This window comes from Dromiciops gliroides, chromosome 6 (assembly GCF_019393635.1).
Source record: "Dromiciops gliroides isolate mDroGli1 chromosome 6, mDroGli1.pri, whole genome shotgun sequence".
Taxonomy (NCBI): Eukaryota; Metazoa; Chordata; class Mammalia; order Microbiotheria; family Microbiotheriidae; genus Dromiciops; species Dromiciops gliroides.
In genome coordinates, this window is record NC_057866.1 from 193883086 (window position 1) to 194027264 (window position 144179).

Sequence of the window (144179 nt, forward strand, 5' to 3'; positions counted from 1 at the left end):
TTTTTCTGTGTAAGAGGGGCTAAGGCTCCTCCCCCTCTGCTTCAGCTGCTGGAGGCCTCTGAGCCTGGCTAAGCTTCACCCAGTCCCCAGTTCAGCCCAGGGAGCATGGGCTCGGCTGGCCCTGGGGGCAGCCAGCCCCAGGTTTCACCTGAGAGAAAAAGTTAATAAAAAGGGACACTAGAGATGCTGATGGGGGTGGTCAACACAGAGGAGATGGAGGAAAAGCTAAGCTGGGGGAACACAGGTGGACGCCAGAGGACTAAGAGAACTCAAGGAAAAGCAGGTCTGTGAGAGACACAGAGGTTCAGCAAAGCAGTACAGAAAGGAAAGTTAGACGGTAAGGGGAGTCGACAAAGTGAAAGGGGCTTGGAGTTAGAAGAAAGGAGCAGAGCAGTAAAAGCAAAGTAAGGGAGTTGGAGTGAAGGAGAAAAAGAGTGAAAGTTGGAAAAAGCTGGAGCATACCCTAAGGAAAAAGGTGGCAACAGCCCTTATTATATTAAAAGCAGACAAGTTGTATAATTTGCATTTCTTTACCCTTATCGTTTACATTGATTTTTATAAATAAATTCTGCTTTGGTTATTTAAGAGGCTTCTTAATCATTTGCTTATCAATTTGGGAGCAGTGTGGAGAAATTTTTAAATGGCCTATATTAAATTAATAACAATCAGATAGCCAGCCAGTCAAAAGTCCCCAGATTAGTCCTCCAGTCCGATTAGTCCCACCAAATTAGGCCTAGTCAGTTAAAATATGTCCACATTTGAATGGCAACCACAGCAGGACTTACAGCCCAATTATATTTTTTCTAAAGTTATAATTTTTCATATAGATATAATTTTTCATATAGGTACCGTTATATAATTTTTCCAGATTAGTTATAGTTAATATTTTTTTTTACAAGTATAACCTACCACCTTAGGGAGGGAGGAGGGGAAAAAAGGAAGGAGGGATAAAATTTGGGACTCAAAACTATAAATAATGTTTATTATTTTAAAAAAATACAAGTCATTCCCCAGTTGATAATGGTTAAAGAATAAGAACAGGCAGTTTTCTGATGAAACTAAAGCTATCTATAGTCATATTAAAAAATACTCTAAACACTCCTGATTAGAAAAATGCAAATTAAAACAACTCTGAGGTTCCACCTCACATCTATCAGATTGGATAATATGACAGAAAAGGAAAGTGATAAATGTTGGAGAGGATGTGGGAAAATTGGGACACTAATGCACTGTTTGTGGAATTGTGAACTGATCCAACCATTCTGGAAAGCAATTTGGAACTATGCCCAAAGGGCTATAAAACTGCATATCCCTTGATCCAGCAATGCCACTGCTAGGCCAATACCTCAGAGACATGCAAAAAAGGGGGAAAGGGCCTATTTATACAAAAATATTTATAGCAGCTCTTTTTACAGTGACAAAAAAAAAATGGAAATTGAGGTGATGCCCATCAATTAAAGAATAGCTGAACAAGTTGTGATATATCATTGTGTAATGATTGGAATGACGCCACCTACAGGAGACTTACTATAGGAAAGCTCCACCATGAGGAGAATGCCTCAGAGGGCAAGGCCATGCGGCTTTTCCTTGGCATCAGGAAGTAACATTTGTGCATGGGTACTGTCTACCAAGGCTACCAGCCAATCAACTTGAGGAGCCTCCCGTTTTCTGGGAGGGGACAGGAAGGAGGACGGAGGGCCTGCACAGAGAGGGCTCTCTCTTTTTGGTTCCTGACTTTATGCTGGTGGTGGTGGTGGTGGCAGAGGACTTCACAGGAAAATTGAGGAAAGATAGGATTGCCATGCTGCTGGAATTCTGTTCTCAATCTTTCTCTTTCTATCTTTCAATAAACCCTTAAAACCCTAAACTAGTTTTATCAGTGATTTTAGTCAGTTTCCCCTAAAACTGGGGGAACAGATTAGAACCCACATTTAGAATCTTAAATTACACAGTTGTAATGTAATATTATTATGCTATAAGAAATGAAAAGCAGGATGATTTGAGGAAAAACCTGGAAAGACTTACCTGAACTGATGCAAAGTAAAGTGAGCAGAACCAAGAGAACATTGTACACAATAATAGCAACCGTAAAGGACTTAGCTTTTCTCAGTAATACAATTGTCCAAGTCAATCCTAAAGGACTCATGAAGAAAAATTCTATCTGCCTTCAGAGAAAGAACTGATGCTATTTGAACACATACTGTAGCATACTATTTTCCACTCTTTCTTCATTCCTTTCTTTTTTTGGTTCAAGTCTTCTTGCATAAAATTACTAATATGGAAATATTTTACATCATAGTACATGTATAACCTATATCAGATTACTTACCATCTCAGGGAGGGGTAAGGGGAGAGAAGAAGGGATATAATTCAAAACTCAAAATGTTTTTTAAATGGATGCTAAAAATTGTTTTTACATGTAATTGGGGGAAATGCCATGAAAAGAAAAGGAGTCTACTAGCCCATTGGGAAGATGCACGGTAGGAATCACACAGGATATAAAGGCATAGATGGATTATCATCTTTACTGTTAGAAGAAAGATACCATCAATGAAAACACAAATATATTGAAGTATTGATGTATTTAGGCACAATTCAAAAAACATATTGAGCACCAATCATGTGCAAGATACTGTGCTAGGGATAGAAAGACAAAAGCAAAGTCCTTCAAAGAGCTTATATTTACATATAATGGAGTTGTTAAATAAATATACATAAGATAATTTAATGAGAGAAAAACATACCTCCTAACCAACTTAAGTACTTACACCGAAAGAGATATGAGCCAATGGTTTGATAAGATTTACGTGCAAGAAAAAAAAGGCAGTTTTGACATGTAAAATGAAAGGCATAACTTTTTGAGGATGCTGTGTTAACAGCCAAAATTAAGATCTCAGGCACAAGGAAATTCGACAGAGGCACTTGGAGAATGAGCAAATTCCTGTTAGAACAGGGAGAAATTAAAAGCATGAAAAAGTTATAACCAGTGGAGGGGAATTCCTGATTCCATTTCAAATGTCAGTGATTTGTGGGATATAGTATAATATGATGCAAAGAAATATCTCAAGGGAACTCTAAAAGCATTGACGAGCAAAGTAGATATTACCCAGGGCTGAGACACTTAATGGAGAAAATAGCTGGAAAAAGACATAGGTGAGAGTATTGGAGCAGAAAAAGTGAACTCTGCAGTGTAAATGAGAGAAGTATAGTGTAGGAAATTAGGGGGAAAAGAAGTCAGCCAAGAATGAAGGCACAACCTGCACATAGCTTTATATGAGCAAGAAGGGAAGAAAGAATAAAGTATCTTGAAGAGAAAAAATGAAACAAATTAAGGAAATGCCTAAAGAGTAATGGCAGATGGCAGAACAGATCTTTATGGAACTGATATAAGGACTAAAAAAGGGAGAGAGGTTAGAATATAGAGTAATAATGAGGTACCAATCAAAGGATTGAAAAGTAATTTGATTAAATAACTGACATCTGTGCTCAAGAAGGAATCAGAATGATCAAGTTATCCAAGGACAGAAATGTTCCCCTGTATCTGAGGGCCTTATTTTTAAGTTTGATATGACTTTTGAAACTGGGTTTGGGGGGTGAGGGAGACATGGCAAAGAAAAGTCAGGAACTCACCTGAGCTCTCCCAAATTCCCCTCCAAACAACTTTAAAATAACACCTCAAAATGAATTCTGGATCAGCAGAACCAGCAAAAGGACAGGATGAAAGTTTTCCAGCCCAAGACAACTTAGAAGATGGACAGAAAAGGTCTGCCCCACATTGGTGAGAGTGGAACACAGTGCAGCACAGGCAATGTCCAGACAAGACAGCAGCAGGCATTGGGGGCAACTGAATTGGCAGCAATGGCTTCCCAAACTTTCAGTCTACAGAGAGTAAGGGGGTCAGACAACTGATCAGGAGGAGATTACAGGTGTCCCTTTCCTGTCACTGGGGGCAGGACTCTGTTGCATTGCCTATGTGCATCTAGGTCATAATCCTGGGTCACGGTCCCATGGCAGGGAAGAACTAGCATGCCAAAGCTCACAGCATCAGGGGAGCAGAGACCTTGGTCACAGTTCCAAGTTGGAAAGGAGTGCTTGTGGTTGATCACAGACCAGGAGAGTAGTAAACACACTTCTCCTTTGATCATACCATCTTGAATGAACTGAAAACTTACAGACCTCCAGTACTACCTCTAAAAACAGCTGTACAAAAAGCCTGAAGCTCAGGCAGTGCCCACTCTACTTCAGGAGTAGAATCTAACTTCGACATAAAGTTAAAAGTCAAGAGATAGTCAGGAGAAATGAGCAAACAACAACAAAGAACTTGACTATAGAAAGTTACTATGGTGACAGGGAAGATTAAAAAAAAACAAATTCAGTAAAAGACATCAAAGTCAAAAGTGCTACATCCAAAGCTTCAAAGAAAAATGTGAATTTGTCTCAGAGCCAAACAGAATTCCTGGAAGACTAAAAAAGATTTTAATAATTAAATAGAAAGGTAGAGGGGAAATTAGGAAAATAAATGATAGTGATACAAGCAAATCATGAAAAAAAAAGAGTCAACAACTTGGTAAAGGAAGAAAAGTGCCTTAAAAACAATAGGATAAATGGTAAAAGAGGTACACAAATCCACCGAAGAGAACTCCTTCAAAAGCAGAATTTGCCACATTGGGAAAATGTATAAAACTTCAATGAAGAAAAGAATTCTGTAAAAAGTAGAGCTAGCCAAATGAAAAAGGAGGTACAAAAGCTCACTGAATAAAATAATTCCTTACAAATAAGAATTGGGTAAGTAGAAGCTAATGACTCCATGAGACATTTAGAAACAATAAAACAAAATTAAAAGAATAGGAAAAAAAGAAGAAAAATATCAAATATCTCATTGGAAAAACAACTGACCTGGAAAATAGATCCAGGAGAGATCATTTAAGAACTATCGGAGCAGCTAGGTGGCGTAGTGGATAGAGCACTGGCCCTGGAGTCAGGAGTATCTGAGTTCAATCCGGCCTCAGACACTTAACACTTACTAGCCGTGTGACCCTGGGCAAGTCACTTAACCCCAATTGCCTCACTAAAAAAAAAAAAAAAAAAGAACTATCATACTACCCAAAAGCCATGATCAAAAAAAGAGCTTAGACATCATCTTCCAAGAAATTGTCAGGGAAAATTGTCCTGGTCTTCTAGAACCAGAAGATGAAATAGAAATTGAAAGACTCCACTGATCACTTCCTGAAAGAGATCTCAAAATGAAAACTCCCAGGAATATTATAGCCAAATTCCGAGGTTTCCAGGTCAAGAAGAAAATATTGCAAGCAGCCAGAAGGAAACAATTCAAAATCATGAAGTCACAGTTAGAATAACATAAGATTTAGCAGCTTCTACATCAAGAAGTGAAGGGCTTGGAATATAATATTCAGAGGGCAAAGGAGCTAGTATTATTATCAAGAATCACCTACCCAGAAAAACTGAGTATAATTCTTCAGAGGAAAATTTAATATTTAATCAAATATAGGACTTTCAAACATTTCTGATGAAAGGACCAGAACTGAATAGAAAATTTTACTTTCAAATACATGACTTGAGAGAAGCGCAAAAAAATAAAATAAAATAAACAAGAAAGAGAGATCACAAGGGGTTAAATAAGGTCAAGCTGTTTATATTCCTACATGGAAAGATGTGATTTCTAATTCCTAAGGATTTTATCATTATTAGAGCAATTAGGAGTATACATAGACAAAATCATTAAAAATACAATTATAGGGTGATAAAGAGGAATGCACTGGGAAAAGGGGAAGAGAGAGGTAGAATGGGGTAAATTATCTTACATAAAAGAGGCACAAGTGTTTATGGTAGAGGGAAGATGGAGAAGATAGGGAGGAGTTCTTAAAACTTACTGTCATTGGAATTGGCTTAAAGAGGGAATAACACATTCAGTTGGGTATAGAACTCTAACTCTACAGGAAAGTTGGAGGGTAAGGGGACAAGAAAAGGGAAAAGATGGAAAAAGGGAGGGCAGTTTGGGGGAAGGAGTAGTCAGAAGCAAAACACTTTTGAGGATGGACACAGTGAAAAGAAAGAGAACAGGATAAATACAGGGAAATAGGATGAAGGGAAATTCATAATTAGTGATCATAAATATGAAAAAAATTAGAGCAAGTTTTTCTGATAAAGGCCTCATTTTTCAAATATATAGAGAACCGAGCCAAATGCATAAAAATAAGAGCCATTCCCCAATTGATAAAAGATCAAAGGATATATACTGGCAGTTTACAGATAAAGTAATCAAAGCTATCTACAATCATATGAAAAAATGCCCTAAATCACTACTGATTAATTTCAATGCAAATTAAAGCAACTCTAAGGTATCACCTCCCATCTGTAAAATTAATAAAATGTTAGAGATGTAGGGAAATTGAGACACTAATGCATTGTTGGTAGAGTTGTGAACTGATTCAACCATTCTGGAGAGCAATTTGGAACTATGCCTACAGGGCAATCAGATTGTGCATACCCTTTGACCCAACAATACCACTTCATAGTGGTTTATATCCCAAAGAGAGATTTTCAAAAAGGAAAATTGCCTATATGTATAAAAATATTCATTGCAGTTCTTTTTGTGGTGGCGAAGAATTGGAAATTGAGGGGATGCCCATCATTTGGGGGATGACTGAATAAGCTATGGTATATGATTGTGATGGAATACTATTGTTCTATAAGAAATGATGAATACACAGTAACAGAAACATTGTGCAATGATCAACTGTGATAGACTTAACTCTTCTCAGCAACACAATGATCCAAAACAACTCCAAAGGACTCATGATGGAAAATGCTCTCCACATCCAGAAAAAAGAACTGTGGATTCTGAATGCAGATTGAACCATACTGTTTCTACTTTTTGATGGTTTTTTTTCTTTATTTAGTTTTTTCCCTTGTGGTCTGATTCTTCTTTCATAACATGACTAGTGCAGAAATATGTTTAATATGACTGTACATAAATAACCTATATCAGATTGCTTTCTGTCTTGGGGAGAGGGGAGGGAGGGAGAAAAATTTGGAACTAAAAATCTTATGAAAACAAATGTTGAAAACTATCTTTACATGTAACTGGAAAATAATAAAATACTTTCATGATTTAATAGATAGATAGACAGACAGACAGATAGATAGATGGATGGATGGATAGATAAGTAAATAAATAAAATCAAAAAAGAAAAATGATGAGCAGGATATTCTCAGAAAAACCTAGAAAGTCTTACATGAATTGATGCAGAGTGTAATGAGCAGAAGCAGAACATTTTACACAGTAATAGCAACAATGAATGATGAACAATTGTGAATGACTTAGCTGTTCTCAGCAATAAATTATCTAAGACAGTTATAAAGGACTCATGCTGAAAAATGCTATCCAACTCAAGAGAAAGAATGGAGTCTGAATGAAGATCAAAGCATATATTTTTAAATTTTCTTTATTTGGGGGGCAGCTAGGTGGCACAGTGGATAAAGCACCAGCCCTGGATTCAAGAGGACCTGAGTTAAAATCCAGCCTCAGACACTTGACACTTAGTAGCTGTGTGACCCTGGGCAAGTCACTTAACCTTCATTGCCCTGCAAAAAAACCAAAAAAACACTTCTTTCTTTTTCTTTTTTTTTTTTTAGCCTGATTTCTTTCAATATGGAGATGTTTTACAACACTGCAAAACTTTTCTTTCCGTTTTTATTTGCACAAAGGAGAAATGAGGGGGGGAAAAGACTTTTCATAGTAACATCTTTAAAAAGACAGAGGGAAATCCTCAAAACCACTAAAATTTCTAAACACTAATCACAAGGTATTACAGGGCTCTTAGAGACATACTTAGGAATGATGAGGGAGAGGGAGGGAGACAGAGCTGATGACTGATAGATAACTTATTAAGTATTTACCATGTATCAGGCATTGTGCTAAGTACTGAGGCTACAAATACAAGAAAACAAGACATTCTCTACTCATAAGGATCTTTTACAATCTAATAAGGAAGCAATTAACAAGCATGTCTCAAGCAGGAATTACTCCTAAGTGGTTATAAAATAATAATAATAATAGTGAAGAGGTGGAGCAATCTAGATTTAGCTCCATTGAGAGTAAAGTGACCTTGGTTGGAATTCCTCATGATACCGCAGGGACTCACCAGTCAGTTTCACTGCAAAATCATCCCTACCTATGAGGGCAAGGCAGTTTGGGGCAAGGGGGATGTGGCAGGGGCCGGGGGGGGGGGGGGGAGGGGGGGGCGGAATCTACAAAGTGAGTTGAAATAGAAGTGTTGTGAGAAGTGAATAACAGAACCAGAAAAGACCTTAGAGATCATCTGGTCAAACTCCATTATACAGACAGAAACTGAGGCCAAGAGTGTCTGCAAACACTAATAGAAGGCAGGATATATACAACAAGGCCCAAATAGCAGGAAACTGTCAGCTGAGGGGACATTAAGAAAAATGATGGAAACATGTGCCAAGAGGGAGAGGTGGGAAGGATGATTTCCTCTTTGATAAAACTGCAAAGAGTTTGGCTAAATAGTGTTGCTGAAATATGCAACGACATATTCCTCCCCTGTAGCTGACAACCCCAAGCTTACTGAGTGGAGAAATAAATTAAAATGACAAGTCAGGCAAAAATGCCCATTTAGCTCCTTACTCTTTGTGCGGTCCAAAGACCCTCTCATAAGAAAACATATATCAATTTTGAAAGTAGGGTATGATAGGGTATGAAAATGAAGAGTAGTCAGAGATATGCCGTCTGAGTACAGTTACAGCTTACATGTCTGACATCCCTCTGGCAGTAACAGAAGACACTAGCATATTTCATATACATGAAAATGGGGAGGTACAAGAAAATATAGTATCACTGAAGCTGTAAACATGGGGCATGGGCCAGTGAGACTTCTTGGAGGGAAACAGATTCAAGAAGAAACTAAGGAGAAGAAAAAGGGGAGGGAAGAAAATATGAAAGGAAAAAAATGTTGCATTACAGAACTGGAAGGGGCCATGGAAGTCAACTAGTCCAATCCTCTCAATTTACAAATAAGGAAATTGTGGTTAAATGACTTGCCTAGGGACACATGAACAGCTAGGATGGAAAGTTGAAGCAAGGTTCATACTTAGGTCTTCTCAGCTCCAAGTCTTGAATTCCATTAACACTGAGCTACAGAGAGGACCCAATTAGCATTAAAGAATAGGTTGAGATTGAGTCAACAATGTATATCTTTCTTAATTTTTTCTTTTTTGGCAGATTAGTTATATAGGGTTCCTTCCAGGAGTTCCTCCTGTTAAGGACTTTTTATGGCCTGAGAAAGCAATAAAATGCCATTTTGATACTTTATCATGACATGACTGTGATCTTATCAGATCATGACAAAATGGAAAATCTTCAATTATAATCCCAGGGTGGAATATGTTAACACTCACTCTCTTCTATCATCATGACTCCAAAGACACAAAAACTTCAACACTTTAAATGTTTAGTCCAACTTTATTTGCCATAATGTGTAGATCACCAAGGTGGTTCCAAACCCGATTCAACTGTGTTCATCCTTTCAGTGATCCTGATTCTTCTTTCTTTTCCCCATCCCTTTTTCTATTTATCCCTTGGCTAGATTCACCTTCCCTACAAAGATCTTAGGATTGTAGGAAACAGGTCATGAAAAATGTCTCCCTCCTCTTGACAAAGAGGAGAGAAGAACGTTGGCATTGTCAAATGCAATCAACCATACTGGCTGGTTTTGTGTAATTTCTTTGTTACATGGGATGGTTCAATCTGGAGATGGTGGTGGAGTTCACATCCTTAAATAATCAATCATAGGATCATAGATTTAGATATGGAAGGAATCTTTGGGACCTTTTAATCTAATCCCCCTCCCTGCATTCTGCTAATTTTACAGATGAAGAAACTAAGGCCCAGGGGAGTTGGAATGCACAAGCTCACATGGTAATAAGCATTTGAAGTAGAATTTGAACCCAGGGCCAGTGTTTCTACCACTGTATCCTGGAAAGAAGGCAGCTTGGAGAGAGTAGTACTGGCTCTAGAGTGAGAAGACCGCCTTAGTCAAGTTTAGAAAGGCCCATCCCCAGAAGCTTGACCACGAAGTAACACATTTTTGCTGAAATTAACCCACGAATCATCTATTCAGTAGTGGAGGGATTGCAATCTGTGACACATGGTGCAGGGAGTATCCACACTGTTGAAATCAAACTGTTGAAATCAAAATCTTTTTTCCCATTATCATTTAATTTAATTTTTCTTTTCAGTTCCATGTTCTCACCCTCCTTCTACCCTCTCCCTCACCCACTGAAAAAGCAAGAAATACTCTACCCATTCACACACTGGTCTTTTGAAGAAGTAAATACTAATGGGAAAAGCAACCATACTTCAACTCCTTAATCTACTATTGAATGAAGAAGAGCTAAGCATGATTAATGAAGTCATGGGGTCAATGTCCATTTGCCATCCACGTCCCCTCCCCATGTCTGTCAATATCCTTCTTAAACCATGGTGTCAGAAACTGAACACAGCACCCCAGGTCTGATGAGGCTAGAGAACAGTCAGACCATCACTTTCATTTCCTTGGAGGCTATAAAGCTTCTGATGCTAACCAATTTAAAACAGTTTCCCTGTTTTAACTTCAAGAAGGCAGAAGACGGTGACAATTTGGGGAGCAAATTTGTAATTCCACCTACACATGTTGAAAGACTCGTGAGAAAGTAAATGTGTTCCATTGAAAAGATTTTTTTTTTTCAGAACAAACCCAAAAAAAAAAGCAATCTAGGGAAAGGACATAGTGAAAAGAAGATGACAGAACAGAAGACAAAGGCAAGGAAACCTAATAGAAAAACCAAGAAAGTATTATACAAGGAAACATGAAAAGAGTTTCCTACTTATGAAATCGAAATTGATGGGCTGGGGGTGAGGACAATGACAGGATCTTTAAGAGGCTGTCAGAAAGAAAAGCTCCAGGGCAAGAAATCACATGGAATGTCTTATGTGACAAAGCACCATTTTAAGAAAAAAAAATTCGAGGCAGGAGGAATAGATAGCATCTGCCCACAAAGAGCCTGTGAGAAGGAGTGGGGCAAAGTCACATGTAATCTCTGGAGGCCCCATAGTAAGAATGAGTTTGGGATATTGATGGTTGCAAAACCTGGATTCTCAGATGCTTTTCCTTTATCTAAAATGGAAAAGCAAATGCTGGACAGGAAAAGCATCCAGGCCTGAGTTCAAAGGGCCACAGAGCCTCAGAGAGGATATGGCTTAAGACCTGGACTCCTGAATTTCTTTGCATGAGTATACATTTTTAAATACATACATCCCCCATCTTCATCCCCTTTTACCTATCCTGCTTCTTTTTTTTGTTTGTTTTTTTAGTGAGGCAATAGGGGTTAAGTGACTTGCCCAGGGTCACACAGCTAGTAAGTGTTAAGGGTCTGAGACCGGATTTGAACTCAGGTACTCCTCACTCCAGGGCCAGTGCTCTATCCACTATGCCACCTAGCTGCCCCCCTGCTTCTTTTCAATAAAGGACATCCACCATCCAGAGCTATAGTCCAGTTATCACTTCCATCCCATTGAGTCTCAATAGTTGAGACCTTCACAAACTCTGACACTGGCATATTCCCACTATCTATCTGCCCTTCTGCTTCTGCCATCATGAGACTGAAAATCATTAAAGGAAGTCACACAGACATTCTGGCTGGGTCTGTAACAGATTTATGTTATCTAATCTCAACTTCTGCCATCACCAAGGTTACCTGGGAGTGAAGTGGTTTTTCTTAACTGATTCTTTACTCCTATTCCCCCTTGGTGACTGTTCTAAACTTTGTCTTCTCTCCTCAAGTCCCCCAAACCATCCCCTCCCTCTCAGCAGTGGACACGGACTCTGATTCTCTTATTTCACTGAGAAAATAAATATGCTTTGACATGATCTCCTACTTCTCTTTTATTCTGTACTGCTAAAGATCTCACATCCTTTCCTGTTCTCTCCTCCTTTGCTCCAGGCTTTGAGAAAGAGGTAGCTCTTCACTTTGCCAAGACCAACCCTTCAACTTGTGGCATTGATCTCATCCCTTCCTATCTCTTCTGGGAGTTTGTCCCATTGATCATTCATTCCATCTCTCCTATTTTGATCTCTCTTTATTCACTGACTCCTTCTCTGTTAGCTAGAAGTATATCTAAGTTATTCCATTCCTTTTTTTAAAAAAATCTCCATTTAACCCTGCCATCCCCTCAAGTTATAGAATGATGTTTCTATACTCTTTCTCCTTTTCATATTAGCAACACTCTTAGAAAGTTGTCAATATCCTAGTCATGCCACCTCCTTAACCACCCTGTGACAGGACTAATATTTGCCAGCACTTCCTTGATGCAGCTCCTTTCCCTTCCCTAAAACGGAGGATGTCCAGACCCCTCTCCCTTTCCTAATCCTTAGTAATTAGCTTTCCCAAAAAGAAGACAACACTGCCCCCAGAAACTGGTTGGACCATGTTTTTCTTGATATAGCTTTCTGCTTACTAAAATGTATAAAAAGTCCCAGCTATGCTCAATACTTACTGCTATCTCCAAGTTTACTAGTGACCTTTTTTTTTGTGAGGCAATGAGGGTTAAGTGACTTGCCCAGGGTCACACAGCTAGTAAGTGTCAAGCGTCTGAGGTCAGATTTGAACTCAGGTCCTCCTGAATCCAGAGCCAGTGCTTTATCCACTGGACCACCTAGCTGCCCCACCAGTGACCTCTTAATTGCTAAATCTGCTGGCCATTGCTCAGTCTTCATCCCACTTGAATATTCTCCTCCTGGATACTTTCTCCTCCATAGGTTTCTGTCATACTGCTCTCTCTTGGTTCTCCTTCTACCTGTGTAATTCATTTCATCTTCCTTTACCAGATCAACATCTTCTAATTACATGGATTCCCCGAGGCTTTTTTCCCTTGACCCGCATGCGTGTGTGCGTGTGTGCGTGTGTGCGTGCGTGTGTGTGTGTGTGTGTGTGTGTGTGTGTGTGTGTGTGTAGTGTACACTCTATACCTTGGTGATTTCATCTGTTCCCATGGGTTAGTGTGGCATGGTGGAACGAGGGTTATATCTAGTCAGAGAATCTGAGTTTACATCCTCCACTCAGTTAAGTGATCTTCTTAAAATGCCAGTGACTCTCTAAATGTAAAATCCTCCGATGTTCAAAGCCTATAGTGACCTATCTGTTCCTCTCCAAACTTTCCATTCTTGTGCCTTATACCTCCCATCACCCCAATCTTCAGTCCACTGAAACTGACCTCCATGCTGTTCCTTGACCAAGACACACCATCACCCTAGTGAACATTGTCACTGGCTGTCCCCCACATCTGGGATGCTTTCTTCCCTCTTCTCCATCTCCCAGTTTCTCTGGCTTCCTTCGAGTCCCAGCTAAATCTCCCCTTCTATAGGAAGTCTTTCCTGAGCCTCCTTAATTTCAGAGCTTTTCCTCTGTTGATTATTTATCTTTAATATAGCTTGTTTATACATACTTGTTTGTGTGTTTTCTCTTCTTGAGAGCAGGTACTGTCTTTTATCATTCATTGTATCCCCAGTACCTAGCACAGTGCCTGACACTGTCTTACCTGTATGACCTGAGGCAAGTCACTTAACCGCTCTGTGCCTCAGTTTCTTCATCTCTCAAAGAAAGGGGTTGGACTCAATAGCCTCTAATATCTCTTCCAGCTCTAAGTGCATGATTCTGTGATTGTCTCCATGCAGGTGACTCCCCAATACAAGAATGCACCCACGCACTCTTTCAATCTCTCTCGTCAATTGTCTGCTGAACAGCTGCACCTACCTATCACATTGGTGTCTCAAATATACAGCATGTTCTAAAGCAGGTCATAGAATCATAAACTTAGAGATTTAATGAGGCCTTCAAAGTCACTAAATACAATCCATTCATTTTACAAATAAGGTAACTGAAGCTCAGGGAGATCAAAACTTGTCACTTAGTCATTGCTTGCCTCGGTTTCCCTATCTGTATAGTGGGGAAATAATAGCACCTACCTCTCAGAATTGTTGTGAGGTTCAAATGAGATAATATATAAAGCACTTGACACGGCGTCTGGTACATATAAAAGTCAGCTGTTGCTACTGCTGCTGATGTTGTAGCACTCAGGGTTGTGCTGAAGCCAACTCATGCTCCCAGTCAAATGACATATTTTCAGTGTGAGCAATTACACCTTGGAAATCAGAAAACATAATAAATCAGGGCTTGAATTATTGGTTTGTAGATGGTCTAGGATTAGGAAAGTGATGGAGAAGATGTTAATAATGCTAATTGAACTTAAAAGTGTGCTATGATTCTCTGAGAGCCAGTTGCTAAACATTTACCAGCATACTGCTGACTGCACTATATGAATCAAATACATAATTTGCAAATATGCTTTAAATTCCTTTGAGGATTAGATGAAAATACTTTGAAAAGCATGAAATGTTATACAAAAAGAAGGTGTCATTCTCCCCCATGGTTCCCTGTACCTGTAGCAAGCTCATAATTATCTCTTTATATATGCATAGCATCTGCAATGTATAGCATTCATTTATGCATAGAAACACATCTGCATCACAGACACATCAATCAACTACAGGAGTTTCCCATTATCTCCAGGATCAAGTGTAAATCCTTCTCTTTGGCTTTTAAAGCCCTTCCCAACCCAGCCTGCTCCCACCTCTCTAGGGCATGTACATTTTACTTCTGTCCATATACTCCTCAATCCAGCAACACTGACCTTCTTCCTCTTCCTTGCACAAGACATTCCATCTCCCATTGGCTGTCCCACAGGCCTGGAATGTTCTCTCCCCTTCATCTCCTCGGGTTTTTTTTCCAGCTTCCTTCAAATCTCAAATCCTAACTTGTAAGAAGCCCTTCCCAGTCCCAGAGCCTTCCCTCTGATATTACCTCTAATTTACCCTTTATACCTCTTGTACCTACACAGTCATTTGCATGTTGTCTTCCCATTGTATTCCTTAAGATCAGGGACTATCTTCACATTTCTTTGTATCCTAGAGCTTAGCACATTGCCTGGAACATAGTAAGCACTTGATAGATGGTTGTTGACTTGCCTTTGAAAGTATAGTCATGAACATTTCTTTAAGTTTTCTTCCCCTCTTCAGGTAGCCCTTCCTTAAAATTTGTTCTCAGGAACCCCAAAGCAACCAACTCTGGTGCACCTTTCTTCCTCTTCTCTCTGATTGTCCTCCCTCCCTTCCTGTACAGCATTGAGTTGGAATATCCCCATACTGCTATGACCAATCAACAATCATTTATTAAGCCTCCCTTATGTGCCTGGCACCGTACAAGGTGCTGAATGTACAAAAACCAAACCTCATCAATTCCTGCTCTAAAGGAGCTTACATTCTTTGGTCTAGAAAGATCAGAATTAGAGATACCATCTCTGCTGCTGAGAATCTGCATTTCTGTTTCTGAAATTATTAGAAAGCCTGACTTCACAGGAGGGCCAGGCCAAATGATACCCTCCATCCATCCATGGAGGAACAAAGGAGACTGTAAGCCTCAGCGTCCCCTCCCTTTTTTTCCTCTCTGGGAAAAAGCCTGGCTCACTAAGACAATGGGATTTTCCCCCAGTGCCCAGTGAAACAGTCCAACCACAGCCTATAGAGTCAGTCGATTTGCAGGTATTTCCAAAAACCAGGTTTCCAGAAAATCTCTTTCTCCTTGATGGATTTTTCCAAATACTGTAACATCTAAAACAAGCAGCTCAAATTCCCCCATACCTTCCTCTTATTTGGTCAGGCTTTTCTCTCCAATTACTCACTGCTTCAAGAAGCAGTCTTATTGCCCATTCTCTGAACAAACATCTCTTGATTACTTTATTCAAAAGGTCCATATCAAAATATGCTTTGAAGACATTTCCTAGGAAATTAACTATTGTTCCTTAAATGTATATTCACCAGATAGCTTTAAAGAACTCCTAGAAAGTTTCTGAATCTTCTCTTCATTTCAGAGAAAGTTGGTTTGCATCAAGAATAGTCAAGTTTCCTGGTTTTCTCTTTGATATATTGTTTTCAGCCTCCTCTTTATTTTTCATTCCTAGCTTTTTTTTTTCTGACAAGTACTTATACATTAGTTATTTTAAACCCATTTATGCTGGGCCCTCCTACAGATCTCTCTTACAAATTAGTCATTAGGACAGAATTTTCTTGTTAAATGCAAAGTAGATTTTGTAATAGAGTCTCCATTTGAGCCTCCAGGGGATTGTTCGGTCATCATTTGAATCAGATTTTAGACTGTTATTCTCATTAGAATGACCACCATATTTCCATTAAATTTCTTCCTGAATGTGTAAGCTTTAAACCTAACAAATACATTTTATGTATTCTTCATTCTTTTTTAATAGTCACTGAAGTGTGAATGCAAATTAGTAGACCTCTCCTCACCCCAAATCTTCTACATGAGATTAAAGAATTAAACTAGAAATTAGACAATGATTTGACAGCACTTTGGTAAACAACTGTTTACCATGTGACTTCCCAAAATAATATTTTATATTTTTATGCCATGTGTTTTTCATCCTGACCCCCAATTTTCCATTAATGCTAAAAACTTCTTCTTGCATTTTCCTTCATAATTTGTCTAAACTATGGTCACATCCATGCCAGATAAGAGTTAAAATAGTTAAACCCTCAATTTATTCTATGAAGTGAGTCCCTCAAGAAATACTATGCTTTCTACTTTTTCAATGTGGTTTTTATATTTCACATTACTTTAAATTAGAAAGAGTGATTTAAAAAAAAAAACTTTGGGGACATTCTCACTTTTCTTAGTAAATAAACCTTAGAGTGTACCTGCTGTTAATTGGGATTCCCAGGTTTACAGGGTGTGGACAGAGTACCTCCTTTTTAGGGTCTAGATTAGTATTTATCATCACACTTCTTAGCAAGTTTTCTCAGATAAAATGCCTGCAAGTTTATTGCCCCTTTCTCATCATTACTTTAATATTTAAGAAAGTCTATGGCTTCATCAGTACAGGTTTGCCCTCTACCTATAAAAGACTTCAACTATCTCACCCTTACATAAATGGTTGCAAGAGTTCCTCTGGCCCCCCAAAATCATTGTCTGGTGGTAACTCTCCCAGTGATGAGTTTTTCCTAAATTAATTTGGCTAGCCCAGAGGCAGTCCACTGTTGAGCAACTTTTCAGCTCACCATTACCGTTTGTACTTGGCTATCATAGTCTTCCAGAATCCTAGGTTATTTCCAGGTATTAAAATAGGACTTTAGTGGAGGACCTCCATAATTAAGACAAATTCATAGCCAATGTAGCAATTTGTTTTGCTGGAAAATCATCTTTGCCGCAAGAGTTTAGGTTTGGTTTGGTTTCCAATGGGTGAGGGGAGCATAGAAAGATAAAAGTAGATTTTTGTTCAGTGAAAAAAAAAATTTAATTAAAAAAAGATAAATTCATTTGTGTAACTATTTGAAAGACTATCCTCTTGCTAACAAATGAGTCATGACATCCTACACAGAGTATTCTTGACTTAATGATTCCCTGAGTAGGCTGTACTCTTCGAAAAGTAGTCAAAACTAGGCAAACCTCCAAAGTTAAGTTTCTAGTTTAATGTACTGAGGAGTTTGGTAAGGATATTAGGTCCATCCATCAGTTCTTAGGCACTAACTAGATTATGAGGGATTTTAGAGGACAGGGGAAATAAGAAGGTACCTTAAGGCTAGTCATGAGAAGAGCAGTCCTATAGTAGGGACTAGGTAGACAAGACACATTCTCCAGAAATAAAAGAATGAGGGATGCAGGAAAGGTCCATTTGGACCACCAAGTAGGAAGAATGTGACATATATTTTGAATAGAGGCTCTAGCAGTATAACCAAAAGGCAGTAACAAAGCAGGTTCATAAATGACAGAGAAGAAATTCATTCTGTCATTCTGTCTCTCTCTCTGTCTGTCTCTGTCTCTATCTGTGTGTGTGTGTGTGTGTGTGTGTGTGTGCATGCTCATGTCTCTGTCTCTTTCTCTCTCTACTTCCATCTCTCATAGTCTCCTCTCCCCGCCTCTCTCACTTCTCCTTTCTCCATTTCATTAGGTCATAGATCTGGAGTTTTAAGAGACCTTAGAAGTCATCCAATCTCCATTTATATGGACTGAGACCCAGTGACTTACCTGAGATCACACAGGTAGGCAGAGTCAGGATTTGAATTTGGGTCCTAGAACTGCGATTTTGATTCTCTTTCTATTTTCTTTCTCTCATTCACTGATTCATTCATTTATCCAGTAAACAGTTATAAAGTAAAGAAAATACCCCATGACATGTAGTATACAGAATACCAAACTTGAAAATAGGTATATCCCAATTAGCTCTAGGCCCCTGGGCAAGTCACTTAATCTATGTGTGTCTCAGGCCTGATACCCACCCACTAATCTATGGACATATTGCTGTCTTTCCCAGGTGGAAAAATCACAAATCCTTCTTTTATGAGCAACGTACCCCATGGAATACAACATTGTACAAGATATAGCCCTTGCTTTCCAGAGGGTGTGATGCACCAAGATCTTACTCTTGAGATTAACAGGTCAAATCACTTAAAGGGTAGTTAGTGCCAGAGAGGCAAAGATAGCTCCCCAGGAAAATTTTTCCCCAAAAGTAGAACACATTTGACTATAATAAATAGTCCTTCATTTGTACTGACATATACACACCACGATGTCAAAGCAAAGGACAGTTTTCAGAAGTTATCTACCTTAGCATGGTTTAGAACCAATCTCTTGGCAATTCCATGTCTCCCCACTTTCCCTTTCCCTTTCTATCCTCTTAATTTCAGTCTTAGACCCGCTATTTCATTGGTGAGGGTAGTTCTCCATATGAAAATTCCCTTAACCAATGCTGATCTGATGGGTAACTCCATTATAATGTACAGTCTTTTTTTTTTTTTTTGGGTGAGGCAGTTGGAGTTAAGTGACTTGCCCAGGGTCACACAGCTAGTAAGTGTCAAGCGTCTGAGGCTGGATTTGAACTCTGGTACTCCTGACTCCAGGGCCGGTGCTCTATCCACTGTGCCACCTAGCTGCCCCATAATGTACAGTCTTAAAGAGCTACGTGGATCACTGACAGGTTAAATGACTTGCCCTAGGTAACACAGCAAATTTGTGTCAGAATCAAGACTTGGAGTCAGGAAACATTTAGCTTCAAGGCCAGACCTTTATCTATGATGGCCTATTTTCTCTATTTAGCTTGTTTAATATGTGTCAAATGAATTAAGATTAAACTTTGGGGGCAGTTAGGTGGTGCAGTGGATAAAGCACCAGCCCTGGATTCAGAAGGACTGAGTTCAAATCCGGCCTCAGAAGCTTGACACTTGCTAGCTGTGTGACCCTGGGCAAGTCACTTAACCCACATTGACCTGCAAAAAAAAAAAACAAAACCCTAACCAAAGAGTAAACTTTGCATTTTTTAAAATGTATTGATATATCATCATTCCTCTTCATTTAAAAAGTAAACTTTTGAAAAAAGATTTCTCCCTAAAACAACTAAGATAAGTCATAAGTTGTTTTTTACTTATGTCTTTTCTACAATTGATTTCTTCCTGCGGATTCTGATAGAAATATAAAAATGTTTCTCTACTTCCACATAAGTTACCATACTAGGAGAAATAAACATATTATCAATGTTATATCCAGTGCTACACACACACACACACACACACACACACACACACACACACACACCAAAAACCAAATGTGTTATGTTAAAAAAAATTATACTATCAGCTAACAGCCATAGCAATAAAAAACAATTAACAAATGTATTCATTGTCACTCTGGTTAAGGTCAGCTATTGGTTTGATTCAACTTTAAACCTTAAGAAGAGTTATTTATTCCCACAGGAAAATAGTAATTAAATCTCAGGAATAAAAATGCAATTTCACTTATGTTTACTAGCGGCCTGGAACTAAGGCAAATTCTATTAGCTAAATAACTTGTTTGTCCTGTAAACATAGGAAAATGTACATATTTGTTATTCTAATCAGCAACAGGCATATTTTCTTGCAGACATATACAAATACATTGTATATTCACAAACATGTGGAGTCGAATGGGAACAATCCTCTGCTGTACATTTTTTTCTTTTTTTTTCTTTTCTTTTCTTTTCTCTTTTTTTTTTTGCAGGGCAATGAGAGTTAAGTGACTTGCTCAGGGTCACATAGCTAGCAATCATCAAGTGTCTGAGGCCGGATTTGAATTCAGGTCCTCCTGAATCCAGGGTCAGTGCTTTATCCACTGCACCACCTAGCTGCCCCCTCTGCCATACATATTAATGGAAAACAAATATTGTGAAAAATCAAAACCATGGAAAATCAAGAAAGAGATTGACCTTACTGACCTCCATTAACTCATTAACAGGGAAGAAATGGCTCAGACCATCCAGAAGTTAAGAGGTATCATGAACAATCATTCACATACACTTTTTGGTGGGGAAACTTTGTTGTTAGGCTTAGAGGCAACTCTACACTGGGAGAAGGTCCTATGGAAGAAATGAGCTTTCTTTCAATTATTTCATCAACAAGCATCTATTAAACTATAACTATGTGCCAAATACTGTATTAGGCACTAAGGTTACAAAATGTTGTTATTCAGTCACTTTTAGTTGTGTCTGACTCTTCGTGACCCCATTTGGGATTTTCTTGGCAAAGATTGCCATGTCCTTCTCCAGCGCATTTTACAGATGAGGAAATTGAGACAAACAGGGTTAGGTGACTTGCCCAATGTCACATAGCTAGGAAGTATTTGAGGTCATATTTGAACTCAGGACACTGAGTTTTCCTAATTCCAGGCCTGGGACTCTATCTACTGTGCCACCTAGTCACCCCAAAAGGATACAAATACCAAAGATCAAATAATCCCTGCTCTCAAGGAATTTCAAGTATTATAGATCTAGAGCTGGATTGAATGAATGAATGAAGCATTTATTAAGTGCTTACTATGTACAAGTGCTTACTATCTCCAAGTGCTCACTGTAAGGGGCTAAAATTCTACCTATACTATCTAAAATCTAATGAGTGGTCGCCAATAAATTAAAAGCTTTAGCAAGAGTATTTAAGTGTTTAAGTCTTTATTAAAGAGCGTTAGGATCAGAGAGAAAGGTAAAAATCTAACTATTTCTAAAAGACCCCATCAACTGACCAGCCATGGCAAGGTCAGGAAACAAAAGAGGAAAAAGCCCTCTGCCAGTGTCTACTTCCTACTTCGTGTCCTCCTCCCAGAAATGGGAGGCTCCTCAAGTTGATTGACTGGTAGCCTTGATAGACAGTACCCACAAGCAAACATCACTTCCTGACGCCAAGGACCTTGACCACATGGCTTGCCCTCAGAAGCCTTCTCCTCATGGCGGAGCTTTTCTACAGTAGCTCTCCAGCAGGTGGCGGCACTCCAATCATTACATCACATTTGAATGAGGAAGATAAAATACATGAAAGGTTTCAGCAACAAGTCAAATGGAAAGGTTTCACAGTCCTTAGGAAACAGTGGCAAAACAGATGGCAATGTCTCTTCAGTAATGTTATTTCCTCTGATAAAGTCATATCCATTTCTGTTACTGAACCATCTGATAGTACTGAAGACTTTGGTGGGAGGAACATGTTTTCTGGGTCTTCAGTAACTGTAGCTATTGTTCCTGCAGAAGCTGTAGCTAGACTGTATCTCCACAAGAGCTGCCTCTCAGGATGTGTCTGAAGGCACTGGGGTGGACGCATTGTAATTCCAAAGGCTCTTGGGTTTAGGGTCCTGGGTTGTCTCCATTGGAGTCTGAAGGGGTATAGCTGTCAAGGTGGTGGTGGTGGTGTTTTTGACTTGCCTGGCGCATGCTGCGTCCTGTGTCTCCCTTAAGGAACCTTGATGCTTCAACTAATCTTGCTTGCCTGCCTTGCATATGGTGGTTGGTTGGCATTTGATTGAAATGGCTGTTCATCCATAGGAGTTGCTTCCTGAATGATGGCTATGAAGGCTAGAAGCAGGAATAGTGGTCTGGGGTGGGTGGGGGTGCCACTTCCTGGGCATCTGTCACTGTCTGTTGGTAACAACAGTTGGTCAGGAGCCGTGCAGTAATGAAGATGGGCCACATCTCCACAATGACTTTCCCTCAATGACAGCTGTAGGGGTTGAGCTAAAAGCAGTTCTGGGAGTTGCTTGTGGGGGAAGGGGACTGATATTCCCAAGGCTCTTGGAATTGGGTTTCTGCCATGTTCCTATTAGGATTTAAGAAAAGATGGTGGTCAAGGTGGTAGTGATGATTTTGGAAGGGACCTCAGAGGCCATTTGTCCAACCTTTTTTTATAGAAAAAGAAAACAGGACACAGGGAGATCATTTGCCTAAAGTCATATAAATAGTAAATATCAGAGCCTGGATCTGAACCTAGGTCCTCTGACTGGAACAAATGCTCTTTCCACTGTACTGGTCATCATCTGACAGCTGGAGCTAAGAAGACTGCTCCTTATGTAAAGAAGGGAGTAAATCAAGCCAAAAGAAATATATCACACCTGGCAAACCATCTAGTGGTACATAATTTATTAAGCATCAAAGAAACAGAGAATTTCACATTGCAATACACTGTTCAATTTTGCCATCTTCATATTTCCAGAAAGGATGATAACTACAAAAAAAATTGAAAAGAAAGAAAAAGGTCATTGAAGCATTTTTTTCAAATGCACAGAAGTGAAGGGAAGGAAGTTCAAGAGACATAACCAAGCAAGGCAGCTTTGAAATGTGTTGAAGGTATTATATATTTCCACAGTTTCACATACATTCCTCTTTTTTCTGTTCATTATCTTTGTAAGTCCTCATATTCGCTGTCAAGTTCACAATAACAAATAAATACAATTTATTTTGTTTACATTAAAAAAAAATTAAAGAGAAGATGAAGAGAAGCCAACCTTTTCTATTCCCCTTCCCTTTCAACTTTCCATTTGTCTCTCTTAAAGCCAGGAACTCCCACAAGGCCTGTTATTCTAATGCTTTGGGTGCTGTTTTAAGAATAGAAAAATTAGGGGCAGCTAGATGGCGCAGTGGATAGAGCACCAGCCCTGGAGTCAGGAGTACCTGAGTTCAAATCTGGCCTCAGACACTTGACACTTACTAGCTGTGTGACCCTGGGCAAGTCACTTAACCCTCATTGCCCTGCAAAAAAAAAAAAAAAGGGTAGCTAGGTGGCGCAGTGGATAAAGCACCGGCCCTGGATTCAGGAGTACCTGAGTTCAAATTTGGCCTCAGACACTTGACATGTACTAGTTGTGTGACCCTGGGCAAGTCACTTAACCCCCATAGTCCCGCAAAAAAAAAAGAAAAAGAAAAAAAAGAATAGAAAAATTAAAAGGGAGGCATTGCCTAAGCTCTTATCTCAGAATCATCCCATTTGAACTGTAAGGGACTTCAGTGATTTCTAGTCCAAATCATACCCCAAAAGCAACGTCTTTTCTCATACATACAAAAAATGGTCATCAGGGCTCTGTTTGAAGACCTCCAATGCCTAAGCCAGTAACATGAGCTCTCCCTTGATATCCCTTACCTCTGCTGACTCATTGAGTCACAGAATGGGAAGGGACTGGATAGTTCATCTGACTCAATTCCTACCTAAAGCAAAAATAATGTTTGTAATACAAACCAATGAACAAATATCCCCCCCAAAAGGCTCATAGAACCTATACTGGGAAAATCCCAGGGGTAGGAAATTTACTCCCTCAACAGGTGGCCCATCCCATTTTTAGACAGATCTAAATGTTGGGAAGTTTTTTTTTTTCTTTTGTTCAGCCAAAAATCTGCTTCCCTATATTTTCCACCCATTTGTTCTCATTTGGGCCAAAAAGAACACGCCTAAGCTCTCATCTACCACCACAAGAAAAAACTTGGCTCACAAGTCTGCATAAACTTGTCTATGGCTCACAGGATAAAAAACGTCAGACTTGTAATGTAGGAAAGTCATGACCTTCACATCAGCAAACCTTTGTAGAAGAGAACAGAGGTTAAGACAACCCTTTTAGCCACGGGAACAACTACTTACAATTGTTGTGGGGAGTGGTGGTGTTGGTTTTTTTTTCTTTCTGGCCCCTGGTAAGGCCCAGGGAGTACTTGATTTTCCCTTTCTATTCCCAGATAATTTTTTTTTTAAGTTTTATTGATGGTTTTTGGTTTTATACCACAATCATTTCCCCTTAAAATTCCCGTGTTACACAGAAACCTATTTAAGCTTATGCCACATTTTACAGATGTGAAACATCTGTCCCAAATGACTAGAGTAATGCAAAAGACAATACTAAAAAGGCAGTCCAACTCATAAGAATTATAATGACTGGTCTCAGGTGTATTTCATCATCAGTTCTCTAGGACCAAGAATGGTTGTTATAATTCATCTGAGTTGGCCTGCCTTTAAGTGTTGTTTTCATTCACATGACTGCAGGCATTGTGTATATTGTTATTTTGGTTTAGTTTACTTTGCATTAGTTCAAACTAACCTTCCCACATTCCTCTGAATTCCTCACATTTTCCATTTCTGGTAGTATAATAATATTCTACTACATTTGTCTACCACAATATCTTCCATCTGATGAGCACCAACTTAGTTTCCAGAATTTTGGTTCCATAAAAAGCACTGAGATGCATATTTTGATATGTATGGGGCCTTTCTTTCTGTCTTTGATCTCCTTGGAATACATGTCTAGTGGAAGACTGCAGAGTCAAAAAGTATAAATAGTGACTTTTCTCACATAATTTTACATTGTCTATCAGAAGAGTTGGATGTACCAATGTACTGCGATCCCAACAATGTATTAGTGTGCTAATCTTCCCACAATCCCTCCAACATTGACTTTTTATATCTTTTAACATCTTCCCCACTTTGATAACACCCCCCCCCAAGTTATCTGAACCTAACCCAGTGGACCACAAAGGAAATTGAGAAACACTGTCAAGAGATATTAAGGAGAAGTTGGATGAATTTGCCAGGCTTCTAAATCTGTGAAAAGAGCTGACAAAGGCAGGAAATAGATGGCAAGAGCAAGGGTGCAGAGCAAACATTCAACAAATTCAGTTCATAAGTGTTTATTAAGTGATTCCTGTGTGCCAAGAACATAGTAGAGAAACAAAGACAAAAAACAAAATGGAGACTTGAGTTTATATCAGACCACGAAGTCACTGTTCCTACTCAGTGAAGGACAACAACCAATGTCAGAAATCAGCTCACAGGTGAGAAGTGCTGGTGTGGTTCTGAATTCCAGGCATACTTTTCTGTGACAGCCAAGGCCAGGGAGAATCCTAATGCAAGTGATCATTTCAGTTTTGAAATCATCCTGATCTGACACAGAGAGAAGGGCTAGATCTCCTTCCACAGGGGGAAATCTTGCCATAATGTGACTGTCTTAAGAATGGAAAAATGACAAGAGAGGTGCTATGGGATTATTGCTCGATTCCTAAGGGAAAGAATCACAGAATCATTCCATTTCAGAACTGGAAGAGACCTCAGTGGGTTTTTGAGTCCAAATCATACCTAAAAAAGGAATCCCTAACCCAACACATTCAACAGTTAATGGTCAGCCAGCCTCTGTTTGAAGACCTCCATTACAGAAAGCTTTGTTTTCTGCAAGGGCTGGTAGTACCTGCTGGGAGTGGCCAAGAACTGCAGGACAGGTGATCACAGAGACCTAGAACTACTGCCAACAACCAGCTACAGTACTGGGTGCTTCAGAGAACTGAAGGAGAGGTGTTGTAGGTAGACAGACCAATTTGGTAGTTCAGGCTATTAGCTCATCTAACATTTAGCTGTTGAAACATTTAGTTTCAATTAGACATAGCATGGGAATGATACTTAGGATAGAAATGGCATTTATTCAAGTAGACACAGGCACCTCTTTCTCCATACAGAAATGTGTCTGATCAGCAAGTCAGGATGTAGTATTTCCTAGGGCACTGGGGCAGCCACCAAGTCTGAGACCTTAATTCCTTGTAGGCTACCCTCTTCTGTGTCCTTAGGCAATCAGCTGATCTGAACCTTTGTGTCCTGGGCCAATTAAGTCTCTGAAGATGGTTTTAATACCTTTTAAGAAAAAAAAATCTGGCCTAACCTGCATGAAGTAGGGCATTATGAAAAGCTAACCCAGCCCACAAAGCAGAGCCCTAGAAAGGGAGTACTGCTCTTGTTTCATTGGATGAAAATGAGACCTATAAATACCTGTTTGGGGAAGGTGTAATAGACACCATACACTAATTACAAAAATTTGTTGTTGTTTGTCCTTTGTTCCCTAAGAGGACTATAACATCAGGTGACACCATGACCTGCACTGAATTGGATTTAAGTGAGGAAATGCTGTACAAGGTCACCAACTTCACTCTCTCCTCCAGAGCCATCTGGGTCCAGTGGCAAGATAGACATCAGAAACTCAGGTCTGCTTGACTTCAGGACCAATTAAAAAACTATTAGCCATCCAGAGTCCTACCTTCTATGTGACAGTAAGCAAAGAAGTTTACGCAGGTCTCTTTAAAGAGAGCTCATCAGCAGCTTTTGGTATTTACCATGAACTCTATAACGTTGTTGTTCAGTTGTTTTCAGTCATATTTCAAGCTCTTCCTGACCCTACTGGGGGTTTTCTTGGCAAAGATATTAGAGTATTTTGCCATTTCCTTCTCCAGCTCATTTTACACGGGAGAAAATGGAAGAAAATCGGGTTAAGTCACTTACCCAGGGTCACACACTAGCAAGCGTCAGGCTGGATTTGAACTCAGAAAGATATCTTCCCAACTCCAGGCCTCGGTGCTCTGTGCACTGTGTGCACTGTGCCACCTAGCTGTCCCAAACTCTATGACACATTCTCTTTGTTTTGTTTGACCTATCAAAAAGGTCAAACTCAGTTTCCTGATGCTTTCTAACCATAGCCTCCCTAAAGGAATTAACTCTAAGGTTGCAACATACTATTTAACATCAGATAGAATCAGAGAGCTAGACCTGACAGTGCCTCAGAGGTCATCCGGTCCAAACTCCTCATTCTTCAGACGAGGAAACAGAGGTCCAGGGAGGCTAAATCACCTGACCAAGGCCACACAGGTGGGTGTCAGAGTTGAGATTTTGAACCCTGGCCCTCTCATACTGGTGAATTCCCATATTTTCTGGATGGTGGCTCACCAGGAGTGACAAATGCACCCAGGCCTTCACGTCATGTAAATGTCAGACACAGCGTAAATTGTATATCGAATGTATTGACATCTATGTAAAGGTCTTGCAAACCTGAAAGCACTTGATGAATGCTATTTGTTGTTGTCACGGTTGTTATTATATGCTTACATGCACGTGGACAGCTGTAACATAGGATGAGAAGCCACAGAGGGGTTACTCCCACTAATATGATCTCACATCCATTGAAATGAGGTTATAATTTCTTTTTCTGTCATTTTAAACAGTGCAAATATCAAATTAAGTGGGGGCGGGGGGAGGGAGGAGGAAGACTTGAGATTTGCATTGATTCTCATCCTTAACAAAAATGCTGGTCTTTGTTGAAGCTGCCACAAAGACCTCCATGGATATCTTCATGCTTCTTGACCCCGTCCTATAGAGGTTTATGCTTCGACAAGATGTTAGAGCCATTTTAAACCTTATCCCCAGTCTGTTCAAAGAGCATTCAATTCACCTTGGTTTTTATGCTGATGCTGTCATCCATTCAGGTGCCATCCCATGCTAACGAGCAGTTCTATCCTGCTTGGGCTCTGGGTTAAGTGGTATGTTTATTCATAATAGAAACTGTCTCTAAAAAAAAAAAAAGTGAGGAGGGAACATGGGCATCTGTAAGTCAAGGCAGAGTTCTATGAATACAAAATACCAAAAAAAAAAAAATAGAAAAAGAAAGGCACCAAGATTTTTTTTTTTTTGGCTTAAGTTAGAAACAGCAACGTAGCTGAGATCTTTACACCCACATACATCAAAAAGTTCAAAATTATGGTCCCCATGACAGTCGTAACTCATCCTCTTGTACACAGGTAGTATTTATATTTTGTTAGCTTGTAGTAGGAATGCTACTACCTAAAATATATGTGTGATGGGACCAAATTATAGCTAATGTGGGGCTGGTTAATTTAGATTTCCTTTGCTTTCATGTTTTATACATTTTTTTTAATATATAAACTCATTCACTTGAGTGTGAGATTGCACATAAATAAATGTGCATTTCAAATGCACAAGGTGAGACTCATTTGCAAATTCAATTTAAAGTGCTTAAAGCTTAAAATTGGTGATGTTTGGACCCAGCATTAAATGTAGGGTAGGGGGAACAAGATAACTTCCCAAGTGAATTTAAATGTATACATTTAAGGCCTAACTGGAATGATGTCTGGCTGCAAGGTTAGATTGATTTACTCTCTTTCTCTCACTGTATTTCATTTCCTAAAACCCTAGATACCCTCACCCTGGGGTGTGTGTGTGTGTGTGTGTGTGTGTGTGTGTGTGTGTGTGTGTGTGTGTGTGTGTGTGTATGTATCTATATCTGTGCATCATGTTCTAGAAGCTGTATGCTGTAAACATGGACCCTTAACCATGAAAACAATCTTCTATATCTGTCTGTTGCCTAAGAGAAAACCAGAAAGAAAAGGGGCAAATGGACATAAGAAATAAAGCAATAAATATTCAGCCTCTCCTTTCTGTTGGCCTTGCATGAACATCTGTGCTCACCTTGGGGAACGGCTTTGGGGAAAACTGGAGTGTTTCTGCTAGAGTACATTTTCAGATGTTCTGATTTGTTCTCAGACAAGCCTAGAGTAATTTGTCTAATATCATCTGCTGCACATTTGGGGCCTTCTAACTTTGGGAGCAAAGTAGATTTCAACATCAATGTTTTGACATCTGATTTCTTCCTTATTCTTAAATGCCATTTTGTTTCTTTATGCAGAGATATAAAACTGGAGTCTTTCCTTCATTCAGGATTTGAAGTGTTATCAAATTGCTTCCCTCCTGGTTGCAAGCACCAGGAAAGAGGTCTCTGGATAAAGTGACCTTTGGAACAAGCATAGTGGGTTAAACAAGAGGAATCCCCAAACAGACCTACTAGCTGGCAACACCCTCAGGAATATCACACCAGAGGTGCCAGGCACCTGAAATTCGAGCTTTTAAAAGCAAGTCATCTTTTTTCAAAATAGACCACAAAACTGGGTTTTGGAGAGGAAGCTTCCCTAAGCAAGTGACTCCTGCTTTAATGTCAAAGACAAACAAAATCTTTCTGTTCCAAAGACATCTTCCTTAAAACTTCAGGGTATGACATCAAAGGGTAGCACTCCAAAGAGACTTTTGGCAACTGATACCCTGGCAGGGGGCAGAAATCATTATTTTAGTTACCTTCTAAAGAAACACTAAACCTAGAGAGACAGATCTGCCCATGTGAACCTTGTTGGCAATGAGGTTGGGAAAAGAGAGCAAAATGAGTGGACGGAGATTGCAAGCATAAGTATAGTGTAAGAGGAGAAGAAGAAAGAGACTAGGAGTAAATGTGCATGGAACCAACACATATTTTGCAGGCTGAATAGAATTTTTGAAACACATTTTTTCTTTTTTTAAATTGAGAGGCTGTACTGACCTAGGGCAGCTAGGTGGCACAGTGGCCGGAGTGCCGGGCCTGGAGTCAGGTTAGACCTGAGTTCAAATCCAGCCTCAGACACTTACTAGCTGTGTGACTCTGGGCAAGTCACTTAACCATATTTGCTTCAGTTTCCTCATCTGTAAAATGAGCTAGAAAAGGAAATAACAAACTACTTCAGTATCTTTGCAAAGAAACCCTAAATGGTGTCATGAAGAATTGGACAGGACTGAACAACAACAAAGGCACAAATGGATCTCAATAATTGAGATAATAGTGAAAGGAGAAAAAATGGAAACCATTTACTATTTTGGGAAAGTGTCCTTAACAAAAATCTGCCCTTATCAGAGCTGAGAAATTGAAAAAATTAAATAAAAAGTGAAAGGGCCTCTTTAGTCATCCTTGAAATGAGGCTTGATTGTTGTTCTCTGTTGTTGGATTGTTTCTGTCATGTCTTACTCTTTGTGACCCCATTTGGATTTTCTTGGCAAAGTTACTGAAGGGTTTGTCATTTCCTTTCCCAGTTCATTTTACAGGTGAGGAAACTGAGGCAAACATGGTTGAGTGACACAGCTAATAAGGATAATAATACCTAATAAAGATGCCACTGGTCTGACTTCCAGATATAGACACACAGAATCTCTGGCTTCTTTCAAAGTACATCTGTATGAAGCCTTCCTGATACATAGCAACCTCAGCCCACACATTTCTACCTTATGAGTGGTCTTTTCCTCTCCAGTTTTGTGAGTGTGAGTGAGGGGTGAGGGAGTATGTGCATGTGTATAGCACCTAGGAATGGGCAGCTAGGTGGCACAGTGGATAGAGCACTGGCCCTGGAGTCAGGAGGACCTGAGTTCAAATTCAGCCTCAAACACTTGACACTACTGGCTGTGTGACCCCGGGCAAGTCATTGAACCCCAATTCCCTTAAAACAGCTGAGGCTATCTCCAGTCACCCTGATATATATCTTGCCACTGGACCCAGATGGCTCTGGAGGAGAGAGGGAGGCTGGTGACTTTGCACAGCCCTCCCTCATTTAAATCCAATTCACTGCAAGACATGACTTCACCTTCTGATGTCATGGTCCTTGTCAAGAACAAAGGACAAACAACAACAAAGCACCTAGGAAGCACCCCCCCTAACCCACAGGGCAGGTTTCCTTAGAGAGGAAGGGAACAAATATTTATTAAGCACCTACTATGTGCCAAACATTGTGCTAAGCACTTTCCAAATAGTATCTTCATTTGATTCTCCTAGAGAATCCCTAGAGACAGCTCCTCCTTGGGTTTGAGGTAATCTGTGGACCATCATGCACTAATCCTCAGCCAAAGGACATCATTAGTTAATAAGCAAAAGCTTCAAATGGAAACAATAAATTAAGAAAAGTAGCAACAAAATGTTTCTCCCATAAACACGGGGCATTCTCTCTCATAAATACATTTCTGTTGGGGGAAGAGTAGAAACATGGAGTAGAAAGGGTCACATGTAGGGAGCTAGGGCTACAGTCTAAAACATGGCCAGGGTGCACCAATAGAGAGGCGCACACATAAGGGATGCACGTAGCCAGGGTACAATAGAGACCACTCATGCCTCCTGTCCTGAAGGGCCTCTCTTTCCCACTGATTTCTGCAGAGGGCTGTCCCAGCCTCTGCTGAAGGTATCACCTCTGCTAGTATTGTTCTTCTGGATTCATGGGCTTTGACAGACACAGTCTTAGATAACAGGGCCTATAGACCCACCCAACATGTGGCTGTTAAGTTCGATTTCCATCACTTCAGCTAATGTCTGATCTTTGCCTATGGGGAAGAGTGGGCAAGAAAGTGCTCTTTCAATTCAAGGACTGGAGGTCTTTTTAGTAGCTCTTTTAGAGAAGCCCCAGCCAAGGACCAGTAAAAACCTCTCCCAAGAGGAAAACCCTCCCCAGATTTACTTCTTTCTTTCCTTAATTTGTTTCCTTTGGAGTCTTAGCTACCCTATGACCACCCAATTTTAGCAGGAAATTCCAAGCTCCAGGTTCCAAGCCCAAGAACAAAAGACAGAGACATTACTAACTAAGCAGCTGGAACCCTCAAGTTCCAGGCTGTCACACTGGGCAGGTGGTCTCAGGTTTCTTTGAATAACCTTACTTGAGCTTCTAGGCATTCAGTATACTTCTTGAATTTAATCTCTGAAACCTACAGTGTATGCATAGTAGTTATAGTCCTAGTCTTAATAGTAGTTGTTTGTCTTTTGTTCTCAAAGAGGACCATGACTTTGGGGTGATGCCATGACTTGTAGTGAATTGGATTTAAGTGAGGGAGGGCTGTGCAAAGTCACCAACTTCAATCTCTCCTGCAGAGCCATCTGGATCCACTGACAAGATGACCCTGAATATTTAAGGCAATTGGGGTAAAGTGACTAGCCCAGGGTCATGCAATTAATAAGTATCTGAGGTTAGATTTGAATTCAGATCTTCCCAACTTCAGGGTCAGTTTTTTATGCAATTATGCCACCTAGCTAACCCTACATAGTTATTACCCTTTTAAAAGCTATTCACCCCATAACTACCAGAGTTCTGAGGTTCAGGGTTCCCCAGTTAGGTGTTAACTCCATACCTCTTTTGTTGCACCATGTAGTTGAAAAAGGTAGCAGGAAAGGCACAGAAACATAGTTAATCCCAGAGAAGAAAGTCATTATAATCTCAGCTAGATACATATATATGCATATATATGTATATAAACTATGTGTGTGTGTGTGTGTGTGTGTGTGTGTGTGTGTATATATATATATATATACATATATATGTATATGTATATATATATATACATATATATATATATATATATATATTTATCTTATTGTTTAGTCATGTCTGACTCTTCATGACCCCATTTGGGGTTTTCCTAGCAGATATACCAAAGTGGTTTTCCATTTCCTTCTCCAGTTCATTTTACAGATGAGGAAACTGAGGCAGAGTTAAGTGACTTGCCCAGGGTCACACGGCTGGTATCTAAGTCTAGATTTGAACTCAGGTCTTCCTGACTCTAGGCTCAGCACTCTAATGTGCCACCTATTCATTCACATATCCATATAGACACATGCATATGCCTAGATACAAATACACATATGTATACATGTAAACATATATGTGAATGCATATTGCTATACACATATACATGCATGTATGTCTGTGTGTGTGGTATATAGGCATTCCTAGCTAAGTAACTAAGAGAGAGAGAGATGTATAGACAGACTTCCAGCAAAACATTAAAACTTACATACATATCTGTTTACATGTTTTTCTGCCTATCAGAATATAATTTCCTTAATGTCAGGGGCTGTTATTTTTCATCTTTGTATTCCTAGGGATTAACATAATAGCACCATGCTTTGTATACTAGGGAGGGAGTGGACACAACCTGTGTAGGCAGCTCCCCTCAAAAACTCTCCCAATATAGAATGACAGTTGTTCTGCAGCCTACAGTCTTTAAAGAGTTTGTGGTTTATGAGCGGCAGTCCTTGAACTCAGATTGTCTTTCTTCTCTCCAGGCTAGTTCTCAATACCAGTCTGTCTCTTTACCTAGCACATAGTCAAGTGCTTAATAAATGTTTATTGAGAGGCATCTAGGTGGCACAGTGGATAAAGCACCAGCCCTGGATTCAAATCCGGCCTCAGACACTTGACACTTACTAACTGTGTGACCCTGGGCAAGTCACTTAACCCCCATTGCCCCACAAAAACAAAAACAACAACAACAAAAAATGTTTATTGAATTGAATAGAATCTAATCGAACTGAACCAATATCACTTCCCCCACAACTCAGAAATCTTTTGAACACCCTTAAAACTATGGCTAAAGATGAGCTTGATTGTGACAGCAGAATCCTCGGGCCTTGTCACTGGAAAAGTCCTGCATCATCATATATTCCATTTGAGGGATAACATGGTTAGGTCACTGGAAGTAATTTGAGAAAAGATATCTACACTAATCTGTGTCTTTAAGGACGCCTGGCAGAGTTTCTTGGCTATGGATGCTCAGCAAATATGAATGGATTGATTATTGACTGAACAGTCACTTCTGTGAGTGAAGAGGGAAGAAAATGTGGACAACTCACTCTCTTCAAATGAGAGTAATTAATTCTTCTCACCTCGCATGTCCCACCAGACAGTTTCCTTGATGTTGCGCTACTTACAGAAAGTAGTGAAGATATTTATGGTGTGATACAGTTACTAAAACCTTACAGGTAGTTAGATGCTGCACTTTTTTTTTCTTAAACTATCTTCAAGAGACTGACCACGGACTGAGGAGAGGAGAGAGGAAGCAGAATCAAGAACTCTTATTAAAGTTTCACTGTAAAAATAGTGCTAAATAAGCATGCAAGTAGTCTCACCCAGCTTTCTAATTCCAGAAAGGAAAGAAAATATTAACATGCCAAAATTTCACATTAAGAGGCAGTTAGCTCTTTAGAGTTTAAAAAATTAAATTCATCATCTAATCTTCCGTTTTCTGTTCTTATAACTTCTGAAACTAATTTGGAACTGCAGCTGATTACAAATGGAAACAGGCCTAGCTCAACCATAATCCTTTTAGTTAACTTAATCAGCCTTTTAAAAGGCATTAAAGGTGAATAGGAAGTGGAATTTTAATGTCTTTTGAAAGGCATTATGGGTGAACGAGAAGTGGTCTCTACTGTGGTGTAGAGGCCCACAAATCATCATGGCCCTGCAAAGTTAGTGTATAGAAGGAAAAGGAGTGAAGGAGAATTATAAGGCCAAAATAAATAAAAAGTATGAAGAAAAAGTCTTCCACATATTTATCAATGAATCAAAATGTGGTTATTAAGGGTCTATTAAATGCCAAGCATGGTGCTAGGCACTGGGGATATAAATCCAAAGATTGAAACAATTGTTATTCACAGTGATCTTTCATATCAAAAACGGTTCTGGGGCGGCTAGGTGGCGCAGTGGATGGAGCACCAGCCCTGGAGTCCAGGAGTACCTGAGTTCAAATCCGGCCTCAGACACTTGACACTTACTAGCTGTGTGACCCTGGGCAAGTCACTTAACCCCAATTGCCTCATTTAAAAAATTTTTTAAAAAAAATTTTAAAACACTTTGGGATAGCTCCTCAAACTCTTGGTTCAAAGCCCTCGCTTAGAAAGCCTAGAAGAACATATCATTGTACTCTTCAATAGAGGGAGATAGATTCCTCACTTGCAAGCTTTTAAGTTCATGACATAAAAAAAAAATCTATTAAAAAGGACAGAAAATAATAACAAAAAAATTTTAAATCATAAAATGAGCAACTATATATTCTAAAGATATATGCAGAGCCTCAGGTTCACCTAGAGTCCCAGGTATGAGAACTCCTTTGGAGAAGCCCCATGCCCCCAGTACAAGCCCTGTCAAGTCAGGATGGAACGAAGGTGAAACAGGGGGTGTTTCCGTCTCTGAATTTCTTGTTGATCCTCCTGAAGCAACCTGGTCACAGGCCAGCCAGGAAGTCTCTAAAATGCCCTCCACTTTTTCTGTACCATCTATCTGTTGCAAAATGAATTTTAAAAGTAGCTCCTGAGTCCTGCCTTCCTACTCTCTTTTCCCTTCCCACCCTTCTTTCCCTTCCTCAACCCTACCTTTCTCTCCTCTCTTCTCCTCACTGTCATTGCTGCCTTCTTGAGATCGCCCACTTTTGCCAACACCAGTCACCTACTACCACATACCAGCAATTATATTGAAATACAGTTATCCAAATATTTTTTTTAAGTTCACAGATCCCCAGGATATATCTATAATTCCCAGGTCTTTAAGAACCTCTGTTTTACTTACATGAACTAATGCATAGTGAAGTAAACAGAACCAAGAGAATGTTGTACAAATTAACAATATTGTTTGATGAAGAACTGTGAATGATTTAGCTATTCTCAGTAATACAGTGATCCAAGACAATCCCAAAAGACTAGTGATGAAGCAGACTATCAACCTCCAGAGAAAGAACTGATATTGATTGAACACAGACTGAAGCAGGCTATTTTTCACTTTCTTTCATTTTTTTTCTTTTATTCGAGTCTTCTTGTACAAAATGACTAATATGCAAATATTGTACATAATTGCACATGTATAACCTATATGTGATTGTTTACCTGCTCAGGGAAGAAGGAGGAAAGGGAGGAAAAAATAGGATTTGGAACGCAAAACTTTAAAAAGGGTCTTTTTTTTAAAAAGCATTTTTAAAGAACCTCTGTTTTAAGTGTTTTAAAGAGATTTAAGCACCATAATTATTATATATAAGGAACTATTCCACATAAAGGGATAAAGATACAAAGTTAATTAAACCTAATCCTTTAGAACAAGGCAATCAAGTCCTGTCCTATCTGGAATAGATATTAGATTAGTTTCTGGCCACCAGACAGTATATTCAGATTTTCTAATATGTTTCATTAACCTTCAATTCTACATAAGGGAGCAATAGACCCTAGCAGGCACCCCATTTTCTCCACCATTCCATGAGGCAATTAGATGGCACAGTGGATGGAACATTTGGTCTAGAGTCAAGAAAACCTTAGTTCAAATCCATCCTCAAATACTAACTGTATGACCCTGGGCAGGTCACTTAACCTATTTGCCTCAGTTCCAACCGTGAAATGATGACAATAATAGCACCTACCTCACAAGGTTGTTGTGAGGATCAAATGAGATAATAATTAGATAAGTGCAAGGTGCTTAGCACAGTTCCTAGCACATAAGATAAGTGATTAATTAATAAATGCTTATTTCTTTATAGATGATAATGGTATACTTAGAGAATCCTAGATAATCAGCTAAAAAACAACTTTAACAAAGTCTCAGGATATAAAATAAAACCACATAAATCATCAAGATTTCTTTTTATTACCAACAAAGTCCAGCAGCAAGAGATAGAAAAGAAATTCCATTTAAAATGACTGTAGATAATATAAGATAGTTGGAAGTCTACCTGCCAAGACAAACCCAGAAACTAGATGAATACAATTACAAAACATTTTTCACACAAGTAAAGTCAGATCTAAACAACTGGAAAAAATCAATTGCTAGGTAGGTCAAGCTAATATAATAAAAATGACAATTTTACCTAAATTAATTTACTTATTTAGTACCATACCAAACTACCTAAAAAGTAGTTTAAAGAGCCAGAAAAAATAATAACAAAATTCATCTAGAAGAACAAAAGGTCAAGAACATAGAGGGAATTAATGGAAAAAGTGAAAAACAAGGTGCCCTAGCCACATCAGATCTAAAAGTATATTACAAAGCAGCAGTTGTTAAAACTATTTGGTACTGGCTAAAAAGTAGAATGGTGGATCAGTGGGCTAGATTAGGTACACAAGACGCAGTAGTAAATGACTAGTGATCTACTGTTTGATAAACTCAAAGACTCTAGCTTCTGGGATAAGAACTCAGTATTTGACAAAAACTGCTGGGAAAACTGGAAAATAGTATGGCAGAAACTAGGCATAGACCAACATCTTACAGCATATACCAAGGTAAGATAAAAATGGGTACATGATTTAGACATAAAGAGTGACATCATAAGCAAATTAGGAGAGGAAGGAGTAGTCTGCCTGTCAAATCTATGGAGAAGGGAAGAATTTCTGACCAAACGAGATAGAAAGCATTATGAAATTTAGAATGGATAATTTTTATTACATTAAATTCAAAAGGTTTTGCACAAACAAAACAAGTATCAGGAGGTTTTAAGGAAAAAAGAAAGCTAGGAAATAATTTTTACAGTCAGTATTTCTGATAAAGACCTTGTTTCTCAAATATATAGAGAACTGAGTGAAATTTATAAGAATACAATTCAAAAGATAGGCAGTTTTCAGATGAAGAAAAGAAAGCTATCTATAGTCATATGAAAAAATGCTCTAAATCACTACTGATTAGAGAAATGCAAATTAAAACAACTCTAACATAACATCTCACACCTGCCAGATTGACTAATATGACAGGAAAGGAAAATGATAAGTGCTGGAAAGGGTGTGGGAAATTTGGGACACTAATGCATTATTGGTAGAGTTGTGAATGGTTACAACCATTCTGAAGAGCAATTTGGAACTATGCAATCAAATTGTACATACCTTTTGATCCAGCAATACCACTACTAGGTCTGTATCCCAAGGAGATCATAAAAAAGGGGAAAGGACCTACATGTACAAAAATATTTATAGCAGCTTTTTTGTGTGTGTTGGTGGAAAAGAATTGGAAATTGAGGGAACACCCATCATTTGGGGAATGGCTAAACAAGTTGTGGTATATGAATGTAATGGAATACTATTGTGCTCTAAGAAATGATGAGCAGGCAGTTCAGAAAAACGTGGAAAGACTTCCATGAACTGATGCTGAGTGAAATACGCAGAACCAGAAGAACATTGTACACAATAACAGCTACACTGTGCAATGATCAACTATGACAGATGTAGCTCTTCTCAGCAATAGAGTGATCCAAGACATTTCCAAAACACTCATGATGGAAATGCTCTCCACATCCAGGAAAGGAACTATGGAGTCTGAAGGCAGATTGAAACATACTATTTTCACTTTATTGGTTGTTTTTTGTTTGTTTCTCATGGTTTTCCCCTTTTGTTCTTATTCTTCTTTCACAACATGCTAATATGGAAATATGTTTAACATGATTGTACTGTATAACCTATATGAGATTGTTTGCTGTCTTGGGGGAAGGGGAAGGAGAGGAGAAAAATTTGGAACTCAAAATCTTACAAAAATGAACTCTATATGTAATTAGAAAAAATAAAGTACTATTAAGATGAAAAAAAAAAACCACACACAAAAGATTTATGATAGAAAATGCTATCCACATCCAGAGAAAGAACTATGGAATCTGAAAGCAGATAGAAGCATACTATTTTCACTTTTTGTTTGTTTGTTTTTAGTAGCTTTTCCCTTCTGTTCTGTTTCTTCTTTCCCAACATGACTAATGTGGAATTATGTTTACATGATTGCAAATGTATCACCTATATCAGACTGCTTGCCATCTTGGGGAAGGGGAGAGGGAAAGAGGGAGGGAGAGAAATTTGGAGATCAAAATCTTATAATTAATTAATGTTGAAACTATCTTTACATATAATTGGAAAAAATAAAATCTATCCAAAGTCTAAAAAAAAAAAAATACTTGTTTCCTTATTTCCTTGAGTAGGGTGGGGGCCAGAAAACTCTATCCTTGCTCTTGGACAAGATGAACTCTCCACCCTTGCCTGGTCTCACAAAGGGCTCTCTCTGTGACTTCCAATCTGTTACCTCCTTACAATTTTATTCTTGATTTACTTCCCCTGTCCTAGTAAATTTGAACAAGTTCTGCTAGCTACTTGTAATGGCTTACCTTTACTGGAGTGTCTTGTCAAACCTATTCTCCTAGACTGGCAATGTGGCCACATTTCTATTTCTTTAGAGTCCCATGTGACCCCAATCCTTAAATGTATGGTTTTATCATAAAGTCTTATCCACGTATCTCACCTTGAGCCTACTATACCCATAAGAGCCCTAGCCCAAGGTCCCCCCTCTGGACTGAGTTTCTCTGCCTATTCAACCTCTCTCCTCCTCTCTCATGTGAAACTTCAAAAAATTATTTTTGTGGACTTCTTCTGACCCATCCCTTCCATTTGTCATCCATTATAACAGACACACACTGGGGCCAGTAGACACTAAATATATTTTCTTGGACTTTGTGTTTGCATCCTTTTTTTCCTTAGATTTTTAACTGATTAGATCACATTACTCCCATCCATCTCCCAGTCCCAGGTGTTTTCTAGACTCTAGGTTTCAAAATTTTTTAAATAATGATAACTTGGTAAACAAGGTGCTTAAGAGCAAACAATTTCTCAGCAGCTGCCCCACCCTCCACCCATAAACTCCCCAATAAGGAGATACCCTAGCACCCACGGCAGCAAAGTGAGAGTTTTCTCTTTTCCATTTGGAGCTCAGATCAGTAGTTCTTAAGCTGGGGCTCATGAACTTTAAAAACATTTTGATAACTATTTCAACATAATTGTTTTCCTTCATAATCCTATGTATTTTATTATGTGTTTAAAAGCATTATCCTGAGAACAGGTTTAACAAGCCTGCCAACAGGGCCCATGACACCAAAAAATATTAATAACCACTGCTCTAGGGAGAAGGGGATTATGCCCTACTGAACTGGTTAGAGAAAGAGGGACCAGGACCATGTGTATATTCTTGATCCTTTTTTTTTTTTTTTACAGGGCAATGAGGGTTAAGTGACTTGCCCAGGGTAACACAGCTAGTAAGTGTCAAGTGTCTGAGGCCAGATTTGAACCCAGGTCCTCCTGAATCCAGGGCGGTGCTTTGTCCACTGTGCCACCTAGCTGACCCACCATGTGTATATTCTTGAACTACTCTGAATATGGAGTTCCCTCTCTGAGCTCACAGTAACCCCCTTAAGAGAAGATGTCCAGTAGTTTACTGCATTTGGATTCTTCTCTTGATAGACTATAAACTCCTTAAAGGCTATAACTATTCCATTTCTGACTTTATATCTTCAACCCCTAATTTGGTGTCTAGCTCATAATGGGCACTTAATAAAGTCTTCATTGATTGACTGAGTGATTTCCTTTGTCTGAAAACTGTTTTCAGTAGAGATAAAAAGAATGTTTCTGATATTAGGATTCATTTTGAGTTCCAGCATGTGCCACATATATTGTAGAGATAGTTGTCTGATATATCATAAATAAACTTAGAAATAGGTTTTAGGAATTGTTTTGAAGTTGGGGGCAAGGGAAGAGAAAGATGTCCTACAAAATTATTTTTAAAAAGAAATATCATCGGATCAAAGAAACATTTTTGTAAGAAAAAAAGTATTAATGAGCATTCATTAGTTCTAATCTAGACCCTGAGCATTACATTGTTACTCATATGGGAACATACCCACCCCACCCCACCCCAAAAAAAAAACAGAGGAAAGAAATAGCCAGACTTTGAAATTATCCAGGTCAATATGTAACTACTCTACAATCCCATTTTCACACTTTTGAAGGCTTAAAGTAATGTTTCAAGTAGTGCAGAAAGTATACTTCACTACATCTTCGATCTCATCAGCACAAGTATTCACTCTACCCCATACAGGTCAGAACCATTCAACACCTTATTCTGTATGATTCTTAACTGTTTCTCCATAAATCCTTCAAAGACAATCTTCCCAGTATACTAGAAGACATTTCTTGTTGAGAGACAGATGAGAGAGAGAGAGAGAGAGAGAGAGAGAGGACAGGGGGGCACAAAGAGACAGAGAGAGATAGATACTGTGTGGATACAAATATGGTATACAGTGGAAAAATATATATGGAGGAAAATTAATGAACTAAATAGTATTGAATTCACCAAGCATTTATTAAGAGCCTACTATGTACCAAACACGGTGTGAGGTACCAGAGGTACAAAGAGCAAAACCCAAAAATCTCTGCACTCAAGATCCTTACATTCTACTGGGAGCAAACAATATGTATGTGAATAAGCCAGTACTCTGAATACATGGTAATTTTGGCAGTGTTGTGTAGGCATTTTTTTAGTTATATCCGACTCTCCATGACCCTTTTGGGGGTGTCCTGGAAAAGATACTGGAGTGGTTTGCCATTGCCTTCTCTAGCTCATTTTACAGCTGAAGAAACTAAGGCAAACAGGTCTAAATGACTTGCCCAGGATCACACAGCTAGTAATCGCCTGAGGCCAGACGAACTCAGGAAGATGAATCTTCCTTACTTCAGCCCTGATACTCTATCTGCTGAGCCACTTAGCTGCCCCAATGGAGATAGGGGAAGGGGGGAGGAGACTTTGGAATTTGGGGAAGTGAGGAAGCACCAATAACTGGGGAAACCCACAGTCGCTATGAACATGGAATAGTGGACAGACCGCTCAGCTTAGCGTCAGAAATACCTGGAACCAATCCTATCTCTGATACCTACTAGTAGGTGATCCTGAACAAATTACTTAGTCACTCTAAGTCTGTTTCCTTATCTATAAAATAAGGGATTGGACTACATGAATACCAGGGTCTCTTCTAGATCTAAACCCATAATCCTATAATCATGTGAACATAACAGTAACTCAAAAAAATATTTATTATAAAAAGTCTCCACTATACCAGCTGCTACAGGAGAGACAAAGAAATCCAAGACAGCCCTTTTCCTCAAATAATTCACTTATAATCTAACTGAATAGATAAGATGCACATACATTAAAAAATCATATATTTCTTTGAATCGATACCTGACATTTATAAAGTACAAAAGAGGCGATTCCAACCTGACCTGTTTAAAATAGCTATTGACATGGAAAAATGGGGAACAGGCAACAGGAAAAAGAAAAAAACAACCCAGACTATCATCATTTTCTAAGAAGTTTAAACCAGTATAAATCAAGTACCATAATGTGGAGAACCAAAGACCCTAGAAATCATCTCAACCAACAAACATTTAATTGAACTTAGAGACAGAATAGACCTTTCAGGTCATCCATTCCAAAATCCTCATTTTACAGTTGAGGAAACTGAGGCCCAGAAAGGTCACACAGGTAGTAAATGGTTGAGCCAATATTTGAACTCATTTTAATCTTTCCTTTACCACATCTTCATGCTAAGCATAGAGAGATGGGAATTAAGGGCAATACTGCTGGGGGGACTTGCAACCTGAATTGGGGGGGCTAGCTCACCCAAAGAATTGGAGGCTCATCACGAATCTTGTAAAATAAAAAGAGATTTATTAGGAGAGAGGAATGTGGCCAGGGTACAGATCACTATGGTGACTGTCCCACTAGAGTAAGAAAAGACCTGGTCTTTTGTATCTTTAGAAAACAAAAGGAGGAAAGGGCATTACAAAGCACTGGGGGGGGGGGGGGGGGCGGGGAATGCAAACAACAGGGAGGGGATTTGGGGATAATGGGGCATTTGTAAGATATGCAGCATCTATCTATTTCCTGCATATCATCTCAAAGACCTTGGGATAGCTTATCAGCTACCAGGGTGTGCTCAGCAATGCTCATACCTGAGGTAGGAGACAGAGCTGCCCCTCCCCAAGTTCAAGGATTCCTTGGAGGGTTGGGATCTTTGGGTTTCTTGGGGTCCCACTGCATTCCCACAAGAAAAATACTTTAAATACATGGATGGTGAAAATCCATGAGTAGTACTTTATATCTCAATACTTACATCACTGATAAGTTCAATGAGAAACATCAAAATCCATCCATAACTTTTTCTGTTCAAATCTTGTCTACATTGGCCTATAAAGCTGTCACAGGCAATCCAACCAATGTACAAAGGGCCTTCCACTAGTTCTTTTGACACTGATGGATACTAATAAAGTTATGTGGGTTTTGCATCTGTCATTCCTTGATTCTGGTCCATCCTTTTTTCTGGTCATACATTTCTCTGACTACATCCTCTATGTTGCTTCTCTTTTGTATTTGCTTTGTCATAATGTATTGCAGCCTGTTTCATACCCATCAGGCACCTTTCTACTCTCCTTGACTAATGTGAGCAATATACCTGGAGTTTGAATAGAGAATTCACAAAGCTGTCCTTCCAAACTCTGGATGACCATTAGTACCAGCTCAGAACCTGGGTGCTTGTAGATGAGAGAAATGATTGCTTCTCTCTTGTATTAATAACTAATTATTGAATCAGGACCAAGGTTTTCTACTTCCTCATCTAGAAATCAACCAGTGTGGGAAATCTATCTCAAAGACTTACCCAGGAAAAGAAATTCTAAGCTAATGGGTGGATTCCTGTTCATTGTGTTTACTCAAACATGTCTGGGAAAATGTGGGAACTCCCTTTTGTCAGACAGGTAATGTGGAAATTGATAAGTTTCTTTGACCAAGACTTGGATGATGCAAGTCACATATCACCATATTTCATTAGAATATAGCTCAGGTCCTCATTGTGGTATTCATTCTCTCATTGATAGTAAACCAATCAGAGTTAATCGCAATCCTCAGGGATGTTGTTGTTTGTCCTTCATTCTTGAAGAGGATCATGACAGATGTCATGACTTACAGTGAATTGGATTTAAGTGAGGGAGGGCTATGCAAGGCCTCCAACCTCACTCTCTCCTCCAGAACCATCTGGGTCCAGTGGCAAGATATACATCAGGATGACTGGAGATGGCCTCAGATGTTTTAAGGCAATTGGGGTTAAATGACTTGCCCAGGGTCACACAGCTAGTGTCTGAAGTAAGATTTGAACTCAGGTCCTTCTGATTCCAGAGCCAGTGCTCTATCCACTGCACCACCTAGCTGCCCCTAATCCTCAGGAATACCTATTCTTCCAAGGGCATATAAACTGTTAGCCCACCACCGTGCGGGATCTCTGGCATTTGAGAGTGCTACTTATCTCTTTTATTAATAACATGCTAACTTTATTAATAAAATTTTTAAATTACCCAAAAACCATGTCTCTCCAACTTTTTAAACATCACAGGAACAAAGTCCCTGACTGCTTCCAGTAACATGTGACTCAACACTGAAGGATGCTTCCAATAGGATCTGACAAAGTAACTCCTTTATTGGCCTCCAAGCAGGAAGCATCAATGACTCTGTGGACCTTTTGAAAAACAGCTCTCTTACTTCAACTCTCACTTGTGGCAAGTGGAATCCTTTCACTAGACTGTCTGTGATGAGGGTAGAGGAAGTCAATTAGGCAAACTTCCAAGGCTCAATTTGGCATGTAGCCATGGCTACCTTGGCCCAGTCCCTGGCACATTGTAAACACTTAACAAACACTTGTTGACTGATTGTGTATTTCCTTTCCTTTGTTGTCCTTCAATCATGTTTTAGTTGTTTAGAGGGATGAAGACTTTCTGCATTGAAGGTGACCACTAATGAGAGGAGGAGCCTAAGTACTAACTGGATGACCAGAAGACATGGACTCTGACAAGACAGTAAAGAACTGAGGTGAAATATAATAATGTCTACTCCTAGTCCCACAAACTCCTTTATGTTATGACAAGGTTAAATTTTCACTCCCAAGGGCAGCTAGATGGCACAGTAGATAGAGCACCAACCCTGGAGTCAGGAGTACCTGAGTTCAAATCCAGCCTTGGACACTTAACACTTATTAGCTGTGTGACCTTGGGCAAGTCACTTAACCCCAATTGCCTCCCCCAAGAAAAAATTCAAAAAAAAAAATTTCACTCCCAAAAAAGAATAATTACCAGTACAAGTTAAGTCACTGAATCCTGTTTTGTCTTTCTGTCAATATGCCCTAGTGAATGTTTTATATGTGGCATTTACTTGGGATATCAGAAATAAATATCAGTCCCATAGCCAATTCAGATCGTACATTGAGTACTCTTCTAATCCCACTATTTGGTGTCTGTGGACCATAAAGACCCACTTGGTTCAGTACATCAAAACGCTACATTAAAAGTTCTCCTTTAAAATGGTGTCTCCTGGGGGCAGCTAGATGGCTCAGTAGCTAAAACACTGGCCTTGGATTCAGGAGGACCTGAGTCCAAATCTGGTCTCAGACACTTGACACTTACTAGCTGTGTGACCCTGGGCAAGTCACTTAACCCTCATTGCCATGCAAAAAACAACTAAATGAATGAATGAACAAACAAACAAATAGATAAATAAATTAATTTAAATGGTGTCTCCAGGACCAAAGAAAATATAGAGAGTATTCCAAAATGTAAAATGGATCATTTTGATTATATAATATTAAAAAGCTTTTGCAGAAACAAAACCAATGCAACCAAAATTATAAGGAAAGCAGAAAACTGGGAATGAATTCTTGCAACAAGTATCACTGATAAAGGCCTCTTTTCTCAAATATATGGAAAACCGATTCACATTTATAAAAATACAAGCAATTTCCCAAATGATAAATGGTAAAAGAATATGAACAGTAGGTTTTCAGACAAAGAAATCCAAGCCATCTATAATCATATGAAAAAATGTTCTAAATCACTACTGATCAAGGTACTCTGAAGTACCACCTCACACCTATCAGAGTGGCAAATATAAGAAAAAAGGAAAAGGTTGGATGTTGGAGGGGATGTGGGAAAACTGGGACACTAACCTACTATTTTTGGAGTTCTGGACTGATCCAACCATTCTGGAGAGCAATTTGGAACTATGCCCAAAGGGCTATAAAACTGTGAGTACCTTCTAATCCAGCAATACCCCTGCTAGGTCTATATGCCAAAGACATCCCCCAAAAAAGAAAAAGATCTATTTGTACAAAAATGCTTATAACAACTCTTTTTGTGATGACTAAGAATTGGAAATCAAAGGAATGCCCATCAGTTGGGGAAATGGCTAAATGAGCTGTGGTACATGATTGTAATGGAATTTTATGACAAGCAGGATGATTTCAGAAAGGCCTGGAAAGACCTATATGAACTAATGTATAGTGAAGTGAGCAGAACCAGGAGAACATTATACACAATGACAGCAATATTGTTTGATGAAGAACTGTGAATGACCTAACTATTCTCAGCAATAACATGATCCAAGACAATCCCAAAGGACTAATGATGAAGCATACTATCCACCTCCAAAGAAAGAACTGATATTGATTGAAAACAGACTGAAACATGCTACTTTTCACTTTATTTCTTTTTTTCTTTTATTCAAGTTTTCTTATACAAAATGACTAATATGGTAATGTTTAATATAATTACACATGTATAACCTATATCTAATTACTTACTGCCTCAGGAAGGGGTGAGGGGAGGAAAAGAAGGAGGGGTAGAATTTAGAACTCAAAACTAAATAAAAGAATTTATTTTTAAAAAATAAAATAAAAGTAATAAAAAATTAAATAGTTGTTGACTTGTCCAGGGTCACGTAGCTAAAATAAACAAACAAATGAATAAATGAATGAATGAGTATATAAATAAATATATGAATAAATGGTGTCTCCTGTGCATATATCAAAATCATGCATGATTTCTTGAAAGCTATAACAAAAGAGGTAATGTTCTACGCTCCTCTGATTATTAAAATTAAATGAGACATAAAACAGGAAGTTATATGATCACCAATGATGTTTGCCATTGTTATAGAGGATGCTCAGGGCAGAATCTAAATGGAAGAGATTTCTTCTCTTCCACTGGATGGGAAGATCCTGGAGATGTTATTAATTCTACATGACATAATATCAATTACACCAACTCATAAAACATGACAAAGTCACCTAAATGAGATCCTTATTCACTCAACAGTGCTCAAAATAACTCTGTGTGTGTGTGTGTATGAGGAAAACCAAGTGCATAAAGAATGCTGACTGTCCAGACTTAAGATATGCATATAATTCTATGAACAAGCCATACAGTCGGTTCTTGTTTATCAGTACTACTTTGGATAGACACTAAATGCAAATGATCAATTTTGCCCATAATTCAACAAGAAGGAAGAGAACAGACTAGGCGTTGTTTGTAATGTTGTTGCAGTGTTTGTAATGACCTCCAGGCTTCTCCCTGAAACAAAAAGCCATCTTTTTAATATAAATAATCTTTCATTGGGAGAGTCAAATGAAGCCAGGAAGACCTCATTTCAGACTGTGTGTGTGTGTGTGTGTGTGTGTGTGTGTGTGTGTGTGTGTATGTGTGTGTAACCTCTAATACACACCGTGTGAACTGGGGCAAATCACTAAACCTCTCAATGCTGTAGATAATGCTCTAAGACTATAAGTGGCAGAGGTGTTGACCTGCATTGGACCTGCATTCCTTACCTTGGAATTCCCTATCCTAATGCAATTATTGGTCTAGATTCCATCCCCTGATACTTACAACGATACTACATGGCTATAGGTCATAGAAATCTATAATTTCCAAGTAATGGTCACCCAAATGGCAATGGATTAGGCAGGAATAGGCCACAGAATATTACTAATAAAAAATACTTATGAAAAATGACATAACTAGAGAGATGTCTGACCAAAAAAAAAATATGTCAGTAGTAAGAACAAGGGATAGACAGTTTGTATGTTCCAGCAGTATACATTGTCAAAAGATGTAGAAGAAGCAGGACCTTCAAATAGTAAACGGATCATGTGAAGAGGATTTACAGAATGACATAGAATGACTTACATGGGATCAGAAGTCTTAGATGAATTGTAATCTGCACCACTGGAGGGAGTATATTGATAAGATCACAGATCTAGTGAAGCATCGAAACATGACTCTATAAAGAAAAATGATCCTTGGACTGGAAAGGACAGGACAAAACTAATTAATGAGGAATTATATCTCAAGAAAAGTAAGAAGATAAGAAGAGATCACCTAGCTACCCTCAATGTGTTCAAATCACTAGATGAAAATGAACCACGTCCAGGGTACTGAATGAACTGGTTGATATGATGATTGAGCCACAATCAATTATCTTTTTTTTTTTTTTTGGTGGAGCAATGAGGGTTAAGTGACTTGCCCAGAGCCACACAGCTAGTAAGTGTCAAGTGTCTGAGGTTGGATTTGAACTCAGGTCCTCCTGAATTCAGGGCCAGTGCTCTATCCACTGTGTCACCTAGCTGCCCCCCACTATCAATGATCTTTAAAAGACTTGGAAGAGGAAAGGTGCCACAAGACAAGAGAAGAGCAGATGTTGTTCCTCTTTACAAAAATGAAAGAGAAAAAGGTTTCGTGTCTCAAATATATAGAGAACTTTGCCAAATTTATATGAATATGAATCATTCCCCATTGATAAATGATCAAAGGATATGAACAGGCATTTTTTCATGAAGAAACCAAAACCATATATAGTCATATGAAAAAATATTATTGATTAGAGGAATGCAAATGAAAGGAATTATGAGATATCATCTCACATCTATTAGATTGGCTAAAATGATAGAAGGGGAAAATGAAAAATGTTGGAGGAGATGTAGAAAAATCAGGACACTAATACACTGTGGATGGAACTGTGAACTGATCCAACCATTTTGGAGAGCAATCTGGACTCATGCCCAAAGAGTTATAAAACTGTGTATACTCTTTGATCCAGCAATAGCACTATTAGATCTGTTTCCCAAGGTGATCAGGCAAAAAGGAAAAGAACTTATATATTCTAAAATATTTATAACAGTTCTCTTTGTGGTGGCAAGAAAACTAGAAATTGAGAGGATGCCTATCAACTGGAGAACGGCTAAACAAGTTATGGCATGTGATTGTGATGAAATAGTACAGTGCTATAAGAAATGATGAGCTGGTTGCTTTTAGAAAAACAGGAAAGACTTGCATGAAATGATGAAGAGTGAAATGAGCAGAACCAAGAGAACACTGCATACAGTAACAACAATATTGTATGAAGAACAACTGTGAATGACTAAGTTATTCTAAATATTGTAAATACTCAAATCAACTACAAAGGATCTATAAAAGAAGATGCTACCTACTTCCCATGGAAAGAACTTATAAATACAAGTATGTATAGTATGGTTTTACACACACACACACACACACACACACACACACACACATCTATGTTTAATGGTGGCTTTCTTCAGCTTGGGGTGGGGAGAGAGGAAAAAAATTAAAAGTACATAGCAGAGAACAAAAAAAACACTCAGAAGGAAGGACAGAAAAGCAAGGTAGCTTTGAAAATAATGTGTAGTATTTATTACATAGTTTTTCAAAAATAATTGAACCTTTGCCCTAGACTAAAATCCTCATGAGCTAATTGAGTTATGTCTAAGTAGACTGGTTCCTTTGTGTCAGGAGCCTTTGGCTTTTTCACCTCCCTCAAAGAGTGGGGAAGAGAGAGGGAAGAGACTTCAAGACTTCTAAGCATGCCCCCAATCAGGAGAGAGAAGTGTGAGCAATTCTTCCTACTCTCCTCTAGGAAAAGGGAGGGTGAAAGTGTTCTTTAGCTAAGTCAAGTTCCTGTAACCTCTACATTATCAGTATTCCACCTATAAAATTATAGTATTTTCCAAGTGGAGTTGAATCAGGACTCGGGACGGAAGGGTTAAAGCAACACACCCTCTAGAAGTTTTCAACTGCAGCTGCAGCTGTTCTGTTAAATTTCTGACGCCTTGGGTACTAGTCAACCCCACCCTGCCTGGTCAGCCCCTTTGAATTTCAAAGGCTCATACTTGTGTCTTAATAAGGAATTTTCGCTTACTGTCCCCAACTCAAAGGGGCCACGTGCTTGGGGGAAGCCTAAGGAAATCTCAGGGAGAGCCAAATTAATCTGGACCCAGAGGCAGGTCATCAGTCCTCTTTATTGGTGTCTTCTCCCACCTAGGTTTAGGCTGAGGCTCTGGTTATCTGATGTTCCAGGTGTGTTTGTCAGCTGAAAAGAGGCATTAAGGGAAGAGAAAAACAAAGATTGTAGATGCTAGAGAAAGAAAAGCTAACTAAGGACACAAGTTCCAAATCCCATAAGAGAAAAGAAAGAATGGGATTGAGATTTCTGCTTTAGAACAATTTTTAGAACAAGTTACAATCTAATAGATTTTCTAAGTCTGAGCTGTGATTTTATTCCTGCACAGAGTTTCTGAGAAGGGAACTCCTTCCATCAATGTAGCTCAGCACCTACTCTTCAATTTGTAAGTCTGAGAGAACTGCATGAAGTATTAAGAAGTGATTTGTCCAGGGATCACACATCCAGTTAAGTGTCATCAGAAGGGTGACTTGAACCCAGGTTACAGGATCCCAAATTTAGAGGTGGAAGGCATCTTAAAGGGCATGGAGTCCAAGTCCCTAATTTTACAGATGAGGAAACTGAGGCAGAGAGAAATTAAATGACTTGTCTCACCCAGCTAATATGTGTCTGAGATACATTTCTAACCTTCTTGGGTCTTCCTGATTCTAAATCCATTAAATGATGCTTCACGGTACCTGGGGCTTAATTATTTGCTGACTGATTGGCTTATTGGCAACCCCAAAAGCAACCCTCCAACCACTACACCAAGTAGTATTCCTCCCATTTAATAGACCCAGAGGTATTTTGAGTTGCAGAGTATTACTGAAGTCATCACACTGAAATGTTTCAACGTTGAAACAAAAACATTGAAAAAAGTGTTCCTTGACTTCACCCAAGACTAAGCTCTTTAAAGAGTCATTCTCACTTCTCAATAACATCCTTAAAAGTAGATTAGAATACTTCCCTTTAAGTGTTACTTAAGTTGTACGGGAAATGTAGCCCATGGAAAGAACTGACCTGGAGCCAGGAGACCTGGTTTCCAATTCTAGCTCTTCCACTAAAAAAGTAATATGATCTTATGAAAGTCACACCACCTCTCTGGGAGTCTTTTCTCATGAGAAAAAAAAAGGAAAAAGAAGAAGAAAAAAAGAAGAGAGTGTTGGGAACAAATGATTTTTAAAGGTCTTCCTGGCTCTAACATCCTAGAGGTTCCAGCATTTTATGATTCTATGTCTCTGTGACCCACCCACCAGATTTCCCGGTGAGCTGTGCATCTGTCTCTTAGAGAAGTACCTAAGCACTCATTATGTGGGAACAGATGTCTGCTCTGTAGGGCTAGTTTCAAAGCAAACAATTAGGCTCCTTACCAAACATTTTTGAGGAATGAGTGTAAACTGCAGGAAATTCACTATAAATTGTGGGAACTCAGTTCATTAGCAATACAAGAAATGTAATGGTGCTGGAGAATTGGGGTGGGGGAGAGAGAGATTAAATTGTGAGAAAATGGAAATAAGGATTTGGTCTTTGTTAGTAAGTAGACTGTCACTGGTGGGAAAGATTTTTTTTCTTTTTTTTCCCCTTGCTCACAGCTCACATATAGAGAACCTAAACCATTTCTCATCAAGTAGTAATTCATATTCTCTCTCTCTCTCTCTCTCTCTCTCTCTCTCTCTCTCTCTCTCTCTCTCTGTCTCTCTCTCACCCTCTCTCTCTCTCTCTCTCACATACAAAGTGAGATGAGACAGATGACAAAAAATTTAATATTTTTAATAGCAGCATCATTAGAATTTTCCTATCACTAATCTCCTGGTGATAGAATCAGAAAATGTTAGTGCTACAAGGGACAATAGACATCACCTACTCCTAACTTCTCAATTAACCAATGAGTAAGCACAGAGACCTAGAGACACCAGGTGACTTGCCCAAGGTCCCAAAGATAGTCAGTGGCTCCCATTCTGTAAGTCAGTTCACATAACTGCTATCATTTCAGGCTCCCCATCTTTAATCCCATTCCATCCCACTTTTTTTTTGGGGGGGGGCTGGCAATGAGGGTTAACTGACTTGCCCAGGGTCACACAGCTAGTAAGTGTCAAGTGTCTGAGGCCAGATTTCAACTCAAGTCCTCCTGAATCCAGGGCTGGTGCTTTATCCCCTGAGCAACCTAGCTGCCCCCCATTCCATCCTGCCTCCACCTATACTTGAAGAACAGTATCCCTGTTCCTTACATACCATGACTAAAAAAAAATCAGAATCATTCTCTTTTGAACATAGTGCTCTGAGTCTCCACTTCCCCGCACCACCACCTCAAATTCAATTTATGCCTTCTTTAGATCCCCTTCTGCTTCTCTGACTGGCAGAGAATGGGAAAAAAAAGTATGCCAATGCCTGAATTATATTCAAACCCCTACTTTGAACACTAATGGAACTGGCTGTGGATAATACAAACGAATGAAAAAACATTTCCAGAGTTGGCTTGTTTTAAAAATACACAATGTGATTTTTCTACTACCTTTCTAATCATATTTGATGTAAGCTAAAATTACAATAATTTTGTACCCCCTGGAAACACAATGGCTGATCAGGTATGGGAAAGGGTCCAGGAACCCAATGAATAATAGTGGGGCTATAGACTGGGATTAACAATTGGCCATGGATATTTGACTTGGGTGACTAAGAACTGATGAGTGCTGCTCAATATTCTGTGAGCTGTCTCCATTCCCAGGTCTCCCTTTTATCCCAGAATCATTTGAAATACTTTCTACAATTCCTCTGAACTAGCAGGAAGTCCAGTCGGCTTCCCACTTGGCTCAGACATCCTCATGTGGATACTTCAGAGGGAATCCCTCATCTCAGGGCTGTGGATATACTCCCTTCCCTGTGCAGGTCACACACAGCCTCTCCAGACCTCCCCCCCCCCCCCCCCGGGTGATTCCTGGGCACGTCTTACCATAAATCCTCCTTAGAAAATCTAATCCTTTGGAGATCTGCCTCTGATTCCTTTAACATTTTGTGGCCACCAGTGCAGCAGAGCCACAATTTTGGTGCCTTGGTCAAGCAATAAAGCCTTCACAGCAAGCATAACCAAAGGCATCTTCAAATCAACTCTGTACTTCATGACATGAAATAATGTAGAGAGGGAACATAAAAAATCCAATTGAGCAAGAGTGGGTCTTATGTCCTATAGTTGCTATCTGATAGCTTCCTACTTTGATAGCAATGAGCTGCATCTCATTAGTGGTGGCGCTGGTGTTGTTCAGTCATTTCAGTAGTGTCCCACTCTCTGTAACCCCACTTGGGTTTTGTTTTTTGTTTTTTTTAGCAAAGAGACTGCCATTTCCATCTCCAGCTCATTTTACAGATGAAGAACTGAAGCAAACAGGGTTAAGTGACTTGCCCAGGGTCACATAGCTAGTAAGTGTCTGAGGCCAGATTTGAACTCAGGAAGATGAGCCTTCCTGATTCATCACTGGCACTCTATTCAGCCTCTTTTCAGTGACTTATAGGGCACCTGCAAATGTGATCAAAATTTGTCTCCTGGGACCCCCCCCCCCAAAAAAAATCCAGCTTCCTTTATGGAATAGTTGGGAATCTACCACCTCCAGGAGATCTCTCCTGATAGCTTCCAAGTACTAGTGTGCTCTCTATTCTCAACTCTTCCTGAAATTACTTATTTACTTTGCATATACTTTGTATTGTTGAGGCAGAAAGGTATAATGGATAGAAGTGTCAACCTTAGAATCAGGAAGGCCTGGATTCATCTGCATCTAACACATACTGGCTGTGTGCTGAACAGATCACTTAACAGTGAGTGTTCCCAGGCTACTCTTGAAGACTATATGTTGGAAAGAGCAATGCACTTTGAATCATAGGATCTCAGTTCAAATCCTGATTCTGACACTCACTACCTGTGTGACCCTGTGCAAGGCATTCCCCTTCTCATCCCATCTATAAAATGAGAGGATTAAACTAAATGATCTCTAAGATTCTTTCTACTTCAATTCAATAAAAATTTATGAAGTACCTACTGTGTATCAAGCACTGTGCTCAGCACTGGGGCTACCGAAAGAGGCAGAAGACAGTAAGTGCCTTCAAGAAACTTACAATCTACTAATAATTTAGGACCTTATGATCCCAATACAAATAGGATGCATTGGATTTACAAGAGTAGATGGGTTTGGGGCAGCTAGGTGGCGCAGTAGATAGAACACCAGCCCTGGATTCAGGAGGACCTGAGTTCAAATCTGGACTCAGACACTTAACACTTACTAGCTGTGTGACCTTGGGCAAGTCACTTAACCCCAATTGCCTCACCAAAAGAAAAAAAAAATTCTATTAAAAAAAGAAAAAAGAGTAGATGGGCTTTCCAAAACAGGAATTCCTTGCTGAAAGCACAGATTAAAACACACACATTTTGCGTTTTCTTTTGCAACATGACTAATTAGGAAATGTATTTTGCATATCTTCATGTGTATAATCAAATGATTGCTTACCTTCTCAAGGAGGGGTGGAAGGAAGGGAGATAATTTGGAACTGAGAATTTTTTTTAAAATGAATATCAAAAAAATTTTAATGTAGTTGAGAAATAGTTAATGAAATAAATAAAAACATCTTTAAAAAAAACAACTTTGTACTTATTTAACTATATACTTGGTGGTGGGGGGGGCGGGCAATGAGGGTTAAGTGACTTGCCCAGGGTCACACAGCTAGTAAGTGTCAAGTGTCTGAGGCCAGATTTGAACTCAGGTCCTCCTGAATCCAGGGACAGTGCTTTATCCACATAGCTGCCCCCAACTAGATATTTATATTCCCCAAGTAGAATGTAAGCTCCTTTAAGACAAGGACTTTTTCAGTTTTGTCAATTACCAGTGCTTAGAATTTTTTGCATAGTTGGTAGTTTACAACTACTTAATGAACAATTCTTGCTAAACAGATGCTCAGTTCAGTCATTTCTGTTGAGGGTGGCACAAATTCATTGTTTGTGCCCTCTAAATTTCAATACTTCCAGGCAAAGCCCTGATCCCCCAGCACTCAGTCATCCTGGGATCTCCTTGCATCATGACCTAATCACTACCTTTCTCAGTCTGAGAGACTCTACATCATATTTTCTCACAGCCAGGTCATTGCTGCCCATTTGCTGCAGTCCATTGTATATCTTTCCAGTGCCCTTTTGGGCATCTGCAAAGCTGATCAAAAATCTAGCACTGTTATGGGGAAAACACGTGGCTCCTTAGGATTCCATTTTCCCCATAATAGCACCATACTATGGAAATGACAGACTCAAATAGAGGATGTCAAAACTATTTCTCCTCCATTGGAAACTAAGCCTCTTTAAGAAGCTGTTCTGGCTTCATCTTTTAGCAGATTTTGTATGGCACCAAATATACATCTTAGTATAAATGCAGACTCCACCTAGTGCTCAGTAAATAGGGCAGCTAAGTGGCGCTATACCCTAGAGGCAAGAACACATCTTCTTTGGTTCAAATCTAGTCTTGATACTAGCTGTCACCTTGAGCAAGCCATTTAACCCTGTTGATTCCAGTTTTCTCATATGTAAAATAAGGGGGGAGAAGAAAATGGCAAACCCTTCCAGTATCTGCCAAGAACAACCCAAACAGAGTCATGAAGAGTCAGACACAACTGAAATAACTGAACAATAACAACTCAGTAAATATGAATTAATGACAATGATTCAGGATTTCTATTTCTGCCATATAAAGGTCAAATCAAATAAGGACCTTTCTCTTTGGAACACTGCAACTACTCTTGGTGTGTCCCTTTTTAAACCTATTTTGTTAAATTCACTGCTAAAAAAAATCATAAATTTCATCCCCTCAAAAATCTATAGAAGAGAAGTCATGACAGGAGATAGATGCCAACAAGACATGTTTGTTAAAGTTAATATCACCTGTTTAAACAAATTGTCAACAGTTTGATAATATGTGGTCATATATATGGTTACATTTTTCATTTTCTTTTCTAGTTCAGTGGAATACAGAATCACAGATCTAGACCTGGGAGGGAACATGTTCATTTTACAGATGAGAAAACTCAGGACCAGAGAGGTCACATAGGCAGAATTTAAACTCGAGTCTTATGACTTCAAGGTCAGCCCTCTTTCCACTATAACAGTATTTGAATGCTTTTGATGATCAGTCTCAAGTTAAAAGAGTAACCAAGAAAAAAAAAAAGTTCAAACCAATTATCAACGTTTTATTTTTCCATCCCCATATTGATTGGTTGATCCCTGCTTGTAGATTTTTGGTTTGCTCACACTATTCTTGCTGCCTAACATTACCCTTGAGTCCTTGTTGTTGTTTGTTCTTTGTTTTCAAAGAGGACTAATGACATCACAGAGTGGTCTTAACAAGCATGAACTGGACTTAAGTGGGGCAGAATAGCATAAAGTCATCGCCCTTACTTTTCCTCTAGGATCATCGAAATCCAGTGACAAAACAAGAGTCGGGATGACTAATGACGGCCTGGGTTGCAGCGGATGATCTTGGCATCTCTGATGTCTGACCAAGTTCTAAGTGTTCCACAATACCTGCTTCAGTGACCTTCTTATCCAAAGGAAGAAATTGTTCTCATCCACCCCATTCCACGGGGGGAAGTCTTCGCATGCTTGAGGCAGACAACCCCCTAACTCATTGGCACCTTTGAAGTCTGTAGGGTACCCTCAACCAGATATATGTGGTCACATGTGAGACAGTTTAGTGGGTGTGGCCACTGTGCATGCTACCCTTCTTGGAGTCACAGGTGAGAGTTGGGTGAAGGTAGATACCAAAAGTGGATGAGCAGCCCTGAAACAGGCTCACCCCAAAGGCACCAGTCCCCTCCTTGAACACCCATATACCATTGATGAGTACTAATTGCCTAAATCCTCCCAGAAGAGAAGCTGTAAAAAGAAAACTGGATTTGAAATAAAAAAACTGGGTCTGAGCCCTAAATATCCCATTTACTAGGTGCATAAGCTTGGTTAAGTGACTTTACCTCTGGGCTAAAGTTTTCTCATTTATAAAATGGGCATCTTGAACTATATAATCTCTCTCCAACCTTAAATATATGACCTTGAGCAAGTCACTTCTCCCCTAGCTTCAGTTTCCCCGTATGTAAAATAGGAAAAATAATATCTTCCCTGCCTTTTTTACAGGGTTGTTGTAAAAGTTAAATCACTATGTGAAAAGAGATGGGAATGATGATAATAGAAGATGATAAAAATAGAATTAGAATAGACTAGATAATAATAGAATGATGACAGACAGTAACTAGCTATGTGACTTAATACAAATCACTTCACCTCTATGTGCTTCATCCCTACATGAGGGGACTGAACTAGATACCTAAGGGCCCTCCTTCTCAGTTCTAACATTCTATTCTCTCCTCTCCCCTTCTCCTTTCTCTTTTCTTCTGAAGACAAAGAGACTAAAGAATCTCTCAGGATGGCTGTTCCTGTTCTTCTTATCCTGTTTCTGAGCCCTACCCTGATGATTACAGTCTATTTAACTTCCTGGTTCCTGACTCCTAATCCATGTTTGAAATTTATCTAATTCTAATTAATCCATCTTTCCAGGAGTCCTTACACACAGAAGGTATTCAGCAAATGCATGTTGGTGTTGATGAGAAAGAGACTGTGCAGATGTTGATCCAGAGTGAGTCCCAGCCCTACAACTGACCAGGATGGGAAGGGGAGATCTGAACTTGAAATCAACATGACAGGGACTCAGACCCCATTTCAGACAATTACTAGGTGTGTGATCACAGGTAAATTACTTAACCTGTCTGTTTCAGTTTCCTCATCAATAAAATGGGGATAATTGTACCTTTAGTAGCTACCCCATAGGGTTATTACAAGACTCTGATGAGATGATCTATGTAAAGTGTCATGTGAATATCAGTTGTAACTGTTCTCTGGGCAGGTGTTCTCTCTATTCTGCATTTCCTTCTTCAGGGAAATGAGGGGTTTGTACTAAATGACTTCCCTCTTCAAGTTCTCAATCCTAGGGTTTTATGAGATTGGCTTAAACTTTCTCTTATCTTACCTGAATGACCTTGAGAGCTGGCAGTAATAATCCTAAAGGGAAAGATGTTCACAAAAAGATGGGAAGGTAACTGTACAGTAGACAAAGCTCTGGCCTGGGGGAGCAAGGGGAGCAGGTTCAAGTTCTGTCTCTCTTTCTGACTTGCTGGGTGTCAGTGTGGCCCTGTCAGTGTGACTGTGGCCAGTTTTCTCATCTATAAAATGAAGGCATCTAAAAATCACTACCAAGTCACGTGATCCTATAGAGTTTACAAGGGTTTTTTTCAGCATTTATATTCTATGGCTTTATTTTTTTTTAGAGGTAGTTGGGGTTAAATGACTTGCCCAGAGTCACACAGCTAGTAAGTATCAGGCCATATTTGAACTCAGGTCCTCCTGACTCCAGGTCAGTGCACTACCTAGCCACCCCTATGTTCTATGATTTTGTTAGTTGTCTTTGCAGCTAACCACAGTCACTTACCAGGACTTAAGATTTAAAAGAGGGAATGGACAAGTCACAAATGATAGTGATTAAAATCCCAACAATGACACAAGCAGAAAGCCCTGAAGACTCTAAATTTGAACAATTGTGTTTTCATTTTCTTTCTCTCCTCTTCCCCCAGAACACCCTTTCCCATCTAGGTGGCATAGTGAACAGAAAGCTGTACTGGGAGTTAGAGAGATCTGACTTCAAATTCAGACTCAGACACTTCCTAGCTGTGTGACCTTGGGCAAGTCATGTTAACTTCTGTCTGTCTCAGTTTCTTCAACTATAAATCAGGGGAAATAATAGCACCTGCCTCCCAGGGTTGTTGTGAGGATTAAATGAGATAATATTTGCAAAATGCTTAGCACAGTGTCTAGCCCATAGCACAAGTGATTAATAAATGTTTATTTTCTTCCTTATCAAACCATATCAAAAGCAAGCTCTAATTTCAGGTCCACTTCACTTAAAAATGAATACCACTTATGTAGATAATGTTACGAGGAATGTATGGACCACCTGGATTTGATGGAGCTGCTTTATTATCCAAAAGGATTTTATGAAACCCTGGATTAATAAGATCAAAATGCCCTCCAACTGAACTCCAAACTGAACCTAGATGGCTAGCAGATAAGTCCCTATCTGCTGATTTTTTCCCCCAGGATAGTAAGTCCCTATCTTGTAAAAACATCTGAATATACTTGTCCTTGACAAATGCCTTTTGGAATCATATAATCTTATCATAGTGCTTCCTTTAAGTCAAACGATCAAACTGGCATTTCATACGTTCTCATTATAGTTGAAATTGTTAAACTGATTCGTATTTCATGCATTCTTGTCATGGTGTTTGGTTTTAAGTTGATTTGTATCATGCTGATGAAACTGATAACTCCCTGTTTATATTATACCTTCACAAAAAAGGCTTCTTCAAGCTCCTTCTTTGGAAGGGGTTTCCACATGATTCATGCCTGCTTGTTCTTGGGACAAACAAATTGGTACTAAGTTTTTCCAGTCTATCTCCAATCTGGTTTTTCCTGTAGGAGACATTATGAAAAATAATAATTTCTCTGATCTATTTTCTGTAGGAGACAAGCATAAAAACAAAAATTTGATTACAATAACATAGCTAAATTTGATATGGTAGTCGGAAAAGACATGCTACAGTAGACAAATTGTCAAAGTATATGAACAGTTTTCAAAAGAAGAAATGTAAACTAGCAACAATCCTGGAAAAGATTCTTCCTAACCACTAATAAGAGAAAAGAAAATTAAAACAATTCTGAGGTTTCCCCCTCACAACCATTAAATTAATGAAGATGACCAAAGGGGAAAAAAGTCATTGTTGAGAAGACTGGCACATTTATGCCCTCTTGGTGGGTCTGTGGATACAGTTTGGTCCGGCTGTTCTGGGAAGCAATTTGGAATCATAAAAGAAGTCACCTAACTACACATTTTCTGACCCAGTGATAAGACTACTCAGCATATAGCCCAAGGAGGTCAAAGACAGAGAGAAAGACACACACACACACATATATATGTATATACATATACATATATATACATATATGTGTGTGTGTGTGTGTGTGTGTGTGTATATATATATATATATATATATATATAAAAGCAGTATTCTATGTTTGTAAAACATTAGGAGCAAATTAGGTGCCCATCCATTGGGGAATGGCCAGACAACTTGAGCTATATGAATAAAAAGGAATGGTACTATGCTACAAAAAAAGTGACAAATAGGAAGAATTCGAGGTAACTTTCTAATAAAGGGCTGCACTATTACAAAACAAAGCAAACAGAGCCAGGAAAACAATTTATTCAAGTATCACAGTAACTTAAAGAAAAATATGACATTGAAACTAATAAATGTGCTTATCAACCTTGATTTCAGGGGATGATCAATGAATCCCTCCCTCTTCTGATAGAGAAGTTGTTGATTATAGGTACAGAATGAGGCTTGTGCTAATAGATATAGTTGTGTGACTAATGTTTTACTTAACTCAACTTCTTTGTTATAAAGGAAGGTTCTAGGATTAGACAGAGTTATGGGGAAGTGAAGGGGAGGTGTCAATAAAATATTTAAAATTTTGTAAAAAAGAAAAGCATCAATTAAAATGAAGTCCCTTTTTGTGGAGAGAAACAGAGAGAGGTTTAAAGTAGGTTATAGGACTATGGTCTATAGGTCTGAGGCTAATTGTCCATGGCTTACCTTTTTACTTCCTCCATTGAGTGGCCCACTATTGTGATAGGACTAATACTTGCCAGGACTTCCCCATGACTCCCACCCCCAACTAGGGTTAAGCTCATGCCTTTCTCCTCTGCCCCAACAGGGATTAGTTTTCCCCAAAAGGCAACAAAACTGTCCCTGAGACCTAATTGTCCCCTCTCTCCCTTAACAAAGCTTCCTAGTCCCCTAAGAACATAAAAAAATCCCACTTACAAAGAGTCCAAGGCTCTCAGAGGGAAAGGGAGAGAAAGGGGTTGGGAAAGGAAAAGAGAGAGTAAGGAAAAGGATAGAAGGGAAGGGAAGGGAAGAGAGAGGGGGCAGAGAGGGGGGGAGAAAGGAGGGAGGGAGATAGATGAGAGACAAAGAGGAGAGATACAGAGAGGAGAGACAGAGAAAGGGGTTCTCTCCATCAAAGGTGAAGCTAATTGCTACTCTCTCCTAGTTCTTTGCTACAGCTAAGTAAACCATGTTTGTTAACTGTTCAATGATGCAGAGTATTAAGTCCTTAATGGCTGTTTTATAGCAAGCATTCACTCAATATATAATGGAAACCAACTTATCTTTACCTGTATTCAAATCAGACAGAAAATAAGAAAGATTTAAAGAGAATAGTAAACTCTTGAGGGTGGCATTCACCAGGCAGCAATGAGGCAAGAGAAAGAGAAAGTGGGAAGAGGAGAAATTCACCAAGTTCCAGTAACTTTAACAGTCAGGAAAATATCAAAGGTAGATCACTCCTTAAGAAGGTCAGTGAGCCAGATAAAGCTCCAAGCACTCATGATTCTATTTAGTTCAGGGTAGCAGTGCCTTTCACTTGAAAGCAGCTACCTGATAGTACTGGTGCATGTTCACATGTCCAGGAGACCACAGAACTCCAGAGGAAGGAAGGAAGGAAGGAAGGAAGGAAGGAAGGAAGGAAGGAAGGAAGGAAGGAAGGAAGGAAGGAAGGAAGGAAGGAAGGAAGGAAGGAAGGAAGGAAGGAAGGAAGGAAGGAAGGAAGGAAGGCTGTCAATCTTTTTCATATACCTAGAAAATGTATTAGCACCGCTCCCCTATAAGAGAAGGGCAGGTAGGTGGCACAATGGATAGAATACTGAGCTTGGAATTAGGAAGACTCATCTTCTTGAGTTCAAATCTGACCTCAGACACTTACTAGCTGTGTGGCCCTGGGCAAGGTCACTTAACCCTATTTGCCTCAGTTTCTCATCTGTAAAATGAGCAGGAACAGGAAATGGCAAACCATTATAGCAGTTAGACATGACTGAAATGACTGAATAACAACTCTATAAGAGAAGTCGGGTAGTATAGGGGATAGAAAACCAGCCTTGATGCTCAAAAGATCTGAGTTCAAGTCTTAATTCTGACATATCCTGGCTGTGAGACCTTGGACATGTCACAACCTCTCAGTGCTCTAGGCAGCTCCTTAAGACTAAAAATTGAAGTCAAGTTCCCAACCTGTATGAGTAGAAGTTTCCATACCTGGAAGTTCTCTAGTCTGATGAAATCACAGATCTAGTTCCTATCCCTACAAATGGGTGATTGCCATGGTCAGTTGGGAGTGGGAGGAGGTGAGAGAAGGCATATGATTTGAGTGGCACTTGCCCTCCCCCAATATTCCAGCCTAAAGTTGTCAACATCAGATTGACTCCTATTAAGGCCACAAAGGTATGGATGTAGCCTCTGAAAGGCTTCTGTTAACATGCCTCATGTTGACATGATAGGACCACTGGTTGGTTTCCTGAAGCAGCTTCCTCCCTCACCCCTCCCCATGCTACCTGATTGGCCCCGGCTTGCCCAATGCAGCTTCCTTCTCTGGTGACATAAGAGGCCCCAGCCTTGTGTAGCTGGTCCTTCTCATACTCGGTGGATGCATGAGGCCACGTGTCCATACCCTGATGACTGAGTGGAAACTGGCATTTCCAGATAGAGATGAGGGGAGTTGTGGCTAGGTGGCACCGTAGTGCACAGAGCACCAGGCCTGGAGACAGGAAGACTCATCTTCCTGAGTTCAAATATGACCACAGACATTTACCAGCTGTGTAACCCTGGGAAAGTCACTGAACCCCGTTTGCCTCGGTTTCCTTATCTGTAAAATGAACTGGAAAAGGAAATGGCAAACCAGTATCGTTGCCAAGAAAGCCCCAAATGGGGTTATGAAGAATCAGACACAACTGCAAAGAAGATGGAAAAATTACAACAACAAAATAGCCAGAGAAGTTAAATGTCACTGTATCCTTGTTGCATCATCTTGTTATGTTAGGGCAAATTAATCCTCCTCCTTTGCTAAATGTTCAGTGACTGGCCAGTGCTTCATTTCATCCCAGCATCAAACTTGAATGGAAGCGTGCTTGCTTCAGAGCCTTGCCAACAGGGAGCCTTCTTGTTACAATGGACCTACCAATGTCGCTTTGGTTGGCAGAAGTCAGGACAAATGAATGGAAACCCATGACCATTTCTGTCATAGGACCGGGGTGGAGCATGGAATGCCAGGGAGAGAAGGACCCCCTTGGGACAGGAGCATGAACAGATGTTTGATGGGTAGTTAAGAAAGCTCTCCTTCACCTCAGATTTCGCCTGCTTCCAAGTTTTGCCTATCATTTTCTATTTACAAAATAACCAGGCAATAAATCACAAACTACTCAAATGACAGGGGAGGCCTGTAGGAGGGTGTTACTATTGAGAGTTAAAAGCCTTTAACAGCTTTTCTGGTCTAGAACAAAGCAACCTGTTTGCCAGATCAAAGGAGAGAGCCTTCTATAAAGCATCCTGTACCTTTCCTTTCATTGAGGTTTGTTCAGAATTCCCACATCCTTTCTAATGGAGTGTGTCATTGGGTGCCAGATATGGGTAAAAGCCAATACTGACAGAAGATGACCTACAGCAGATGACCTACCCCTTCTGGTTGGACAGGTCAGGTAGCATTGCATTCCAGCAGATGTGGAGCCAAGGAGAAAAGCATCCAACCAGAAAGTATCCTGGCAGCAACCATCTATAAAATACCGGCAGAAACTACTTAGTGCCAGGAAGGAAAAATAAGGAAAAAGACCTCGGGTATCAGCTAGAAGAACTAGTAACAAATACTACCCCCCCCAAAAAAAAACCCACTACCCACATTAACAATATATCTCGAAGACTAATAAAATCTGGGCTGAACTAATGATTTCTGGAGAGTCAGCCTGACTAATGTTGGAAGATTCCTTCCTCAAGGGATACAATGGAATTTCCTTTGTGTAACAAAGGCTGAAGAGGGCTAGTTCTGATCCCTGAGATAATTCTTGATATGGTAGAAAGTATAGTTCTTCCTTCCACATCTCAACTTTCCCTATCTCAGTTTCAATATAACTCAGAAATTAACTGGAAATTTTGGGGGAGTTTTGCAGACATGGCAGATGACACGCAAAGGAAGGCCTGTAGATAACACAGAAAAAGTTTAAAAACTCAGAAATTCATAAAATATATATATATATATAGTATTGTATAATATCAACACATTTTACCTTTTGATAACATAATAATTCAGACTTCTTCTCTGGTACAAAGAGAGGGCCAGAAAATTTTGTGCAGATTTCCAGCTTGCTAGGGCACAGCACCCCTAACCCCCTCGATGTGAAAGGGATAGCTGTGTACTGTTTCTGTAGTCAAGAGGATGGGAAGGGGGCAATCCAAGTCAAGAACATTTGTTAAGCCTTTTACTAAGTGCTGCAGACTGTGATAAGCTTATGAAAATAAGAAAAGCAATCTAAGCAGGGGAAGCAACATGAAAACAACTATGTACAAACAAGATAAATTGGAGATAAAATCCCATGTCGTGGGTTCAGATCCTGTTTCTGATACTTGCTACTTGTGTGCCACTTAATATCCTGGGTCTCTTTTTCTTCATCTATAAAATGAGGGAGTTGAACTAGAAGTGCCCAATGAGACTCTTTTCTGCTCTAGACTTATGATCTAATAGCAAGAAAAGAAACTCTAAGGCCCCTGAGGCTTATATATAAGAAATACCTGAAGGCAGAGGCATAAGTGTCTTTTTTCTTAAAGCCTGTACACTTTCAGGATATGTTATATTTACATTTTGACAGCATTTTTACTCTCTCACCATTTTAGAGAAACAATGAACTTAGCACCCAGTTAACAAAAATAATTAAAACCAGGAAGCTACCAGATGGTCTAATTCCTTTACCCAGCAACTAAAAACTAAATACTTCTAAAGTATGCAGGTAAATAATTTCCCAGCCCAGCCTGGCCCTGTCCTTGCCCCTTTACAACTCTGTTCTACCCAGCTCATCTAGAGGGGTGGCTTCCCAGCAGCTGCCTCACTGACACTCTCTCACCACAGTGGGAGACAGTATTCTCGAGTCCATCCCCTGTGGTGTCCACCAGGGTTTTTCCTCACTTTCAACTTAATTTCTCTTCATGACATCTTTTATTTATAAGGATGTTCTGCCTTTCATGCTAAGGCAAATATCCAGAACATAAGGGTGAATAAACAAAAACAAGGAGATGCCTTTCATTATGACAGTATCTACAACTTGTAAAGGGTGAGACCCTTTCAGATTGCTATGATCATTTTGCAAAGAATACAAAACTTTAACTAGCTCATCTGCATGTGAAAAAACTAGAGCCCCCAGCAGAGGTGATGAACTTGTCCCATCCTCAGATACAGATCACCTCTGTAACTTTCTAGTTAAAAACAAAAAAAAACCAAAACAAAACTGGGGAACCTTGAACCCCAGAGGTCTTTGGTGATTACTGGGCAAATGGCTTTTGCCCAGTTTTGGTTTAGCCTTCAGAGAGGAAGACTTTGGAAATGTACTAGAGAGTCATAATAATAAGTAAGGGTCTCTCACCTAGGGACCCAGACATATACTAGGAAAAGCTGTCAAAAGGAAAGACTCAGACTCTAGGCATTGGTTTGGATGTATCATTCTGGCCTTTGATCTCCTGCTTGGGAGGTAGCAGGCCTCAGAACTAAGGCATTGGAAGAAAAGGAACCAAAGGAGCTTCTGCCAATCCTAAAGTAGGTGTCGACCCTTCGTTTTAGGAAAGACTACAGCAGTAATGCTCTCTCACTAGAACCAAAGTGTCAACAGGAAGAGGAGGCATATATATAAACTACTCACTGAAAGTCAGGTATACCCAGAGGAAACGCAAAGGTCAAGGACTGTAGTGGAGAGATCACAGCCACTCAGGTGAGAGGAAGCCCAGGAGCCCAGAAAAGCAACCTGTCCAGCAGAAACATTGTGCCTATGAGGAATGAGGCGTTTATCAATGAAGCAACCTGTCTATCACAGATGTCATGCCCAGCAGCAGGCAGAGACATGTTTCCTTGGCCATAGGCATTCCCTTAACCTGGGTTCCCTATGGATATCCCTCCCTCCTATTGTAGTCTGTAATACCTGCTATTCCCATTGACACTTTGGAAGGTGTGAGAGAATAAGCACCAAGTCTGTGAGGAGGATGTTTTATATCTACTCTTCTTATTATTATCTAGGCATAATGATGATAAGAATAGTTAAAATTTACCATTTATCAGGACTGTGCTAAGGGCTTTACAATTATTATCTCATTTGGTCCTCACAACCACCCTGGGAGGTAGGTGTTATTATCATTCCCATTTTACAAATAAGAAAACTGAGGCTAAGAGAAGTTAAGTGACTTAGCCAGGGGCACCCAGCTAGTAACTGTCTGAGGGCATATAGGAACTCTGGTCTTTCTAACTCCAGGGCCAGCATTCTATCTGTTATGTCACCTGGCTGCTATCGCAGTAAATGGCTTTTTTTTTTTTAATTAATGGCATATACTGATTGACTATAAAAGATAAGCACAGGGGCAGCTTGGTGGCACAGTGGATAGAGCGCTGGCCTTGGAGTCAGGAGAACCTGAGTTCAAATCTGGCATCAGACACTTGACAACTTATTAGCTGTGTGACCCTGGGCAAGTCACTTAACCTCAATTGCCTCACCAAAAACAAAACAAAAAAAAAGGTAAGCACACAAGTAGAAGACTATTAAACTATAGAAGGAAGAAGAATCACAAACTATCCTTTGAACCAGTATAGTAGTCACTCCCTCCCCAGGAATGTCAGAGGTGGGGTTACATATTATTTTAACATCATCCATTAGAAAATTGATTCGAGGGCCTGTCCTGGGCCAAATGGCCCTGGTGCCTAAAAAGTTAGTTATGACTGCTTAGGTTGATAGTAAGGAAGTGTATTAGAAGTGTAAAGAGGGGGCAGCTAGGTGGCAAAGTGGATAAAGCACCAGCCCTGGCTTCAGGAAGACCTGAGTTCAAATCCAGAGACACTTGACACTAGCTGTGTGACTCTGGACAAGTCACTTAACCCTCATTGCCCTGCAAAAATAAAAAAATTTTTAAATTTTTTAAAAAGAAGTATAAGGGGAGCAGCTGGTGGCGCAGTGGATAGAGCACTGTCCCTGGAGTCAGGAGTACCTGAGTTCAAGTCCAGCCTCAGACACTTAACACTTACTAGCTGTGTGACCCTGGGCAAGTCGCTTGACCCCAGTTGCCTCACTCAAAAAAAAAAAAAAAAGAAGTGTAAGGAAGCAAAGGGTAAGTTTGGAAGATGGATTACATAGTGCCTGTCAGAAATCCCTTTATAACTAAAGGGGAAAAAAAGCATAAAGACTATTGTAGGAATTACATTATGAAACAAGATCCTGAAAACAGTACAGAAATCTTATGTGTAAGGAATCGTTCATTTAGACTTAACAGCAAAACATTTAAAACATGAGGAAGAATAACCCTTTTGGCCCTCAACCTTCTTAAGCAGAAGTTTTCATTGGGATTAAAAATCATGGGTAATAAGACATGTAAGAGAGAGCCAAGACAAGAAGCACCATTTTTTTTTAAGATGGAGAAAATTAACTTCAATAGAAACTTAGCATATGTGGGAAAGCCTGTGTATTCAAGGAATCAAAAAGTAAATCCACAGTGTGTGAAATGGAAACAACATAACTCTGACAACAAGGAAAAAATATGATCCTATACGTCCTTCAATCCAATCACTGAGCCCATTTCTGGATGAAACTGCAGGAGCTGGTGGCATTCAAGTGGTCCTTATTGCTTTGGACTCACAAGCTTATCTCTTTTACACCCTCAAATGGGTGGGATAATTCTTTAAAGCAAAACCTTTGGCTTCTGATACTATGGTAGAGTGAATTAAATCTTAAAAAAAAACAAGAGAGAGAAATCAACATCGGTAAGATAAGAGTGAGAGGAGAATGTAAAAACAAAGAATACTTGTGATAGGACTATTGCAACACCATAAGACATGGGAATAAAAGGGAATTTAGAATAAACATAAAAATACAAAATAGAGAAAGTGTTTGACATATTCCCTAGATTCGGTGTTTTATTCTTTGATTCTCCTGTCTCTTTGATTCAAGAAACCCTTAAACTCAGACATTGATGTGTTATGGATTCTTTTCTTTCCCTACTTAGAACTAAAAGAATGGTAATTGCCCTTCGAGTTTGAGAGAAAACAGAAAATATTTGGTTGGGTTCTTTGTCAGTCCATACAGCGAAGAATTCAGCCACAGGACAATGATTTCCTTCATTTCTTCATTCAACTGTTCATTCAACAAATATTTATTGGATGGTACTATAAGCCAGATACTGAGCTAGACACAGCGGGAAATCAAAAAGCGATTAAAGCAGTTTCTGCTCTCAAGGTTACAATTTATTATGGAGAGCACGGCATGCATGTAAATCACTACAACAAATAGGGGTGTTGATAAGCGCTACAAAACATGTTAATGCATTATTAGAGCTTAGAAGATAAAAAGATCACTTCTGATCAGAACAACCAAGATGAAGGCAGTAGCACTGAGGAGGATCCTGAAGAATGGTTAGAGCCGCAGCAGGCAGAGAAAGACAGCAAGGGCATTCTAGGCAGAAGGAGTGGCACGATCCAAAGTTTGGTGAGAAGAAAACAGAAGGCCCATTCAGTGAATAGCACAGTTTGGATGGAATAGATATATTTTGTGTGTTGTCTCTCCTTTTATGTTGTGAACTCTTTGAGGGCAGAGACTGTATCATCATCATCAATAGTATCCCCAGAGCTTAACAAAGTGCCTGGCGCATAGTAGGTATATACCTATATGCATACATGTATGCATGTATCTGTATGTGTATACATGTGCGTGTTCAGATAGAGATGATATCGAGATATAGATTTAGATATATTATATAGAGATTACTAGGAAGTGGAGCTAGAAAGATATTGGGGCCATATTGTGAAAGTCTTTTTTGACCGAGGAGACTTATTAAAGTTTGGGGGGTTGGGGTTTTTTGGTTTTAGTAGGAGAGTTATATAATCAAACTGATGCTTCAGAAAAACTAATCTGTGATTAGTTTATAAGATCAATTGTAAGGGAAGAAGTGGATGATAGGTAAACCAGTTATACAAATTGTCACGGTCACACCAAAAAGACTCTGGACCTGCCACTGGAGGACCATTCAAATGTCAAGGGCTCCTAAGAACACTGCAGGGTACTAGGGAATTGATCAGACTATGGATCTCAAAGAATTCTCTATTCAACAAAAAAAAAGGAGACCTACCTGACAGTCAGGGGTATGTTGGTAAATATTTAACGACTAGGTCTCTCTGGAGAGAGACATACTTCTAAATTTAATCTGTATCATTAACATTTTATTGGGTGCGGCTAGGTGGCGAAGTGGATAGAGCACTGGCCCTGGATTCAAGAGGACCTGAGTTCAAATCCAGCCTCAGACACTTGACACTTAGTAGCTGTGTGGCCTTGGGGCAAGTCACTTAACCCCAATTTCCTCACCAAAAAAAACCCCACACATTTTATCCATCACTTTCTTAAATATAAACAATCAAAAAACAATAGATCAAGCCCAGAATTGTAGCATCTGCCATTTTTCAAGGTGTAAATGCTCACACTGAAAATTTAACAATAGGCTCTCCCAAGCTGGTATAACCTGAGTCTAGCACACCCCTGCTTACAGGTCAAAGGATCCTTGGGACAAGGAAGTAAAAGGGAAAAAAAAGCCATACTGCAGAAATCCAACCCCACAAGATGTTCAGTGCTAGTACTGCCAGGGCAGACCACTCCATCAAGAGCAGAGCCACCTGGGATACTTGGAACCACATGTTAAAAAAAAGCCATTTCCCAGGAAGAATCCTTCGTCAAACCAACTAACTGAGAAGACTTTTGGCATGGCTCCCAATCTTGATTCCTCTTCCTTGCTATCTGATCCAGAATAAGTTCACTGATCATGCCTTGACCTTTTCCTTCTGTCCCAACTCTGCATATTCAACTTTGATAAAGAGCTCAACCCCATCTGACCCGTGCTCAGCTCCTATCTACTCCAATTTTAACTTAGCACCCACTTGTACCCAGCTAATGAAACACCTGAACCCTTAGATTTAATCAAAAACAACAATGCATCCTGGCTGATCCCAAACCAATCTCATAGGGTTATAGGGTCCCAGAGGTGGAAGGGCTTTTAGCATCATTTAGACTGGCAACTTCATTAGACAGAAGAGGAAACTGAGTCTAAGAGAGAAGTGCCCAAGGTCTCAGATATGGTTCATCAAGGAAGTCCCGTGTTCAATTTCTGGTTAAGTCCCCTGGGAATCTGGCTCATTCCTGGCAATTCTGTACCAACCCACTGCTGTGGAATGGATGAATCTGCCACTATCACTCAACGCTGCAGTTGGCAAATATGATTCTCCAAAAACAAGTCTCCAGGTTCTATAAGAGAAATAGCATGGTGTAATGAAAAGAGCCCTGGGTTTAGAATCAGAGGACCTAGTATGTGTCCCAGATCTTCTCTTTAGAGTGAGGCCACAGAGAAGTAGTTTTGGGGCAGCTAGGTGGCGCAGTGGATAAAGCACCAGCCCTGGATTCAGGAGAATCTGAGTTCAAATCCGACCTCAGACACTTGACACTTACTAGCTGTGTGACCCTGGGCAAGACACTGAACCCTCATTGACCCCCACCCAAAAAAAAAAAAAAGAAAGAAAGAAAAAAGAAAAGAAGAGAAAAGCGAAGTAGTTTCTCTTCTGAGGGCCTTTGCTGACTTGCAAAATGAAGGATGAAACTGTAATACACTTAGCTCTTCTCAGCATTACAATGATCCAAGACAATTCCAAAAGACTCATGATGGATAATATTTTCCACATCCAAAGGAAGAACTATGGCATCTGAATGCAGATTGAAACATACTTTTTTCACTTTGGTTTTTTGTTTGTTTTTTCTTTCTTGTGGTTTTCCCCTTTTGTTCCAATTCTTCTTTCACAACATGACTGATGTTGAAATATGTTTAAAATGATTGTACATATATAACCTATATCAGATTGCTTGCTGTCTTGGGGAGAGGGGAGGGAAGGCAGAGAAGAAGAAAAATTTGGAACTCAATCTTACAAAAATGAATACTGAAAACTATCTTTACATGTAATTGGAAAAAAAAACTATTAAGAAAAGAAAAAGAGGAATGACATAGATAAGCTCTTCCCTTCCCCTTCTGAAACCCATGATTCTATGAGAATAACACCCTGCAGGTCAGTCAATAAATTAATAACCATTTATCAACCACCTCCACTCTGCCAGGAACTTTGGGAGGCACAGGGAAAGAGATCAAACTGAAATGGCCTCGGTCCTCAAGGAATTTACATCTCATCCAGACAGATAACAATATACATATAGATATGTACACAATAGACACAGTATAAGATGACTGAGGGTGAAGAGCAGCTAGGGGAATCAGAAAGTCTCCTATAAAAGCTGGTATTCAAGCTGTCTTAAAGAAAACCAGGGATTGTAAGAGACAGGTATGAGGAAGGAAGGCATTCCAGGTACTGAGGGTTACTAGGAACCCCCTCACTGAATTCTTGTGCTCCTGAGAGAGTGACTATTCCGCTGCCCATGCAAATCTGATGAAGCCTTCAGAGAATTTAGCAAGATTTTTGGCCCATACTTGCTTAAGTACGCAATTGTAATGCACCAAGATCTTCATGAAGTAATTTGCTTGTCCATTATCATCACTATTTTTCAATATTGTATGAGAAATGTTAGCTATGGCAATAATAGAAAAAAAAGAGAAATTGAAGGAATTAGAATAGCCCTCAAACTATACTTGAAAACTCCAATCTCCATGTTAATGTCACCTCACTCACCTAGTTTCCCAGATAATCAATCATTCCCTTCAACTCCCATGACATATCTTCACTCCACCTAAGACACCCTGAGGGATTTAGCTTTCACTAGCATCTGGAGAACTGTGTTGTCTCCGTGACCAGGAATTTTAAAATTCTGTTCTCTGAACCCAACTTCCTATCCTTCAGTGTCTCCCTCTGCCTTAGTTCTATCAAACTATTCTTTGTCCTCACCATGACCTCCAATTCCTTCATCCTTCTCTACTGTGCCAGTCTTTCACTTCTGCTCTGGCATTGCCATCGTCCAACAATACGTTGTTCTCCACCCTTGAGTCTCTTGCTCCCTAGTCCTGGTGTTCACAATTCTGCCAATCCTCAGCTCTGTATCAGTACCTCCAAATTTTGCCTTCTCCATTCATCTTCTGGTACCAGTGAATGCTCATGAAGGAAGAAACACAACCATGATACAGTGGAAGCATCCTCATATACGAACACTTTCAATTAGTTTATGTCACCAACAACTTTTTTCCACAAACTGTGAAAAGGGATTGAAGGCATGGTGCAACAGTGAAAATAGTCCTTTGTCTTCTAGATTTTGGAAAACCATTTCATCAGAGATTGGACCCATTTTTCCAACTGTCCAAAACGCTATTACTTGCATAAGTGACAGTGGGGAGAATTAGCTCAAACAAATGCAATCCTAAGCCATGAAATAAAGCATGCATATCCGACTTGCAAAATTGTTTTGGAATAGAGTAGTTTCATTTATGACAAAGACTATAAATACCATTACAAAACAATTTATGAACAAAAAGACAAATACATGATAGAGACAATAAAAGTGCTAGAACAGTACAGAGAGTTACAGACGGCTGTAGAAAATAAGGAGGACTGGAGAGGGGCCATGAAGGATAGGTAGAATTCTGATGGGTAGAGGAGAGCAGTGATCCAGTGAGGAGAAACAGAGTCAGCAAAAAAGGGCAGCATGAAACATCCTACTTGCAAGCAATCTACCACAATCATAGTTGGTGATTGCATCTACTCTCTTCATTGTGGCTATGACATCAGATAATACCCATTCTATGCTTGCGGCCTTAAACCCCCCTCCTCCCCATAAGCTCTAGCTCTGTATTTCCAACTTTCTGTACATCTTTACCTGCATGTCCCATAAGTACCACAAATGCAACACATCCAATACCACCCTCACCTTCCCTGACAACATACCCTCCTTTTAACGTCAATTATTTTACCAGTCACTAGGGTTTGAAATCTACAAGGTATATCTGATGCCTCTTATCACACATTTCAAATAATTGACTAAATCCTGTTCATTAGTTCTACCTCCACAATATCTACCAATGCTATCCTTTCTGAATGCCTATCTTAGTTCAGATCATCATCTTTCAACTGAACTATTGCTCTAGCCTCTTCCTAACTGTTCTCCTCTTAGACTCTATCCTCTCCAATCCACCTTTTATTTGGCTTGCCAAAATGATCTTCCTAATTAAAAGGTTATTCCATATCACTAATTTCTTTTTTAAAAAAAAAGGCAACATGGTGATTCCCCTATAGCCCATAGGACCAAATACAATCATATTTAAGGAATTCTGAAATGCATATTCAATCTACCTTTCCAGTCTTATTTCAAGAGTATTGAATTTAGAGTCAGAGGATCTGAGTTTAAATCCCAACTCTGCCATTTACCAACTACATGACCTTAGGCAAGTCCCAACTTCTGGGAACCCCAGTTTTCTTATCTATAAAATGAATCTGACTTCATACCTCCTAAAGTCTCTTCTACCTGTAAAACTACAATCCAGTGATCCTTCAGGGATTATACTTCTAAGCAAATCTGACTGCTAGGCTTGTTTTGACTATCCCCACCTCTGTAAATTCACACAGCCCCTGCCCTGGGCCTGCAATGGATTCCATTCTCCTTCCTGCATGTTGAAATCCATTATTTCCTTAATATCTAGCTCAGGGGCCACCTTTTCCTGGTCAAAGTGATCTCTTCTGGACTAGGGTTTTCTTAGAACTTTTTGTCATAATCTCTCCTTTGTTCCTATCACATTTCCCTCTGCAGCATGTGTCTTTGTGTGCATTTTGTATCCTTTTACTGGATTTTAAGCTCTTTAAGGATGGAGCCTATGTCATTTTGCATTTTATTTTTAAATCTAACACAATGTCTTATTCTTAGTAGATGCTTAATAAATGTGGGTTGAGTTCAATGGAATTGAATTCAGGAAATTGTGAGAAAACAGGTCTGGCTGGAGACTATGTTGAAATAAAATAAAGGGTTTAGATTATGAATGACCTGATGTAGTGCTGACTTCCATGGCCTCAATTAACAAGGAAGATACAACGGATATTAATCCTTTAAAAAAATAAAGTTGCTGACTCTACCCGCTTAATTTAACATAGAGCAGATAACACAAAATCTGGTTTCTATTCCCATTTTTGACTCCTTGTATAATCTTGGGAAATTCCCTGGGCCTCCAATTTCCCCTATGTAAAAATAAAAACAAAGCCACGCAAAAAAACAAAACAAAATTTAAAAAACAACAACATTGTATGTTGTTAGTCACTCCCTGAGAGATCTTAAACAGATCCATGGTTTCATCTCCTCAGTATAGATCGAGCCCCATGAGGAAAATTCTTATTATGCTCTTATGTTAATAACCAATTATTAATTTGTGACTCATCCTTTTTCCTCCTATTTGTGTCAAGACTTCACTCCTGAAAAGGTCAGGCAGTCACTGAAAGGTGTGATCCAATGTGATCACTCCCAGCCCCTAAGGCATCTGCTCCTTAACTAGTTTGGGCTGGGCTACAGCCAAAGGAGACCCTACCTTTTGTTTACTCAGGACCCAGTTTGAGTTAGATCCTCCCCCCAGGGAGTATGAGCTTTGTCCATCCTTCCTTCCTTCGTTAAAGTATAGACTGACCTGGTCTACAAAGGGGAGAAACAAACAGTGAAAACTTGATTGAGAGGGCTTTTCTGGTGAAGATTTTTAGTAACTATCATTGCTTAGGAGTCAGAAAGGGACAAGATCTGCAACACCTGAGGGCTAACCTACTGCCTCCCCGCCTCCCTGAGATAGAAAGGAGCTGAGAATTCTTAGCTGACCTCATTAACATGTCCACCAATCAGGATTGCCAGAGGGGGCCCCCCCGCAATGAGGTGGTGTCAGGTCAATCAGAAGAAGGAAGATGTGGCTAGCTCTGAAAGACCCTGCCAGCTTGGAGACATGCCATATACCTGTACTTTATTAATTGATCACATGCCCCATTAATAGATGATATTGTGCTGAAAAAAATGGTCTCATTTTATTTCTTGCTTAAATTTCCCTCACATCTCCCATGAACTCTCATCTGGTGCCATTCTTACCTATGTATCCCTACTAGGGCATCTTAGGTGGTGCAGTGGATAGACCACTGGTCCTGGAGTCAAGAGGACTTGAGTTCAAATCTCCCCTCAGACACTATCTACGTGACTCTGGGCAAGTCACTTAACCCCAATTGCCTTAAACATCTGAGACCATCTCTAGTTGTTGGGGAAACCCATCCCCAATTAAACATGAGGCTTAGATGTGGGTTTCTCAAAATTCATAAAACTACTGACTGTCAGGGCTAAGACTGGGACCTAGGTCTTCTAAGCATCTTTCTACTATACTGCACTGTTCATAGGATCACATATTTAAAGGTGGAAGAAAGAGTAGAGGCCAATGAGAGGGTTGGCCACGTCTGAGCCTCATGTTTAACTGGGGATGGGTTTTATAGAGTTTATGTCTACAAGTGGCCTCTGAGCCCCTAGAGTTGGAAGGGTCCTCAGTGGTTATCTATTCCAACTCCATCCTTTTAACAAAGGGGAAACTGAGGCCCAGGGAGAGTTAATGACTTACCTATGGTTAATTGGGACCCAACTCTCATTTTACAGATGAAAAAACTGAGACCCAGAAAGTAAATTGCTGTGGTAGTAGTAATACTGGAACCCTTCTCTACCCCACCCATGCAAATTAGGCTAGTTTTTTCTTGAGACTTGGTTGATTCAGGGGATGAACCTAGGCCCAATCTATTGATATAATAGAATACAAATCCCAGAATACAAAGCAGCCATAAGGTAGGTCCACAGTCTCCCAGGGGCAAGGCTGGTGGATGATGGGTAACTCAAGCAAAAGATTCACTCAGCTGAATCAACTCAAAGTATCCTCAGGGGCCACCATCCTCAAGCATCCTTCTCCAGTTATCAACAAGTAAATCTCTTCTTGTTAACTGTTAAATGACCTACACAGAGAAGGAAATGGCCAACCACTCCACTATCTTTGCCAAGAAAACCCCAAATGGGATCACAAAGAGTCAGACATGACTGAACAACAACTGAATAAATGTCGTACAGTTGTCTCATTTTTGTTACAATATTGAACCTAAACTACTAGGAGGAGACTGACCTGAGTCAAGTTCCGCCTAGAATACTTGCCCATTGACACAAAGTTATGAAGTATCTGAAATGAGATTTAAACCCAGCTCCTTTTGACTCCAAGTTCAGCAACTTTCCATCATCCCTAGGATGCACATGAGTGGTCTGAAAGGATTCAAGGAAGCCTTTTCATCTATTGTCATTTACTGTCTTCAATGCCAGCACATGGTACACACTGGGACTTCAACGAGTGAATCCATTTCCTAAGAGGGAGGGACTTTAGGCTTAGAAGACAATCAGGCCCATGCCTACACAGAAAAGTTTCTTGTATTATCGAAAAGAAAAGATAATACTAATTTTTAAGAGTCTAGCTGCTAATCCCAGAATGAAAACAAATGAAATTTGTCTTTATGACTTGAAGACTGCATATTAATTATTTGAAAATAAGTGAACCCATACACAAATCCAAGAAAGAGATTGAAATTCTGCTGTGTTGCATTATGGGATGTAATTACAGGGCTGGAAAGAAAAGAACAACTACTATAAGGATTAAAAATCGCTTTTGAATTCAGAAGAAAAGCAAGGTAACTTGACAGGTGGCTGGTAAAATGAAATTTTCCATCCTGTCTAGTGTTAAAATGAATTTGTTTTGTCATGTGAATTATAATTCACATTAGAAAAGCCAGTAATCATCCTATTCTTTCCTCCATTTGTATTATGCGAAGGACCTGTAGTAGCAATGGCTTAGCTCTTATCCTGTGCCAGAAATGAATTGCAGAGGAACAAACAAAAGACTTAATTATAGGCTTTAAGTGAAAGCAGGACTAGGACACGTGGAACTGAAATCTTACCCAAGACAAATAAAAAAAAAAAAAAGGAAGGGATAAAAGACTCAAAGATCACTGGAATATTAGGGCTTGGTGGAAGAAATCAAGCTTAACTTCTTCCCTTCTGTACGGATGAAAATGGTCCTGCAAGTTCTGGGGAAGCTGTTTCTTTCATGTGAGGCTGAGCCTGTGTTGTCAACTGCCCCCAGTGCAATTGCTTTCAGGAGTGATAATGCAGAGGATTAGCTCAAACAAATGCAATCCCATGCCATGAAAGAGAGCATTTGCTCCCGAAATTGTTTTGGAAGGGAACTGTTTTATTTACGGTTTAAGCTAGCAAAAAAGGACAGCCCCCCCCCCAAAAAAAAGAACCTGCCTTTCAAAAAGAGCCACTGCTTATACCCTCTCCTAATGCCTAGCAGGTCAGAATTTAGTGAACTCACATAATCACGTTATAGAGTACAGAGAGTAACCTGGGGAATTAAGGTCTCCCATTAGTCCAAAGAGCCTTCTTGGCTCTAACAACCTAACAAGGCAAAGAAGCTTAATTATTGCATCTCTATACTGTGAGGATACTGAACAGTCTCTGGAGTTTAACAAGATTTTCGAACTAACCCCTAATTGTCAAGTCATTATACCAACCACTGATGTGTCATTGGTGCTGTAATTGCTTTAGGCTCTCTCCTACACCTGTTTTGCATTTACTGTTAGCATGAAGAGGCATGGCAAATGCAAAATGAGCCAATTCCTCCTGCTGACTGCATATATACATTTCTTATAAAGCATTAAAAGTCCACGGAAATTAGCAACTTGCATTTCTTAGCACTATTCTTTTTTTTTTTTTTAGCGAGGCAATTGGGGTTAAGTGACTTGCCCAGGGTCACACAGCTAGTAAGTGTTAAGTGTCTGAGGCCAGATTCGAACTCAGGTACTCCTGACTCTAGAGCCGGTGCTCTATCCACTGCACCACCTAGCTGCCCCTCTTAGCACTATTCTAATGAGTCTGGTTGCTGTAGTTGTAAAGGTTAAGAAAGCAAAAATAAATAAATAAATAAATCATATGTCTGTGAGCTATTTTGCAAACAACTTGAAAAAAAAAAAGAAGTTATTCCTGCTAACACGGTCTACTTTCTAATGAGATTTGAATGGGAGGGATTAGGAAGGAGATTTTCCCAAAATTGAGTATTTTTCAATGGCCTCTGTCCTTTCTTGAATTTCTGCTATTTAGCATCATGTATCTTAAACAGTGGCATTCACCTGTTCCTGTTCACTAGCTAAGACTTGTTCAAAGATACATTGACAATGGAAAAGGGTTCAAAAAACTCAAGAGAAATCTAGTCGCTAGATGTAAACAAGAGTAGTGAGGAGTGGCAGAAAGAATGATAGGTCACTGAATTTAGAGTCCAAAGATGAGGGTATAAATCCCAAGGAGGCAATGTGGAACAGCGTGGAAAGAACTGTCTGGAGTATGATGGACCAGTGTTCAGACTTTACTTCTGACACTTAACCACCTCTATGACCTTGGGCTGCCTTGGGCCTCTCTTTCCTCATCTGCTCTAGGAGGGGAGAGGTGGAGATTGCACTAGACAGCCTCTGAACTAGAACTCTTCTAGTTCAATGTATGGTTCTAGGAACGGCAGCTCTACCATTTTCACTTTGCATCACTATAGGCAAATCCATTCATCTCTCTGGACCTCATCCTTTCATCTGTCATATAAGGGGTTTGAACAAATTAATCACTCAAGTCCTTCCTCGCTCTAACCTGTGTGATCTCAAGCAAGTCACAACTTCTCTGGGCAACAGTCTCCCCATCTGTGGAGAGTGGATCTGACTAGACTACCTACAACAACAATATCACCACCATCATCAAAGCTACCATTAGTGCCTATTAACCCTAAAAAAAGTGCTAAGCACTTTACAAATATTCTCTTTCCCTTTCCCTCTCTCCCTTTCTTCCCCCTCTCTCTCTCCTCCCCCCCCCCCCAGAGTTAAATGACTTGCCCAGGGTCACACAGCTAGTAAGTGTTTGAAACCAAATTTGAACTCTGACTCCAGGGCCAGTGGATGTTCTATCCACTGTGACACCCAGCTGCCCCTCATTTTTGATCCTTACAACAACCTTAAGAGGTAGGCACCATTATTATCCCTATTTCACAGGTGAGCAGAGGTCAAGTGACTTGCCCACAGTCACACAGCTAGTCACTTCCCCCTAAGCCCACTGAAGTTTGCTCTGTGGGAACTCCTTGGCCCTTCTCCCCAACTACCCACTGCCTGGGTTATACAGCTCCAACTCTGCTGTGCCACATGATTTGGGGGCTCTGCCAATGCTTCCCAAGTGCTGCTATTTGAGCCTCACTGGGGGAAGAGGCTTTTTCCAAAGCCGAATGAATGAACTCACCCAAGATCCCAGGCCACTCTCAATTCTCTCAGCTCTGGTGCAATTAGTGGCCAACTGTCTCCAAACCTCTTGCAATTGTCTGCCCATTTTATCAGTCTGAGTTCTAGGCTGCCACTCAGATATATAGAACTAGCATGACCCAATCAAATAATCTCTGAAAGCCAGGACTCGGTCGGTCGGTCGATCAATGGGGATGTCTGCACTTCCCAAGAAGACATCATCCTTCGTCCTTGGTAAATAGCCCAGGGTTACTCCTGATCATCCTTCTACAGGCTTTTAAGTCACAGATTCATAGATTTATAGCAGGAAGAGACTTTACAGGCTATCTAAATCAAACCCCTCATTTTACAGATGGAGAAACTGAGACCTAGAAGAGTAAAGCAACTTACTCAGTGTCATATGGGTAGTAAAATGGCAAAAGCAGGAGTTAAATCCAAGTCCTCTTAAATCCGAAGCCACTTGCTTTTCCACTGTTATCATCCTGTCTTTCTGGGAAGCTCGGTGATGCCATAGTGCACAGGGTTCCAGGCCTGAAGTCAGGAAGACTCATCTTCATGAGTTCAAATCCGCCCTCAGACACTTCCTAGCTGTATGACCCTGTATAAGTCACTTAACTTTGTTTGCCTCAGTTCCCTCACCTGTAAAATGAACTGGGGAAGGAAATGACCAACCATGCCAGTATCTTTACCAAGAAAACCCCAAATGGAGTCACAGAGAATTGGACCCAACTGAAACAACTCAACAATAACATCCTGTCTTTTGAGTCTCTTTTCAAATCTATGATTCCATGATATGATCTGTAATTTATGACCAGATCCCAGCTAGATGCACTGACAAGTTATAGGCATTCAGTAAACAGAGCATTGGCTCTAGCAAATATGTTTCAACCATATTGGGCTATATTCAGACGTTCAATAAGACATTGGAAATAACATTCTGATCATGAATAGGTTTAGTGTAATCTGATTCAGGGAAGTTCCTTGACTATTTTAACCATGAAATCTTCTACTAATGGAAATGGAGAGTTTATGGGACTTAGCCAGTAAGCCTTGCTATGTCAAGGCCAACAGGAATTTTGCCATAAGTCTTAAAGGAATTATTTGCTTTATGTCATGAGGCAAATTCTTATATTAATAGAGGCACGAGAACTAGTTACACTCAGCTTTCAATTATTCACACCAGTGGACTGGAGGACTATTACAGAAAAAACAAATTGATACATAATCCCAAAGTCATTTTGCATTTGTCTTTGGAATATTGTCTGGGGGGGAAAAGGGGGGAACAGCCAGAGAAACATGCAAAGATACTCCCTCCCTTTTCCTTTCCCTCCTTTGTTTCAGTTCCTAAGCCTGTCCCAGTTCAACTCTGTTGTGAGATATATGGAACCCAGCCAGCCAAGGCAGAAGGAACAAGCCCTGGGCGGCTTTATAAAGTCTACCTAAGTATAACTAACAACCAGTTCACTCCTCATTGAGACTCGCTGTGTGACTGTGAATCACGCACCAGTCACAACCCTCACCCTAACGTGACAAGATGAGGATAAAATTGATCACCTGCAGAATTCTCTGGCAAGAGAGCTCATGCATGCTATTTCGGGTCTGCTACAAAGGAGAGTTTCTGAGCCCTTCTTATCTGAAAGTCTTAAAAAGGAAGGCCAAGCAGCCATAGCCATCTTGTTCCCTGGCTGATGTTTCAATTCTTCCTATTATGTCAAAGCAAAGTGGGTCAATGAAAGTTCTGATGAGGATAGGTAGAAAGATTTGTGGGCTCTTGTCCATTTTTATCACCTGCTGGGAAGAGGTTTACCATCAATGTGAAAAGTCCGGTAAGGGGAAGAATTTCAAACATAATGCTAATGGGAAGCAATGCCAAATGATTATGCCACTAGATGCTATTCTAGATGTTTCTACATGTTTCTTCAAAATTAACTAGGAAAAAACAAAACATAAAATATTAACTAGGGGGCTAAGAGAAACATGCCACTTATCAGGAATGTTACACAGGTGATTCTTTTCATTTATTGGTTGGAGTAGTTGGCCCCTTTCAGGTCTTAAATCTGTGATTCTGTGAAGGGGCACAAGGTTACTAGCAGAAGAAAAAAGAAAAAGAAGCCATTACCTGATGCTTACAAATTACTGAATTTGTCATTATAAATATATGAGGGTCAGGGCAGCTAGGTGGCACAGTGGATAGAGCACCATTCCTAGATTCAGGAGGACCTGAGTTCAAATCCAGCCTCAGACACTTGACACTTACTAGCTGTGTGACCTTGGGCAAGTCACTTAACCCTCATTGCCCTGCAGATATATATATATATATAGATAGATAGATAGATAGATAGAGTCAATCAACAAAGCAAAACAAAAATCAAACACTGATTCCCTAAATAAATGCTCACACTAAAAATTTAACAATGGGCTCCTTCAAGCCAGTTAGAACTGGCTCTAGCACACCCCTGTAAGGAAGTGATCCAGAATCTGGAAGGATTTATCAATAAAGCCTAAGGTCTGGCAGGTCCCACCACATTCCATATTCTGCCCTGGTCTGAGCTCATCTGAAGTACTGTGTTCATTTCTGGGCATCACAGTTTGGGAAGGATTTTAATAGATCTGAGAATGTTCAGAAAAAGGCAACCAGAATGGTGAAGGGTCTTCGGTCTCTGCCACATGAGGATCATTTGAAGGAACTGGGCAGTTTCAGCCCAGAGAAGAGAAGTCTCAGGTGGAACAAGGCAGCTTTCATCAAGTAACTGAAATGCTGTTATCTGAAAGCAATAGACTTGCTCTGTTTGCCCTCCCCCTCCTCCCAAGGCAGACCCAGTAGCATTGTGTAGAAGGTGCAAAGAAGAAAATTTAGGCCCATTATTATCAAGGTAAAACTTCCCAACAATTTGAATAAGAATGGAATAAGCTTTCTCATGGTCTGATGGGATCCCCCTCATTAGAGATCTTCAGGCTGAGGTTGAAAGGTATGTTATAGCTGATCTTCTTTTGGGGGTTAGATTGGACTAGATGAGTGCTATAATTCCTTTCATCTTTACACATTGATGATTCTGTGGAGCTGGTACAAAAAACCCAGCTCAACAAAGTTCAAAGCAGCTCATCCCCAAATGATTGGCAATCAGGTGATTAATTTTTTTTGGTGATAGCAACTTGTAAAAACAACCTACAAAGAAAAAGTGATGTTTGTGATCTGGGTAAATGGAGGGAGTAACAAAACAATCCCTTCATGAACCGTTGAGTAGGAAGATCAAGGATGGAGTGATTCTCTCAAGGGATACCTTGTCCTTGGTTGCTCTGTTCTGTTCCTCTCTTGGCTACAGAGCATGTGTGCGCCCTTCTAATCTCTCACTGCAGAGACACCAGCCCTTCACCTCTCCCTCCAGCCTCATGGCAAACTGTTCCCATGTGGCAGTTTGAGCCAGGAGACTCAGCAAGGCAAACCTGAGCCTGGGTCCCTAGCTCCTTTTCCTGTTTGGGGTTTCTTTTCCTAAGTTAGATGGCCTAACATGGATTCTGAGATGGACATGTCCAGGTTTGGAGATAACTTTGGAGTCTGAGAAGGCCAGATATGCTGGGTTCCTATAGTAGAACTGACTTTTGACAGAAGAAATCAGAGAAGACAACAATCAATAAAAGGATGGCCCAATCACTAGGCCTGGTTGGCCAGAGGACATGGATTCTGGGGGGCTAGTACAGAATGAGGTGAAATGTAACAATGCCTGTTGAAGCAGTTTCACAAACTGCTTTACGCAGTTTAAGTCTTAAAGGCCTACAAGAGCATACATAGTATGCTACAGTTTATTCTGGAAATTCTTGCAGAGTAAACCATTAGTTACTAAATTTTGTTACTAAATCCTGTTTAAAATTTTTCTGTCAATGCACACATGGATCATTTTGTGTTTAGCATTTCTTTTGTGTGTAGGAAATAAGTATCTGTCCCAAACATGATTCCTATTGTACACCAAGTAACTTTCTACTCCCCCTGACAAACTCCCTAGAAATAAGTTGAACCTAAGCCTTAATTAATTTTCCCTAAGATTCTTAAAAACAAAAGGGAAAGAGTCAAAGAGTTCAAGAAAAGGAAACAACCCTACTTCTTAGAGACCAGTCCTCTCCCCACTCAGAAGCAAAGCCCTTTGGACACAATGGATGGGCAGTTGGTTCCCTTAATAGAAAAGGAGCAGGTGCAGTGCCCTAGCTCACATGGATTCAACAGCAGTTCTTATTCATAGATACAAATTTCTAACAAAATTAGCTATAATATAATGAAGGTAATCTGAAGAAAGAAGGAAGATGGCTGCCCTGGGGTGATGAGGCTTGGGGAGGAGAATTGCACTCGTTTTACTTTTGTGGGAAGGGAAGAAAGGAGATGGGCCTTATGTCCTGGATATTCTGGTCAGTGGCCTAACTTCACGGAAGGGGTGTGACTAGCCTGTTCTTGAACAGTCCCTTCTCATCCCTACACATTCTGAAAAGAAACAGACAACCAATAATATACCATGGAGATGACAGAAGACTAGAAGAGGCTGGACAAAATGTCCAGATGACTAATCTTCTGACCAAGAAATAAGAGACTGAGGACACCTAAGTGTAATTCGTCTCCTTCCTGGTCACATATACTTATAAAAGTCATGAATACAGCCAGTTAGGCTGAGGCCCCAGGAAAGACCTTAATTTAGAAAGTCCAAGGTCACCCACTACATCCTGGACCACCTCCGGTCATCTTAATCTTTGGCTTGCCATTGGACTTTGATGACTCTGGAGGAGACAGTGAGGCTGATGCCTTTGTAGAGCTCTGCCTCCAATTACTTCACAAGTGAAGACATCGCTCGGGGGACGTCCTTGGTCCTCTTTCAGAACAAAGGATGAACAACAAGAAGTTGTACAAACTCTGTGTTGAGCCCTATCCCTCCGTGACATAAGCTCCATAAAGTCAGGCTTTTGTGTCTTATCTCAGTTTTTCTCTCTCTTCCTATACATAACACAGCACGGCACTCTATATATACTAGGCGCTTAATAAGTATTTGTTGCTGCATTGATAGAGTAAGTTTCCTTACTCTATCAATCTTTCTCTGTGGTAGTGAAATTACACTTCCAGGCCCCATCCCTATACCTCTTGTAAAAGGGGGGAAAGGAATATGTGTGTCTAATGTAGTGTTTGATATGAACACTCACTATTGTTTTGTTAATTCTTAGACCAATCCATTGAAGTGTCTAAATGTAGGTATTATTCCTAGTTTGTAGGAGAAACTCATTCACAGGGCTTTGTGTGACTAAGAGGTTTCCCAAAGTTTAAACAGCAAGATAGAATCCTTGATTTTGAGACTCCTGATTCATAGGCCGCCAGTCATAGTGAATAGCCAAGACTCTTCTTGCCTCTAACATATACTTGTGACCCTTGGACGAGACCTAATTTCACTGTGCCCAGAAGTTATCTATTTGCATTGGTAGAGGTAATGTCCTAGATGGGAAGTTCCCTACACTGATAATGAAATCACAGATCCAGTAACTAAACCCTCCTTCCCCAACCACACAGGCACACATGCACACACAAACCAAAACTCTGCTACTGACCACATTATTATCATGGAGCTTCAAGGGAGGGAAGATTGCATTTCCTTGCCAAATTTCACAAAAATAAACTGGAAACTCACTATAGAACAAGAAAAAACCCACACATTTGGGTTTTGTGGGGTCCTTTCTCTTTGAGGGCCAAGGTACTTTCCTCTGTTTTGTAAGGGAAGTGAAAATAAGCAAATAAATAGATGAATGAATGGATGGATACATAAATAAAAGAGGGAGGGAAAATGTTTCATTCATCATGTTTTATGCACATAGGTGGCCTGATATCTAGCTTTCAGAAGGGATGAAACCTAATGTTTAACACAAGGATTTTATTGCGGGCTGCAGGGGATAGACGGAAGAGACAGATTGTGTTATGATGCAAGGATCCATGAAATCAAGTTAGAATGTAACACCGTTTCCATTTTCTCTGATTTGAAAGCTAGGGAAGGAACCTACCCCCTGGGGAGAGCATGTTTTGAAGGTAGAAATGCAAAACGGAGATTTAGACAGTAAATCTGGACTCCCCCCCCAAAAAAAAATTATCTCTTTATCACAAAAATGCATGAGCTCCCTGAACATAGGAGAAGATTAAGTGAGCTTTAAACCAACAAAAATCTTGTTAAAGATGGGGTTTGTCAGTCTAGATCTGTGTGAGGGCTACAGATTCCTCTGCTGAATGAATGGCAGGGGAGGAGACGGATAGCTGTGTGTTTGGACTTCAAAGAAATCCCACAGATTTATGGCTCAAAATGAATGAGAAGTTTAAGGCCAGACATGCCTGCTGCCTGCAAGTGCTTCAAGATTCTGTTTGCAAATGTCTTTGATTTATAGAAATAACAGATTTTACTTCCTCTTTTCCCCTCAATCCCCCTCCCCATCACTAGAATGGCACTGACATTCACATTACGTCTCTCCTATAACCAGACATGTCCTATACTTTTGAATAATCACTGGCGTTTGGAGAAACCTGGAGTGATGGAGTCGTGTATTATGTTTTGGTCTTGGTATGTCTGGTGCCTGGCACAGTGCCTGACTCAAATGATTTGCCCATAGTTACATAGTTAGTATATGAAATTATATTTGAATTCAGATCTTCTTTATTCCAAGCCCATACACTCTAGCCACTGGATTACCTAACTCCCTCATTAGTACAATTAAGTACTTCATTTGTCCCACTCATATACTCCTTGTATTCTACTTTGTATTTGATCACTTGTGCATGTGAATTATCCTCTGTAAAGCTATAACCTCCAGGAGGGCACCACATACACCTTATTTATCTTTGTGGATCCTTCAGCACATAATCCACTAAATGTTTTTTTGAATTGGAAACTTTCTTAAGATTTCTCTTTTGGGAAATACTGGCAAATAGGCATTTGATAAGTGATTATTGATAGATCAATTTGCTTTTTCAGGATGATGCTTTCTGGGGAAGCATCTTTCCTTAGGGCTATAAAAGACTTGAAAGAAGGAAAACTTTTTTTAAAAAACTATGTACACTTATTAAAATGTCTCATTTCTGGTTTTTGCACTACATCCCTCATACTGTCTGGTTGGCATTATTAGCACTCACATAACTATATTGCATTATCCCTTGGTTGTGCTCTCATCTCCTTTAATATTCCTTCATTACTTTTTACTTAAAACCAAGCATGGAGATGTAGCAAGCATATCATACAGGGGCATAAATAATTCATATGTACCTGAAGGCACAAAAAATCATTCTAGACAAAAACAAGCAGTAAGAAAGGTGAACAGGAAGTTAAATTTAAATGTCACCAGGAAAAAAAATGCCCCAGTGGAAATTTAGCAAAAGCAGCCTGAAAACTAATTTTTAAAAAAAGAAGAATCACTGTCTCATCAAGTAGCACACACTAGCAACAATCTCAGGGAATGAAACAATTCATCAGGGACTTTCTTAGTGTTGAATGACATCAGTATTGGGAAGGTTGTTCCTGTCAATGCCCAGAATTAGGTCTGCTCAATACAAAGACATTTAGAAGTTGTTGGGGGGGGGGCCTCTTTTTTTTTTAACCCAGTATTCCTGATGTTCCTTCCAGGCTAACATAATGAATTTAGGCCATGATTCTTTGATGTAGCTCTCATTCTACTTATATGGCCTCAGCTCTGGGTCCTCAGGCTTCAGAATGAGCATAGAAACACTGAATTTTGAATTAAGGCAAGAGACTGAACCTTTTATAGATGCTTCATTTCTTTAAAATGTTGAAATTGCTTTGAGGGAGAAAAATGACTGATAAAGTTTAAATGAAATGGCATTTCATCTTTAACATAGCACATTACTTAACTATTTAAAGACCATATTTCCCAAAAGAGAAATCTTAAGAAAGTTTCAAATTAAAAAAAAAAAACATTTAGTGGATTATGTGCTGAAGGATCCACAAAGATAAATAAGGTATATGTGGTGCCCTCCTGGAGGTTATAGCTTTACAGAGGATAATTCATATGCACAAGTGATTGAATACAAGGAGGGTTTAAGTGGGACTAATGAAGTACTTAATTGTACTAATGAGGGAGCTAGGTGATCCAGTGGCTAGAGTGTATGGGCTTGGAATAAAGAAGATCTGAATTCAAATATAATTTCAAACACTTACTAACTATGTAACTATGGGCAAATCATTTCACCTCTGTCCACCTCTGTTTTCTCATTAAAGTATTTTATTATTTTCCAGTTACATGTTTTCAATATTTGTTTTCATAAGATTTTTAGTTCCAAATTTTTCTCCCCCCTCCCCAAGGGGAGAAAGGGAAAGATGAAGGAGGTGGGGCAGAGTGGGACAGAGGTGGGGAGAAGAAGGGAAGGAGAAAGAGGGGGAAGAAGGGAAGGAGAGGGGGAAAGAGGAGAAGGAGAAAGAAGGGAAAAAAGGGAAGGAGAGAAGGAGGAAGAGGGGGCAGATGGAGGGAGACAGCAGGAGAAGGGGACAGAGGGAGAAGGGGAGAGAAGGAGAGGAGGAGAAAGGAGAGATGGAGAGAGAGACACACAGAGTCAGAGAGATCACTTTAGCCTAGAGAATTAAGGGAATGTTTCTTGGTGGGGGCAGGGGCATTCATTCTGAGCCTTAAAGGATGAGTCATATTTCAACAGGAAAAGCTTTGGGCAGGGAACATATATGAAAGGGCAGAGAACTGGGGAAACATAGCTGAGGTTTGGGGAACAGTAACTAGTCCAGTTTTGCTGGAAATTAGTAGTGATGTATTGGAGATAGGGATTAATAATAAAGGTTAAGAGAGTAACATGAGAGATTGATTAGAGCAAGACCGTGAAGAGTCTCAAATGTTAAGCTAGGAATTTTATTCTGGGTGAAATTGGGAGTCATTGAAAGGTTTTGAGCAGGAAGAAATGTGATAAGACACTCATTTAAAAGATTAATTTGGCAGTATGTTGGACAGATGAGGGGTGGACAGGATAAACTAGGCAGGGACATGATAGCCTAATGAAGGCTAATGAGAAGCTAGGCTGTGATGATGGCAGTGGGAATGAAAAGAAAGAGACTGTATATAAAAATATCCATGAAAATCTAAAATCTCAACAAAGCACAATTTTAAAACTATATAAACATTAAAGACAACCCAGTTCTTTTTCCTTGACAAACTTTATATATAAATTTGTATACACACACACGGTTTACAAAACTCAGTTCTCATAAACAATGCTGGGACCTTGGGCAAGTCACTTCACTTCTAAGTGCTCCAGTTTCTTCATCTATAAAAATGATAAGGTTGGGCTAGAAAGCTTTAAGGTCTCTGTCAGCCTTTAATGAATAAAAATAATAATGATTTCTAATATTTATACAGCGCTTTAAGATTTATTTTGATATTTACATCGTGGCTTCCCAGTGGAGATGTCTGATCCGTAAGAGTACCAACTCTGTTTGGTTTTGTCTTTCTTTGTATCTGCAGTGCTTAGCCTGGCACGAAATAACTACTTGTTGACTGACTAACTAACTAAATACTTTACAAATAACAATCTCCTCTGATCCAGTGATCTTTAAAGATAGGCTGTATAAATACGAATCCCCTTCCACCTTTTGCAGATGAGACAACTGAGGTTCAGACAAATTGCACAAAAAGTTACAGAACTCATACAATATACCATGATAATCTCCGGATGACTATATGACTTAAATACAAAAGCTTACATCATCAGCAAATTTAGGCAAGAAATTTTTAGATCCATGGATAAGGAAAGAATTCAAGACCAAAAAATAAGATACAGAGAATCACAGAAAATAAAATGGAAAGTTTTGATTGCATATAATTAAGAAATTTTTGCACAAACAAATCTAAGACAACTAAAATTAGAAAGGAGGCAATTAACTTAGAGGAAAAAAAAACTTTGCAGCAAGTTTCTCTGATAAAGATCTCATATCCAAGATTTATAAGGAACTGATTCAAGTTTATAAGAACAAGAGCCAGTCCCCAGTAGATAAATGGACAGAGTATATATATATGAACAGGCAGTTCTCAAAGGAAGAAATTCAAACTACTGACAACCATATGAAAAAAATTCTTCAGATAAACTAATAGAGAAATGAAAATTAAAGTCACTCTGAAGTTCTACCTCACATCAATCAGTTTGGCATTCATGACTAAAAAAAGAAAATGTTGAAGTGGTTGCAGAAAAATAGATACATTATACATTGTTGGTGGAGCTGTGAATTTGTCCAGTAAAGAAAGAAATTTAGGATTGTGCCCCAAAAGTCATTAAAATACCCCATACCCTTTGAACTAGCAATTCAACTAGTAGGCCTCTACCTGAAAGAGATTGGTTTTTTTTTTAATTTTAAAAGAAGGAAAAGGATTTCTATGTACAAAAACATTTATGGCAAATATTAAGAAGGAGGATGTTCAACAGTTGGGGCATGAATGAACAAATTATGGTATATGAAATTACTATTATGCTGTAAGGGATAATATAAAAGAGGCAATTTATCTGAATCATATGAACTAACACAGAGTGAAATCAGCAGAACCCAGAACATCATTTATATAATAACAATAACATTGCAAAGAAGAATACATTTGAAAGAAGAACCCTGATAAATGTAAATATCTGACCGATTCCAGAGAACAAATGATGAAACATGTTGCCTACCTACTTCCCTCCTCACAGAGGGATGATGGATTCAATATTATGAAGGAAATAAACAAAATGTGACCCATATTTCTGGATGTGGAGGATATAGGAATTTGTTTTGTTTGAATTTGCATATTTGTTAAAATTATTTGGGTTTGGGGTTCTGTTTCCAATGGAAGAGAAGAGGTGAGCAGGACAGAAAATAAAATATTAAATAATAAACAAATAAAAAACAATAAATATATGATCACAAAATGATTGATATTAGTAAGCATAAATATAAAATAATATATAAAATATAAAATAATATATTATATATTATAAATTATATATTAATGTTTATTTGGTTGTGTAAGAGCCAAATTTAATATGGGAAGAGTTAATTGGGAGGCTAGCTGCAATTTGGGGACTCAGAAAACAACAGGGGACCTCTAGGTCCCGAGCCTCCTCTCTTCCACACTGCCCCCTCCCCAACTGTTTCTCCCAGACTGATAAGAAACGAGATTAAAAATTCTCTTTTCAAAAAAACAAAAAAAAACCCAGGTTTTATTGATGGGAAAAAATAAGGACAAAGAAAAAGCAGGAAATACAACCTATAAACTTGCCCACCAGACTCAGCTGCTTTGAGTTTAACTCTATCCCCCGTGTATCCACGTTTAACTCTCTTGCCTGCCTCTATGAACTCTTCCCTCTCTCTTCTCGTCTCCTCCTCCCCTCTCTTCTCTACACCCCAGAATAAAAAAATCCTTCTCTCACAGGAAACCTAGGCTGACCACCAACACACCCCAAGCTAATTCATTGGCACCTTTAGGGGCGGCACCCAAGGCTGGCTGGGACACAGGTTTCCTTGCCTACCCCCGCTTGGCGGAGAGGGAGCCAGGGCTCAGGTTTTCCATGCATACCAAAGCTGGGTGGAGGAAGCTGGGGCATGCTGGGGCATGCCGGGGCATAGGGAGTCATGAGGGGTGCACTTGAGCTTTCTAATTTTAGCCAAAGATGGGGTCCCCCAAATCACAATCAATTCTTACAGTTGTTTCTCTTAAATAATTAGGAAGTAACAAAGTCAGAATTCAAATCCAGGTCTTCCAGCTTTAAGTAGCATTCTCTCCACTATAATATTGTTTTATACATTCACCTGAGTTTATTTTATTTATTCCATTCTCTGATTACCTAGAAATCTTTGAGCTCATCATAGAAGAGCAGGCACTGGAGCCTCCTCACTCAAAGAATATTTGCAGACTTTGTCTCTGACTCAAAGGAATCTACCCAATGAAGTAAGAGGAAGTTGGTTTCAGCATTCCCAAATAGTGGATACTAAGGTCAGGGAGGCTTCATGGTAGTTGTAATTGGCAACTTACAGACACTTGCTCTTTCATTTGCTGCCAAATGTGATTTGGGCAAATCACACCACCTCTCTGGACCATTTTTCTCTTTTGTAGGATGAGAGATTGACTAGATGAGCTCTAATGTCATTTCCAGCTATAAATCTATAAAATCAAAATATATATCTTTATATAAGTGCACCCTAAGATTATGAAGATTTTGGGGTGGGGGCGGGGCTAATTTTCTTACTATTCCATTTCATTAAATGCCTCTGGTTTAAGCTAACGTTGTCCTCTGGCTTACTATTGAAAGGTAAATAGATGAATCCGACTGGTTTCACGAAGCTACATTTTAGCAGTGTGCAGCCACAAAGTACACCTTGAATTTGGTATAGATGTCCTCTGGGGGACCCGATCTACACTTGGGAAGCTTGGTGGAAAGGACCCTAAATTTGGAGTTGGAAGATCTTAGTTTGAATCTCAAACCTGGTATTTGCTACTTGTGTCACTTTAGACAAGTCACTGTATCTCAGTGGATCTCATTTTTCTTAACTGTAAAATGAAGAATTAGTCTAGTGGGCCGCTAAGATACCTTCCAGCTCTAAATAAATCTATGATCCTTATTTAGTCACACAATTCACCTCTATCTTTTCAAGTTTCTAAAAGAAGAAAAAACAAAGAAAAGAATCTGTGAATCTATGACTCCTGGGCCATCATCACCCTCAATAATCTGCATTAATATCTGAAATTCCCACCTCCATTTTAAAAAGAGCACTATCTCCCCCAGAGTAAAAGTTAACAGCACAAGAGAAAACATCTCTATTAACACTGCTCCCTTCCTTCTTCAACACCTACCTCCTTAGGAGAGATGGCTTTAACTGAGACTTCCTGTGTTTGTGGAAAAGATGAGTAGAGGAAGATGGTTTTTCAAGTGATTGAAAGATGGTGTTTACATTCAAGATTTCCTTTCCTTTCAAGTTTCAGGTTTGTGGCTTTGTTATCTTTGATCCAGGGAAATAGAAGTATGAGGAAGCTAACAGGTACTACACCCTTAGCCTAGGAGAGTTAGCTAGGAGGTAGAAGAGATGAAGGGGAAGCACAGTACCAGCTGTGTGAGGGTGGAGGCCCTAGGGCTGATTAGCTCTACAATTCCCTAGACCTAGTTCCAGGCAAGTAGCCAACTACTCCTTTGCCTTAACCCTTTGACTGCCTAGTTATCAGCAAAGCACGTTCACTTGGCAAAGCCTCTGCTGGGAGTGATAGTTGTGGTTTCAAAGGAGAAGAAAACAAACTATGTGGCAGGAGCAAAGAAAAGGAGAGAAAGAGAAGGGACGGACAACATCCGTATTCTCAATATGTAGTGATCTGTGGGAGGAAAGTAAGCAAACGAATCCTGAAATAAAACCAATATGATTTCATGTTGTGATAGGGGACTCCCTCCACCTACAGAGACTGTAACCCTTTTTTAGCTGAGTTACATATCTTACCTAGTTGATTAAGGCTCAAGGAGGAGAATAACTTGCCCATGGTCACAGAATAAATGGCCAATAGGGAATTTGAACCCAAGAATTTCCGAAACCCAAGTCTAGACGTCTAGCCCGTACATCCCTCTGCCTCTCAAAACCCAACATATATGTTCTCATTATATATGTATGTATATATCGGCATTTACTCATTTTAAAACTTCATGAACCCTTCCCCCAATCTAGTACATTCTCTAAGAGACAGACTCATGCTGCGGGTATAATTAAAATCTTATTCTTGCCAGGTGTGGTGGCAGGCACCTGTAATCACAACCAGTGAGGCTGAGGCTTTCTTGAGCTTGGAAGTTCTGAGCTTCCGTGGGCTCTGTCAATCAAATGTCCCCAGCAGGTCTAGCACCAATTTGATGAACCCCCATAAGGGGGGGAGAGTGGGTCAGCAGGCTGCCTAACAAGGGACAGAACCAGCCCTTGTCAGAAATAGAGCAGATAAATGCTCCCACACCAATCAGTAGAGAGCCCAGGCACCTCTAGCCTGGGCTAGATAAAGAGACCTAGTGTCTACAAAAGAAAAGAAAAAAGTCATACTCTTCAAATTTACTTCTAATTTCTGAACAGACGAATTAGAGACTCATCAGTTATGAGAGCAGCTTTAATTCTGCTCAGAAAGGGACACTTGGCTCAGCCATCTATCAATACCTCTCACTGAGAAGAGGGTTAAAGAGATGGACTCCTATGAATTTATATACTGATGGAGCCCTATAAAGGACGCTTAACAGCAGAATTTCATACTGTATCAGCCTTTGTCTTTTATTGGGACATAGACGTGGTTGGCTGAGATCAGTTTGAAGAAGAGAGATTAAGTGGCTTGCCCAAATTCACTAGTGCATCCATTGGTGATGAGTTTTCAAAGCTCCATCTCTTCATTCTGCTTTTCTTCCCCAATGTTGAACTCCAAGGAAGCTAGCAAGGTAGAAAAACATTTGCTCTTATTGTCCATTTTTATGTTATTTATGTACTGCTTCCTGAATATACCATAATCTAAGCAGCACCTGGGACAAGCATGCAAAATTGCGCTGATTATTGGGGGGAAATGGGAACCCTTACAGCAAACATGATTTGGGGGAGGAAACTAACTAAAAGCCTTTGCAGTGTTATGTGAGAGCTACAAGGGATGTTGGGCATCATCCTGACTGGGTGAACCAGCCCAAAGGAAAGTCAAAATCAATCCTTTGCCTTTCCCAGGACTCCAGCTCCACAGTATTGACTTCACTGTCCAGAAAAGTAGTCATTGGCTCCCAATTGTTTCTTTCTTTCTTTTGTTCTTAATAGCCAGTAATCACTCCCTCATGGGTCTTTCTTGTATAGCCTCAATTCATACAAGTCTTCCCATGTGTCTTTGAATTCCTCCAATCTGCGGGACAATAACATCCCACTTCACTCCCTGGCCATCTCCTCACCAGTTATCATGCCCCTTGAAGCTGGAAAAAAATGTCTTAGAGGACTGAACCCTCTCCTCTAAGAACTCCCATATGGAGGCCCTAGTATCTACTACAGAGAGGTTGGACTGGATGGGTGTGAGGTTCCTTCAAGCTATAAATCAAGGATCTTTCGAATTAGACCATGCTGCCTCTTACTCCCCAGCCATCCCTTCACAAGCTGTCATCATGAAGTCTGTGTGTCCTCAGCATGCCCCGCCCTCTCCACATGCTTTCCACTTCTGGAACCATATCATTCCTCCTGAAAAGGGAATTGTGAACTTACTTCCCAATGGTTCCACTCACCATTCCTATCCCCCATTAGAAGTAAAGTCCTTGAGAGCAGGGACAGCTTTTGCTTTCATATTTGTTTTCCCAGTGCTTAACAGACAGGAAGCACTTAATAAATCCTTCTTATTAATTCATTCATTCCTCCTCAAGCTAACTCCTTCATTTCACAGTGGAGGAAAGTGAGACTCCAGAGAGAAAGCACTTGCTTAAAGTCCAAGAGAAACTCTCATTTGACTCTTTGTTGTTTGTTTGGGTTTTTGGTGAGGCATTCGGGGTTAAGTGACTTGCCCAGGGTCACATAGCTAGTAAGTGTCAAGTGTCTAAGGCTGTATTTGAACTCAGGTACTCCTGACTCCAGAGCCAGTACTCTATCCAAATGAGCCACTTAACTGCCTCATTTGACTCTTAATGAAATCAATCAGAGCTAAGGGTCAAATGAAGAACATATCTCATAGGCTGATGGATGATTAGAGCATGAAGTGGGCTTAGACATGAACTTGTCTTTTCTTATACAAAATTCCTAATATGGAAATGTTTTACATATTTGCATATGTATAACATCTGATTGCTTACCACCTCGGGAAGGGGAGAAAAGGGAGAGAAGGAGGGACAAAATTTGGAACTCAAAACTATAAATAACAATATTTATTATTAAGAATAAAAAGAAATGAACTTGTCCAATCCCCTCAGTTTTATAGAGGAGGAAACAGAGACAGAGATTTAGCATCAAAGGGGAGACTTGAATGGAAGGCTCCTAACTGTCTGAGTAGCAGCTGTAGCCAGGCTGTTGACATTTGTCCTCCCATAGTAGGTTTTCTAGCCTCAGCACAACGGGGTCTCGGTACTTGGACTCACAACTCCAGTGGCCATGTGTGGAAGAAGACAGGGGAGGGCAGCTAGGTGGTGCAGTGGATAGAGCACTGTCCCTGGAGTCAGGAGTACCTGAGTTCAAATCCGGCCTCAGACACTTAACACTTACTAGCTGTGTGACCCTGGGCAAGTCACTTAACTCCAATTGCCTCACTAAAAAAAAAAAAGAAGACGACAGGGGAGACCCATAGGACCTCCTCAGTATAGTCTATCATACTCTCCAACCTGCTTGGAAAAGTCTTAGGCAGGAGAGATTTGGGGACTTACCCCTTCCCTTCCCTTGTGCTATCTTTAATGCCCTCCCCCCACCCCAACATCCCTGGGTGGCTGCTGCTGAAACAGAGGTGAGAATTTCCTGCAGCTCAGCCTCTGTCTCCCACAGGGCCCATCATGTCTGAAGTGCCCTCCCACTTCTCTTCATTGGGTAGACAATCACTCTTTCAACCAGACCCTTGTGCCTCATACAGGGCTACAGGCCACAGGAAACTTTGAGAAGTTAGGGAGATCAAACTATAGGGGAAAGCTGAGAACCCTGAGATTTGGGAGACTGAGATATACTCAAGAAAATATGGCCCGCCATGAAAGGCTTAAGGTCTTTTCATTTCTGATTCCTGTTCCCACTCCCTTTAACTCCAACCCCTTTTATTGTATTTTTCAATTAATAAGCATTTATTTTTCTCCCTTTCACCCCCAATTTAAAAGAGAAATAAAAACACTGGAAGAAATATTCAGTTCAAGCAATACAAATCCCTACGTTGCCCATGTCCAAAAATATAAGTCTCATTCTGCATCTTAAAGCCATCACCTCTCCACAAGAAGTAGATACCACAGATTACCATAATGTGAAAGGGAGACTTTTCCCAACCTGCCTCCAATCCCTCTCCCTAGACAGCAAGTTGTGGGGTCAGAAAGCCCTGACTGCTGACACGGCTGGAGAAGGGAAGAGGGGTCAACTTCCCATCCAATTCCTACACCAGAGGTTGGGTCCCACCAGTGCCAGTCTGGGAACCAAGGGAACCTGTGAGACAATCAAGCTGGTCTCCTTGGGAATCTTCCTGCATACTCTCTCACTCAGCTATAATCGGTTCAGACTGGCCACAACTCCCTCTCCTCTCACTTCATCACCACCAGCACCACTAATTTTATTTTCAGTTGCCCTTTAAATCTCTCCCTAGTTCTGGGACAAATTTCCCACCCCAGGGCAATTTTCCAGCCCTAGGTAAATCCCCTATTGCTTCACTCTAGTTCTGTTCTGCATATCACTGAATATTATATAACTTAATACAGTTGTTGACTGATAACCAAAGGAGTGAGTTTCAGCTATAAAGCTAATAGGGAAGGAGGAACTAGGGGGAAAAAAATTTGTGGCTGAGGCAAACCATAAGCTGGTACATAAACTTTGACTAGCTCCTTCAGAGAAACTTAATTCAAAGCTCAAAAGCCCTTAAAAATTCATAATAAAACTTTAAATGAAATCAATGGGACCTACAGTAAATCTTGAAACAAATAAAAAGACTCCACCATGGAACTGCTGTCCTGTTTCATGTCTAGCCCAGAAGATATAGATTAGAACCATAATGAGCTGAATAAAACTATTTTAATTTTTTTCCTTAATTTATTAGGGATAATAACAAAAACAAAGCATACCATTCAAGCTACTTTATGTCAGGGATTTAAGGAGATATTATGCACACTCCTGAAGATAACAGTTAAGATATTTATTCTTGGCATCTAGGTGACACAGTATATAGAGAGCTGGGCCTGGAGCCAGGAAGACCCGAGTTAAAATCTGGCCCCAGACACTTACTAGCTATGTGACCTTGGACAAGTCACTAAACTCTGCCTCAGTTTCCTTAGCTGCAAAATAGAATAGTAACAGCACTTACCTCATCAGTTGTTATCAAGATCAAATGAAATAGCTGTAAAGTGCCTTAGCACAGTGCCTTGCACATAGTAGGCATTTAATAAATGAATACTCTCTCTTTTGGTGAGGTAGTGAAAGAAGCCATGGATTTCAAGTCAAAGACCAGTCTTTGATACTTAGTTCTGACCCTTACTAGCCATATGACATTGGGCAGCCTCTCTGAGACTCAGTTTCCTTACCTGTTAAACAGAGAAGAGGTAGAGTTAACCTGGATGATCTCTAAAGTCCTTCCAACTATAGTTTTTTTTTTTTGTTTGTTTGTTTTTAATGAGACTGTTCTGTTGCATTGCCTTTGCAGCAGCGTGGTGTTATATCTGGGCAGGGGTTGCCAGATGTTGTAGGTACTTCTTTCTTCCCTTTCTCTCCCTCAGCCATTCCTCTCTTTTTTCTCTAGCTACTCATCTCCAGAGGAGACTAGCCAGGGAAAAACTACTGGCCGAGGCTCCTGGCTTGTCACAGCTCATGCCAGACAAAACTGCTGACTTATCTGCCCAGAAAGATTGCAGTCTCTGGTTTTCTCTCTGACTTGGGAAACAGTAAAAATTGAGTATGAATAAATAGTTCTCCTTCCACAGATCAAGATCTCACGAGAGAATCTCCGGTGAACTATATATTGCAGTGCTAAAATCTATTGCTTGATATTCCCTGGCACTGCAGGCCTCTGAACTTCCTTTCTTGTTATCTCTACTGTATTTGCACAACGAGGGACATGCTACAGGAATAAACCCCATTTGTCACGCTTAAAAACCAAAAGTAAACAGAAAGCACATAACTTCTAAAGAAACGATCTGGAAAACAGGCATGCCTCTCCTGGGAAGGGAGAGAGAAGGGAAAACAAGGGGAAAGGAACGACGTTTGCCCAGCTCTGGTATGAGGTTGAACAGTTCTAGAAAACCCAGAATCTGTCGAGTGTCTCTTGGATGGCTCCATCACGTGACCCCTGCACTGCAGTCCAGTGCTAAGGGTCTTGTAGTGACTGGCATTCTTCTCCTCCATTATTTCCTCAGTTGCTCCTCTCAGTCCCCAAGGCAGCTGTCAGTCACCATGGGTGCCACCCCTATGTTGATATGCCTCTCTCTCCCTCAATTCCTCTTGCATTCTCTTCTTGCATGGCTTGCGCTCTCTGCCTCCCTTAGCATGGGACAGGCCTAGCTTATCAATTAGTGTTTAGACCCTAGCTTCTTAAACTATGGGTCTCCACCCCATGTGGGGTCAAGTAACTGAATGTGGGGGTCAAGGAAAATGTGGCAACAGTAAAAGGTTATGTATATCAATTTTATATGTCAATATATCCAGGGTCTTGTAAAAATTTCTCAGGCAAAAAGCATTCAAAAGTAGAAAAAGTTTAAGAAGCTCTGATCTAGACTAACTCAGTCGAGGTTCAGGGAAAACTCCTTGTAGAGTTGAGGAAGAAAATGCTACAGTCACTTCTGCCCCAACCAGGTGGCATCCATATTCCCGTGGCAACCCAAATGGACACCATACCTTGATCATATTACTCTTTGGCAGTGTGATTCTGTTTTAGGGTTTTTGGTTTTTTTGTTTGTTTGTTTTGCCAAAACTTGCAACACTCCCTCCAAAAAATACAGAATGGCAAGGGGTTTTGTTTTGTTTTCACAACTTTTAACTCTGAGACTTGTCTCTAGCAGTGAAAGAAAGAGCAAGGAACTGAGCCAGAAAAACCCATCCAGTATGTTTCAGAGACCAGATTTGGATCCAGGTAGTCCTGACTCTGACACCCCTTTCTTATAGACTTAACTATACTGCTTGTTACATTTATGGAACATTGGTGCATAATTACTTTTTCTTGTAGATAAAGTTGTAAAAGGATATCAAAACTTTAAAAAAATAGTGTACTTGGTTGCATGTGTGTATATATACATATATACATATATATATATATATATATATATATATATATATATATATATATCTTTAATGAAAGCTTGTCTTATATCATAGCCTTCCTTATCTTATCAAACCAGGCTTTCCCTGTGGATAGATTCTTTTGATTCTGTTGTTTAGCTGTGCAGAATTTGGCAGCTCCCAGGAACACAGTAACAAATTCTTTCTTAAGAAGAAAACCATAGATCTTTATTTAACTTTGCATTTGAAAGGGGCCTTCAGATTCTGCTGTCCGAGTGCCTGAACCTCTGCTTTGTCCCAAAGTGTAATTATCTTGATGCACAGCCACCCCCTGTTGAATAAAAATGACCTTTTTGTTCCCTCTTTTTTTAGTAGCTTGCTAAAAATGAGAGGTTTATAGAAGATAGCCCTACTGGTACTCTGTACCATGGGGCCGGTAAATTGAAGGTGGCTGGTCCAAACGGTCATTAATAGTGACTTCTTCTCTTCCTATGTGAATGGAAATATCCACTCACAGAATTTTAGAGCCAGAAAGAATGTTAAATGCAATTCTTCCCTCCAGTTTTACAGATTCAAACAAAAAAAAAATACAAAACCTAGTGTGGCAATATAGTGCAGTAGCAAAAGAATAAGCTAATGAATCAGAGAGAGGACTTTGGTTCACATTATGCTTCTGACAATACCTATGGGACCTCAGTCAAGCCACTTAGCTTTTGTGGGCCTCAGTTTCCTCTTCTGTTAATATAAGGAGATTGAACTTGATAGCCCCTGAGGCCCCATCAGCCTCTCAATCTTAGTTGATGGTTTACATCTTTGCTTTTTGATCCAGTAACACTGGCCTCCTGACTTCCCTCAACAAGACATTTACATCTCTGAACTCCTGGCTTTTTCCCTTGCTGTCCCCCATGTCTGGAATGCTCTCCCTCCCCAGGTCCATTTCCAGGTTACCCTGAATTCCTTCAAGTCCCTGCTAAAATCCCACCTTCTGCAGGAAGTCCTTCCCAATCTCCCTTAATTCTAGTGCCTACACCCTGTAGATTAATTTATCCTTTCTCTACCTTGTTTGGTTATAGTTGTTCGCATGCTGTCTCCCCCATTAGATTGAGATCCTTGAGAGCAAGGACTATCTTTTTTTTTTTTAAGGACTATCTTTTAACTTTCTTTGCATTCCCAGTTTTTAGCACAGTGCCTGGCACATAGTAGGCACTTAATAAAGAGTTATTAATTGACTGACAAAGTTTCAGCTAGAATCCCTCTAATCTTACTCCCAGGGTAGAGCTTCCACACTGACATTCTGTTTTTATAGGACTTCTGGATCACCATAGTTCCAGGTAAGTATTTTGTTTTATTTATCTTATTTGTATTGAAATTGTTTTAATATCACCTTCACGTCCATATATATGTTTCAACTCCTCCCCTACCCAGGAAGCCAACTGATAACAGAATAAAAAAGAAAGAGAAGTAAAACAGTTCAGCAGAATCAACCAACAGAGCAACTGTTTCTTACAATATATGAAATATTTCACACTCACAGACCCCTATCATCAAGTATTTTAAATCCTTCTGCCATTCTTGTAATAAAACCAGGCAAGGTTTGATTTTCAAAATCAAAATAGGAAAATCTAAAACTGTAAGTCCTTCCTTCTTTTAAAAAATCCTCTATCTTGGATTATTACTGTGGTATAAGATATGATGGGCAGGATGTTTTCAGAAAAACCTGGAAAGACACAAACTGATGCAGAATGAAGTGAGCAGAACCTAGAAAACAATGTACAGAGTAATAGCAATATTGTTCGATGAGAATTATGAATGACTTAACCATTCTCAGCAATACAATGATCCAAGACAATCCCAAAGAACTCAATCAACATGTGATAAGTAATGAAGACCTATATCAGGGGATTTCCAGCCACAGAGGAGAGAAAGGGACATATAAGAGAGATGCTACAAAGGTAGAAACAGTGGGATGATGACTGATTAGATATGGGGGTGTAAGTGAGTGAAGATTTGAGAATGACACCTAGGTTTCAAGCCTGGATGACTGGGAGAGGGGTGGTACTCAACAGTAATAGAGGGGCAGCTAGGTGGTGCAGTAGATAAAACACTGGCCCTGGATTCAGGAGGACCTGAATTCAAATCTGGCCTCAGACACTTGACACTTACTAGCTATGTGACCCTGGGCAAGTCACTTAACCCTCATTGCCCAGCAAAACAAAACAAAATAAAATAGTAATAGAGAAGTTAAGGAAGAGCAAATTTTTATTATAATAGTTTTCCAACATGGAAGTTAGGATCATAGATCTAGAATTGGGAATTTAAAGTTCATCTAGCCCAGTCCCCATTCCTATTTTACAGATGAAAAAACAAAACCTGAAGCTCAGAAGGGGTCTGACTTGGCCACTGTAACAAGCTACTGCCCTCCTTTTAAGTCATTCTGATTCCTGAAGGCAGCCCTAACCTCATAGTTTCATTTGCAGATACAGCAGAGGGCTTTGAGGGAATCTTGTCTACCCATTATTCTGTGATTGGATTGAATGGCTGCCGAACTTCCCCAGAAACAACAGCCTGATTTAGCTAAATGTCATTTCCAAGTTGTGTTGCACTGGCTTGGAGGCAAATGGGATTACATTAATTATGAAAAGGAACAGTGACATTTTCTAATTTTCTGCTAAAGGTCCCCATTCCCAGCCACCACCATGCCTTCCCCATCCCCCTTTCTTTTCTTTTTTCTCACTTGAAATAATTTTACTTCTGGTTGTCTCCCTCTACTCCCAATCTCCTCCTTCTCCAGATATCCATCACCATAGATGATGTAATTTTCTTCAGATGGATATAACTGAAGTTGGCAAAATTATCAACATTAGAGACCCTAAATGTTTAGATTAGAAAGATTTGGGGGTGGCTAGGTGGCGCAGTGGATAAAGCACTGGCCCTGGATTCAGGAGGATCTGAGTTCAAATCAGGCCTCAGACACTTGACACTTACTAGCTGTGTGACCCTGGGCAAGTCACTTAACCCTCATTGCCCCGCCAAAAGAAAAGAAAAAAAGGAAGGAAGGAAGAAACAAAGAAACAAAGAAAGGCAGACTTGGGGGAAGAACCCATTCTCAGGTACTGAAAAGGACTGACTGTCTACCTTATAAGTCAACCGATCGTGGTGCTGTATAGAGCAAACATAAAGTCAGCTCAAACTATTTCTCAAGGGCCAACTGTTAAATTTTCAGCATGAGCATTTATACCTCAGAAATCCATAATGCTATAAATCAAGGCTTGATTTATTGTTTTGTTGATTGTCTAGACTTAAGAAAGCTCTGAAGAAAATTCTAATAAAGCAGATTTTACTTCACACAAATGTGTCTTGAATACAATTTTTAAAAGAGCCAGTTATTAAACATTTTGCCAGCACTCCCCTGGGTTCAAGTTGTAACTCTAACATGGACTGGCTATGTAATTTGGGGGACATCATTTAACCCCTAAAGTCGCACAAGCCACTCTCCAAAACTATAAATTGCATATCTGGTTGGTAGAAGGAATTTCTAATCTCATTTTCCTATACCAAAGTAATCACAGGTCTGGTCAAAAAAAAAAAAAAACCCAGTCTGTAACTAAACCTTATTTTTCTTATTGGCCTTTTGTCCTCATATGTTACCTTTTAAAGCAAGTCAACAAAAATAATAAAATAGTAACATATTTGAAATTTAATTTAAAACAGATGACCCAAATTTAAGTAAGCAACCTAAATCTAGAGAAATGTTCTTTTTCCTTCAGAAGCAAAAACTATACATGTAATTGTATCCAGTGAGAGGCCAAGGTAAGTTTTCAGAAAATTTGCACTTGCCAGTGAATGTCTGTAATGATCCATAAAAACCACAATCTAGCACATATTTATTCTTTAAACTAAAGTCAAGAACAACATTGAGCTCAACAATGTTAAGCAGAACCAAGAGAACATTGTATGCAATAATAGCAATATTGTTTTAAGATTGACTTTGAGCAAATAAGTCATTTTAACTGTTCTAAATATCCAAATTAAATATGAAGAACTTATGAAGACAGTATCTGCATCCAGAGAAAGAACTGATAAACAGAAGTATGTATAAAATAACTTTACGTATATATACTTATTTGTGTCTAATGGTGGCCATCTTGGGGGAAGGGGAGAAAAAAGAAATTTACATGATAACTTTATAATATATTTAAAGGAATAGTAAGTTGTATATAGTTGATTTGCAGTTTCATATGCAATCTTTTAAAAATTATATTATGTTATAGAAATACTTGTTTTATTCCATAAGTTAAAAATAAAATAAATAAATGTGGAAAAAAATAAACTAAAGTCACAACTTACAAGATGGTAAGGAAATGTCATTTACAAACTCTTATGTCTTGAACATTTGTCCACAATCCTTTCCAAAATCCCTGTCGTTGATTTCTTTTATTTTCTCCCTAATCCCTTCTCCCTTCCCCTACTACCAATGTCAAAAAGCAATTTCGGCTGTCTAGAAACTAAATCCTTCCCTTTATTGGTTTGTTTGATTCTGCCCTCTCAGTAGAACAATTCCAGAAAGTTTTCCATTCTGGCCAGAAGTAACTTTGAGCCAAAGCCCCTGCCTGATTTGCCTCGGTGCTGCTCATCTCTCAGATGACCTCTTTCTTCTCTTTTGAAACTTGTCTCACCTTAACCAAGTAGGTCAGTATTTAGGACCCCCACTGTAGGTTTTTTATTCTAAACCGCTTCATCTCATACCTTTTGCTGTGTATGTTTCCTTGATAGCCCGATAAGCTACTCTGTCAACAGACAAGTGGACTTTAATCTCTGTGTTAAACCCTGGGAGGGTGCTATTAAAGCACCCCTCTGGAAACAGGAGAAAGAACCCAACCAAGCCCTGACCATTTGTTTGGAACCTGCCAGCTTAGCTACCTTTGTTTTCTGGGTCAGGAATTCAGCTTGGGAGATTGTATGCAGCAAGGTACTTGCGGACCACAAAGTTCATTTAAAACAACTTTCCCAGGGACTAAAAATACAATTACCAAGGTTAAAAAAAATGCAGTTAAATAACTACTCCCCTCTGCCTCTGCATTGCATGTAATTAACCAGCCAAGATAAGTCAGAAAGGCACTTTCACAATCTGATATCAACTCTCCATAGACTGAACCTTTTATGCTTCAGGCTGCAAGGAAGTTAGTTGATTTCCTACCCTATCATGTGCCAACCTCACCTCACCCATCCCTACACACACACACACACACACACACACACACACACACACACACACACACACACCTCTCAAAGGACCAGTTTAGCCCACATAAATAAGCCAACTCTTACTGCACCCTAATTCCACCCACCCTTTTTCAGCCTCCTGTCATGTTTATCATCCCCATTAGAATGTAAACTCCTTGAAGTCAGGGATTTTCTTTCTTTTTGCTCCTATTCTTCCCGTAGTACTTAGCACACTGTCTGGCATGTAGTATGCTCTTAACAAATGCTTGTTGACTGACCTGGCTAATATCCTAATTTTTTCTTGGCACCTCATCATCTTTTAGCTATTTGGAATTGGGGAGGGGAGGGAAGAGTAGTGGTTCATAGAGATATTACCCCACTCAGCTCTAGTCAGGACATTATTAAATCTTGGAAAGAAGGGCAGCCATGAACCATGAGACTCAAAGGAGGCAGTAATTTTCTTTTGTTAAAGGGGTTGGATCTCCTTGACTTAAAGCTTGTTATCCCCTAAAAGGGGACTATTTCTCTCCCCCAGTGACCCTCATATCTGTCCCGGAACTTAAAATATAGACAATGCAATGTTGCTTCCAAACCGAAGGGCATGATAATGAGCAAGCCACAATAGACTTTAGTTTACAAAAGATAATTAGACTGAAGTCTAGTCTGAAAAGTAGTGGGCAAGAATTCAGGACACCCAGGTCTTAAGCTTCACTCTCTCATCCTGTTTTCTCCTCCAGGCAGACAGAAAAATGAGTTACTACTTCAGGTCCTCATCTATTTCTGGCGGGTAGAAACAGCAGCTGACAGCAGTATTCTCCCACTTTCTTCCTCTCTAGTTGACAGAATAAACAATAAGTAGCATTTCCTCAGCTTTCTCTCTCTCTCTCTCTCTCTCTCTCTCTCTCTCTCTCTCTTCTCCTCCCCTCCCAGCCTTTCTCTCTGTCTCTCTTAGCCTAGATGGTCCCAGAAGAATTACTCTTAATTCCATCCTATTTTCTGTAATGCTTACATGCCTGCATCTTTAGGGCTACTGTTGAGAATTGTGTTCTCAATTTATAGACTTCACCTTTGCCAGAGGGACATTTCAGTGTCAAGAGGATCTGTGTTCAAGTCACAGCTCTGGTACATACTGACTGGTGTGACCCTGGTCAAATCACTTAATCTCTCAGTGCCCCACATGTGGCTCTATGTTTTCCTACATCACAAAGTTGCTGTGTGAATCAAATGAGATAATATGTGTAGAGCTCTTGGCAAACATTAATGGGCTACATAAACGTTTATTATTATTATTATTATTATTATTATTATTATTATTATTATTAATATGAAGATGATCTTTGTACTAAGCAAGGAAATTCCCCCTAAAGTCTATATGCTTACAAGTTCTTGTTAAATACTTTTCCTTGACAAAATTGTATTTTTTTATTTAAAGTTGAGCCAGCCTAGCATCCTATTGTATACTGCTTACACACAGGAGCAGAGATGTCAATCAATCTACCTTATTCCCTGTTTCTACCACCTCTACCCGCCTCCCAACTGGATGGAATGAGAAGGCAATTGTTCACCAGAAATTAATGAACATGTGATTTGACTGAAGCTGAAGATTAGGGCTGGAAAGAACTTCAGAGGCCATTGTGTCCAACCCCCTCATTTTATAAATAAAAAAAAATAAGGACAGGGAGTTCAAGTGATCTGCCTATGGTCATCCAGGTAGTAAACATCGGAGGTAGCATTTAAAGCTAGATCCCTGCCTCCAGAGACCCACTACACAGAACATAAGGGAAAGGATCATCACCATCATCCAAGCACCTTCTACAATAAAGTGAGTCATTTGTTCTGGGTAATTAGGGAGGACAATATTCTACCCCATTGTTTAATTTCCTTTTCAATAGACTGATCCTACCTCTCATTCCAGCACCCGTCAACCAGGCTTTGGGGGAAATCAAGACCAACTTCCTCCACTCACTCAGTCACAAAAACAAAAACAAAAACAAAACTATGCCCTGAAAGCCAGCTTTAATGTTTGAACACAAAATATATGAAGATGTATGATCCTTAATATGGATGGTCCTAGTTATGGTGCTCTGTATATAGTACACACTTAATAAATACTTTCTTCATTCATTCATTAGCTCCACAACAGTCATTGCCTTTGTCCTTGATGATTATTAGAAGAATCAATTGATAATAATTTATTTAGCACCTACCATGTACCAGGCACTGGGGATTTAGAGAGAAAAAAATAAACAAAGCTCTCAAAGAGCTTACATTCCATTGGGGGAGATAACCTGTACATACACACCCACCCACACTCACCTATAAATACAGAGAGAGAGAGAAAGAGAGAGAGAGAGAGAGATTTGTTTTTCTAGGCTTCAATCTCTGTACCACAATGGAAAGGCCACTGGAATGAGAACTGGATTTCTGGATAGAAGTTGAGGCTTCGTCACTTATGACCTATAAAGTGACTTGACCAAATCCCTTCATTTCTCTGAACCTCAATTTCTTCATTTGTAAAATTAAAGGATGGGGGGCAGCTAGGTGGCACAGTGGATAGAGCACCAGCCCTGGGTTTAGGAGGACCTGAGTTCAAATCCAGCCTCAGACACTTGGCACTTACTAGCTGTGTGACCCTGGGCAAGTCACTTAACCCCAACTGCCTCAACAAAAAAAAAACAAATTAAAAAAAAAATTAAAGGGTGGATGAAATGATCTCCAAGGTCTCTTCCAGTTTTGATAGCTTATGATTCAAAGTCACTTAATGACAACTATTTTTGTTATTCCCATTAATTCTGAGGTTAGGTTTCGCCATGCATAAACCTTCAGAATGATACAATGGGAAGAGTATTGGATTTGAAGCCAGATGACATGGGCAGCTAGGTGGCACAGTGGATAGAACAATAGCCCTAGGACCTGAGTTCAAAACTGGCTTCATACACTTATTAGCTATGTGACTCTGGGCAAGTCACTTAACCCCGATTGCCACCCCGCCCCCACCCCCAGTCAGATAACATGGATTTAAATCCTGGCTGTGCTATTTCCTACCCATGTGATCTTGGGCAAGTTACTTCTCTAGACCTCAGTTTCCTTCTCTGTAAAATGAGGGACTAGAAGAGATTATGTTCCCTTCTAAATCTAAGATCTTAATATAATACTCCACATTAAGCCTGTTTGTGCTTTTCTCCTCCCTAATCTCCTCTCATTCCAGGCTCTCCTATTACTCCCAACACTAACATCTCAGCCTTCTCAGCCTTCTGACCCTCCTCAGCATGGAGGAATTCTAAAATTGGAGTGGAATACCCGAGTTCAAATTCTGACTCTGCTGCTCACTATCCATATAACCTTGAGTAAACCACTTATCCTTTCTCAGGTCCCACTTCCTTCATCTACAAAATGAGGGGGTGAGACTGGATGGATGACCTCTGAGACCCCTTCCAGGTCATTCTATGACCCTTTGCTAATGAATCCCCATTCTTTATCTTACCCCTTCCTTCCCATCCCTTCAATGTCAAGGTTTGTTGAGAGTTTCAGGGATTTGGCAACAGAACTCAACTGAATGTTTTACTCTCTACCTTGCAAGGGTTTTGGAGCACATTTAGAATTTCTGACCTTACTGGTGAACTATCACAGAAAGAGGGCTTGATAAATAAATTAATAGTATGTGAATAAGAAGACAGGGAGAAACTTGAAGGATTAGGTGATTAACCGGAATTCAAAGCACTTGAAAGTACTTGAGAAGTTTGCCTTTCTATATGAACAACTGTCATGCCAATTACAAGCCATTCTTCTCCATCTGATAAAACAATTTTCCCTAAAGACTTTTTGCCAGGTAATATTTTAATATGCTACTTCTCATCATGTTAGCAGTAAAGATAGATTTCTTTTCCCATTACTGAGACTTTTCACTAGTTTGATTGTTCTTCCTATCAATTGTGCCCAGGATGATACTTTACAAACCAACTCACTCCAGAAATGTTTGATTAGCTTAAATAATGTACCTGATTTACTCTTTGATCATTAGTAATAATGAAAAATGTTAATATTTCCTATATAGATTTTTAATGTGCTTTTATATGCAATGTCTTCTAAGATCTGGAACTGGAAAGGTCCCCAGGGAGTAATTAGTCCAACCCCTTCATCCTGAAAATAATCCTATGCAACAGAGTGGGCAGTATTTTGTAAATAAATATATGTAGTACAAAAAAGATTAAATGACTTTTTCAAGGTCAAATAAATGGAGGATTTGGTACTGAGGAAGAATGCTAGAAGGCAAAGAGCCTCTGGTTCAAATCCCACCTCTATCTCTTTAAATACCTGTATAGTCTTAGGCAAATCAATTACTCATATGTGCCTTAGTTTCCTCATTTGTAAAATGAGAGGATTGAACTATATAGCCTCTAAAGTCACTTCTAGCTGTAGGTCTATGGTAATAGGGACAAACAAGTGAACCTCACCCCTGGCCCACAAGACCCTGGGCCACTTCCAATGGGCTATTCCTGGGCTGGGATCTGTACTGAAGGGCTTGGCACTTTGGGATGATCCATCAAAACCTAAGTGGTCTCTGGGTCTTCCCACACATCCCAAACTCCTACTCCCCCCTTTCATTTTCCATTAATCCTGAATGTGTGGTTTAGAAATACCTCTCTCTGGGACAATGAGGGGCAGGGGTAGGGGAAGAGAAGCACTCAAGTGAAGCACACTTTCCTAACCTGGCAGAAATCTTGACTGTTTCACACAAGACCCCTAATGTAGGTGTTCATTCTGGTGATCCCAAAACTGGATCTCAAGATCCCAGTTGCCTCTTTTTTGAAAATAGATGACTGAACAGGAGGTGTGTGCATGTGTGTGTATGTGAGTGGAGGAAGAAGCAGGGGGAGGGTGCTCTCCAACATTATCTATAGTAGGTTTCTTGGAGGAGGTAATGACCACTAAGGAGGATGAGCCTAATCCCTGACTTGACTTGGTAGAAGACATGACTTTCAGAGATTTATTCAGACAGTTGTGGAGCCAAGGTGAAGGTGAAGAGCTTTTCAACAGTTCCACTAAGTACCTCATGTTTAAATGTTTTAAGAATCATCCTCCTGGGAGAAGATAATAGTAGCAATAAACTACTGCTTCATGTTTAAGTCTTTGTCAATATACATGCTTGTAAGTCTTTTGTCTTTTAAGCACTTCTTTTCTCTTTTTGTAGAGGAAATAAATAGCTGTCCTATATATGATCCACATTATACATTGAGTACCTTTTTTGGGAAGGATCTGGACATGAGCAGACCTAGCTGTGATTTTCCCTCAGGCTCTAGGGTGAGGGTGTAAAGAGGCAGAGACAATAAGAAAGAGCCTGAACCCCATCCTTGGAGCTCAAGATCCCCAGTGTGGGTCCAGAGATAGGGGTCCCTTTAGAGGAAGAGGGTGAGCACTCCAGACCTAATGGACCTAGCAGCAGTTCTGTGATGTTCTACTATGGTCTTTTTGATTTGAAGAGCCAGTCTTCTATCAACTATGCTATCTTGCTTCTCTTAAATAAGAAAAGCATTATAATGAGAACAGAAGTACTTTGGGGGGGGGCAATGAGGGTTAAGTGACTTGCCCAGGGTCACACAGCTAGTAAGTGTCATGTGTCTGAGGTCAAATTTGAACTCAGGTCCTCCTGAATGCAGGGCCAGTGCTTTATCCACTGTGCCACCTAGCTGCCCCCAGAAGTACTTTTAAAAGACACTACCACCAAGCTATTGATGTGATATGGTGGAGTCATGGAGTTGGACTCAAGAGATGTGGGTTCAAATTCTGGCTCACACTTAACAGAATTGTAAGTTTGGGGAAGTAATTTTAAGTTCTCTTATTTTTTTGTTTCTTCATCTGTAAAATGGGGATAACAGTATTTTCAGTATCTCACAGGGGAGGATTTTTATAATTTAAAACTTTCTATAATGGTAAGCTATCACTCTGATGGACAGTAAACCATTTTCAGACTTTTACTGCGATAGAAACATACATAGACAGATAAATACACGGAGGTATAGAAATGCAAAAGAAAGGAGATAAAGAGAAAATTTGAAAATAATGTAATTGAGACAATAAAAAGCCATACAAACCCTCCTGTATTGAAAAAGGGGGGAAAAAAAGAAAAAAGAAAAAGAAACAAACAAATCATAAAGATGAGAACACAAAATAAAGCAAGTAATTAGTAAGCAAACATTTATTAAGTGCCTGCTATGTGAATCTCACAGATCAATCTAGGAGACATCATAGAAACCACTATATACAAACAACCTACATATGGGATCAACTGGTGATATCTCAGAGGGAAGGCATTAAGAGTCAGTAAGATTGGGGCAGCTAGGTGGCACAGTGGATAGAGCACCGGCCCTGGAGTCAGGAGGACCTGAGTTCAAATCTGACCTCAGACGCTTAACACTAGCTGTGTGACCCTGGGCAAGTCACTTAACCCCAATGCCCCCCCACACACACACACACAAGAAACAATAAAGCAAATCCAAATGAATAAAAAAAAGAGTCAGTAAGATTGAGAAAGGCTTCTCAAAGAAGGTGAGATGTTAGCAAAAACTTGAAGGAAAGATAAGTTGTGTCAATGAGTCGGGAGTCAGTCCCAGGAATGGGGGGCTATCTAGAATTGGGAGAGTTGAGTGTCTTATATGAAGACCAAACAAGGAGGCCACAGATCACAGAGTATATGGAGGAGAGTAAAGTATAAAAAGATTAAAAAATGGGGGCAGCTAGATGGCGCAGTGGATAGAGCACCGGCCCTGGAGTCAGGAGTACCTGAATTCAAATCCGGCCTCAGACACTTAACACTTACTAGCTGTGTGACCCTGGGCAAGTCACTTAACCCCAATTGCCTCACTAAAAAAAAAAAAGAAAAAGAAAATGGAGGGCAGGGGGCAGGTTGTGAAAGGCTTTAAAAGCCAAAAAGCATATTTTATATTTGAATGGGGAGATAATAAGGAACCACTGGACTTTTTGAATAAGGGGGTGATGTGGTTAGACTTGTGCTTAAGGAAGATCAGTTTGACAGTTGAGTGGAAGACGGATGCAAGAGACTTGAAGAAGGAAGTCCAACCAACAAGCTATAGCAATAATCCAGTAAAACTTCACTCTGGTGACTGGAAGAGAATGGTGACAGTAGGAAAACTGGGTAGATGGATAACAGTACAGTAGGCTACCTGATAAGAGAATGTATATGAGTCCTCTAAACTCTTGTAGCATTATTATATCTACTATACATTTGACACTTATTTGCTGCCTAGTATTATTCCTTATCTTTTCATGTGAATGCTCACTAGAACTCAATTCTAAGTTTCTTGAATGTAAGGGAACAATAATTTATTAAGCATCTGTTATGTGCCAAAGGGGAGGTAGGTAGTGATGTGCATCTGATGCTGGACCTAGAGAAGGAAAAACTTATCTTTATGAGTTCAAATCTGGCTTCAGACACTTTACTACCTGCATGACTCTGGACAAGTTGCTTAACCTTGTTTGCCTCAGTTCCTCATCTGTAAAATGAGCTGGAGAAGGAAATGGCAAACCACCCAAGTATCAGTGCCGAGATAATCCCAAATAGGATCATGGAAAGTCATACGTGACTAAAAAATGACTGAACAATAACAAAAAGTGTGCCAAATGCTTGATGCTAAATACTCTTCAAATATTATCTCATGTGATCCTCACAACAACCCTTAAAGATAGGTGCCATTTTTATCGCCATTTCACAATTGAGGAAATCACAGCAGAAAAAGGTTAAATGACTTTCCCAAGGTCATAAAGCTAGTGTCTGAGGCTAGATTTGAACTCAGGTCTTATTGACTCCAGGCCTACCACTCTATCAACTGTGCCAGACAGCTACCTCTAAGTACAAGGACTGAGGCTTATACCTCTTGATACCACCAGGCACAGAACCTGGCATATAACAGATGTTCAATCAATTGTGATAAGTATTTCTGGCTTAACTTTCTTACCAACATTTACTTAATATGTAGACATCATATAACTAGCTAGAATCCATAAAATCATGCTGACATCAACAGTAGCCCTGGTTTTAACCAGTTATTCCATATCTACCTGTCTGCAAATTCAGGCTTGAGATATCAGTTGTATAGCTCCAGTGTTAACTGGCTCCTTTCCTCTTTTACTCAATACCATTCTTTTATCTGTTCTCTTATCTTTAAATCATTATCTCCTCTTATTTGTTCTTTGAAATTCCTTTGTAACCATCCTACATATGTAACCAAATCTTATATAAGATTGTTGAAACTGATACTCTGGGCTCACTGACATTTTGTTCAGTGATGCCTGTTCTCTGGGAAATAAACTACAATTTTCCCCTATCTCTGCATCATTGATTTTAGGATTGACAGCAGTACCTAATCAATGGATCCTCAGACAATTTCTGTCACATACTATTGATAATAATAATGATTGTGTATATACGTACATACATACATACATATGTATATGAAAAACCAAAGAAGTAGGAGAAATAAATTCTATAATTTTGCAACCACACCCAGAGAATCATTCTCTGGTCTAGAAGGAACCCTGACAAATTAGAGCATGTCCAGTAAAGGATATTGAATATATTTGAAGCCTATCATAAGAACAGTTAAAGGAACTAGAGTCATTTACCTGGTAGTTCTCAAAGTGTGTGGTCTCAAGTATACCCAAGACCCTTTCAGGTGGTCCTTGAGGTTAAAACTATTTTCATGATAATACTAAGATGTTTTAATTAATATAGTAAATTGATAGATATTATCCACATACATAAAAAGCCCTTTGGAAGGTGTTTGATTATTTTGGGGGGTTTTGCGGGCCAATGGGGGGTAAGTGACTTTGCCCAGGGTCACCCAGCCAGTAAGTATCAAGTGTCTGAGGCCAGATTTGAACACAGGTCCTCCTGAATCCAGGGCCAGTGCTTTATCCACTGCACCACCTAGCTGCCCAGTGTTTGATTATTTTTAAGAGCGTGAGGAGCTCCTGAGAGCATTTTTGGTTGTGGACAATGTCGGAGTTTGTTTTGCTTGACTGTGTACTTGTTTTTCTTTTCCCCCTCAACAAACAAAAGCTCTTTGGGAGTTCCTCAAAGATTTTTAAAGAATGTAAAGGAGGGGCAGCTAGGAGGCACAGTGAATAGAGCACCGGCCCTGGAGTCAGGAGTACCTGAGTTCAAATCCGGCCTCAGACACTTAACACACACTTACTAGCTGTGTGACCCTGGGCAAGTCACTTAACCCCAATTGCCTCACTAAAAAAAAAAAAAAAAAAAAGAATGTAAAGGGCAACTGAGACCAGAAGTTTAAAAACTGCTGATGCAGTCTAACAAAAAGAAAAGGTTGCGGGCGGGGGAAGACATAATAGCTGTCCTAAAATAGGTGAAGGGCAGTGGAATAATAGAGGAATAAGTCTTCTCCTATGTATCTCCAGAAGACAGAAGTAGGACCAAGGATTGAATGATCTAAGGATACAATTTTCAGTTCCTCATAGGAACTTTACAAACATAAGCTATTATTAACACTCAGAACCCTCCAAAAATGAAATGGGCTACCTCAGAGATAGCAAATTCCCCATTACTGGAAGTGATCCAGGTGAGGCTGGACAAATGCTCATCTGGTAGTTCAAGAGAAGGCATTCATACATCAAGAAAGGGAATTGAACTAGATGACCTAAAAGTTCCCTTTCAACCCGAAGATGTGATGATTTTGAGATAAATATAGGTTAGGGGGGAGGGATATGGTGTCAAATAGAAAGAAAGAAAGAAAGAAAGAAAGAAAGAAAGAAGAAAGAGGATAGCAGATAAAAAGAAAGGAGACAATTCTTTAAAAGAGAAAGGAAGGAAAAAGAATGAGTAAGAGGATTTATAGAGATGGGGGAAGGTTAAGCATCCCATGGGGCACACATTCTAAACAAGGTTCATCCTATGACATGGATCGAGTGCCTAGTCCCTTCCAGAGGGAAGACACTCCCACCCCCTGCTAAATGGCACATGGGACCAAATAGCAATTCTGATGTTTCTAGCCTTGATGGCTATGTTGTGATTTGGAAAGACTTCTGAGTGCTGACTGGCAGGCAGCTGGAGCTGATTCTTGCTACTTCTGTGCTCTTAGAAAAGTTGATTACCAACAGAATGAGACCACATAAGCCTTGGCTGGACAGAAGATGAGGAGCTGGTTAAACAGTACAGATCTAAAGTGAAAGTAAAATGCCTGGTCATCAATCCTACAAAATATTTGAGGAATTAAGTGCCAAGCTCCCTGGAGAGTCAAATGTTTGATCAGTTACTGTATCAGGTTTTGTTCGTCAGTGCAGTCTTCTGTGACTTTTGTGATTTAAGTGCTTTTTTGTGTGTTGGAGAAAATAAGTAGCTGTTCTATACGTGACCAACTTTCTACATTGAGTACCTTTCTAGAAGGGCCCTCTTTTAACTTCTTTGGGAAATATCTTACACATGAACCAAACCTAAGCTTTAAGAGATTTTTTTTCCTGTGAATATGAGGTTGGGGTACAATGAGCCAGAAAGTACATGAGAAGCCTGATACCTTCACTTTGGAAGTCAGGCTTCCCCAGGATTGAACCTGGTCCATATGAGTCCAGAGAGCTAAGGCCCCTTAGCTGAGAGAGTGTGTCCTATGTCCTATGCGTCTGATCTTTCCAAGAAAAATGAAGAAGCTAGAAGAAAGCGAAATGAAGGACTGGTAGGTTGTTGAGAATTGTAGGCAGGCTAGATGGTACATGAATCTCCAAAGCTGGTTCTTCTGTTAACTAGTATAATTTTCAGCAGATCACTTGCAATCTCTGGAATTCAGTTTCCTTGTCTATAAAATTAGGAGATTGGATTAGATGATCTGTAAATTCCTCTCAAATTCAAAAATTCTCTGATCTACTCAAGGACAACAAAAACCACTGTGAACTGCATCACGGTAAATGAATCCCAGTAAAAAGAGTAAAAAGTCCCTCATGGGAAATTGACTATATATCAAGGAGAAAAGGTTATATCCTAATAGTGAAATGAAGCCAGTAAATACTGTTTTTAACACACCTTCACCAATATCCTTTTATACTTTTTCCCTGAGAATGAACAGAAAACTCCTCCCAAGACATAACTCATGTTTTTATATCTCTTTAAAGTTTGCAAAATGTTTTCCTCTCAACAACCATATGAGCTAGATGATATTATTGGGCAGCTGGGTGGCAGAGTGAATAGAGCATTGGACCTGGAGATGGGAAAACCTGGGTTCAAATCTATCCTCAGACACCCATTAGCTATGTCACCTTGGGCAAGTCTCTATTTGCCTCAGTTTCCCCATGCATGAAGTGGGGAGAACAGTAGCATTTTGGGGGTGAGGATCAAATGAGGTAATTCACATAAAGCACTTTGCAAACCTTAAAGCGATATGTGAACATTAGCTGTTATTATCATCCCTATTTGGCAGGTCATCGGATCAGATTTAGAGCTGAAAGGATTCTCAGAGGCCAGTTTTTCCAAACCTTTCATTTTATAGATGAGGAAATTTAGGCCTAGGAAGGCCTGCCCAAGATCATAGAGGTCGTAAGGGTCAGAGGGGGGAATTACACGAATGTCCTCAGACCCTGAATCTGGCATTCTTTCTGCTGTACCAAACAGCCTTGCACGAGGCCCTGAGATTGAAATGACAGCTGATGGTTCTACACCAAGTAGTTAAGTGTCTTGGTGGTCTCCAGGCTGCATGTCCAGCAATCTTTCTACTATACCCAGGCTACTTATTGTTAAAATATTAGGAAGTTGGGGTGGCTAGGTGGCGCAGTGGATAAAGCACTGGCCCTGGATTCAGGAGTACCTGAGTTCAAATCTGGCCTCAGACACTTGACACTTACTAGCTGTGTGACCCTGGGCAAGTCACTTAACCCCCATTGCCCTGCAAAAAAAAAAAAAATATATATATATATATATATATATATATATATATATATATTAGGAAGTTAAATTGAGAGAATTGTATTAGATATCAGCCGTCTGGGTTTTTTTTTAATAAATCACAATAGAATACATTGTACACACTGATCAACCAGTCATCATGGATTTAATATAATTATAGTTCCTTCCCGCTGGGGAGGTATGAAGTGACTTGCTAAGAATACAGTTGGCGGGATTGTTTTAGAGACTCTAAGCTTCTTGAATTCAAGTGCCAAGCACTCATTATGGGCTCCTACGGAACTTTGAGGTTAGTTCAACAGGAAACAATGAGGATATTTGTCAGACACTTCTGAGAAATGAATGTTTATCGTATGAGATGATGTTCAAATTTCAGGAACTCAGGACATTCCCAACACAGGTTTGCAATGGAGGGAAATGTAAATATAACTTGGGGCTTCACTAAACAACCCAGGATACTTAATCTAAGACCAAGAGGAGGCCAGTCAAGAGAGGCAGTGGGGTTGGATTCAGAGGATCTGGATTAAAATCCTGCATCTGGCCCTTACTACACAGTCCTCTTTGAAAAAGGAAGGACAGGGGGCAGCTAGGTGGCATAGTGGATAAAGCACTTGCCCTGGATTCAGGAGAACCTAAGTTCAAATCCAACTTCAGACACTTGACACTTTCTAGCTGTGTGACCCTGGGCAAGTCACTTAAGCCTCATTGCCTCACATAAAAAAAAGAAAAGAAAAAGGAAGGACAAACAACAACCACTTGTGTGACAATAGGAAATTAATTTTGACTCTCTGGGCCTCAGTGATGAAGTTGATAGAGTACAGGGCCTGAAGTCAGGAAGACTCATTTTTGTTTTCCAGTTATTTTCAGTCAAGTACAACTCTCTGTGATCCCACTGTGAGAAAATAATTATTAATGATGCATTTCTAGGAAAGATCCAGACATCAGTCTAGTTGCTCTCTCCCCTTCACCCCAGAAAGTTTGGCTCTTCAGCCCCTGCCTGGAATGAGCCCAGGAATGCAGACTGATTCTTTTGTTTAGCTAGGGGAAGAAGCACACCTAGATGCAGGAATCTGCCCTCTCTAGACTACCCTCAAGTCATGTCAATCAATGGAACTGAGTGAGGCTATAACCAATTAGCTTAGATCAGCCTTGATCACAAGAGACTCTAGCTCTGTCTCTCTGTCTCTGTTTCTCTGCCTCTCTCTGTCTCTCTGTGTGTCTCTGTCTCTCTCTCTGCTCTTCCTCTTGGATCAGAACGCTATCTCCTAGGGTTATGTAATTGTTTAGGCCTGTAAGCCTGAGGTAGAGGGGAAACTAAGGAGACAGTCAATATTTTACTAATATGTAATATTAATTAACAATAAAGCTTACTGCCAAAAGGTTGCAATAGCCAATAATATATAGGTAGCAAATAATTTTAGAAAAGTACAGCTTAGCAACAAATAATTTAGAAAACACACCATTTAGGCGTTTTCTTGGCAAAGATTTTGCAATAGTTTGCCATCTCCTTCTCCACTTCATTTTACAGATGAGGAACTAGGGCAAACAGGGTTAAGAGACTTGCCCAGGGTCACATAGTTAGAGAATGTCTGAAGCTAGCTTTGAATCCAGGAAGTTGAGTCTTCCTAACCCCAGGCCTGGCAACTCTATCCCCTGTACCACCCAACTGCCCTAAGGTTCATCTTCCTGAGTTCCAATCTTGCCTCAGACACTTGCTAGCCATGTGATCCTGGGCAAGTCATTTAACCCTATTTGCCTCAGTTTCCTTATCTGTAAAATGAGCTGGAAAAGGAAATGAAAAACTATCCAGGATCTTTGCTAAGAAAATCCCAAATGTGATCACAAAGAATCAGATACAACAAGAATGACTGAAGAACAAAAACAAACAAATGCATAGATAGACAGACAGACAAAGGGGTTAGACTAAATGACCCCTAGGCTTCCTGCCAGCTGTAGATCTATAGAAAAAGTTCACTCTTTTATCTTTTTTTGAATTCCCCAACCACATAGCCCAATGCCTGGCACATAGTAGGTGATTAAGAAATGTTTAATGCTTGACTGCCTATGATGCTATGAAGAGAAAAAGGCTCACAAGGTAGCAAACACAAGTGTGTATGCCTCCCTTTGTTGGTTCTCTCCAATGTACCCTCTCTATATCTTCTATGCACCTAGGTGTTTACATGTTGTCTCCCCCATTAGACTGTGAGCTCCTGGTGGGGCTAGTATTATTTTTACCTTTCTTTGTATCCTAGTGCTTAGCACAGTGACTTCCACATAGTAAGAGCTTAACATAGACTTGATAAATCCATAATACTTTCCACTTCCATAAAGAAGGCAATTAAAAAAAAAAATCTAGGGGCAGCTAGGTGGTGCAGTGGATAAAGCACCGGCCCTGGATTCAGGAGTACCTGAGTTCAGATCTGACCTCAGACACTTAACACTTACTAGCTGTGTGACCCTGGGCAAGTCACTTAACCCCAACTGCCTCACCAAAAAAAAATTTTTTTTTAATCTAATTGTGTCCAAGTGGTCTATTATGCCTATTATGTGCCAAGCACTGGGTTATGGGGCTAGAGAGACAAAGAAAGGTAAAAGACTGACCTTGTTCTCATAGATCTACAGCTGGCTCTACAGCCTAGAGGTCACCTGGTTTGTTCATCATCTAGTTTGGCTGGGGGGACTGGGTCACCGTTAGCTTTACTGGACTGTTCGTGTCTTGGGCATCACACCCCCCTTCCCTTATACCACTGGGACCTTTAAAGGTTGAGTAATGGCAGGCCTTAGGTTGAGTGCTTGAAGAACCTAGGAACCTTAGATACCATTGAGAGTGTTACCCTCACTTTCCAGATGAGGAAACTGAGAGACAAGGAAGTGACCACTTGCCTCGATTGTCCAAAATGGGTTTGGAGCAGTAGTAACATGTGGGATGTCAAAAACATGGAGGGCAGAAGAAAGGCTCTGAACTGTAATTTCAAGCTGTAAGGGTTCCCAGCTAATGCAAACAAGCATCGGCAGCCAACCAGCCAGGCTTCTGTCTGTGGCAGTCAAGGAGAAAGTAGGTCCCTTTGATCAAATGCCCTAGAGGAACTTCAAGTCTAAGAGACATAGGCCAGCCCTGAAAAAGGAGGCTCCAGCCAGAAAGCAAAGTCTTACTTCACATGTGTGTGTGTAGTGTATGAGCAGCCTGGAATTGGGCAGCTACTTATATATACTCACACAGCATTTGCCATCGGGGTATCTAAGGGACTCCTAACTGAGTACAGCAAGCAGTAAGGAATAGAGGGATTGAGGCAAATGCAGCTCCGATTTCCTCACTGTAACGGACTCCCCATACCAACACAGTAGATTTCATTATTTGGTAGACAAGTCCTAGGGAGTTGCCAGAGGCACATGGAAATTAACGGACTCACTTAGCACCCCACAGTTAATCAATATCAGAGGCAAGATTTGAACCCATGTCTTAAGATCATAGGTTTGCCACTGAAAAGGACCTCAGAGGTCATCTAGTTCAACTTTCTCATTTTACACATGAGGAAACTGAGGCCCAAGCAGGTTAACCAATTTATCCAAGAAGACACAGGTAGTGTCAGAGGTGGGATTTAAAACCCCTGTTCTCTGACTCCAGAACCACAGTTCTAAACACTGCACCACCATGCTTCCGCCCCAAACTGCCTAATGCTACAACAGCTCACATTTACAGAACTGCACAATTTGTTAAGAGTTGGCACTTAAATAGTGTTTTATAGTTGACGAAGTTCTTTATGTAGCTTTTGCTTACTGCAATTTCACTGACTGTTATATATGTAATTTTCGCATGTCTGTAACTCTCTCCTCATCTCCATAATCTTCATGCCTTTCCTCTGAGACTGCTTCCAATTTATCCTCTATATGGCTTGTTTACATATATTTGTTTGCATGTTGTCTCATTAGAATGTGAACTCCTTGAGAGCAGGAACTGGGGGTTTTGTGATTGTTCTTGGGGTTTTTTGTTTGTTTGGGGATGTTATGTGTTTGGGGGTGGGGGGTTTTGTTTGGTTTTTGTTTTGTTTTGGTATCCCCCCCAGTGCTTAACACAATGTGTAGCACTTAGTACTTAAGAAATGCTACTTGACTGATTCACGGATCTTTACAACAACCATGTGAGGTAAGTAATCCTGATATAATTGCAATACTCGTTTTTATGGATGAAGAAACAGACAGAAAAGTCTTTGACTGCAAGAAGTCTCATAATACAAAGCAGAGCTGGAATTCAAGGCTCAATTTTCTAACTTCCAGTAAGTCCATTGCTATTTCCTACTACAACTCAGCTGCATTGTGCTAATATAATTACTTTCAGCACCACCCTATTTTGAAGATGAGGAAACTGAGGTTCCAAGAGCAGTTAGAAAGAACAGTATAAGTTCCTTCTGGGTATAGACTAATTCTTTTCTGTCTTGGTACCTAGCCAACGGTAGGTCTTGGGTTCTTGTATCACAGTGAGGATTTGAGCTTACATATTTTGACTCCAGTTGACTGCTCTTCCCTCTGACACCACCCCACTAAGTAGTCTCCCTACTACACAAGACTATCTCCCTGGTTTTTTCATCATTTACCAATTTTACACCCCACATTCCCTTTAAATCAAATGATGCAGCTATCCCCAAGGGACAAAATAATATTCTTCAAATTCCTTGCTAATTCTTGATATTCTTGTGTAGCAAAAGTTAAATTTGCCGATGGGGCCAATTTCATGGAGTATGCACAGAATTACCATTCCTGGTTCTGGTCAAATTTTGTGGCAGATTTGGGTACCGGCCATGTGTAACTCAAGATTGAACAGTTTGCACTTTGGAATCACAATGAGCCTCCTCATTGGCTTCAGTGTTTAAAGGGAGTGAAGTTTCCCCCAGTCCTGCAAACTACCTTTCAGAAGAATTGGGGACTTGCCTTTTTCCCCTACGTCAGCCTCTCATACAGACATGAGAACATGTACTTCCCAGGCAAGACTGAGTCTTGGTTTGGTCGCCTTCTTTTGTGTTTGTTATTTCCTGATCTTAGGTGAACAAATAATTTCCAGATTTTGGGGTGACCTTCTGAATTTAAGAAGTCCGAAAGGATTCAGGTTCCGTTTGGTCAGAGTTGAATGGTGGCAGTGAAGGAGTAGGCCACTACTCCAGCCCTCTGAAAGAGGACAGCTACCAAAGAGAGGACTGATCAAGCCTGGCAGTTTTAACAGCTGACTTATTTGGACAGTGCAGAGCTGAGGTGAAATGTAACATGTCTAGTTAGCAGTTCTGCAAGATATTTTATGTTCTGATGGTTGAAATATCAGCCTCCCAGTAGATTGTAACAAGTTGTAAATTGTTATTAAACCCATTTTTTAGTCATCCTGTTAATGTGCACCATGAGTCTTTTATGTTTAACATTTTTATGTAGCAAGTAATACCTTTTGTTGTTGTTCAGTGATTTCAGTCATGTCCAACTCCTTGGGACACCATTTGGGGTTCTCTTGGAAAACATACTGAAGTGTTTTGCCATTTCCTTCTCCCCTCATTTTACAGATGAGGAATCTAAGGCAAACAGGGTTAAAGGACTTGTCCAGGGTCACAGGGCTAATAAGTATCTAAGGCTGGATTTGAACCCAGGTCTTCCCGACTCTATCCACTGCATCACCTAGCTGCCCCAATAAATACCTATCCAATGCATAAACCATCTAGTACCTTTTTAGCCTCTCTCTCTCTCTCTCTCTCTCTCTCTCTCTCTCTCTCTCTCAATCTCTCAATCTGTCTCTGTGTCTCAATGTCTCTCTCTCTCAATCTCTCTGTTTCTGTCTCTGTCTGCCTCTGTCTTTCTGTCTCTCTCTCCCCTCCCCACCCCTGGAGAAGCCCTAGACATGAGCTATAATCTAAAGTAAAAGTAAATTGCTGGGTTGGGGATTTCATGACCTATAGTGTTAGAAAAGAGATCCTGTTTGTTTTGGCAGGTGCACTCCCAGGTATAAAATACAGTCTAAAGTTATTTTAAATGGGGTATCTCTTACTATCTCTTGGAGGGGTTTGTTTCTGATATATAGGAGTGCTGATGTTTATGTGGATTTACTTTATATCCTACTACTCTACTAAAAATTATTAATTATTTGAGAACAAACTTTTTTGTTGAGTCTTTGGTATTTTCCAAGTTATATCATCATATTGTCTGCAAAAAAAGAATTTTATTACCTTATTCCCTATGCTTAGTCCTTCTATTTCTTTTTCTTCTCTTATTGCCATTGCTAAGATTTCCAATTCTCATTTGATGTTGTGCTCCCCTAGATTTAAACTGGGTCCAAACTGGATATAAAACTTGGAGTGAGCACAATGTCCCAGATCTCATGGGCCCAATAGCAGTTCCTCAGTGTTAGAATTGAAAAATTCTCCCGTTTGGATATTTGGCAATAAAACTAAAATGACCAGTTTCAGAGATATTTCTGGTTTAGTTGAGAGGGACAGAGAGATCCCATCAAGTTGTCAATATGGCCTAGAACATGAGGGGAGGGCATAAAAATGATTGGTCTATAAGCCGAGCACTTGGACTTAGTAGGGTCAGCACAACGAATAACAATTTTGGAAGCCTTTTGTTTATTTCTGGGGCCCATTTGTTTTATATGGTTCTGACATTTGTTTCCATGCCACATCCAAGACATTAACAGCGAAACACAAAGATCTGTCTTTTCTTTACTTTTCTTGCCTTCTCACCATACACCTTCATCAGTCCATTTCTTGGCCCTACCTCTGGACAGGTGCCATTTTGGGGTTAATTCCACCCAATTTAAGCTCTAGTAAGTAATTAGTCTTAATACATTTTTGAGGTCATTTTACAAATTTCCAAAACCACATGAATGATAAGGAAATAGATTTAGAGAATCCTGGTTAATGCTCTACACAAGGATTAAATAAGTTGTTGTTGCCAGAGCTTAAATGACGGTTTCATTTTTATCTTTGTCTCTCCAGCACCTCTCACAGTGACTAGCACACAGTAAGTATTTAATAAATGCTCGCCAATAGATGGCAACCCTTTAAGCTCTGATGTAGACATTGTATTACTATGGAACATAGCCCATTCTCTGTCTGTCTTGTGTTATTAAAAAATTTGCTATAGGTTTATTAAGTGCCAGCTGATGATTACTATACATGGCACCAGTATTCTTTAGCCCATTGAACCTGCACTGGACAATGTATGATTTTTTATGATCCAATATTTCAAATGTATATTTGTGTTCTGCCAGTGTGAGTTCTTATTCATCACATCTTCTACCTGTCTAATCAACAATCTTTAAAAAAATCACAACTATCAAGTAAAACAATTTGCATGCTTCAATTTTCATCTATAATACAGTGCAGTAGAGTAAGCTATCCTTCTTGAGAATACTTAAAAGACAGAAGAGAAATGTAAAAATCTCTGATTTATGGAGCTGAGATTTTAAAATTAATGAAGAGAAATGAACCACCAAGACCTCAGTGCTATCAGGAAAGTTGGACTGGGGTTCTTGTTTGATTGATTTGCACGGCATTAAGTACAAATGACCCATTTAAAAGAGATATTTCGGGGGCAGCTAGGTGGCGCAGTGGATAAAGCACCAGCCCTGGATTCAGGAGTACCTGAGTTCAAATCCGGCCTCAGACACTTGACACTTACTAGCTGTGTGACCCTGGGCAAGTCACTTAACCCCCATTGCCCTGCAAAAAAAAAAAAAAAAAAGATATTTCTAATTCCTCTCTGATCATCTAAATGGGCATATTTCAAAGTAGAATAATTATATATCTAGTTATTTCTCTTTGCCTTTCTGGTCCACTCCATGATTTGTTTAATGACCAAAATAAAGATGAATGATAGTAAATTACTCTTTTCCAGTTGTCATATCCTGTTTAGGCTGATCTCAAGTTGACAATGGCAATTAACTGGAGTTTTGATTAGGTTGGATCAATTGATTATTCACCTACTACTTTTCCAGTTCTCCTTCTGAAATGTAATTGATAAAAATTTTGGATTCAGCTACAATAATTTTGCTTTTACCTCTCCATACTCATCTCTTTGCATCCCTGATAGAAAGGCTTTATGTTTGTACTTGTCTGCCTGTCCCCTTATATCAAGAACTGTGAACAACTGGCTTCTCTTATTTTATGCTTTGTTTGACTTTCCCTTTTTTCTCCCTGAAGCACAGAGAATTAGCCAGAGGTAGAACCTGGATAAAGTCCTGACAAATGAATGGTCTGATACACCATGGCATATTCCATGCCTCTACAAATAGAACACAGACAAATCCTGAAAACTTGAATGTTTTCAAATAATCCTAATTGGAGGAAAAGGCAAAGTGGCCTCTCTAAATAGCTATTTGAAAATGCTAACCAAAGCTATGCCCTTTACAGCTTAAAAAAAATGTGTGGGGGGTAGGGGGATGACTTTTGGCAATTAAATGCTTTACAATGAGAGGGCAAGAAAGGCCCAAGGAATGTAGCTGAACAAAGAAGTCTTCTGTGACCAAGTTAGTGACTCAAATATGAATGGAAGGGAAACTATGGTCACCTTGTATATTGCAAACAAAGCTGGATCCTTTTTGTCTGTTCAGACATCAAAATTGCTGCAAGAACAAGGAAAGAGGGCAAACTGCTTGCCTCCTTTTATGTTCTAAAACAGGCTGCCTAGCAGCCGGGGAAATAAGAAAAGAAAGAGATTCTGAAACCTGGCCTTTCTTGCAAAGTATTTTTGGGGACTGATGCATTGGCTGATTTTTGACTGGGGTTGACAGAAAGCTGACTAATCATGCTCAAGATGTCTCCTAGGGGGAAAAGAAAAACCCATACCATTAAAGCAAACTTCCATTTCAGGAGTGCAATTTGCCACCTGCTCCTTTTTTTTGATTACCAAAAGACTAATTCTCAAAATGGAAAATGGTTCCAGTCAGCTCACGGCAACAGCATTGATTCTATTAGACATTTTATTACATTTAGAAGATGTGGGAAGTAAACAAGAATGTGTTGAATTCTGACCAATTTATCTGAAATTGTGCTAACAGAAATAAGAGCTCCTATGATTATTTTCATATTTGTAACTAGAGAAAACAAATTAAACAAGTTTAGCAAAGGAGCTATGTTAAAAGTAAATGGGGGGCGGCTGGGTGGCGCAGTGGATAAAGCACCGGTCCTGGAGTCAGGAGTACCTGAGTTCAAATACGGCCTCAGACACTTGACACTTACTGGCTGTGTGACCCTGGGCAAGTCACTTAACCCCCATTGCCCCGCAAAAAAAAAAAAAAAAAAAAAGTAAATGGAAAACGTCATTAGGTGGCTGCTTAATAAAGACTTTATGGACTACTGGAGTGAAGAGAGATCCCTTTCCCCCATTTTTTAACCTAAGGTAAGATTCCACAATTAATTAATATATTTCTCAAATGATTTAGTCATGCAAAACAAAGGTGAGCTGTTCCTCCTTTTTTATTAAAAAGAATAATTCTATCTTTTAATGTGAAAATGTGTATCTATTGACTTATCATTTACTAAAAGTCTTCATTATATACCTGTTTGTACATACCTGCTGAATGAACTTCACATTAACTTTTCTGGCATTCAAAGCATTCCACAATTTGGCTCTACCTATAGCCTTTTAGCTTTATGTCACATATGTCACACATATATATTCCAGCATTAGCTGCACTACTTCAAATGGGCAGTGAGGTAGCATGGTGGATAGAGTGCCAGCCTTGAAGTTGGGAGGACCTGAGTTCAAATCTCACTTCAGACACTCATTAGCTGCATGACCCTGGGCAAGTCACTTAACCCCAACTGCCTTAAACATCCGGGGCCATCTCCATTCCTCCTGATATATATCTTGCCACTGGACCCAGATGGCTCTGGAGGAAAGATTGAGGCTGGTGACCTTGCACAGCCCTGCTTCACTTAAATCCAATTCACTATAAGCCATGACATCACCTTAACGTCATGGTCCTCTTTGAGAATGAAGGACAAACAATAACAACTACTACTTTATATCATCTAAACAGATCCTAGTCTTTTCCACCTCCATGCCTTTGCTTACTTATTTTTCTTTTAGCAGCTTATTATTATAACCAGGTTTTAATCCCAAATTGTGGCTAATGTTGCCCTAGGCCTCAGGTCCTCCTTACTGTTATTTTCTGAATATTCAAGCTATTCTTTATATCTGAAAAGCTTTTCCTTCTCTTTTCCCATACATACATTCCCATACTGACATTCCTACCTATCCTTTAAAATTTAGCTGAACTATTGTTCTTCCACAAAACCTCTCCTAATTCCCCTAGTTAATTCTCCATATTGATTCCCTTTTTGGCCTTGAACTTCACAAAGCATTTTGTTTGAATCTTTCATGCACTTATCATGAATTATTTTGTATTCTAGTAATTTGTATTTATGCTCTATGCTAATCATTGTTGCCTGGGCTGCCATTTTTTTTCTGCTTAGATAGATTAATTGTTCACTGGCCAAGGAAATTTCAGGGTTCTCTTGGCTTCCCCATTATAATGATTACTTTAAATTAGTTACAATTCTATTTGAAATTATGGAGGTCTGTTTTGGTGTCTTTTCCTTTATCCATTGTCCATTTTTCATTGTGAGTACTTCAATGGATCTGTGGTCTCAGTGATGTGGATATTCCCCCTATCACTGCAGATCAAAATGCACTCATATCTTCTTCTCTTACATTGAGAGCTTTGTCTGTGTTTTTCCATAGATCCTTCATAATGGATCTACCCATTATTTTGGTAAATCTATTTAACTATTCAGCATCAATAGCTTGTTGAAATAAGTCTGGGTGTGATATTTTCTTCTAGTTGCATTTGGGAAATTATAGAGCACCTCCAATGATTCCAAGCTATCCCTGAAACAAAAATACATCTTCTTAGTGATATTATATATAGAGTGAAACATAGACCATCACAATCTCTGGAGAATCAAAATTGTGTGTCATCCAAAAGGTAGTGAAATTTGGTAAGAAATTGTTCTCATCATATTGCTATAAGAACAAGAAAAGAGAGCAACATGACCTAGCATGCAAAAGGAAGCATAAAATATTATGTTCAGAATTACAAAATGAAAGAAACTGAAAGTTTATAGACTGCTCAGAAGGCTTATGTTATATGGTGTTACTATATTCTTTTAGAAAAGGGTCAGAGGGGTCAGCTAGGTGGCACAGTGGATAAAGCACTGGCCCTGGATTCAGGAGGACCTGAGTTCAAATTCCCATCTCAGACACTTGACACTTAGTAACTGTGTGACCCTGGGCAAGTCACTTAACCCTCATTGCCCTGCAAAAAAAGAAAAAAAAAAAAGAAGAGGGTCAGAAAATCCTGCATTGTGTAGAGACAAAATGTACTGACTCTAAGCACTGAATTTAGAGTCAAGAGATGCCTGGGTTCAAATCCCATCTCTGACATTTACTGGCTACCTGACCATGGGCGTCTCTGAGCCTATGTTCTTATCTGCAAAATTAGGATAATGATGCCTGTAAAATTGACCTTATGGGATTGTTGTAATGATCAAATAATCATTAAATGGCAGCTAGTTGCCTCAGTGGATGGAGCAATGGGCTCAGAGTCAAGGAAGACTTGAAATGCAGCCTCAGACACTTACTAGTTGTGGGACCCTGGTCAAGTCACTCGACCTCTGCCTGCCTCAGTTTTCCCAGCTGCAAAATGGGGACAATAACAGAACCTACCTCCCACAGGTGTTGTAAGGAATAAATGAAATAATATTTGTAAACCAGCAGTACAATGCCTGGCACATAGTAAGCACTTAATAAATGCTTCCTTCCTCTCCTGAGGTATGGGGAATTCTTTGCAAGCCTTAAAGCACTATAAATGTCAGTTATCATTATTGTTATTCAAGTAATATATAATTGGAAATACAGATGGACCACTGATTTAGTGAGTGTGAAGGATAATAGATAGATAGCCCAAGTACCAATATATTGTCAAAAGACCTAGAGGAAGGCTTCCAATGGGTTGGGTGGATCCTTAATGAAGGATTCCTAGGAGGAAGGCACAGAAAGGAAAAGGCATGGACAGATTGTGATCTGTAGTCAAGATGAGAATACTCATATTTATGTGATCCCAAATCAACTGAAGCAATGAAATTTGCTATGTATGTATCATACCTTCCTATTAAACTTAGGGCCCTGAGGATAGATAGATAATGTCATATCTACACTTATGTCTCCAGGGCCTAGCAAAGGGCTTCATAAATAAAAGCTAATCACCATAATAATAACTACCATTCACATAGCACTTGAAGGTTTGTGGTGTTCTACATGTTACTCATTTGATCCTCACAACAATCTTGTAAACCAGGTGCCATTATTATCCCAGCTTTACAGATGAGGAAATGGAGACAAACAGAAGTCATACAGCTAATAAATGTCTGAGGAAGGATTCAAACTCAGATCTTGTTTCCAAATCCAGCCATCTATCCACTACAGCAGAGGTGTCAAACTCACAAAACCCGGGATTGGGGAAGGAGGTAGATTAAAATGTAATTGGGAAATGTTTTTAAAAATAAATAAATGTGAACTGATCCCACCATTCTGGAGAACAATTTGGAACTATGCCCAAAGGGCTATGGGACTGTGCATACCCTTTGACCCAGTAATACCACTACTAGGTCTGTATCCCAAAGAGATCTTAAAAAAGAGGAAAGGACCCACATGTACAAAAATATTTATAGCAGCTCTTTGTGGTGGCAAAGCATTGGAAATTGAGGGGATGCCCATCAATTGGGGAATGACTGAACAAGCTGTGGTATATGAATGTCATGGAATACTATTGTGCTATAAGAAATGATGAGCAGGGGCAGCTAGGTGGCGCAGTGGATAGACCACCGGCCCTGGAGTCAGGAGTACCTGAGTTCAAATCCAGCCTCAGACACTTAACACTTACTAGCTGTGTGACCCTGGGCAAGTCATTTAACCCCAACTGCCTCACTAAAAAAAGCAAACAAACAAACAAACAAAAAAGAAATGATGAGCAGGCAGATTTCAGAAAAACCTGGAAAGAGACTTAAGGGGACTGACGCTGAGTGAAGTGAGTAGAACCAAAAGAACATCGTACACAGTAACGGTAACATTGTGTGATGATCAACTGTGATAGACCTGACTCTTCTCAGCAATGCAATGACCCAAGGCAATTCCAAAAGACTCATGATGGAAAATGTTCTCCACATTCAGAAAAAAAGAACTGTGGATTCTGAATGCAGATTGAACCATACAGTTTCTACTTTTTTGTTGTTATTTCCTCTTTTTCAAGCTTTTCCCCTTTTGTTCTGATTCTTCTTTCACAACATGACTAACGTAGAAATGTGTTTAATGTGACTGTACAAATGTAGCCTATATCAGATTTCTTTATGTCTTGGGGAGGGGGGAGAGAAGATAAGGTGGGAGAAAAATTTGGAACTAAAAATCTTATGAAAACAAATGTTGAAAACTATTTTTACATGCAATTGGAAAATAATAAAATGCTTTTATGATTATGAATATAAAAAAGATGGGTTGGCTTCTTTTTCCGAATGGTAGTGTTTCAGGAGATTCAAAATGGTTTTTGGTTGTTTTTGGTTTTGTTTTTGTGGTGAGGCAATCGGGGTTAAGTGACTTGTCCAGGATCACACAGCTAGTAAGTGTCAAGTGTCTGAGGTCACATTTGAACTCAGGTCCTCCTGACTCTAGGGCTAGTGCTCTATCCACTGTACTACCTATCTGAAAATGGGCATTTCTAATTATGAGATTAGAAGATCCTTGTGGATCAGGACCATGGCTAACTCTCCCTTTGTTCCTATTGCTTCTCTGAGCAGTCAATCTCTTCCAGCTGCTGGCTTCTTTCTTTCTGGCCGAATGATGTCTCCAACTTTAAGTTTCTGCCATTCAATAGATGCTCGGTTCTAAATCCACAAGTTGCATTTTTGATGTGATGGGTCAAGCAGAAGGGCATCTTACAGTAACTCCTTTGACATATGATCAAAGAAGATGAGGTTCAGAATTGCAGAGTACAGTGGACTGGGGGTCCATAAGAGTAAGTTCAAGTTCCAGACTAAAAATAGACCACAGGTTCACAGCGCTTTTTGTTTGTTTGCCTACAAAGCACATTCTTCACAATAACACTGTGAGAGATGCAGTATTCTGATGATTACATCCATTTCTTGGATGAGGAATCTGAAGGTCAAAGAATTTTGGGAAGCTTGCCTATTCAAAGTAAGTATCTTAGCTAGGATTCAAAGCTTTCACTACAAATAAAAAGAAGGGGGCAGCTAGGTGGCACAGTCGATAAAGCACTGGCCCTGGATTCAGGAGGACCTGAGTTCAAATCCAGTCTCAGATGCTTGATACTTACTAACTGTGTGTCCCTGGGCAAGTCACTTAACCGTCCTTGCCCTGCAAAACAAAAAACAAACAAAAAATCCACTACATCCTGGATACAGTTAAGCAAAACAAATCAACACATTGGCCAGGTCTGGGAAATGTATGCCTCATTACACACCTGCAGTCTACCTCTGTGCTGTGCTCTGAGATTAGATTGGTTATTGTCCCTACCAATTATAGGAATTCTCTGATTGCTTTCCTTTCATTATCAGGGTCCTCATGTAAATTGTTCTCCTTCCTTACTTCTCTCTGAATCATTATGTTGTTGGTGGTGGTGGTTTTTGCTGGGCAATGAGGGTTAAATGACTTACCCAGGGTCACACAGCTAGTAAGTGTCAAGCGTCTGAGGCTGGATTTGAACTCGGGTCCTCCCAAATCCAGGGCTGGTGCTTTATCCACTGCGCCACCTAACTGCCCCCATCTCTGAATCATTATGAAAGTCTTCCTAAGCTTCTCTGAATTCTGCACATTGGTTATTATTGTACATAAAGATTTCATTATAGTCTCATATCACAACTTGTTTAGCTGTGCCCCCATTGGATGGGCACCCACTTTCCTTCTAATTCTTTACTACCTTAAAAAGTGCTGCTATAAATATTTCCATATACATATGGCACCATTTCCTGTCTTTGACCAGCTTGGTAGCATCACTGGGTCAAAGCCTACACCCCCATAGTATTTAGTGACTTTTCTAGTACCCTTCCAAATTGTTATAAAAAACAGTTGCTTCAAGTCACAGCACCACCCACGGCACCATTAGTGAGTGGCCTGACTTCCCACATGTGCCCTGGATGCCCATTCTGCTTTTATGCACTTCACTGGGAGCTAAGAGAATGGGAAGAGGAGGGAGAGGAATTCTCCATGACTAACTCCACACTTGGGTGTGGCCCAAAAGACCACGCACATTCTCTGCCTAAAACATTCCCTGCCTAAAACATTCCCTGCCTAAAACATTCCCTTGATTTGCAGCTCCAGCTGCTAATTTTAGCACCTGGCTCTATCTGTATCTGCCTCTTGGCCTAAGTCTCTGGGGCCTGCAGGATGCCCAAAGCCCTTTTCTCCAAAAGAGACAAGGGATATCTGATTGCTGTATGCTAAGCTGGGCTGCTTCTTATTGCTTCCCAGCAGCCCACTCAAGATATTATTATTTCTATTCTTTTATTTATAAACCGTATCCATTATCTCAGCACAGAGACAATTATTGAACAGTGTACTTGTGTGTCTCTGGTGTCTACCCTCTCTGGGTACAATGAGGTCAGTAACACTGAGGCCAAGTTCACCGTTTCTTTACTGAAGTCATATATAGGAGATATCAAGGCTCCAGTCTTCTTTAGCCTTTTAAAGATGGGTTATAATGGTACATTTAACAAGGATCTTTGGTCCTGCTATTTCTAAAATGTTCTCTCTCTCCCTCTCTCTCTCTCCTTCTCTCTCACTTTTTCTCTCCTTCTCTCTCTCTTCTCTTCCTCTTTCCCTGTCCCTCCCTCCCTTTCTCCTTCCCTCCCTTCCTCCTTCTCTCTCTCCCTCCTGTCTCCATCTGTCTGTCTCTGCCTTTTTGACTCTGTCTCTATCTCTCTTCTTCCTTCCCACTTCTCCCCATCCCCATCTTCTTCTCTTCCCCCTCTCTCCTTATTAAAATTTTACTTATCCTTCAGTCCACTTTAACCTTCTGCCTGGGTTTGAATCTAGGTTCCACCACTTACTCCCTGGAGGAAACAGGACAAATTACTACATCTCTGAGTCTCAATTTCATCTCTAAAATAAAAGGGTCCCTGCCAACTTTAAATCTCTGATCCTAGATTCTATGTATAAATACATTCTTTAGGTTTTCTAGTGTGTTGTTTTAGCCATACTGATTTCCCATAGGCACTGTCTGTACCATTTAGTTGACACAGTGGAGAAGCAGAAATAGAATTAGACTTGTAGTGGAAAGACCTGGGTATGGTCTCAGCACTATGACCTTGGCCAATCACAACTTCTCTAGGCCTTGGTTTTCCCATCCATAAAATAGGGATATTTGTCAGTGCACTCTGTGTTTTGAATGCACAGAGATAACAGGTTCACAATCCATCAATCTAACTACAGGGTCTATTAATAGTATGTAAGTCAGTTTAATTGACAAAGTATATGGAGAATATAGGTACTCTCAATGCCCCTCATTGCCACATAGGGATCTACATATTGTTTCTAGGAGATGAAGTAATACATGTGACAGTCTCAAAAAAATCTAGCTGCCTCTGAGTGTCCTGGGGCAGCTGGGGGCAGGCCCTGCCCCCAACTAGAGACCTGAGGGCCCCCAAGACCCTTTCAGGTGGTCCACAAAGTCAAAATCATCTTCAGAACAACACTAAAATGTTTTCATCTCTAATATGATAAATATTGGTAGGTATAACCCATATCAACAACAGCTCTTGGAGAAGAGGGGTCATCAATAAGTTTTGTTTTGTTTTGTTTTGATGTTTTGCCAGGCAATGAGGGTTAAATGACTTGCCCAGGATCACACAGCTAGTGAGTGTCAAGTGTCTGAGGCCGGATTTGAACTCAGGTCCTCCTGAATCCAGGACTGGTGCTTTAGCCACTGTGCCACCTAGCTGCCCCCTATAATTTTTAAGGTTGTAAAGAGGTGCTATGGCTAAAATGTCTGAGAGCCACCCATGGAATTGAGAGCTGTTTACAAAGGTACCAGTCAAGGGTGAGTGAGCTCCTCTCATCCCTGAACCCATGAATGTGAGCAGGCCAGTTAAGGGAGAATACTACAACTTGGTAGGGTTCCTTTGGTGGCAGAGGCTACACTTAATGACCATATCAATCATTTTTTCTGTTTCAAGGTGTCTCCTCTCCTTCCTTCAGAACAAGAGGGTAGCCAGGCTGCATACCCAAACTCCCTACTTCATAGGTTTCTTTTGAAAAAAAGGATTTTATAAACCTTGAAGTGCAACACAAATGTGAGCTGTTAGTAGAAGTAGTAGTAGGTGTGTTCATTGAACTCTTCTGCCAAAACCTCTTGCCACTCTGAGCACTGGGATATTCATCTATAAAATGAGGGCTTTGGACTAGGTAAATTCTAAGATATCTCCATTTTTCCAGATGAGAAAACTGAGGCCTATCCCATTTATATATCCTGTAATTCTATATGATATGATATATTCCCAGTAAAGTCACTAAAGTTAGATATAGCTACATGGTTGTTTTTTTTTGTGGAGCAATGAGGGTTAAGTGACTTGCCCAGGGTCACACAGCTAGTAAGTGTCAAGTGTCTGAGGCCAGATTTGAACTCAGATCCTCCTGAATCCAAAGCCAGTGCTTTATCCACTGCACCACCTAGCTGCCCCCAGATATAGCTACTTATGATTTGGGTTTTGTGTTTGTTTTTTTTCTGTTAAGCTCTATAACATCTAGCCACAAAGTTGGGAACTCAATAAATACTGAATTTAAAGCAATTAAATTATTTGCATAAATGCATGACAAATGTGCTTCAGACAAGGGGTTAGACCTCCTCATTCATTCTACTATTTTGAATGGCATATGCAGTCCCTTACAACTAACACAAATACTGTAATAACTCCTCTGAATTTCTGGACTCAAAAAAGGAAAAAAACTAACCAGCATGAAGCATGCCTGAATAATTGTCTAATCATTTCAACTCAATGTAAGGCTGTGCTATGTCTGGACACTGCCAAATATAAGCATTGACAGTTTGTCAATTGGAATAGGTTCTTGAGAATTGGCAGGTGTAGGAAGAATTCTACTATGGGAACCACAGGGAAAAAGCAAGCCACAGATCCTTCTTGCTAAGACAAAAAACAAGTATTAAGAACACTTTTTCAATCTCTTGCCTTCTAATTATTCATTTCTTGGTTCAATTTTTAGGATACGCCCAAAGTTTTACTCATAGGCCTGGGTAAGTATTGGCATTAATTTCTAAGTTTCCCCAAACACTCTCTTTAAAATGATTAATGCTTAGGAAAAGTTAAAGAGAGTGGCTAGAGCACTGGGCCTAGAGTCAGGAAGACTAGAGTTCAAATACAGCCCAGACACTTACTAGCTGTGTGACCCTAGGCAAGTCACTTAACCCTGTTTGCCTCAGTTTCCTCATCTGTAAAATGAGTTGGAGAAGGAAATGGCAAACCCACTCTAGTATCTCGGCCAAGAAAACCCCAAATGGGGTCATAAAGAGTTGGGCATGACTGAAATGACTGAAGAACAACAAATACTAGATGATGTGCCCTCCAAGAAATATTAATTGGTTAGGTGCTGGGGTCTTTCTTCAATGGAGCTCAAACCCACTTACGTGCTAGCATGTAGTGTGTGCGTGTGTAAAGTTGCATAAAGAGAGGTAGAAATTAAAATCACTTCAAGCTAAGAACTATGCATATCTCTCCATTTTAGCTTAATGACCTTCGAAGTTTCAATCATTATTCATGTAATTTGCTATGGGGAAATGGCCTATTGCGACCTTCTACTTTGAGGCAAGAGAATACTTAATATGGAGACAGACACTCTGGAAAACCCTCTGAATTATAAGTTAATTCTTCCTCAGCCTAAGCCTCAAAAGGTCCAAGTGATACCCAATGGTTTCACCTGGGATATGGGATGCAATCAGTTTAAAGTAAGGTTGGAAGAGAACCAAAAGATGACCTTTGGATTCTGCTTCTTATTATAAGGGAAAGAGAAAATTAATTCCAAAAATCATTAGCCTGAACAGTAAAAGGGGATTATCAACTCTAACCAACTCAGACTTGTAACAAGATGGAAAGACCCTCTGGTCAAACAGGAAGGAAGAATAAGGTCTAGTTCCCTATATACTGGAATGTAGAAACAGAATTAATCCACAAACCTCTATGAACCCATATATTTCATCTTTTTTGTTTTTGTTCTTTTATTTCCTGGTGGTACAAAGTAGTTGTACAAAGTTGTTAGTGAGCTGAAAGTTGAGGTGAAATTTCTTGAGGCCGAGTCCACTTCTGAGGGAGCTGCCCTCAGAGCCTACTGTTTGTTGATTCAATGGAGCTGGCTTGCAGGTGTGTCTAGCTTTACTCAGGCCAACCCTCAACTCCCTGGAGGTCCTGTCTTATCTGAGGTAAGAGGAGACCTGCTTTACTCCTTTGTTTTTGCTGCTCTATGTTCATATTGTGTAGAAAATCAGGAGAGCCTGGAAACTTCTGACCTACTGTGCCATCTTTCCAGAATGCCCCTCTAGTCGATGTTTTCTAAAAGTTTAATAAAAACAACAACAATGAAGTCTGAGAAAAGTTTCTGAATTTTGGGGGGGTGTGGGGTGTGGGGTGTGGGGTGGGTGGAATGGGTTTTAGAGAGAAAGCCTGGCCTTCCTTACAACTTACTGCATATGGAAAACCTGGGAAACTAGAATGGTGGTGGAACCCATGGCAAAAGTGTTGGTTGGGGGGGATAGGTTAAGATAACTCTAGATCTGAACTTCATAGAAGACGCTACAAATGTCCTCTGCCATCTCTGTTGAAATATGGTCACTAGGGAGCTGACTAGATTGTACTTTTCCGCCCCAGTTCAGTGACTAAGCACTTACCATGTGAAAAACTGTGTGAAATAGTAGATAGAGAGCCAACCTTGAAACCCAGAAGACCTAGGTTCAGGTCCCACTCTGACCCATACTTGCTGTGTGATCTTGGCCAAGCTACTTAACCTCTCAAGACTCTAGGCAATTTTCTAAGACCGTAAATTGCAGAGAAAGTACCAACTTGGTAGACAAAGTTTCCTCACCTAGGAGTTCCCCTAAATAAAATCATGGGTCTAGTCCATATCCCTACTGTGTACCCAACACTCTGTGAAGTATTTCACTGGGTGAAATATTAAATTCAGATAATAGGGGCAGCTAGGTGGCGCAGTGGATAAAGCACCGGCCCTGAATTCAGGAGTTCCTGAGTTCAAATCCAGCCTCAGACACTTGACACTTACTAGCTGTGTGACCCTGGGCAAGTCACTTAACCCCAATTGCCCCGCAAAAAAAAATAAAAAATATATATTAAATTCAGATAATACATGGCTTCTGCTTTCATAGATCTTAGAATCTAATTGCAACATCCCAAGCAGAGGGAACAACATGAGTAAAGGCAAGGAAGTGGAACACAACTTAGCACAGTGCCTGCAAATAGTAAGCGCTTAATAAATGCTGGCTATTTGATTGACTGCCCAATTTTACTAGACTCTGAAGGAGAGTGATAGAGGATGAGGCTGGAAAAGTAGGACAGCACCAGTTTATGAATGTCAAGCACAGGGATCTAAACCAGATTCTCATTCATTCATTCATTCATTTTCTCTCTCTCTCTCTCTCTCTCTCTCTCTCTCTCTCTCTCTCTCTCTCTCTCTCTCTCTCCCCACCCCCTTTCTCTCTCTTCCTCTCCCTTTCTCTCTCTCTCTCTTTCCCTCTCCCTCTCTCTCCAGGATATAATAGATACATGCTTATCAAATGTGTAGACAACACTTAGCTGGATATGACAGACTTGAGTCTCCAGGCTAGAACAATGAGAATAAATAATGAGATGAAATGCAATAAAAAATGAATATAAAGTCCTAAAATTGGATTTCAAATGTCAGATACAGGTGCCAACATGACCAGACACTGGTTTTAGTGACCTATAAACTCCCTGGGACTCAGCCATGTAGAGAAGCATCCTGGAAAGTGAATGTAAACCTAGTCAGCACAAATAGAATATAGTATCCAGAGGAAGGAAAGGGCCTAAGCCAGTAGAACCAAACCCTGGCCAGAGGATACCCATACAAGTGTGGATGTCACGTTCTTGAAGACAGTCCCTTGGAAGACTAGCTAGTGCAGGTCTTCTTACTTACTATATTCACTAGTTCTGTCATTTGGGGTAAGTTACTTAAGCACTCCCTCCTTTTTAAAATGGGGATAGCAATACCCATTGGGGTATTGTTCCAATCCCCAATGGAGATTGTATCCCCAATGGAGATAACAATTACCATATGTGGGGCAGCTAGGTGGCGTAGTGGATAAAACACCGGCCCTGGATTCAGGAGCACCTGAGTTCAAATCTGGTCTCAGACACTTGACACTTACTAGCTGTGTGACCCTGGGCAAGTCACTTAACCCTCATTGCCCAACCAAAAAAAAAATCCCCCAAAATTACCATATGTGTGGTATCTACGCCACATAATAATTGTGATGAACCAATGAGATAATACACATACAGGGCTTTCTAAATTTTAATACACTATGGAAAAATGTCAGTTATTTACTTATATAAGGTGCTCAAATGTGAACTTTCAGAACCAATTGAATTAATTATTTTACTATCTTCCCCATGCCTTGCTTCTTTAAATTTGACATTATCTAGAGGTGATGAGAGATGAGAAGTAAGAGATTGAGTCACAAATAACTGAACTGGAAAGAACCTTGGCTCTGGGTTTCAAGACCAACTGAGAGTCAAGACATCTCCAGCAATGGAAAGTACCCAACTTCCTTTAGTAACTAATTCTTCTGACTCATAACCCTATACTTCCCTCTTCTACTCTTAGAAACATAAAAACTTTAAAAATTCAATCAGTCTGACTTTGGCAGAACTGGTTCTTCCTTCTCTACATTCTTTCCCTGGGCTTATCCTTTATTTCTAGGTCATCAGCTTTTACTGCTACCTCAGGAGTTCTTAATCTGGTGTCCACAGACCCTCTGGATATATTTCTGGCATTCCCTGAACTTGGATGGAAAAAAAGTTTCAATAGCTGCATTTCAATATAATTGGTTTCCTTTATAATGCTATGTATTTTATTTTAGGAATTTAAAAACATAGTTCTGACCAGGGTACCATAGGCTTCATCAGACTGTCAAAGAGGACGTGAGAACATTTTAAAAACTCAGTTCTGGGGGCAGCTAGGTGGCATAGTGGATAAAGCACCAGCCCTGGATTCAGGAGGACCTGAGTTCAAATTCGACGTCAGACACTTGACACTTACTAGCTATGTGACCCTGGGCAAGTCACTTAACCCTCATTGCCCTGAGGGGAAAAAAAACAACAACTCAGTTCTACGGCTTTATGCTTCCAGCTGCCTGCTCCATCTCCCCACTTGGCTGTCCTCCTGGTTCCTCAAATTGAACTCCTCCCAAACTAAATTTCTCTCTTTAAATCCTGGCATCCAAGAGTTTCCGTTATAGGTGAAGGTGATGATGAAAGAGAGCGACAAATAGAGACAGAGAGGGAGAAATATATGTGTGTGTGTTATGTTATATAGCACATGTATTATATAATATATTCTATAATATAATATATAATACACATTCTGTAATCTATTCTATATTATTACATTAGATGTTATCTATTATATCATATATAATATGCATGCATTTATTAAAGGTTGCTATATGCCAGGTGCGATGTTAAGCTCTGGGATACAAAATTAAGAAATAAGATAGCTCCTGCTCTCAAGGAGGGTGCATACTAATAGGGGAGGACAAACCATGAAGGGTAGCAGGAAAGGTGAGAGGCCGAGGGTAGCTGGTTTGGTGGTGGGCAGGAATGGAAAGTGAGCAGCAAACTCTACACTTTAGCAAAACTGGGCTGTTTCTCCATCACATTCTGTTCCCTCTTGCCATTTGCATACATCATTCCCCATAGCTAGAAAGAAATTCTCTTCCCTCTGTACTTGCTGCTATCCGTCTTATCTTCAAGGTTCCTGTTAAGAAATTCATAGGTGCCTGACGCTTTCCTGAATATTTTTCTCTCCTTTTCTCCCCAATCCTTCCTTCCCTGAATCCCTAAGGCCACTTGATTTGACAGCTCTTATATACATAATAATTTGTTAATATTTTGTTGTTGTTGCTTCAGTTGTGTCCGACTCTTCGTGACCCCATTTGTTTGAATTTTTTGGCAAAAATACTAGAGTAGTTTGCCATTTCCTTCTCCAGCTCATTTTACAGATGAGGAACAGAGGCAAACAGGCTTGGGTGACTTGCCCAGGGTTACACTAGTAAGTGTCTGAGGGCATATTTGAACTCATAGATTCATTTGACTGATTCCAAGCCCAGTGCTCTATCCAGGCTGCCCTTTGTTAATATACATTATAGTTATTTGAGTACAGGTCTCATCCTCATTCCCCCTTCTCATTGTAAACTCCAGGAGGGCAGGGATTGTTTGCTTCCATCCTGGTACCTCAAGGTTCTGCATATAATTTACTTAAAGCAGAGGAAGGGATTAGTTTTGTTTGGCCACAGAGGGCAGAGTCAGAAGAAACAGGTGAAGGTTGTGATAAGGTCAAACAAAACATCTGAGCAGTTACAACTGCCCCAAAGTGGAACAAATGCTTCTAGAGGTGGTGGGTCTCCTCTCCTTGGTGATCTCCAAGCAGAGAGGATGGATGACCACAAGGGAAATTGCATTTGTGTATAACTTACTCTACAAGGCTTTGAGGTCTCAAATCCTTTATTTCTGTGATACTTTTTTATTGTGGTTTATTTTTGTGGGGCAAGGAGGGTTAAGTGACTTGCCCAGGGTCACACAGCTAGTAAGTATCAAGGGTCTGAGGCAGGATTTGAACTCAGGTCCTCCTAAACCCAGGGCTGGTGCTTTAACCACTGCTCCACCTAGCTGCCCCTCCATGATACTTTTTTTTTCCTGAGGCAATTGGGGTTAAGTGACTTGCCCAGGGTCACACAGCTAGTAAGTGTTAAGTGTCTGAGGCCGGATTTGAACTCAGGTACTCCTGACTCCAGGGCCAGTGCTCTATCCACTGCACCACCTAGCTGCCCCTCCATAATACTTCTAAGGGATTTCTTGAAGAAACAGGCAGAATCACTTTGTTATGTATGTGGCTCTCACTGAATTATTCTTATCACAGACTGGTACACTCTATCCCACTGTTAGATGAGATGACCCCACTCCTCTCAAGTCAGGTAACACACATAGTCACCAATTAGCAGAGATGTGGGGCTTGGGAAGGTGCTTAGATATTCCACCCCCAACCCCTCCAAAGCAGGTCAGTCCATGAGTGGGATTGATACAACACTGAAAAGAAAGAAGGTACTGTGAAACCCTTGCTGGTGGTTGCCACAACTTTTTCCACTTGACTGAAGGCTTTCTTGGGCTATTTTAGCTCCCACACCTAATTCAAATCAGCCCAAAGGCTACTGGATTCCAGTCATACCAGTCTCCCATCCACCAGCAATAATAATCATCTCCTTTTATGACCTTAAATACTACAGTCTATGATAAACAAGGCTCTACTTGCAAAAAATGCTAGCTACTAGAACCCTTTTTCTCTCCCCTTACCCCATTTTTCCTATTATCCTAACAATAGCAGATGCTTAATAGATCTAAACCTCAACCCACCTTTACAATCTGTTGCTTCTCTATATCTGGTGGGTTTTTTTTGTTGTTGTTTGGTTTTGGGGTTTTTGTGGGGCAATGAGGGTTAAGTGACTTGCCCAGGGTCACACAGCTAGTAAGTATCAAGTGTCTGAGGCTGAATTTGAATTCAGGTCCTCCTGAATCCAAGGCCAGTGCTTAATCCACTGTGCCACCTAGCTGCCTCTTCTCTATATTTGTTGATGGCATCACCAATCTTCCAATCAGCTACACTCAAAACTTTTATCAATTTTTACTCTTCCCTCTTCCTCTAAACCCGCATATCTAATCAGATGCCAAGTCCTCCCATAGAATCTCAGAATTAGAAGTGGCCTTAGAGCCAGTGCTCTATTCACTGGGCCACCTAGCTGCCCTTAACTTTTGTCACACCTTTGGAGAATCACAGTCCTAAAACCATCCAATCCCCCCTTGTCCATTCCCTCCAAGGATTCTCCTTTCCAATTGGTCAATACTTCATTAACTTCCATTAACTGAAATAATCAAAGAGACTAGTCCCTTCTCTTCAGTGGATCATTGTCTTAATCCCTTCAGGGCATGAAGAAAGAAATACCACTGACAACATTATAAAGAAAAACAGCTTTTAAAGACTTGAGAACTATGATCAGTGCAAGGATGAACCTTAAATCCATAGAAATGAAGATGAAACACACCACCCATCTCCTGAAAAATAGGTGATAGAACTTCAAATGTAGAATGAGACAGACTTTTTTATTTGGACTTGGCCTGGCTTTTATGGGAATTTGTTTTGCTGGACTATGCATAGTTGTTATTAGAGTTTTCTTTCCTCATTCAAGGAGGGGAGAGGGAAGTAGGAGGGAGAGTTAATAATATAGAGAAAGTCCTGATGAATTCTGATTGCAAATTTAAGTATAATTTTTTCACTTTATTTTTCTTGTATTTTGCTTGATTTCACATGTATAATTGATATATAGCTTGTCTTCTCAATGGGTGTGGAAAGAGTTGGAGAGAGGGGAGAATTTGAAATGCAAATTTTGAAAAGAATGTTAAAATAAATAATAATTTTTAAAAGAGTTAAGACCTAAAAATCAAAAGAAATAAACAAATGATTGTATAAATGATTTTTTAAAAAATTATCCACTCTTAGGTCAATCAGTGAAAGGTCCCTTGTCTTTGGTCATCACCCTAATTACTTCAAGGGAAGCATTCTTCCTAGATTGATCTTGAGAGATCAATTGATAGTGACAGAAAGAATGATAACATTTCTCTTTCAGATTAGTCCAAAGGCTATAGATTAGGAACACTCATAAGTGTTATCTTGATATTTCTAAAAGAAGGATGAGGGGAGAGGGGGGCTTGGTCTGGTTCCACAACGTTCACCTGGCGATGCTTCAAGCAGGCTAAGAACAGCATCCTCATTCACAAGGACTGTTCACTAATGCTCTCATCATGGCTCCTCCTCCATATCTAGGCAAGAACAACCATTCTTCTCCCAGACTTCTTGCAGTTGAGATTGTGACATTGTCTTCATGGAACTCTGTATTCTTTGATTCCAATTTTGGAAGACATATCGAATCTGTCCCCTTCTTTCTATTTCAACTGTTACCAACCCAGTTCGGAGCAGTTCATCCTTCACTCTTCTCTCAGTAACTTGCCCACTGCTTTGATAATGCCTTTCCTCTGCTCAAAAACTTTCAGTAGCTGCCCAGCAACCAGAGAATCATAGAAAAGCTCTTTAGCCCAGCATTAAAGACCTACCACAATCTGGCTCCAGAATCATCTCACAACTGAATTTAGGTGTTTTTTCCTCTCCCTTCCTGTCGGACCCTCTTTGGTTTTTATATGGTTGTTCTTGCCATACCCAATGTCTGGAATAGGGAAGAGGAAGAGAAGCACCCACATTATGTGCCAGGCACTATATTAAATGCTCTTACAAATATTCATTTGTGTGATCCTCATAACAGTCCTTTGAGGTAGGTGCTGTTATTATCCCCATTTTGTAGTTGAGGAAACTGAGGCAGAGGTTAAGTGACTTGCCCAGCTGACGCAGCTAGTAAGGGTCTGAGGCTGGATCATATCTTAAGAACTAAAAGGACCCCTAGAGATCCTCTGGTCCAACCCTTTCATTTTGCAGATGAGAAAACAGGGCCTAGAGACTTGACCAAGTTCACACACATATGTAAACACAAGTAGTGAGATTTGAACTCAGGTTCTCTGACTCTGGAATCTCTGTTTTTTCTACCATATCTTGATGTTTCCTTAAAAGGTCTCCTAACATCCCCATTTATACAAGGTATAACACTGATGCAAGGGACAGCTAGGTGGCACAGTTGATATTGCAATGGCCCTGAAGTTGGGAGGATCTGAGTTCAAATCTCACCTCAGACCACTTACTAGCTATGTGACTCTATGCAAGTCACTTAACCCCAACTGCCTTAAACATCTGGGACCATCTCCAGTTGTCCTGATGCATATCTTGTTACTGGACCCAGATGGCTCTGGAGGAGAGAGGTTGGTAAGGTTGCATAGCCCTCCCTCACTTAAATACAATTCAGTGCAAGTCATGACATCACCCTGATAACATGGTCCTCTTGGAGGATGAAGAACAACACTGATGCAACTTCCTTTGTGAAAACCTTGTCTCAATTTCCCTCAACCAAGTTCGAAATGATGTTCCCTCCTTCAATTTCTCACGTTATTTTAAAACTTCTCTTGTGCACTATTATCTGATATGTCTTAGAGTTATCTGTGTACATCTCACCTCCTAATCTCCTCGACAGCACGGTAATAATCAGTCATTAAGCATTTGTGGGATGCTTACTCTCGGTCAGGTATTGTTTAAGCACTGAAGATACAAAGAAGGCAAAAATCCCTATCCTCAAAGAGCTTATGCCCTAATGGGAGAGACAACATATTAGCATAAAGATATATACAGAAGAGAAGGAAAGAAATCTGAGAAATGAAGGCATTAGCACCTGGGGGAATTTGGAAAAGCCTCCTACAATAGGTAGGAAAGTAAGGAAAACAGAGGTGGAGGTAAGAAGGTAGATCAGTGTAGAATCAGGGAAGGGAGGATGTCTAGAGAATCTAAGTGACATTGCATCCTTGGTTTTTTGTTTGTTTGTTTTGTTTTGTTTTGTTTGCAGGGGCAATGAGGGTTAAGTGACTTGCCCAGGGTCACACA